The sequence below is a fragment of the Mya arenaria genome, chromosome 12 (genome assembly GCF_026914265.1).
Source record: "Mya arenaria isolate MELC-2E11 chromosome 12, ASM2691426v1".
Classification (NCBI taxonomy): Eukaryota; Metazoa; Mollusca; class Bivalvia; order Myida; family Myidae; genus Mya; species Mya arenaria.
Window position 1 is genome coordinate 41,021,846 of NC_069133.1, and position 144,179 is coordinate 41,166,024.

The 144,179-nt window shown below is 34.8% G+C and overlaps 3 protein-coding genes across 18 annotated transcripts; all 3 read left to right on the plus strand.

Annotated features, from left to right (window-relative positions):
- The first annotated feature begins 5,136 nt into the window (after window positions 1-5,136).
- Window positions 5,137-81,741, plus strand: LOC128211207 (cilia- and flagella-associated protein 46-like). Of its 14 annotated transcripts, none has more exons than XM_052915715.1 (66): window positions 5,137-5,260; window positions 5,939-6,072; window positions 7,108-7,301; window positions 7,930-8,094; window positions 8,856-8,979; window positions 9,446-9,540; window positions 10,424-10,558; window positions 12,760-12,810; window positions 15,039-15,068; window positions 17,520-17,600; window positions 20,352-20,451; window positions 20,863-20,961; window positions 21,447-21,637; window positions 22,141-22,237; window positions 24,305-24,436; window positions 25,323-25,440; window positions 28,252-28,381; window positions 29,274-29,408; window positions 29,769-29,955; window positions 30,373-30,506; window positions 30,643-30,855; window positions 31,679-31,898; window positions 32,181-32,330; window positions 33,534-33,644; window positions 34,349-34,527; window positions 35,438-35,569; window positions 36,225-36,393; window positions 36,749-36,978; window positions 37,319-37,394; window positions 39,296-39,340; window positions 41,721-41,828; window positions 42,223-42,382; window positions 43,613-43,624; window positions 44,748-44,795; window positions 45,693-45,839; window positions 46,623-46,792; window positions 47,467-47,679; window positions 49,732-49,800; window positions 50,613-50,860; window positions 51,221-51,473; window positions 52,012-52,173; window positions 52,648-52,853; window positions 53,173-53,263; window positions 53,536-53,679; window positions 54,036-54,116; window positions 54,654-54,871; window positions 55,267-55,435; window positions 56,321-56,434; window positions 56,936-57,025; window positions 57,390-57,662; window positions 58,316-58,413; window positions 58,894-58,982; window positions 61,291-61,311; window positions 62,343-62,536; window positions 63,228-63,260; window positions 64,620-64,738; window positions 65,299-65,525; window positions 65,727-65,741; window positions 66,401-66,475; window positions 68,962-69,068; window positions 69,400-69,460; window positions 69,868-70,006; window positions 78,860-78,972; window positions 79,302-79,383; window positions 79,548-79,684; window positions 80,434-81,741. In XM_052915715.1, the coding sequence occupies exons 1-66, from the start codon at window positions 5,212-5,214 to the stop codon at window positions 80,709-80,711; spliced, it is 8,670 nt and encodes a 2,889-aa protein (XP_052771675.1). In that variant the 5' UTR covers window positions 5,137-5,211; the 3' UTR covers window positions 80,712-81,741. The 14 variants fall into 14 exon arrangements, with proteins under 14 accessions (XP_052771675.1, XP_052771678.1, XP_052771665.1 ...); XM_052915718.1 differs by lacking the exon at window positions 12,760-12,810 and adding an exon at window positions 15,959-15,976; XM_052915705.1 differs by lacking the exons at window positions 12,760-12,810; window positions 15,039-15,068 and adding an exon at window positions 11,710-11,895.
- A 9,573-nt stretch (window positions 81,742-91,314) lies between these two features.
- Window positions 91,315-94,368, plus strand: LOC128210699 (uncharacterized). The gene is made up of 4 exons (XM_052915053.1): window positions 91,315-91,927; window positions 92,200-92,450; window positions 92,756-93,047; window positions 94,162-94,368. Exons 1-4 carry the CDS (start codon window positions 91,315-91,317, stop codon window positions 94,188-94,190), a joined length of 1,185 nt encoding a protein of 394 aa, XP_052771013.1. The 3' UTR covers window positions 94,191-94,368.
- Window positions 94,369-113,909: 19,541 nt separating this feature from the next.
- LOC128211586 (endoplasmic reticulum-Golgi intermediate compartment protein 1-like) lies at window positions 113,910-133,006 on the plus strand. 3 transcript variants are annotated; one of them, XM_052916557.1, is made up of 9 exons: window positions 113,910-114,008; window positions 115,089-115,223; window positions 116,460-116,551; window positions 118,095-118,219; window positions 118,560-118,728; window positions 121,270-121,370; window positions 123,650-123,760; window positions 124,157-124,191; window positions 127,400-133,006. In XM_052916557.1, exons 1-8 carry the CDS (start codon window positions 113,989-113,991, stop codon window positions 124,166-124,168), a joined length of 765 nt encoding a protein of 254 aa, XP_052772517.1. In that variant the 5' UTR covers window positions 113,910-113,988; the 3' UTR covers window positions 124,169-124,191; window positions 127,400-133,006. The 3 variants fall into 3 exon arrangements, with proteins under 3 accessions (XP_052772517.1, XP_052772515.1, XP_052772516.1); XM_052916555.1 differs by lacking the exons at window positions 123,650-123,760; window positions 124,157-124,191 and adding an exon at window positions 122,984-123,106; XM_052916556.1 differs by lacking the exon at window positions 124,157-124,191.
- Window positions 133,007-144,179: the final 11,173 nt, after the last annotated feature.

Genomic DNA, 144,179 nt, shown 5'->3' on the forward strand with positions numbered 1-144,179 from the left:
GGTGATAAAGGAGGTGAAGGTGATTATGCTGCTGGTGGTGATGGTGATTGAGGTGGAGGGGATGGTGGAGTTGAAAGGGATGATGGTGATGGTGATTGTGATTCATTTGCAGTTGGAAATGGTGATTTAGGTGGAGGCGATGATGGTGATGGAAGTGATGGTGATGGAGGTGGTGGTGATTGTGTTGGAGGTGATGGTGGAGGTGGAGGTGATGATGCTGGTGGTGGTGATGGTGATTGTAATTGGGGTGGAGATGGTAATTATGTTTATGGTGCAGATGATGATGGTGGTGGTAGTGATGGTGATAGTGATTGAGGTTGAGGTGATGGAGGTGGAGGTGATTGTGATGGAAGTAGAGATGGTGGAGGAGGAGGTAATGTTTCTGGTAGTGGTGATTGGGATGGCGATTAAGGTGTAGGTGATGGTGGAGGTGGAGGTGATGATGGTGGTGGTGATGGTGATTGATGTGCAGTTGGAAAGGGTTGAGGTGATGGAGGTGAAGGCGATGGAAGTGGTGGTAATGGAGGTGATGGTGGATGTAATGGTGGAGATGGAGGTGACGATTGTGATGGTAATGGAGGAGGAGGTGGTGGTGATGGGGTGGAGGTGATGGTCGGGGTGGAAGTAATGATGTTTGTTTTGGTGAAGGTGATGGTAATTGAAGTGGAGGTGATGGAGGTGGAGGTGATGATGGTGGTGGTGGTGATGGTGATTGTTGTGGAGGAGAAGTTGGAAATGGTGGTGATGGTGGAGGTGATGATGCTGGTTGTGATGGTAATTAAGGTGGACGTGATGATGGTGGTGAGGGTGATGGAGGTGGTGATGTTGATGGTGATGGTTATGTATATGTAGGTGATGGTGATGGTGATGGAGGTTGTGGTGATGGTGATTGATGTGGTGTAGGTGGTGATAGAGGTGATAATGATGATGGTGATTGATGTGGTGGTGATGGAGGTGATGGTGATTGATGTGATGTAGGTGATGGTGATGGTGATGGAGGTGATGGTGGTAATGATGGTGATGATGATGATGATGATGGTGGTGGTGATAAAAATTGTGGTGATGATGGTTGAGATGATGATGGGGTGTTGGTGGTAACGTTGGTGATGAAAGTGGTATATAATTTTAGCCTCAAGAAGAAAACACAGACCAGGCTTTGGCATTAAAGAGCGCTTTTGGAGTTGGCCATGCTGATGACACAAAGGGTGACACCTCGCTGATGACACAAAGGGTGACACCTCTCTGATGACACAAAGTGTGACACCTTGCAGATGACACATTATGGCCTGATGTCTCCCTGGATCAGGTAGGTGTGAATCATTTATGAAATTTTATCATGGTAATACAAAGATATTGGTAAATAGTGATAAGAAAAAGTGTTTCAAGTATAATATGGGCAATCATATCATGGAAAGAGAATAATTGGTATTTTATGATGATAAGAGCAATATTTTTATTGGAATACATTGGAAGAAAAGTTCACCTTTTTGTGGACCTTAATTAAAATAATTAATAATAGTTTTTTTCTTTTCTTTTTTCTTTCAGTGAAATTAATGGATGCCGTTTCACGGGAAACACTATGAAAACGAAAATTCAGGACTTGTGTTTATTGACAAGACAATTTTACATTGATGTTCATGTGACATTCTCATGTTGATTTCATATCCTTCTGAAGATAATGTGAAATAATTATATTGATTTAACATTCTTACATTGTTGTGGCAAATATATATTGTTGATATTAATGTGACATTCTTATATAAATGTGACATCTTTATATTGATGTGCCATTCTTATGTTTATGTGACATTCTTATATTGATGTGACATTTTTATATTGTTGTTGCATTCTTATAGTGATGTGTGTTCTGTATGATGTGGAGTTCTTTATTGGTTTGACATTCTTATATTGATGTGACAAATTTATATTGTTGATATTAATGTGACATTCTTATATTAATGTGACATCTTTATATTGATGTGGCATTCTTAAGTTGATGTGACATTCTTATATTGATGTGAGTCATTTTTATAATGATGTAGCATTCTTAAGTTCTCTTTACATCTTTTTTTGTATTGCAAATGGTATAATTTATAAAATATTGTATGTGCATCATAAAGTTAACCCAGACAAATGAATGAGGCTCGACATTTATACTTTGTGAGCGGACACTTGGCAAATGAGCACAGGTTTCCAGAGTTAACCGTCTCTGGTTTTGCCTGGCTGGTCGGTAGAGCAGCTCAGGACTTTGCAGCCAGTGTGTGCTTATGTGTTTATAGTGTGCTTGTTTTACATTTTACATCTTGACATGTGCACAGTTGAGGACTTTTGTAGCTAATGTTTCTTTGTCGGCTGCACTTCATCTCTTAATAATCTACTTGTCTGGTATTGTATTTATGTATTGTTGTTTTAAGTTTAAAGAAATAAACCAAAGACTGTAAATTTGACTTCTAATTCATTATTTAGAAAATTATTGAATATCATACTAATAATCAAATAGGGTTATAACTACTGCGTTTCAATCCAGTGTATTCGACACAAGTATTTTTTTAAATTCAGATTTTACGAGGCTGCCAGTTTGGATAATTTTAAGTTAAAACTTTTGCAAGACTCTAGTATTTAAGTGTAAGAAAAACATGTAGTAATTTATTTATATCTATGTATGGCATTTGGTTCCTTCCGCTCCGATATAAGTTCTGAGAAAGATTTTCTGGCTTGAAGCCCTGTTTGTTGACTGTAAAAGTAGAGGTATTTAATATATCAATATTTGAAGTAAAAAAAAATATTACGGCAGAATTTGAAGGTGTTTTTGATATTAAACTTACATGTATTACATGTCACAATTGTTTTTGTTTGAACTTAATAAATGTTAAAATTGTTATGTTTTTGTTTGAACTTTATAAATGATAAAATTGTTATGTTTTTGTTTGAACTTAATAAATGATAAAAATTGTTATGTTTGTTTTGCTTATTTCTTCGATGACTAAAGATCTAACTATATATTATTTCAGTTTTGGGTAGAACTGTAAATTATGAAGTATCTTCAAGTATCGAGTAAGATCCAAATGTCACTTCAGGTTACCCAGATGTTTGCTTGAATGAATTGATTGAAACTTGGAACATTATCACCTTTTTTATATATAATACAACCTACTCAAAAACAACTTGAAGCAATTCAAATACTTGCTGACCAATATTCTTAAATAAGTTTAATTGGTGTAGGAGCAAAACTTTTGGGGCTACATGCGACCAAAACAATTGGTATGTGATGGATGGGATGTGATATGACGTAATTACAACTCCTAAACATGTTGATCTGGTGGTTTACAAAATCATCTTGCCATATGTGACGTTTCTAGTGACCGCCCCAATAGAACTGTGGTTGTGAATTCACTTATGATGCAGATAATCATTGCTTACTTTAAACATTGCTTTCAGAACTTGCAATCAACAAATACACTTTATCAGGGCTTCACGGAGTGTGTCACAATTATGACCATGGAACCCCAGTGTATCTAACATTGCAAACTATTCATAACCGTACACTGTTTCATTAGATTTAGCAGGAAACCCAATCACGGCAAGCTTTGCCTAGGAACAAAGTATAATGTTCAGGTCAGCAAAGAAACAATGACATCTACAAAGTGATGATTTATAACACAGTGGATTGCAATATCTCATCCCTCACACAACGAGGGGAATGTCTGACATTTGAAAAGCCAGAAATTATAACACAGATCGAGGGTTTTCCCTGTTAAACTGAACCTCTTGGCAGAATACCGACCACCGGTATGGCTGATATTGTACAATATCTTGGAAGGGGCACAATATAGGTTGATTTAATTTTTTTTATATATCATAGATATTTTGGCGCTTTTTAAAACTACAATATTTGTGGCCAAGTAGCAAATAATTGAATGAAGTCAATATTTATAATGGCAAATACATTTTTAACTGTAAACAAATCAAAATGCTTTTTTGTATTCATCTTAAGTCAAGAATTTAAACATTATTATGCATTAAAAAAAAAAAAAAAAAAAACAACAACAAAAACACAACTTTGCATCACCATATTTTATGATGTAATATATTGTGCCCCTTTAATTTTTTTCATCTTTTTGAACATTGGGCCAGGCCCTTAAAATTGTTGATATCAAAACTATATGGGCACCCCAGGGGCAAAACTATATGGGCACCCAGGGGCAAAACTGTATGGGCACCCCAGGGGCAAAACTATATGGGCACCCCAGGGGCAAAATTGTTTGGGCACCCCAGGGGCAAAACTATATGGGCAACCCAGGGGCAAAACTGTTTGGGCACCCCAGGGGCAAAACTGTATGGGCAACCCAGGGGCAAAACTATATGGGCACCCCAGGGGCAAAACTATATGGGCAACCCAGGAGCAAAACTGTTTGGGCAACCCAGGGGCAAAACTATATGGGCACCCCAGGGGCTAAAATATATATGGGCACCCCAGGGGCTAAAATGTATGGGCACCCAGGGGCAAAACTATATGGGCACCCCAGGGGCAAAACTATATAGGCACCCCAGGGGCAAAACTATATGGGCACCCCAGGGGAAAAACTATATGGGCACCCCAGGGGCAAAACTGTATGGGCACCCCAGGGGAAAAACTATATGGGCATCCCAGAGGCATAACATAAACTGATACTATCTTATGATTCTAATGTCATATTTGTGTTATTTTGCTACATGTTTTTAATAATCGATTTCAGCCAGTTTAAAGCTGCACTTTCACAGACTGAAAGTTTCTGACTGACAGAAATTATCCTCTGTCACACATGGGTAAACAAATAAAGAAGCATAGCATAGAACCTCTGGTAGCACTGTGCAAGTCACTTAATGACTAAGGAAGGTAACTGCTCCGTTGATTTTGGGTTGTCGATTAAGATTTAGTTGAAGTTAGCCGTTTCTATGGACTATTTTTAAGCGATTTGCAATTTTCGATCCATATAGGCATGATTATTAAATAAATAAAGAAATACACATTTCACTACAATTAACTAATTATGATAGCGATGGAAAGCCATTTTTAAAACAGATTAAATAGAATACCGTTATTTGATAAGGAACTATATTTTAGCGCATGTATACAATTATTTGGGTAATCAGTCCAAACAATATGGCGTCAATGTAAACAGGTGCTTACCAAGAATATATTTCTTAGAACATTAACGCCACATAGAAAAAATGGATACAAGTATCCGGTCGCTGTTGGTAGCTGCAGAGAAAACAGTTGGTAAGTCAGTAAAGTAATGCTTTAATATGTACAAAAAACTTGCTTTCTTCAACAATTGTCTTGATTTATTTAGAATAAAAAGAAAAGAACTTCTTAATCTTCTTCATAGACTTCAACAGATAATTAGTACCCTGTATTTTTGACAACATGACTAAGACTCTTGTTTATTTCCAATGTTTGCATATACATTTCTGCACAGTTGAGATTTAATTTACATCTATCTCTGTTTATTGGCAACTCCTCTTCCGAGTGTTACTCACTGACATGAACAATTTAATTATACATCGACAGTTGTGTAAGGTGCTACGGCAAAGACGCAACAGATCCCTTCAGAGAAAAGAATGCTCGACCCTGAAGGGGGCCGCTGGTCTTTTAATACAATATATTCTCAATCCACACAGAGCCGGGGCTTTGCTAATTTTCATAATTTATTATCATCCACTAGTAAACATACATATTATGAACATACTTCCATTTATAAAGGAATGTTATACCATGAACTTGTTTTGCCAACCAAAAAACTGTTAAAGAATCCCTCTACAATTATTTTGAATGTTGCTTTGGAATAGCTGCAGAAAGTTAATACTGAAAGTTGATACTGAAAGTGTTTTTAATTGTCCTATGCATACACACACATATATATGTACGTATATAAAATAAAAATAAATTCTTTATTAGGCCAGGAGAAAAACCCAGCTTTGCAGCAAGCTTACAGTCTTCTGAGAAATGTTGCCGAAAGTAAGCCATCAGTTGATAGTCCTGAGGCCTTCAGTCCTGACCTATACGTTCAGTGTGCGGAAATAGCATTCCAGGTTGGAATTTTTGTTTATGTTTTATAGAACTCTACATCATTTGTCAATTCAGCCATACCATAATTATGACTATACTAACCAAAATTAATATGCACTACACTTATGATGTTCAGTTCTTTTACTGTTGAATTACACAGACTTTTTCTGTGTGCAAAAAAAACTAATGTATTTAATCTATGCATGAACAAGTCTGATTTCTTGGGTATATTCAATTTTTCAATGAAAATTATCAAAAACACTGCTATTTGAAATTCAGACCTTGAACACACACACTGCATAAGTGTTACCAGCGCATGCATGTGCTAATTCCAACCACTGCCAAAAGAGTATAAAGCCTATCTGCTACATGTATTCACAAAATTCTCTGGCCACTGCAAACATACAAGTTACAGTTTTAGTATACCACCGACTAAATTGAAAAGCATTGCAGGTCTACACATACATATTGCTTTGTGTTGGGTTGTGGTCAGGATCAGTATCCCACTGTCAGAAACTTCATTTTTGTAGGGTCTTTAAATTTAGTATTCACAGTGGCCATTTTTAATGAGTCGATTAAACCTATTGACCAAAAGGTCAAAGATAAAGATCATAGTTACAGTCTTTGCCTTAATTTCTTGTCAGCATTTGTCCTTTCGGGCAAGTGATTGAAGAAAACCACTTGCCCAAAAACAGTTTTACCTGCCCAAAATAACCAATTCATGCGTAAATGTACGAAACCCAATTTTCAATATATATAATAATGTTCAATCAGGATTTGTGAATTGTTGCTGAAGAAATTATGAAAACAGACTGGGATCTAAATTTTGGATAAATGCACTTGCCCATTTGGGCAATCATCTAGGAATTTTGACTTGCCAGAAACAGTATTTACTTGTCCCGGGCTTCGGGCAACCCAGTTACGACGAAGACTGTAGTTACCTTTTCTAAAAAATGTTGGGTTCTCCCCATAGACAACAAAACCAATTCACAGAATTCCTGTGTTAAAATTAAAAGCATTGAAAATTTGATAGTAATAAATATTATTTATTTTCTCAGAATGGCCTTGTTGAGATGACAAGGGAGTGCCTGAAGATGTACTTCATGAAGCCCCCACCTGGGAACCAGTTCCTGTGTCGGGCCTACCTTGTCCAGTCCCAGCTGCTAGCGCCATCGGGAACCAACCCAGACCAGCTTGAGAAGGCTGTTATATATCTGCTCAAAGCAATCTCATTTGCAAAGGAAAATCCAAGGTGTGAAGAAAGCCATGGTTACAGTCTTTTTGATTCTTTCGTTAAAGTGTGTCTTTTTTAACTTTTTTATAAGATGTCTCAGAATATCCCTTGGTTAGTACCGTAATGTTCATCTTTTCACTTGTACTCAATAAATTCAAGAGATACACTCATCTTGAATTTCCTGGCTCATTATCCAATATCCATGGTTAACTTAAAATTTGAAATAAATTACATGCATGCAAACAAAGCTTCCACTGAAAATAATTGAGCATGAATTAGTTTTTCATGACTGTCCTTCTAAAATGGGCTATAAACTCGCACATTGTATGTTGGCATAATTTAATCTTTGTTGAACTTAGAGTTATGCTCCTTTTTAAATGGAAACACCAGCAAATGGCATACTGATTTGAGAAGAATTTGTTGTAAATTCAAGTTTAGAATGATTCAAAATTCAATAGTGTTACTAACAAGGTTTTTGCAGAATAGAACATTTTTGTCACATTTTTTAGACAATATATTATGAAGCTCTTATTTGTAGATTTGATGTTTTATCATTGAAAATAGCCTTTTCTCATGTTTTACACAAATATGTTTTTTATTAAATTGGAATGGGTGCATTAAAATATGAAACTTATTTTTCTTTCAGATACCATTTTTTAGTGTACAACGCATCAGTAATCTACTGGCAGTTTTCCCGACCGTTCCTGAAGCCAAACTTTAAACAGTATCTGGCGCGTAGTCTTCATGCTGTTGTCAAGGCCCTGGACGATATTGATGATAAAGACTATGAGTGGCGAGCACAGCTGATGATGTACGGCCATTGTGTAATTTTAGGATGAGCTAGGAAATTTTCATTACTATATCTATCAAACATTTTGATATAACAAGTTACCTGATTAATTGATTGATCTTACTACCAAATATTTGAACAATACCATTTATAGTAGATTAAAATAGTTATAAACTTATATAATTGAATAAGGTTTTTTTCTTGCTTTTCATAAAATATGCTCAGTTTTAGCTAAACTAAGTCAGTTATTGTCATAGCCTTGGTGTCATTGTTGTTGGCGTTGTCAATGTTAAAACAACCTAAACATTCTCGCAAAAATGTCAAGATATTCAAACGACTCTTGGTACACATGATGTCTGAGACAAAGTACAAATGTTTAGCAAGAAGCATTACTCAGACTTTAAAAATTGTTGAGTTTACATAATGCTTGTTGCTTGTTAGACAGATGTTCAAAATCACAGGACTACCATAATCCTGAAATCAGGATTGAGAGCTTTTAACATTAGACCTTTGTACAGTTGTAGAGATATAAAAAGCAGTAGGAAGTAACCTTGGAAACAATTTCATAAGGGGTCTTAGCCCTCTATCCTGCTTTGGGCACGAATACTTCATTATTATAATTAAACAGATACCCAGCATTTTTCAGGATTGACAATTAAAACAAGAATAGAAACGCAAAGGCGTTTGCTCCACAGCTCACTTATCATATTAGATATGTACATTCAATAAAATTTAATACTTTTTAACTGACCTTAATTGCAATACACAATTGTTTTTACCAGAGCTCTGATAGAATGCCAACTTGACGCGGGTCGAAAGAGCGAAGCCTCAAGCATCGCAGCAGCATCTACATCTTTCATCAAGAACAATGTTCCACAATTATTTAAACAAGTTTTTGGACTCATAGTAAGTTTAGCTAACTCTATGGGTTTTACTTTAAGACTAGTTTATTTACAGAATGTACATAGTGGTTATAGGTAGGATACAGTAATCAAGTCTTAGTACTAAAGTGATTGTTAAGGTATTAATCCTAAAGTGATTGTAAAAGTCTAAGAATTAAAGTAATTGATAAAATTTTAGTACAAAAGTAATTATGAAGTGTCTTATTGAAAGTGAATGAAAAAGTCTTAATTACTAAAGTGATTGTTAATTTACCAAGATGATATTTTCTTATGTAGGTCTATTTTAATTATAGATATTATGGATACTTACATACCTTTTAAATTGGCCTATTTTTTGTTATATTATTTTGTTAGGGTAGTATTTATATCAAGACAAGTATTTAAATTCATTTCTGTGTTTACATTCAACATACTTTTTTTCTTTTGAAGTACTCATTTTTTACGTCTAATAATCAATAATGCTCTTTCAGATCCGTAATCAGCTGATTGACACAACCAAGCTGCACAAAGACATCAAAAGTTCTCCCGAACTTGGCATCTACTACCAGATATGTAAACTAAAAGTGTGAGTATGAACAATAAGTATATTACAATAAGCTTAAAGTGTGAGTATAGACAATAAGTGTATTACAATAAACTAAAAGTGTGAGTATGAACAATAAGTATATTACAAAAAACTTAAAGTGTGAGTTTAAACAATAAGTATATTACCACAAAGTAAAAGTGTGAGTATAAACAATAAGTATATTACAATAAACTAACAGTGTGAGTATGAACAGTATGTATATTACAATAAACTAAAAGTGTGAGTATGAACAATAAGTATATTACAATAAGCTTAAAGTGTGAGTATAACCAATAAGTGTATTACAATAAACTAAAAGTGTGAGTATGAACAATAAGTATATTACAAAAAAAACTTTTAAGTGTGAGTATAAACAATAAGTATATTACCATAAAGTAAAAGTGTGAGTATAAACAATAAGTATATTACAATAAACTAAAAGTGTGAGTATGAACAGTAAGTATATTACAATAAACTAAAAGTGTGAGTATGAACAGTAAGTATATTACAATAAACTAAAAGTGTGAGTATGAACAATAAATACATTATAATAAACTAAAAGTGTGAGTATGAACAATAAGTATATTACAATAAACTAAAAGTGAAAGTATGAACAATAAAAATTATTACCTTAAACTGTAAATGTGGGTTTGAACAATAAGCATATTACAATGAACTGAAAGTGTGGGTATGAACAATAAGTATATTAGCATAAAATGAAGTTTGAATATGGTATGAACAACAGTTATATTTCCATAAACTAAAAGTGTAAGTATCAAAACATGTACTCATGGATATAAGAGCTCATCCCATTATTGCCAATCATGCAGATTCAAAACAATAGGCATGCCCTATACTTAACTCCATTATCTATTTCCCACAGGTCCCTTGAAAACAACGAACCTCGAGAGTACCACGAGGAGATTGCTCGTCTCCTAAATACGATGGGCGTAGCTCGTACAGATTCCAGAAAGAAAAAAGGCATGGCGTCGGCTGGATCTGGAACAGAGCCAGACAGGTGAGATTCCTACTATGATAGATGAGTATAATGCTCAGATAAAATTATACAATTTTCGTTAGTGGAACTCTAATCAAGGATTGGGTGTGTAATGATTATAACTAATATACATATTGTATAATTGTTCAATGACTGTGGGGTTTATAGGTTGGAGTCATGTCTTATGGTTTTGGAGTGGTGGGGTCGGGATATTTTAACAAAATTGTTGGGAGGATAGCTTGAATTTATGTGAATGTTTTATAACCCTGTTTTGGGCCGTCAAGTCAAGTCAAGCAAATTTTATTTATAAGTCGGAACATTCAACAAAGTAAAACAAGCTCTGCAATGCTTTTTGAATCTGACTGTAAAAATACATAACAATGACATTTACCATATAATTTACAATATGCGAAAAGATTAAAAGTTAGCAATTAAGTCATACAGATTTCGGTGTATTGGCTGTATACGGGCTTGATACATTGTAGTTAAATCTGTTTCAATTCTTTAATTGATAATTAGTTTTTTTTAAAAAAGGGGAGCTGAACTATAGTTATTTAGTTGCACTTACTTAAATATGGTAATTTGATTTGATACCACAGTGACTTGATAAAAAAAAAACCTGGCCTGTCATGTAAATAAGCTGTATTTACCAAAAATATTGTATACCTGTATGTGTGTAGAAATTCCACGCCCAGTAGCGCAACTCATCTGGGCCGTAATTCCAATGTATCGAACGAAAGCAGTGTAAGAGAAGCTCCATTGAGTCGCCGCAATTCTTTTGTCCAGTAAGCCATACTGAGTAACCTGCCCCAATTGCATAAATAACAGTCTTCAAATTAACCTTGATGATAAACCTGACTGTGTATATGTTTAGTTTTTGACACAGTTGAACTTAAACTCACTGTTAACTGTTAAATCCACAACACTATATTATGCTAACATGTGCCATAAATTATAATTTAAGTTTGATATTTATGTTAACTATTTTTCCCACCTTGTATTTCTATTAACCGATTTCAACTCGATTTTTAAATCGATTGCTGCAATTTTTGATGCAGTACATTTCAAGAAGTAGCTGGAACAAAAGCGACAATTTTTTGAATACTTTATTACACTTTTTTACTAAAAGTTATGACACTTTTTTCAAAACTTACAAAAACTGTTGCCTGCAGCTCTCTTGGCTCATTATCACGAGAAGTCAGTGAGATGTCACTTCCCGACTCAGCAAAGGGTAGAATGGGAAAATTGAAGAACAGTGATTTACGAAGGGCGCTTATATCAGAGCGTACTAGTGAATCACTGAAATCTCCATCATCAACGAGAGACGTGAATTCACCTCGAAACTCTCGCACACCCTCGTGAGTGCCTGCAAAGTGTGTCGCTCGAAACTGCAAATACACATTATGCACAAATTCTGTTTGGCGTGTATTTAAGTGCTGACTATTCAGACAGGAAAGGGGTGTTGGGTGTAGCTGTATACATGTATCTTAAGACTGAAGGCCCAGGGAATTTTCTTTAGCTCGATGTAGAAATTTATGAGCTAGTGGACATTAATAGCAAGTTCCTACATACATGTAGCATTACATATATGGAATAGAAATTTAGGTTATGGGGCCAGAGAACCATTGATTCATTAGTTACTACATATATTCGGTGACCCTAGACAATATTGCATACTATTTGTTCAGCAGACAGATATACTTTCTGGGTGCTAGAGAACAACATACTGAGCTAGTCTTACTTCAAATTTAGTGCAAGGTCTCATAAAAATGCTACTTCAGAAAAAAATAATTTCAAGAGTTTATTTTACAGTTGGTCTCACAAATGTGACTGCTACAATTTCAACATCAATTTTAATCTAAAAGTGGTGAGAGTGGTCTAGTTGTTAAGGTGTCCGCCTCTCACCCAAGAGGCCGTTGGTTCAATCCTGTCCAGGTGTACTTTCTCTTGACCTTTCAAAGAGGACACAGTACTGGTTCTTGCCCAGGAAATGGACTCAAGAGTGATTTTATAAGCTATCAGCTTTTGTCACAATCTAGCTAAAATAAGTTAGTGTATACTAACAATAATTTAAGCTCAGAGCAAAATTCAATGGTCTTTTTTCGAATTCCGAAGCAGCATACAGGTGTACATTTATAAGAAACAGAAATAAGTGTAAGGTCGATAAAAATCGATCATGGTAACATACTGTTGTGATTATAATGCACTTGGCATTTCAACAGGGCAGCATCTGTGAAGTCAACAACAAGCTCGGAAGCAAGGCCTGTCTCTAGGTAGTCGCCTTTTAGACCTGTTGGCTATTTTTAGCTTTTTTTTCATACGCAGGCTTTCTTTGTCATCTGTATAACAACAATTCATTAATGATGGATTTTATTTTTTAAGCGGTTTGTTGAACATCATTGCAATATTTTAAGCTCATCTATTTTTTTTCAGAAATAAGTCTTAAAAGTCATTCTTTTATGGTCAAAGCTGCACTGGAAACATACTGTAAATGTATCTTACGAATGCTTTTTTGAAACAATATTTCTAAGTAGTAGTTGAGTTAAGCCAACTGGATAAATTGTGGAAAACAGATAAGTATGCAGGCCTCTATATAACATGCTCTTCATATGTATTGTTAGCTTATTTGTTTTTTGAATAAAATAGTTATTTTTATTATCAACCTTGGTGTTGTTGGAGTCGTTGGGTATAATTTGCAAAGTGCAACAACTTTAACCATACTATAACTCAAAAAGGGTTTAGGATGTTCAAATGAAACTTGGTACATATGTTGAGTAACCCCTTTTTTCACGACTGAGAGTCAACAGATGAGCATTGATGTTTGTTTTGTTGTTCTGTTGTTCTTTTATGGTTTAAAACGAAATATAAAAGCAAAAAATTGTATGATTTTGATCATAGGATTTTCTCTTTATAATAAAAATGATAAAATTATTTGTGAATTAATCATAAGTATAATAGAGTATAATATCCTTGTACAATTCAGATATGTATCAAATATGCAATCATGCATAGCAGCTAACAATTTCAAAATAATATTTGTTAAAAATTACCTTTAACTTTTATTCCCTTTCAACCATTTAACATAATAAAATGCATTGCTAAATACTGATAATATTGGTGATGGGAAGTTTTGTTTTATCCAAAGAAACATAAACTGGTTAATTTCTTTTTTAGTGGTCAACAAAATATTTGGTCCAGTATTTTGTTAGGCATATTTCTATTGTTTTACAAAACATTTATTTCAGTAAATTGGCTGTTAGCTTTTATTGATATTTATCAGGTGAAGTGGTAGATATAAACAGTGGCTGGCCCATTCAATGGGAAGTTTACACACTAAAATGTAGACCACTCAAAATGTTAATGATTGTTAGTATGTACTTACACAAAATATATTGTTTTGCAACTGTGTCGCCTCAAATCGTTTATTTTTTGGTTAGTACATCTCTAACCAGCATCTTAATTTCATCACCGAAATATGTTACAGTGATTTTCGTTGAGAAATGATTCTTTGGATAATGCAAGTTTCTAGATGTGGCTATTATATATAATTGATTTTTTTATCTTTTGCAGCTATTAATTCTTTAATTATTTATTATTCGAAGTATTAGCTTACCCATTATATCTGTTTTACATTCTGCAAAGTTAAAAGCTATGAATTATACATGTTGTATATGTAATAATTGTTTTATTTTAAAAGTGTTTTTGTATATCTTTGATATATAAAAACGAAATTGTGTTTTGCAAGTCCCATTAAAATTTTGCTCATTTTCATCAATTAACATAAGTAATAACAAGTCTTAGAAATGCTTACTAGTAGTTTTCTGATCTTGAGTTTTTCGTCAGTAGATAAATTAGTAAAATGTAATTTGTTATGTGGAAGTTCATCAAAATTTCATACTTAATAAAGTTTTTGCATATTTTACTCTGGGTTTATATTGTTATCATTAAATATTGCACAAAATATGAGTGCCTGCAGTATTGTGGTCTTTCTCGTACGCATTGATCTCCCTTGATCAGCAAATAATATATTTGACACAACGAAGGAAAAAAAGCTGAATTTCAACTTTGAATAATTTTTTATTTTTAATATAAATGCAATATCTGTTTTATATATTTATTTTAAATGAAAGACACTTCCTTTATATGCACTTGGTCACATGACTTCCTTGCCCGCTGTGATATAACTGCCCTTCAACAGGAGGTAACCATTACATGAAGTTTGTAAGCAGGTATCCAAACAACATTTGCCACCAAAAAATAATTATGCCTAATGTGACTATTAAATAACCCTTTTAGCAGTTTTGAACTTCTTTTAGTTAGACCTGTTTTACCTGCAGTGACATTGTATATTATTGATAGGCAGGAGTCCAAGTAACTTTATCAGTGTAAAAACATATTTTAACAGTGATTCTATTTTATCGGTCCAATACCTTAATAACATCAAATATAGTATTATTAAACTTTGTTCGTCAAATTTAATTTCTTGTTGATATTTTCAAAGGAAACAGAAGACTGGAAGGGAATCAGATAGGTACATTATTACCTCCCCTGTTTCGACCAAAAATTATATAGCTCTTCTCTTCTAATGAGCCACGCTTTCTTCCTAAATAGTTTACACACTCACTATTTAACGTTAACAGTTTCAAAACACTATAACCCAACTTTTTTTTATTTATCATCTTTCAGCTTGGATTTTTCTTTTTAAACATAGAACCTACTCAAATTTGAATGGACTGTTAGATGGACAATAACTATAATATTTTTTTTATTGCACATTAGTGGTCAGCATTTTATTTTGTCTAATGAGAAGGCAGTATTTCTCAAGTTTTCCAATACATTTTTTCAGTAAATTTACTGTTAAAGCACGTAAAGCGATAGGAAAGAAACAGTTGCTGGCCCAGTTAGTGTCTCGTTAACACAATATAGTGTAGACCACTCAAAATGTTAAGTTAGATGTAAATGAGGGTTGTAAATTTATTGTGAAAGGTAGTCTATTTTATAGAATGATAAACATAAAATTAGATCAATTGGAAAGATTTACGCCAGTGACTTTAAATTGTTACAATTTTTTGACAATATGCGATCATTATTTTATCGCTGAATAAAAAACAAATAAACATTGTTATTGGTGCGAAGTGATTTATGAATTGATAGATTTCATTTCGTTTATTTTGACTATGGTGGAATAAAACCTTTAACCAAATTTAATGGAAATTGTTGTGATTGTCCAAACAACATTTCATTCCACTAATGTGAAAGTAAAGTTACAAAAAAATATTCTATGGTGAATTATTACATCCTTTTTAATAATACATGACTTTGTAACATAACCATGGTTTTCTCTAACTCATTTCTTCGCTCAGTCTGTGTAGAAGACTATCTTATCAATGTAGTTTACTTTTTCTTTTTTCTTTTTTACAGTGGAGATGAAGATGACATGTAATGTTGCTCATGGATTTTTATTGTTTTAGTTTTTATTTTGCCAGTAATGCTACGCTGTTTTTCATTTCTCAGATTTTTATCATGGAATGATAAATAATTTACATTTTATTATGCCACTCAATAAAATTTCAAGGTATGTTATCCTTTCTGAATTTTTTTTTGAAATATAGTGCCATTTTTAGTAATTAAATGTTTAGTTAAGATAAGATATTAAATTAATTGTAAAGCATTTTTATTGCAGTTTTCACAATTTAGAGGTTTTGAAAATCTGGGAATTTTTTAAAGCACAGTTGCCTTAGAAATGGACAGCAAATAGTTTTGAAATTATAATGTAATTAAATTTTATGCATTTTGTTTTGTTTAAAATTTACAAATAATCTAAAAATAGATTTGAGAAAATACTATAAAACTTTTTGATTGGCTAACTGCATGGTAGTTACTAGGAAATTTAAAGTTTTTCATAATAGATTTTCTAAAAGGCCAGACTAAAAATATTCTTTGTTTCCCGTCCCACAACCCATGTAAATTGAGGTACATGTGGGGTCGGTCAGTCAACCGATAACTAGCTTTATCTGTTATGTTTATATTATTTTCCAAAATGGTTGATGAACTTAATAAATATATATATATATACATATATTTATTAATACATATATATATATTTATTATATATATATATATATATATATATATATATATATATATATATATATATATATATTTATTAAGTTCATCAACCATTTTGGAAAATAATATAAACATAACAGATAAAGCTAGTTATCGGTTGACTGACCGACCCCACATGTACCTCAATTTACATGGGTTGTGGGACGGGAAACAAAGAATATTTTTAGTCTGGCCTTTTAGAAATAGTTCATAGTATGATGATTTTGCTACCAAGATTTTTTATATCTTTTCTGTATATTTTAAGACAGTTGATGACTGTTTTATGAGTAACCAGAAATCAGATTTTCAAGAAGCAGAGATTTTATTTTTATTCAGTTCAATTCTCAATCTCAATGCTGTGTTGATTTTACTTATACTTAATTTATAGGCGAAAAAAGAAATTCAAAGATGTTGCAAATGAAAAGTATGTAAGACCTACAGTTAAAAATTTAGTATAATCTAGCCTGTAGGAAGTTTTGGCCACTTGAAAGTTTAGCTTAGTAAAAAAAGTGGCCTTTTACAAGTCAACAGTTCTAAGTTTTGAAGTGATTTAAATACAGATTTTACAAGGCAAATGCATAGTGCAAGTATTTCCAAAAATAAAATCAAAATAATGAATGCAAAGATTTTAATGGAAGTCTGTTATTCAGGCATGCAAATACCATAATAAAAATTTGAAATGATACAAGCTGAAAATAGTATTGGAGAGAAAATTGACCCCTGCAATAAATTAGATTCTTGCAGTTTTGCTATGCTTATATTTTGAGTTTTCTAGACATGTAAAAGGCCACCAGTCACAGAATTATATTATATAGTATAGCAAGCAAATCACATCTTAATTACTATAGTATCACCCATATACATCTCAAACTAGGCGCAGTCCAACAAAAGGCACTGGGCGCCGCACACCTACCCCGCTCTCAACAAAGAAGATTTCTCAAGACAGCGAGGAAATGTGAGTGTTGTCATGGTCACACACAGAGTGATTTTGATTGGTTGCTGTTTTTGATTTTCATTTACGATTGGATTATCATGTGTACCTTATTAAGGCTTTTTATGTATACATAACATGAATGCATTTATTATGGCTCTCTTGCATGAACTGCCATTAGCTGAATCCATTGTAGCCGATTCAAACTCATGTCAAGGAAAAAAGAAGCTGTAATATAATTGCTCATTGAAACAGAACTGTGTTATAACCAGATTACAAGTCATAACAATAAAACATAATTTTACTCTACTGGTTACCTTACTTTAAATTACATTGCAATACTTAACATAAATTTGCTTTATATCACATAATAAAACCTAACGTTACAATGCTCTACGTCACATAAAATACCTATGGTTCGGGTGTTCTACATTACAATACTTGAGGTTACCTTACTTGACATAACATTTCAATACTTGAGGTAACCTTACTTGACATAACATTACAATACTTGAGGTTACCTTACTTGACATAGCATTACAATACTTGAGGTAACCTTACTTGACATAACATTTCAATACTTGAGGTAACCTTACTTGACATAACATTTCAATACTTGAGGTAACCTTACTTGACATAACATTACAATACTTGAGGTTACCTTACTTGACATAACATTTCAATACTTGAGGTAACCTTACTTGACATAACATTTCAATACTTGAGGTAACCTTACTTGACATAACATTTCAATACTTGAGGTAACCTTACTTGACATAACATTACAATACTTGAGGTTACCTTACTTGACATAACATTTCAATACTTGAGGTTACCTTACTTGACATAACATTTCAATACTTGAGGTTACCTTACTTGACATAACATTACAATACTTGAGGTAACCTTACTTTACATCACGTTACTGTACTTGACGTTACCTTACTTAACATAAATTATAATTCTTGAGGTAACCTTACTTTACATCACGTTACTGTACTTGAGGTTACCTTACTTGACAAAACATTATAATTATTGTGGTTACCTTACTTGACAAAACATTATAATTCTTGAGGTAACTTTACTTTACATCACGTTACTGTACTTGACGTTACCTTACTTAACATAAATTATAATTCTTGAGGTAACCTTACTTTACATCACGTTACTGTACTTGAGGTTACCTTACTTGACAAAACATTATAATTATTGTGGTTACCTTACTTGACAAAACATTAGAAATTTTGCGGTTACCTTACTTGACATGACATTACAATGCTTGAGATTATTAAATTCTTGACGTTACCTTACTTAACATAAATTATAATTCTTGAGGTAACTTTACTTTACATCACATTACTGTACTTGAGGTTACCTTACTTAACATAACATTATAATTCTTGAGGTAACTTTACTTTACATCACATTACTGTACTTGAGGTTACCTTACTTAACATAACATTATAATTCTTGAGGTAACTTTACTTTACATCACATTACTGTACTTGAGGTTACCTTACTTAACATAACATTATAATTCTTGAGGTAACTTTACTTTACATCACATTACTGAACTTGACGTTACCTTACTTAACATAAATTATAATTCTTGAGGTAACTTTACTTTACATCACATTACTGTACTTGAGGTTACCTTACTTAACATAACATTATAATTCTTACCTTACTTTACATCACAAAACAATACTTGAGGTTACCTTTCTTAACATAACATTATAATTCTTACCTTACTTTACATAACAAAACAATACTTGAGGTTACCTTTCTTAACATAACATTATAATTCTTACCTTACTTTACATAACAAAACAATACTTGAGGTTACCTTTCTTAACATAACATTATAATTCTTGAGGTTACCTTACTTTTTATCTCATTAAATAGTTACAGTAATATTATGTTTAATCACATTACATTACCATAGTTAACCTTATGTTTTGTACTTCACATAAGACTACATACATACAGTCATGAAGTTATACCTTACCTTACATTACATTATTCAAGGTTGCACTAATTACACTGGTGTACATCACAGGTTTTGTCACCTTACATTACTTTACATAACATTATTTTATTGCATAAAATTACATAACATCATAATACATTTGAGGTAATACTGAATTACAATACATCATACATTACAATACAAACAAAGCATTAAGATATTATCACATCACATAATATCATATCACATTATTATCATATAATTTATATCACATTTCTTCATAAAAATGGCAGAAAAAATCAAACTAACACAATAACTTCTGTTGACTTAAGCTGTTCTAGCCCTGTAGGAGAAGATATTGATATTTTTTCCAAAGAAAAGTGTCCCAGGTAGGGTTAGTTTCAATGTGTCCACATTTCACAGATATATAACACTTGCAGACAATGATGTGACACAATTGCTGTAGCTCATGTAATAGAACCATGCTACTTCACTATATGTATGCTTGTATGTATTTGTCACATGATAATCTTTAACATTGTTTAAAAATTTCAGAAGATGTAGAATGATTATTACAAGCACCATTCCTGTTGTAAAATATTTGCTTGAAATGAAACCAAACTACTGTGATAAAGATATAACATAAACAATATTTTCTGTCATTATTATTTGATAATTATAGTTTATGCACAGCAATGTTAATAATCTTAAAACAAATGAAAGAGCCTTATCAATAAATAAATCCTGTTTTCTTTATATTTTGGTTTTTAAAATTGTATTTTTTATTTTTTGTCACCCATTTTCAGGCCATATCTTCTCCTGGAGTTAGGGCGGCTGAGTCTGGAACTGGACTTTCCAGACTTGGCACACGACTGTGCAGCTCACATGGCCACATGCAACATCAAGGTAAAGACACAAGTTGTACATCTCAATATAAGGAAACAAAAAACTTATTTGTACAAGATAGCGCTTGATTTGAACTCTTGAACCCGCCCCCAGGAATTTACCAAGTCAAAATATGGTCTTTTTCAAACCCCTTTTTTGTACTTAATTAATTTAAAGATGAACTACATTTGCCATTCAAAGTCCGACACAAATACATTGTTTATGTATATAGGTGAAGCCCTTTTGATAATATTTTATCTATTTAGCTGTGATGCTCATTTCAGACAAATAAAGATGCAAATCAATTAAAGAAGTGCATACACATTTACAGAAGCGTAAATTGAAAACTAAAAGTTCATAGTGACATTAAAATTAAAAGAAGGTACAACTCTCTTACTATCGCAATCTGAAAATATTTTTTTCTTATCCCAGGAGCAGGGATTTTTCCTGCAGTTGGAGTTTTTACAGTGCGACATTACTGTGAAACAGCTTGCTGGGAAACAAGAATCTCTCCATAAACAAGTGGTTGATGTGAGTACTAAAGGGACATTACTTAGAATGAAATAAGTGAATTAAACATGATTTATAACTGTAGATTTTTTAAATGTTTTGCTGAAACTCCTGACAGATACTCATGTTATATAATATTTTTATGTGACATAATGGATGTCACTGCTGTACATCTGAACATATTTTTTTGCATTATTTACCAGTCAAGACTGCAGGCTAACAAGTGCTTCAGCGAGGCCATTACTAAAGTTATACTCTTTTTGGACCCAAATGGCATCATTGCAGACTGTGTGCTACTGAATAAAATTTAGATTTGTCTATTTTTCCTGTACTATATAATCAAGGCTTCAGGCCTTTCAGCGTGTATTTAGCAGCAGCACTGCTACATTTAACACAGTACACCTAGCAGACACAAATGTATTCCAAGCTAGATGTGTGTTATCAAGGCAATATGAATTATCAAGTAATACTTGTAAACCCTTATGAATCTTGTTTTGTTTCTGTAGACAAGGCTTCAGGCCATGAAGCGTTGCAGCGAGGCCATAACAAATGCTGTGCGCCTTGCGGACCCAAATGTTATACAGGCTGGATGCGTCACTCAGTGGAATCTATGTCTCCCCCTGCTTCAGCCAAACCTTCGACACCACGTGCGGCGTCCGCTCACACAGGTTGCAGAGGCACTGGAGGATATACAGAGGTTAGATACCATGACAATGTGATAATGTTTAGCAAGACCCATAACTATGGATTTGATAATTGAGTCATGCTTATTGAAATTAAAAATATCTGACAAGCGATCGTCATCTGCTTACTCATGTTGTCTTTGTGTTTATTACTTTTAGTGTCTTTGAATTGACCAGTTGCCAGATGTCATTCAAACAATCAGTTGACCAATAATAGGGTTATATTTTGTAAATAAATATAAGCATGTGGTTGAATTACTCAATATATTAGCTAGACAACCTCTGCCAAATCTCGACAAGTTGAAAAATTGCTTTGGCAACTGGTCTATTGTTTTATACCTAATCGAAAATTATGAAGCTTAACTTGTAACAAAATGAGGCACTACTAAGTTATTGCAGCAGTGTTTTATGAAGGATTTGATACCACTTTTTGTGTTAAAAAGAGTTTTTTTTAAACACATTTGTACTTGAGTTGGTTATATCAGGTTTAGTAGCTTTGTTCCTCACAATATTACAGCCTGCTGGTTGAGTTGCGTTGCCAGGTGCACACTGAGCTCGCACGCTGTGAAGAAGATGAGGAACAGATACAGGTCGCCATGACCCATATTCGCAAGGTACGACACTCTACAGCATAGATACTTTTTGGTTATAACCAGTATGTTACTTAGGCCAAAAAAAAAATAGATGTGTTTCTGGTGGCCCGACCGACCGTATTTTTTTACCGCCGACCGTAATTTTTTTATGACCCTTCGACCCACGCCGACGATGTTCTCGGGTTCAAATGATAATTAAGACGACAACGATATTAAAATTCGTAATTGTTAGACGGCGACGACACAAACTATTCGCCGATACTTTAGCTTAGCGTCAAAATGGCGGCGTTAACGGATGATAACAATAATATCTCATCTTTTTTGATCGCTATAGAGCTTGCGGCTTGCGAACACAAGCCGGGATCAAAACAAATAAAAAAAGTCTCAACAAATGCTACTATCCGAAATATTTTTGAAGAAATCCATGGTCAAGAAAAAGGGAAAATCGACGCACAAGTTTCGGTAAGAAAAAAAACTAAATGTGTCTCGAGTCTTTGATGATTCAGTGAAACGTGAAAAGTAGTCTGCATTCTGAAGCAATGCAACTTGCAATTTGTGGGATGTTTTAGACACTCTCCTTTCATATGAACATATTATTATACATCAGCCAAGGGCGTACTTAATTCAATTGGTTTGCAGTATCCCTGTGATTCCAGCAGGTGTGCAAGTTTTGATTTTACACCTCATATTTTATCTGGATGTATAAATGAGATGAAGAACCAAAATTTTCAGTCCTGTATGACACCATATATTTATACCTACATATAGTGTTGGTTTGCTGTAACCCCCATGTAAATAAATTATATTAAAATAAATAATGTACCTAGTCAGTGGGGGAGGGGGCAGATGTGTCCGTATTCCCCTAGATTAGAATTTCCAAAATTAAGGGATCTTCTGTAATTTCTTATTAATTTTTCTGTTCTGATTTTTATTAATCATTACCAAATTATTTAAAAAAAGTATTGGTCACCATGGATGGTCTGGCATGAACAGGTTTCAGTCCATTTTCAACTTGAGACTTTAAAATACAATGTCAACTGACCAGGCATTTTTCTGTGTGTTTTATATAGTCATTGTCTTCTAGTCAATTCTTCTAGTCAGAATATTTTAAAGTTTTTAAAGAATAAACTTGTTGTTAAAATACGTTGCTTGTTTAATATGGAGTTGATTGTCTTAGATATACCTATCACTCACAGCTATACAATTGACTGATGTGTGTAGCTTCTAAAACACAATGGCCCAGTTGTCTGAAACATCACAGTCTGTTAAACCTAAAGTCTGTTAAATTTCAAGGTTGTATTTAATACAAGTGTTCTATGACGTAATGTCACTAAATTATACCAAAAGGAGAAAGATTATGTATAATTCTTCTCATTTAAAAGTATATTTCATAATTTTGTTTCATAAAAGAAAGTACCTTGTCTTGAAATTTAACAGACTGTTAGTTTAACAGACTGTTAAGTTTCGAACAACTGGGCCATTAACTATAGAGCAATCATAAGGGTGAAATCGTGGAATGTCTTCCTCTAAAACATGATATTTAGCGACAATGAATGTTTGATGTGTCGCTGAATACTGCTGTTTCCAACAGATTCATGAATGTCGATATCATAGAGCCATCACTCTGGTCAATAAAAAAGATAATATCACAATGATTTTCCATTTTTAATATTCAATATCAAAATAGTACATAAACACAACATACAACAAATACATGAACTGCAAACAAAATAAAATCTGTGCTTCAATATGGCAAAACATGACAAAATTGATAATTCAAACATTAACCCTATATAGCAGTTGAAAAGATACTACTCGCTGATAGTTATGATCCGATAAAAGATTAAAAAAAAAAAAAAAAAAAAAAAAAAATCCCTACCTACCGACCCTCTTTTTTTTTACCATGCCACCAGAAACACATCTATTTTTTTTTTTGGCCTTAATAGGTTAAGCAGCAGTGTCAGGTTCATATGGAGTCTTTCCTTCAATGTTACCCTTTTCATGAACCATGAGAACATGAAACACATTGCCTACCAATTGCCACTATTTTTTAGATAAATTTCACTAAGCAGCTGTCTATATTCCCAGGCTCTCTCATTGGATGATGGTCGAGTGTATACGGAGCGTCTTGAGGTTATGTTACATCGTCTTGAGCTGCGGTCATCACTTTACAATACTCCTGAGAGACCAGAGGACATTGCTGGCATGATAATTGAACAGGTATGGAAGGGCTGATTTGTTTTCTTGTGTTATTTGCTGTTAGGAAAGATATTAGTTTCTTCCTCAACACCCATAACAATGGCAAAGTTCTTTGTTTACAGTAGTACTACCTTACTACCTGAGTGGACTATCCAACTTAGATCTTGCGTTGTATCTTTATCAGTTAAAACTTTGGCCTAGTCCAAAAAAGAGTGATTAAAGAAACATTTCTAATGTAGAAAACAACCATACATTGGTGGTTTTACTTAATCCAGGATAATCGGCTGTTGATGTTATAATTAAACTGACACAAACAATTGTGAGCTAAGTATAGCCATGGACATCGCTGTAGGCAATAGTATTAAACTTGTTAGTTGTTGGTTTGGTCAAAATCAGCCCAAAATGTTTATTAAATGGTCACTATTCATCCATTAATTATTTCTAACCAATCATGTTATTTAAATGTGCAAACCAGACTTATTACTTTTATACAATAGCCTGCACATGATCTTTTTGTAACTGGGTTTACGCAAAAGAGTTTATGGATTTGTTTGTGATACTGTTTGTGTCGTAATGTGAGCATATAACTTCGCCACAAAAAAGGAAGAAATTCCTAAAGAATAGTCACAGGCATGGCTTAAAAATAATGTAAGATTGTTATAGGGTTTTCCTAAAGATGTTTAAGTCAGTAAGAAGAATGTTGTTGTCAAAGAATTACAACTGGAATGCTGCAATATTTATTCACTTAAAGCCAGGGCAGATTGTAAGAAGTGAATAAATCATAAAATGTGTGTTAAGTATTATTGATCCTAAAACAAATTACAATGAGGGAGGAAAAGTTAAACTGACAAGTCTATCTTTGTCACATTTCAAATACACAAAAAGCTTATCATATTTCTTATTTTAGGCTCGGAAGGCCAACTCTGGTACAATGCGTATGAAGCGATCACTATTGGTCAAGGCAGGAGAAGCGTTGGCCCCCGACGCCTTTGCCCTTGTTCTGGATAGTGAAAGCAGCACAAAAGGTAAGGAGGGGTTCAAAAAAGAGGACACTGGTGTATGATTTTGTACTTGTTAAATTTTTGCTAGTATGAAAAAATACTTGAAGGCCATACTTGAATGATTGTTTATTTGCAGTGGCCCAATCTTTTTTCAGCTGGTCTGTTGAAAAGGAGTTACGATGGCGAAGTGTAAACTGAACTTTTGAGTCTTGGCAGTTTTAACATGTGTGTTTTTTTAAGAAAAGAGACAAGGTTTTTACATTACTTCGGTTTTGTTGGCGGCGTCTCCATGCAAAATTTTGAGCGTTGGCCTAGGATTAAAAATGTTATTGTAGAGATGTTCGAATGAAACTTGGTTCACATGTTGCCAGAGACAATATCCACATATATAGCCATATCTCTAACTTTAATAGTTGATTAGTCATTCTGTATTGACAGAAACTTTTAGACTAAAGTAGGCATTTGCATCCCAGTGATCTTGTTTTGATAAATAAGTTTGGTCTGTGCAAAAAAGAAGAGTATTTTTAATGAAGCGTTTTCATGCTTGGTATGTTCATTAGTGTGCATATAGTTTCGTATCTGTGTATATTATTGTTGTTGATTGTAATTGTGACATATATGTTCCGACTGATTGAAGGAAACAGGATGTTACTTAACTGCTCTATTTTGGCATGGTTAAGCTCTTTGTGAAGAATCATTTATGTTATTAAGTGAAATAATGTTTATTGGCCATTCATGATTACTTAAAAATGTTAACAATTTTATCTACTATTCTCAAAACATTTATTGTTACCCCTGCAAAAAGAAGTTGTGAAGTGAAATGTCGGTCATGATGATCATTTTATGCTGTTATAGTTCATTTTAGTCATATTTTTTATGTCTTCGTATATTCCTTAAGTATTAGAATGTATATTTATATACACTGTCACCTTATCATTTTTGTTTGTGTTGTAGCGTCCTATGGTAATTCTGTCCTCAATGAGTTTTCCTCTCAGGGATTACCCTTTGAATCTGTTTTGAAACCAGCCTCGGTAGATTAGCATATTTGCTTTGCAACTTGCAATTGGTTTTCTTTTCAGTAATACATGTATGACTAAACTGCTTTCAATATATTGAAATCAATTAATGTTTGTATGAATGTGTTGGAATCAATGTTGATTCATTCATTTTTTGATATTCCTTTTTTTTATTACTTTTGATACTAACAATTATCATTCTCGTACAATATTTGTTTCCTTTTAGGGAAAATGAATTATTGCTTTACTTAAGAGTAAAAGCATGAACATATACTATTAATTTGTTTTTGATTACAAAAATTGCCATAGCCTTGGTTGTTGTTTTTTGGAAGTGTCGTTTGTGCCGACAGCATTATTGTTAAAAAATCTAAACCTTGGCCATAATTCAGATACTGTTCAAGATATTCAAATGAAACTTGAATGGTAAACATGTGTCCAGACACATAAGACTCATGTTCATTGTACAGTTATTCCCCTTGGTGAAATTAAAAAATCAACAACAGACAAGTGTTGGTGTTAGCACCATGGCACTCTTGTTTTGAGAGTTAAAGTAAAGTCAACGTTAGTATAACCCCGGAGTAAGGAGCTATTAAAGGAAACCATTGTTATTTGTGTATAAAGACAGACACATTTTTCATTTATTTTATGCATTTGTTTAGCGCTAGAGCTTGCTATGGCTGGTAAGGGATAGATAGCATGAAAAAGAAGTAGATCAGTTAGATTGCATGAAAAAGAAGTAGTTCAGTTAGATTGCATGAAAAAGAAAGTTAGAACATTATTTTGACACCTGTTTTTGACAGATTGTAATTAAAACAGAATATCCAGAATGTTATGGGGATGAGAATGGATTACTCTTGAGTCCAATTTAAATTAAAAAGATTCAATTAACAGGTCTAAGCTAAAAATTTCTGTAACAAAGGAATACTAACTTTTTCACATGAAATTCAAGGATTACTAATTATCCTTTCTTCTTTTATCTTTTATAAAACACTGATTACTTGAAAGATACTTGGTGCGGTTTCCAACATCATCATTGTGCAAAACCTTTGGTACACATGTTGCCCGAAACAATACGCACATTTCCAGCAAAAACCATAACTCTTGCTTTAATAGTTGTGTAGTTATGCCCCTTGTTAGAATGAAAAAAACTGTTCTTGTTTAAAGTTCAATCTAATTAACAATCTATCTAAAATATAAGAATTCTAGAAGTAGGGAACTGAAGGAAAGTAACAAACTTACAAAGAACTTCTTTTAACTAATATTTAATTTCTTGTTATCTATTTTTTTCCTTCAATTTTATATTTAAAAGATATGCATATCAGTCAGCTTAAAGGTAATTATTAAAAATGTTTAAAAAAACAAGTTCTGCATGTTGTTTTACAATTAATTTCTTATATTACTGACTGTTCTTAAAAGATAATAGGTTTTGAATAATTAATTTCCTGTTATATTTTTTAATTTTCTGTTATATTTTAAAACATTTTTGAGTACAGAACTTTTATTTGAGAATATAAAACAATAGTGGTAGTGTCATGGACTTAGTAACATTACATGAGAATTTCACCCCCTATATTTCATAGGAGTCCCTTAAAGAATTAAATTATTGATAAAATATCTATGCGATTGACACTATTACTATATAAATTGATAATGAAAAACTTTTAAATGACAGTTTCATTTGTAATCTCCCTCATAATTTTAGAACCCTCACATTATAAAACCCTGTAGCATTTAGATACAATTTCACTGTAGGGTGTTTTTGAATTTCTGAAATACAGAACATGAAACGGAATACTCAAACTCTTACAATGTATTTCAGATGTGAGTGGAGGGAAAGCCCCTATGACTCAGATTAAGAAGTTGGCCAACAAGGCTCGTCAGTTTACGAAGTGTGTCCGGAAGGCAGCGGGGCATCTTAGTCGATTGGGCAGCGAAAATGACAGAGAAAGGTTTGTACACCATTGGCGGATTGTTCAGAACTTCGTTTAAGTTAACAACGTTGTTAACGTCATAGTTGTTAACTTTCAAATTGTTACTGCTCTAGACGCTTAATGGATATACTTGTGATTTGCTGTATTTCTAACATTATTTGAGACAACAGTTTCAGCTGAACTTGTTTATATTTCAATATGTAAGCACATCATGAAATATTTCACATTTAAAAGTTAATAACCATGCTCCAATTTCTCGAAACTTCTTAAGCTTAACAGGCTTAAGACGCTTATTTCAATTAGCCAAAATACATATTTATAGTGAATTTATATAAATGAAAAATGGGTAATTGTGATAATCGTAGCAATGATTCCTATCTTAAGTATTAAACCATTTGAAGGCATATATAAAACGCAAAATATTGAAAGACAAAAATAGTGGGTTTAGCTTAATCCTGTTATAAGAGACTTAAGAAGTTTCGAGAAAATGGGGCCATGTCATTAATCCTGTTTTCATTTTAGCCAATATCTGTACAATCAGCCCATTATGTGATCTTCTCTAAAATCAGGGAATTGTAAATATCTTTACCGCACAACAAAATTTAGGCTATATATTAGGCTCAACAGTTAACGGAATATGTGTGCACAAAGCAGCTGACTGTCTAGGATTTGGCAGTGAAAATGATAGGGAACAATAATCTAAGTTTCACCTGATGATATTTAGTCTGTGGTAACAGCTTGTTGCTGAAGCTGCTTATACAAACTAAATGTTTTCACACTAAAATTTGGTACACATTCTCGTTTAATTTTGTAATAGACATGCAGCATGCTAGTGTATAACATACACATAACCATTTTAATTGTCAAGTTATAATAATGTTATTTTAATTACATTTTTGTTAAATTTCAGAGCCGCATTGTGGGGCGACCTCGCAAAGACAGCTCGTAAACAGGAAGTCTGGGATGTGTGTCGGGTCGCCGCCCGATTTTGTCTCCTTTACGATGACAGCAGGTGGAAGATAGAAGTTGTAGAGAAAATAGACACGTATGTAGATTTTTTTTAGCAGTAATTTAATTAAATTCAGTTATAGATTGTAAAAGTTTTAAAGATAAACATAAACATTAAAAGTGAATGTTTATTGAATGTAAAAATGATTAAAAGGTTTTTATCATTATAGCCTAAAAGTGTACAGTTTTAAGATCGAGAATTTCTTGGGATAATAATTTCTTTTTTCCTTACAACTTTTGCTAAAAAATCCCAGTTTTCAATATATTTGATTAAGTTAAATTCTTTGATAAAAAGTTCAATATACATTTACTCATTGTTATTTTTCCTTATACATTTTCATGGTTAAATTAAGATTAGAAGTGGGCATCCTTATAGGAAGTCTTTAACATTCTACAGGCCAAAGCCAGAGAGAACCCGCACACAAGACCTTTCAGCTGAGGGCACCCAATCTAGCTTAGATAAACGTGGTCCAGATGGTACTGGGGGAGACGGGAGTCGACCATCATCCCCCGGGCCACAGACAACCTTGTATGATCGCGACCTCCTGAGGATGCTGGCCGAGGTCAACTTCATACAAGGCGAGGTAATAACGGATATGTCTTGAAAGCCATTACAATTACTGTATTATTGATTAGACAGTATTGAACTTATTGTGGATTGTTTCATTTAGTTTGGTTTTTGTTTAAATTTGTGATTATGTCGCATTGAGAATATAATACTTCATGGAAGAAATACACTGTTCATGTTTAAGGAATTGACTCATATTATCATGGTGTTCTGATTAATGTGTGAAATAAAAAAAATATGCAAAAAAAGCATTGCAAACTAATAGTTGACTTCTGTATCCATGAAAAGATAGGAAAATTGCCTAAATATTTTAGAACATACTGTCCATTCTGATTGGCACAAAAAATATGTTTTTGTAAACCACTTTATTCTGTTATTTAAAAACCAAGTATCAATATCTGTTTTAAAAAATAACAACATTTTTTTTCTCAAGGCGATGGTGCACTTGTTGAGAACGGAGGGTGTCCAACTTAATGACCAACCAATCCCGCCCGTGGACAGGAGCAAACACCCAAAAGGTTACATAGCCAAGAAACCAGAGGAAGACCCAGACTGGATTGAATACTGGTGAGACAATAAATAAATTCACTGATATTATAGAGTAAACTAGGTTTGACATTATTTCTTTATACCAAATTTAAACAACACAGTCATTAAAAAAAATGGTAACAATGACCCGAATACAAATATTTAAAATTTTCAGTGACTGGATAAAATCCTTATCCGAGAGCACTACAGGAAGTTTCCTACGAGGCCTGGCACTGGGCGTGGAACTCACGGAGGCGTGGCTTGTATGTTGTAGCGCCACATATATCTGGAACTACAATAATCATGTGTTGACACAGCTCAGACATCGGGAGGTTATGGAGACACTTACAACAGTGTTTGATGGTCTGAAGAAAGTGGGTCATGCAAAGTAAGGATTATTTTTAAATGTCTAGCTTCATATTTAGTATTTTTCATAATTCTAATGATAGTGTTAGTTTAAACATTATATATTTGACAACAATTATGACGAAAGTTATGATAACTTACACTAAGTCACTCTCATTGTCACAATGTTGTGCGAGAGTGTGGTCTTGTGTTGTGGGGGGAACTGGAGTGCCCGGCGAAAACCCACATGTCCGGCTTGGTGACCACTAACCAAACTCACATGTGCCCAGGCTGGGAATAGAACCCGGGGCGCCTTGGTGTGAAGCGAGTGTGAGTGCCCAAACCACTGCACTAACCAAACAATGATTGTGTTAAAGGTTTTGTTAGACAGTTCCGTTGATAAGATGACATATAGAAGCAGTGACATCAAGAATACTAAAAGCGATTTTGTAACAATGCAGTACTACTGGTGTAAAGCTCTCCTTGGTACAACACTGCTTCTAGTAATCTTAAGGAAATAGGCCTATGCATCATATGTGAATTTCAGTTCTTGAAATAATATATTGTTTAAAATGCATGATGAAAATGTGTCCATCTTATCTTTGAAAAGATATATGGCAATATTTTTTATGCCCCCAAAGGGCCACATATCCTGTTCCGATCAATGACTTAAAAACCATGGGGCCCAGGGACCTCAAACTAGGTAGGCAGGCTGGTTATGACCAGTAGATGAACCCTTTTAATCAGTTCAACGTTATAAGTGTTTTGTATTCCAGAATAAAAAAGTCTTATTTAAGTTGTTCTTTCAAGCCTGAAAATAGTTGATTCTTAGGGACATGAATATAAGTTTTTACTAATTATTTCAGTGAAACAAGCTCCCTTGTCAACATATGTAATGCCCTGGCATACGCCCTGATGAAGCCATGGTTCCCGACCCCTTCCAAGGACCCAACGCCCCCTGCCACCCCGGGATTGGAGTCGCCTACCCTCAAGAAAGGCAAAGATAAGGCACAGAAGAGTAAAACCAACACGGCGACTGTGGCTATTTCCCAGGATGCCATGCCAGACCTAAAGAAAGCTATTGAGGTGGGATAACTCTTAAAGTTGGTTTACACAACCAGTATTATTTTTTCTGTTATAGATATTTTTGTGCTAAACAACAACAAATTAAACATCACTGCTCTGGGCTTTTTCACTGTCTTTAGCAGGGGCTGAAATTTGGAAACTTCCCAATTGAATTTAAAGCATATTTAATCCCAATTTCATTCGGAGTTTTTAAAATTATGAAAAAAACCCACAAAAAACAAGTTTACTGCTCAACTGCTTTTCAGGTAGAAAATTATTTTTATGTTTATCTAACTGTTACAGGTACTTGAATACGTGTTAGAGGTCACAGGTGGGGGTAATCAGAAAGATGTAGTGCCGATTCTTGTTCGTATGCCGATACTGCAGACATGGGTTGCAGCTAAACAGCTCGCACAGCAGCAAATATCCAAGAACCTTGGAGTGGAAGAGGAGGTAATAATTTCAAAATTCTGAATATAATAAGATAGGGAGAAAAATTAGTGATTACATAGAGGATTATAAGTATCTTCCATGGCTGAAAGTGTAAGATAGATTCATCCAAACCAGAGCATGGTGTGTTTTGCAGAACATCCTGTGTAAGGGTTGGGAGGAAACTATCTAACATGAGCGGCCATGGTAGATCTTTTTTTCCCACCTCGGTTAAACAAAATATAGTAAAAATGTATTTTATTTTATTTTGAGCTTGACTATTCGAAAAATAAGGAGAGCTATACTACTCACCCTAGCATCGGTGTCGGCGTCACACCTTGGTTAAGGTTTTGCATGAAACCACATTTAAGTTAATATCTCAGCAAATACATGTACATCATGTATTGCATTGAAATTAAGATATGTATTCCCTACTTTCTAGCCTACTAAATTAATGAAGTTAGATAACACTTTTTCGATTATAATACAAATTATGGGCCTTTATTATTTGACTAAGAAATTCTGGTTAAGGTTTTGCATGTTATCACACATAGGTTAATATCTCAGCAACTACTTGATGTATTGCATTGAGACTTTATACAATGGTACTCAACCATCCATTCTACTTAAATAACCAAGTAAGATAACTCTAGTTTGCATTAAATTCAAATAATGGCCCTATAATAATAATAATAATAATAATAATCCTTAAACTGAAAAGCGGCGGAATAGTCGAGCGACTGTCTCTGTGACAGCTCTTGTTTACATACGCGTACTTTATTATCTTATCTTTATCTTAGTAAGGATTAGGATTAATAAGGATTATGATAAGGATTTCCAGCAAGGCCAAATATTTGGATCTACTTATCTGGGATGGAAGAAAATTATTTGCTGAATTTTGGTGAAGATATAAATTTATTTCACTGAGTAATCACAAAAAAACACATTTTATTTATGTTTGAACTGAAAACTATGATGGGCAAAATTGATATCTTATTTGTTAACTAAAAAAGCCTTCAACTCCTGACTTACCAACAGTTTTAGTCAATCATTTGTTTCATTTTTTGTAAGCTTAGAAGATTTTTTCAGACTGCCCATTTATAAAGACTTTGTTTTAAGTTTTTAAGAACATTGAAACTATTTATAAAACAGATGGATAACCACAAGGAATATGACAATATAAATGTAACAAAATTAGTATCTTTTTATTGCACTCTTTTTTTTCAGCCTTTCACTGAAGGTCAGAAGCCAATGTCAAGGTCAATTGTTGCCGTGGAGATGCTCAAGCTCAACAAAAATGGGATTATGGAGTTCAAAGAAGCCCCGCCTATTGCAGAGGTAAATAATTCAAGGCCCATTACTCTGGTTGTATGAACTGTTGAGTTGTGACCAATTTTGACTGACATTAAACAGTTTGGTAAGTATCCATCTGCTGTGCTCTTGCATCTCTTTGCCTAGATATAAATCAAGTCTTCATATATTAAAAAAAAGTTTTGTCTTTGATAAGCGGTTCCATTTCGAATAAAAGACAGCAGCTTTAACCTATTTCTTCTAAAGAAATTCGTATTTCCTAATAAAGAGCTTTTTGATAAAAAAAGTGTATATAATTGCTCTGACTGAATGTGTCGTATTCTCAGTCTATGTAGAATGATAAACTCATTAGTAAAACAGAGCCCTTTAATATTACAAAGACACCAGTTTTTGAAAAAGGAATAGTTTTAATTTTACTGATATTATTTGATTAATTAGATGAAAATCTACTGATTTTTTTATATTTTAGAGTGTGTGTTTTTTTACCATTTGCAGTTTATTAAACTCCATTTCCAATAAAGGCAATTCTCAATTGAGTTGTTTCATGAGTACTGACCCAGTAAACCAGGCAGTAAATAATATGACAGTCAGCCTATGGTAAATTCTTCTTTATCACATGTATAAAGCAGAATTAAAAAAACATGTTTGTGTAGCTGTAAAAGCTCTATGGAGCTTATGTTGCTTGTTTATCAATACAATGTAATATTAATCTTACACCATTCTTAATACAGGTTGCTACAATGGTTGAGGAGTGCCGATGGTCAGAGAAGTTTGTAGAACTCCAGCTATGGACCCAGCTAACGTTCTTGGCTTATGATCAACACATGCACAACCTCGTGTTGCGATGTAGTGCCAAGGCTTTACGCTTTGCTGCCTCCGGGACTCAGCCAAAGACCAGAAAAATTGATGGGTAGGGTCACTGTAACCTTTTGTGAAATAAAAAGAAGATGTGGGACACCTAATTTGATTGATTTTATGGGTGGGGAGTACTACACATTTAAGCATGTGCATGTTTAATCTCTGCATGTTGAATAATTTGTTTAAATTCCCTGTAAATATATTGGTGTTCTGTAACCTCAATAACATGTAGAGCACTAAGGTATAGAATTATATAAATTATATCAGCAAGTGCGCTTTAAAGAAATGCCAAATAATGTGATGATTTGTCATTATATTGCTGTATTGTTCTTTTAAAGTAAATGTTCCATTTGTAACGTGCGAGCCTAACAAACACCATCAGATCCCTTGAGAGAAAAGCATGTGCGACCCTGAAAGGGTCCACTGGTCTTGATATACAGTAAATTCTCAATCCACACAGTGACTGGGATTTGCTCATTTGCATATTACCAACCAAATAAACATACATACTATGAACGTACTTCCATTTAATATAACATAATGTAATACTATGAACCCACACCCACCTACAGCGGACCGTTATATTATTTTCCCCTCCGAGAAGACTTGTCCCGAGTCTTGGCCTGGGAAACTCATGGGTAAGGCAACTCTGGTCAAGCCGTTGTCTTTATCCCACCGCTGCCACCAACTGTAACGTGCGAGCCTAACAAACACCATAACTCAACCATTACTCAACAGATCCCTTCAGAAAAAAGGGTCCGCTGGTCTTTATATACACTAAATTCTCAATCCACACAGAGCCCAGGATTTGCTCATTTGCATATTACCAACAAAGTAAACATATGTACTATGAACGTACTTCTGTCTGTTATGGAATGTTATACTATGAACTCACATCCTCCTACAGTGGACCGTTACACATTATTGCATAACATGGACAGTAACTGAATTATCTCTTTCAGTCACATGCAGATGGTCGAGAATGAGATGTTGAGTTTCTCGAGTGGTCTGTTGGGACAGAGTCTTGTGGACAATATGGGCGGGAAGAATGCCATCAGACGTGAGGCGCTGTCTGCATTCCTAAATAGTGCTAGGTTAGTCTGTTTGACAACATGGGCAGGAAAAACGTGTCAGCTGTCTGAATTATTAAATAATGCCTGATATATCTGGTTGAAAATATGGACAAAACAAATGCCATCAGACAGGAAGCACTGTTTGCAAGCCTGGATGACAAAATAGTCACCATCAGACAGAAGGCACAGTCTGCATTCCTATATAGTGCTAGCTAAGACTGGTTGACTAAATGGGTGAGAAAAATGCCATCAGACAAGTGGCTTTGGCTGCATTCTTTAAATTAGTTACCTTCTGAGGTTATTAGAACTTTCATTTTGTCATTATTTATGTACAAACAGTCCATTCTGTAGGAACAGAGTCTGGTAGTAAGATAATAGCACTAGACATGAACCACTATCTGCATTCTTAAATAGTAAGAAGTTGTGGAATTCAGTGAACAAAAAACATGTTTGCTCAAGTCTTGTTTAGAAAGCACCTAAATTGAACCACTTTTGTGGAGAATTAACTGGAATTACTCCGTACTCAACTTTTTAAAATATATTTCAAATAAACACATTTTATTTGTTATATTTGAAGATTGGCCACTCCCAGAAAAAGATGTAATGCAGTTTAAACAAATTGGAAATAATTTTATTGGTATACATAGTTCATAATGTGTATTTTCTTTATTTGAAGGTTTGCAATGAAGGCAGACAATTACGAACTTGTCATGACAGCTGCTCGTCACTACTGGAATGCGTGTTGTCCACTCGTCAGTCAGCCAATCGAGCGGGAATTGCTTCGTGAGCCAGTCAGAATTATTCTACAATGTATCACTGAAACCGCAGATAGTAAGAAAAAGGAGGTAAGTAATTGTTTTAAACTCTGATTCATTGAAATATTCAATTCCTTGTCAGCCATCATAATAGAGTGGGAATTGCTTCACCAGCCAATTAGGATAATATATATCATGGTGATCAGGGTAATGGCAGATAAAGAAAAATGAGGGGAAGATGACTTATAAGTCCGAAATTCTTTTTGGATTAATTTGATTTATTTTTTTATCAGAATCAGATTTGGATATTACTTGGCTTGATTGTTAATTATTCAAAACAGTATCCTTTTTTTCATTTGATAATGCTAATTGGAACAGTGTCTGCTTGAGATGAGAGCAGTCAATTATGATTATGAAGTGCCCTACTGATGGTATGTTTGTACAGGAGAAAACAGAGAATGAAGATGGGCAAAGCGTGGAAGCTGAAATTGGTGAGACAAAATCTGACAGTGGTCGATCAGCGGGTGGAATCGGCGCGGTAGAAGATGACTTAACATTACGAGCAGCTCTTTACGGTGTACTCTTCCAATCATACGCAGATAAGGGACAATGGGAGGCTGGATTGCTGGCAATGGACCAGGCGATTACAGACATGCCGAGGACTAAACACCGCCTGTATGTATTGAATAAACCAGGCTTAGCCTTACTTGATGGTCATGTTAAACGTATTACGATCAAAGAAGGGCTTGGCATACATGGAGGAACTCATTTACAAAAGATAAAACTAAAATATGTTCATCAGTCATGAATGTGTGTATTTTGGGTAATTTGTATTAAGAACACCAAACAGTTTTTGTCATAGTGTTTTACAAAAACAGTACCGGAACACTGTTACTATATTTCAATTGTTTCTTATAGTGTAACTTATAAAGTTTGCTCAGATTCATTTGTTTCTGCTATTTTATTCTTAATACGTTATATTTCTGTAATATTACATTTGGTCACTTTGTTTCAGCCTGATATTTAAGCACCGTGTGATGACTAAGGCCAGACTGGGAAGAAGTGTTGCCATGGATATTCAGAAGTTCAAGGTCAGTGTTAAAATACATGATTTTTGATAAACCTATAAGGTTCTTTGAAAGGCAGTTTTGTACTGAAGTATTTGTATGTGAGTTAATATTTTATATAACTTTGTTTGCTGAGGATCTGGTAAACAATATTCTCCGATGATTATTAGTATAGAGATAATGTATGTATTTTCTGTGAATGTTTGACTTTAATTTCCAGGGTTAAAGTAATAATTACTGCACATACTACCTGATTTATTGGAATTATGCTTTGGGACTAAATGGGAGTCATATAATTCTAATAATGTGGGTAGTGTGAGTTGTAATTGTTTTGAACCATACTGTCAAAGACACTATTCAATAAGTATCATAAACCAAAATAAAGTGAACTTTAAGGACAATTTTCTATGTTCCATTTGCATGTATGGTAAATTGATTTGAATAAATATGTTTATATAAGGCTTGATTTTACTAATTGCATCTATCAATGAATAGGTTAAGGGTCTTTGAAACCAAAAAACAGATTTACCAATAGTAATGTATAAACCTGTGTATAGTTTTGTCTTCAAATTTAAGATAATCGGATAATAAATGCTTTTCATACAGGGCTTCTAAAAGTTTGGAACCTCAATCGGTACGGACCCGGGCGACACCCCCCCCCCCCCCAAAAAAAAAAAAAAATAAAAAAAAAAAAGATCCCCCCCTCAAAAAAAGGCCTGTTGTCAAAGTCTGATTATATAAAAATGTCACACATTTTCGCGACGTGTATTCTGTCAATATTTTTTCGCGATGTGGCAATTCATAATAGGGCTCTAGAACCATCATAGCCGATTTAGATAGTCATTGATACAAACTTAATTCAAATGAGATTCTCATCAAGTTCTGCGACGTTTCTAACAAGAACGACTGTGATCGTTATTAACTGCGGCTGGCGGGAAGCGGTCAGACGACAAAAAGTGAAACAGTATTATGATTTATTTGCTTAATGCTTTTACAGCAAGTCAACATTCAACTGATAATCTCAAATAATAATATATATCTAGATTTATAAGGTAAGTTTGATATCGACAACAAATTTTCTTTACTGTGAATTAAAATGACGTAAGCGGCGCACTCAGCTATCAGACTATTTAGTTAATCAAGCTTGTTGCTGTTGATATCCTATATATGATTAGGTTAATTAATGCGGAATTTTGATGCTTTTGCAGATTAACAATGACAATTGCATTTATCTTTAAAACCGATTTTAACCAGCAATGCTTCTATCATTACAATTGAAATTTAACAGTTAGGTAATCAACATGTTATGATTGATGACAACATAGCATATTGTTATGTGAAAATATGGACGGATTTTAACGCTTAATCAGGAAAGCTCTAAGCACATAATTAACACATAATTTGTTTAATTGTGTCTTCTGCAACCTACCAATACACGTGATTGGACCGATTGCAAGTGTCTGCTAATTAAAAGATATTGAGTGTTCAGCGTAGCGGAAAAAAGCAGCTGGTCACATTGGTTCAATGGTAACTAGGAAACTTTTATTGGGGGTAATTTTGAATGTGTAAATGACCCAAGAATGCTTGTGTATTACAATTTCTACAATTTTTACTGACTTAGTCGTTTTGGACCGAAATTATAAACAACTGAGAAAATTTCGGACCAATTTTTGTTACACTTTTTGAAACTGAATTGGTCTGGCTTGGTCAGTATCGGTCCAGACCGGCAAATCGCCAGTTTTTAGAAGCCCTGTTTTAATATGGTCAGCTGTATATATGTCAAATAGCTCGTATGAATGAAATAATAAATATACTTTTTTTCTTGGTACTTGTTTTATTTATTTTCCTGGTCCTGAAATTGAAACCTGATGCTAACCATAGAATCAACACCTTTTTATTTTTTAATATGTATGTTTAATGTGCAGCATGAGCTGCGAAAGCTGGAACCTGTTAGGTCTAGACGACGCAAGGTTTGTGTGTGCACAAAACATGGAAAAATGGTTCATTATATCATGCATGGGTTTAAGAAGATGGCATTCGAAGTATGCTTGTGAAAGTAAATGAGATGGCTTATCAGTGTGCTCAAATCATGTGGTATTGGCATTTTATTGACCTTGCGCATTATTACCTCATTAAAATCATCATTCGGTCCAGAAAAAAGCCTGCTGTTGGATTGGGCATCAGTTAAAGCAGTGAGAGTGCAGTGTTTCATTTTCAAAACCTGCTTGAATGTGTCCCTTAGACTCATACACTCCATAGCCATGGGTCAAGAGAAAAATTGGAGAGTGGAAGGTCTAATTTTCTTACATTGTTAAACTGAAGTAATTCATAGTTATTTTATGCTAGATTGTTTGGTAATAGTACTAGGCTCTACCCACAAAACATATACTTAACAACAATTTCCATCCGCTCGTTTTTGTCATCACATTTGACCTAAAAAAATGTGTATCAACTTAAAACTGTAACACTTTTTTACTTCTCTGTTTGTGCAAACCACAGGATATGTTGGTAAGAGTTTGTTAGCTGCTAAAAATCATGCAAGCCAATAGACAACACTATTTTGTTTTGTTCTGTTTAAGTTATAGTTTCATGTTCTCATTCTTTGCACTGGAAGAATTCTGATCAATTACTTTTATCATGCTATAGATTCATTTTAAGGTGTTTGAATTTTTTGTAGTTTGTTTGATGTAATGAAAAAATACTAAAGGGTAAGAGTGGTTTAGTGGATAATGTGTCCGCCTCTCACCCAAGAGGTTGTTGGTTTGACTCCCATCAGGGGAACTTTCTCATATCCTCTCAAACAGACACAGTACAGGCCCAAATTCATGGAAAGTTCTTGTGCGTTACAAGCTTAAGTAGCTTTATTTATTATGCTTAAGAGAGTAAATATTTCACAAGTTATACCAAAACAAAAATCGTGAGCTTAGCTTAATCCTGTTATAAGGGACTTAAGATGTTTGGTGAATAATGAGGCCTGGTTTCTGCACAGGAAATGGGCTCTATGGTGATCAATATATATTTTCAGCTGTCTGCTCAATTGAGCTGAAACAAGTAAATATAAACCAATGAGGTTTTATTTACTTTTTCCAAATTAAAATTAATCCTTCATAACCAGAGAATTCTGTACTTGACTGATATATATGTTTGTGTGCTACAGGTACATTTCATTAAAAAAAGTGAAATGTTTACAAAATGTTTCACAAATGTTTTATTCAGCACACTTATCCAATACACATTCTTACATCTTTATATATTTCTTGTTGGTCACAAGTCTTCTACTTTTCAAGAGTTTTGTTGATGTATAATTATCTTGCAAGCATCAATACTAAATTGAAATGGACAGCAAATTTAGGACAATTAGTCACATTTTAATGTCAAGGATATGACCATCATGTTTGTAGCAAATGACCCTGTTGGGATTGTATGGTCAACCAGTTCTTTGACAATGCAATGCAAAAATGTATACTTTTTTCTAATTTAATGTTAGAGAATTTGTAACTCAGTCATAAAAAGTTCTCCTCTTTCTGTTATATTGTAAAAGGTCTGGGTCAGGTCTAGTTTCTGTGTTATAATAATCATATAATTTTTAAATATGCTAAAATAAAAACATCCAATTGATGTTTTAACAAATACATACTGAATTATGGAAGGTTAATTTTTTCTTAACCATCATTCTCAATAGAAATAAATATAACTGCTTAGATTAGTAGGTTTGCTTTATTTTTTAAATATTTCAATACATTTTCATAAATGGTGATAAAAAGATGGAGATAATTTCAAAAATATTGTTGTTGTTTTTGTTATTTTTTTATCTATTTTTAGTTATGGGTTTCCTTGAGTTTTATTATTGGTTTAGTGGTGTGTTCTATACCAGCATAGAATTTTTAACATCATAGACTTTTGCTAGATAAATAAAACTGCAGCAAATAAATCTGCTTGGTTTTCTCTGTTTTGGGGATTTTGTGTATTATGTGAACATTTTTATCGTATGCATAAAATGCATTAAATTTTTTTTTTAGGCATGGTTCCATTGATATCAAATTATATAATTGAAGTTTTCAATTTAATGCTTAACATGTCATTAAATGTCATAAATTTTGAATTTTAGGTAGTGAATTAAGTTAAAGCAATTGTATCTAGATTTTCAGAGCTATTTTAAGTTTGAATCAATTATCAGTTCAAAAGCTTACAAGAGCTTATGTTTGTACTATAATGATAAAAATTGTGCCTGCTTTTTATTAGTATTATCATTATAGTAACAAACTCACCATGTTTATATCAGTGTATTAATCATGGTATCACAGATATTTTTTGTTTTATTAATAATCACTATTTTATTGAACATTTCAGGATGAGAGTGAGGATTACGTTGCTCACATGTGGCGACGTGTTGCCCTCATGTCCAAAGAAACGTCGGAGCAGCTTCTTTCATACCAGAACGCCATTGAGGCCCTCTCTGTAAGTCTTTCAAATTTGTTTTACATTTTGCTTATGTTTATAGAGGTAATCACAATACTACTATAGTGAATTGATTGTATTTTGATGAAATTACCCTGATCTTACCGTGCTTTGATTTCTATTGATGTGAATTTTTCACTATGCTTTGCCAATTTATGCTTTTTGAATTAAAAAAAAAATAATTTTGCATCAAACTATACTGTGCCTGATTAATATGGGTCCATCAGTGTCTCTTTTTAATTTGTTAAATGTGTCCCTTCTCTGGATCAAACACCAAATCTTATGAGTATATAAAAATAGAAAATGCTTATTCTAAAAAAACACTTGGCATTAATACCTTCATTCAGATTAGGTTATAAATTTACTTATTATAATTACTAGTATTACATTACAGAGTGAAAGTACAACCTGGCTTAAAGTGGACCTTCTTCAAGAGTTTGCCCAGTGGCTGTGTGTGCGAGACTTTCCCGTCGAGGATGCGGTCGATCAGCTCCAGTGGGCGATCGATATAATGATCAACATGCAGGCTGAGATCGACGCCAAAAAACAGGAAGGTATGACCAAGGAAAGATAATAGTCATTAATATATCACTTGTTGATTGTTTTTAGTCACAATTTTAAGGAATGATTTTATTGTTTAGCATGTCTGTTAATGTTTTTTGAAGATAAAAAGTCAAGTTATTTGGAAAGTCTTGGCTTTAACGGCAGCAATTATGCTGCATTTTGTACAAAAACTTTAATATACCGTAAGCCATTATCATGCAAAGACTGTTCTAATATAAGCTTAATTCTTAGCCATTATAATTCAAAAACAATTCTAAGATAACCACATGAATCTTAATGTACACAATATTACCAGTTACAGTACACAAACATACATATCAATGCTATTAACTCTGGTTTAAAAACGTGCCTTTTTTCACCTGAATGAAACTGCAACAAGTACCAACAAGTAGCAGTGGTCTTGTTTTTTCCATTTTGGATTCCTTTTTCATTGCAATACAGTTAAACTAATACATCATTTTATCATTAATTTTATCATTAATTCAAACTGTTGTGATAGTTATCATCAATTCAATGTCATTTTACTTGCATTTTGAAATCATAATGATTATTATTGCTTCAGATTGATAAGCATTTAACCAACCATTAATTGCATAATTCATCATTAATATATTGTCAGCTTTAATTATATCTCATGACTTATTGAATGAAAATAGTGATGACTTGTTGATTGCAGTCTATATCACTAGTTTTTCCTTTCGAAAATCTTTCAAAGTTACTTGTGCACCATTTATCATTGTTGTATACCCTCAGGGACTTGAATACTCTCTGCACTTTATACTATACTAGGGCACAGTTAACTGCCAAATTATTTTTTTTTGCAAGCAAATCAATATGGATATTTTCCGTTTTTAAAATTCTAGCTAAAATTGTGTTTATTTATTCATGATAGCTTAGTTAGTAGAGCCTCTGACTGTAGGCCACTAAGAATATTGCGTCATACATTTAAGTCTTGCCAAAACCACAATTTTTTGACATTTTTTAACCTAATTTAAGACATATTAAAAACGAAACTTTTTTAGTTAATTTCTCCATTTAAAAAATGTGTAGCGTTAAAGGAGTGTATACTATTGGTGCTGACGATGGTCATTCACTCATAATGGCTGTAATCACTTTAATTTGATACTTATTCCATATACATTTGGAACATAGTATGGTACTTCATATTTAATTTTTTTACCATTTTAACATTTTACATCAATTCTACCCATCACTTTTAGCCGCAGAAGAAGGTAAGTGGGTGGGGTATGTGGCACTCTTAATTATCCAGTGTTCAATGTCTCACACTTTGACACAGAACTGTTTTCACTCTGTCTTTGAACTGCATGTAACTACAGTCGAAACACATTGGCTCCATATCACTTGGCTCGATTTCCTCATTGGCTCAAACTGTATGTAAAGGAATGTTAATGTTTTACTCTATGTAAGCATTCCCGTTTGGCTCAATATTTACAAGGCTCGAAGTATCTTGGCCGTTCCCTAGGATATAATCAAGCCAATGGGTTTCGACTGTAGTATAAGAGTGACTGTTAAATCAGATATTTTTGCGATGTTACATTTTCTCAATGAATCAAAAATTTTGTTCAAGTTTGAGTGTTAAAAATAGGCTTATCTAGAATATTAAGTTACAAATTTTAAAAAAAACAATGAAAATACACCTCTGCAAAAATAAATGACTTTACATGACAGGAGCTTGGTATGAACTGGCTCTTGACCTGGAATTCAATATCAATTATGCTGGTACTTTGTTACTTAGTCTAAATGTCCTGAAATAGGCTAGAACTGGTTATGGGACTAAATTGCCATTATTTGTAACATAGAAATGTTTTAAGTATGAGATAAGCAAGGGTTTATATTTTCATTTCTTATAAGAGAATTGATCTACTGACTGTCTTTATAAATTGTATTTTTTTAAATAGCCGTCATTATGATTTCCCTTTTAAAATAATGGCAATTTTGAGTGTGTTTTAAGTATTCGGTTCTAAAAGATGGAATATCTGACCCAGAGAAACTAATTACACTGTCAAATTATATATCATCACTTTCTACAAAGGTGTGTGTATATATTGGGGAGGTAATACATGCATATCTTTCTTTGTGTCTCAGCATCACCATTTGTTTATGTTACATGTTAAGTATTAAGAGTGGAAAAAAGTAGAATAGACTCTAATAAATTTCAATAATTGAAAAGCAAAACATAACTTCAGTTTATACTTTTTTGCTTTCTGAACTAAAATTATGCATGTCTGAATGAGCTAAAAAAATGCATTATAATATTAGTGTAGTGTAACCTAGTTAGCCAATTGACCAATCAGGAGGCAGTGTTGTGTACTAACTGTTGTGTGTGTTGTACAGAGCTGAGGGCTGCGGCAGAAGCTGCAGAGGCGAAGAAAGCGTCTAAAGGTGCGTAACTCTGTAATCACTCGTATCACAGCATGAAGATTATGCTTATTTAAGATTAGGTCAATGTTTTGTGTCTTTATTATATTACCTTTGCAAAGTCATCTATATTTTCCAAAAAAAAATATTATGGAAGGTTAAATATATAGTTTTGAGAGTGGTTGAATGGTAAAGGTGTCCGTTTCTCACCCAAGCGGTTGTGGGTTCGATCCCCACCAGGGGTACTTTTTCCTGGGTTTTCGAAAAGTAGTACCAGTACTGGTTTTTACACTTACTGACTCGAGGGTGATTCATATCAGCTTTCAGCTTTCTTCAAAACTGAGCTAAAATAAACTTGTTTAAACTAACAAGGGGTTCTTTAGTTCAGGATTAATCCTGAAATCAGGATTGAGAGTGTTTAACTTCAGACTATTGTACAGTTGTAAAGATAGTGTTTTTTGCTCGGACATTTGCATAAAAAACAGTAGGAGGTACCTTAAAATGAATAAAGATGTCTTTTTTCAAAAGAGGTCATAGCCCCTATGCCCTGCTTTAATTGGGCATGAATCACTTATACTCAAACAGACCCCCCACATTTGTTCAGGATTGACAAATATCTGCTGTAAGAACCCCTAACTGAAATAAAAACAGAAGTTTAACCCTACAATTTGCTGCCATATTTACATCTCCTTGCATGAAAAATCTAGTCATAAAAAGAGATACCGTATGAAAAATTTGTAGGTGTTTTAATCAATAGTTGAACAGTTGAATTGTTAAATAGTTTTTATGTATAACATTTAACTTCTTAGTTAGAGGTCAGTTAATAATTTGTAACAGAACGTTTTTAATCTCTGTGTTTAACACAATATTTTTTCTCTACTACAATTTTAATGAACCATGTCAAATATCTGTTGCCACCAGGAGGAGTGAAGGGAAAGAAGGGAGCCCCACCCCCGAAGGTGAAGCCCCCATCCCCAAAGAAAGTTGAGAGAGTAGAAGAGAAGAAGAAAGAGGAAGGGGACATGAAGGAGGAAGATATTATTCCGGTCACACGTGAAGCTGTTATAGGTAAACAGGGATGTGATTTATCTGCGAATTCGCTGATTTGCTGATTTCTGAGGTCCTAATGGCCCCAGGGACCCCCTCCAAAAAACAAAAACAAAAAAACAACAATATACATATAATTTCATTTCTTTTGCTTCTGACTGTTACTTTCATTGTTGTTTGTATTGACACTCAAGTTTGATTCAAATTTGATGTGCGGAGAGCCCTCAAAAGGAGTTTTGCTTCTGCAGCAGGGTGCTCCACCCCCTTTGACACCCATTGGGGGCCTAAAGTGCTGCCCAAGTCCATTGCCAAAACAGTTTCAGCTCTTAAGGTGCTAGCTCAATCAAATCCCTGATATTGAACTGAAGCAGATAAAGGTAAAAAGGGAGCCCTTGTGGCAAAATAAAGCTCCCGTCCTTGAAGAAAGCGGATAATGTTGAGAATGTTTCACCAAAACAGCAGGGTTACTTTTCTTTAGGAAAATAATGATAAGGTTGGTAATCATGACCTTCAAAATATTGTATAATTTTTCTCTTAAAGCTGCACTCTGGGACCGTTTTGACAACTTTTTTTTCTTTTATTTTTTTAGATTGAGCCAATTTTGCGTATGTCTGAGAACCAGTGATATTAGACTGCTGACAAAGGATCAGATCGCAGTTTTTCATATTGATGTTCGAAAATTGATCGAGCAAATTACTAGTTGAAAATTGAGGAGTTGAGGGAGATCTGTGTACTTAACCATGTCTTCATGGCAAAATGATTTGTAAATCCACCAGATTTTATTAAAATCTTTCGATATTTCAGGTGTTGAGCCAGCAAATCCTCAGCTTAAGGTGGAAGAAATAACGGATCTACGAATACTTGATGGGTTGGTCCGGTCACATGTCCTGATGGCAGAAATTGTGGGCCGATCTTCACCAATCTATAGTGACTGTCTCATCATGGCATACACATACATAATGAGGATATGGCAGGTAAGGATCTGTAAAATTTGTGTGAAAAATATCTGTTCGACAAAATCTTTGAAAAATTTGTTAAAGTTTGTAATTTAACTTCTTGCCTTGACTTAATGGGACTCGCTCATGGTTTGTAAAATGCACTATTTTATGAATAAAGATATTACAAAAAAGTGTGGCAAACCGTTTGGAGTGTCAAAACTAAGATACTGACAGCTGGAACTCTTCAACAAGTGTTGATATTTGTTCAAATAAAGTCTTTGAAGACCACCATTTGAATACTGTCACCAAATTATTGTAGCATGGTTGGTTGATGTATATTATGGTGTGATGTTTCCTATGTTTTCAATAAAGGTTACACATAATTTATATATACATTATATAAGACCTTTTGGGCAAGTGATGTAGGCATTTAAGTTTAACTTAATTTTTCCTAACTGTACCAGCGTGGGTTCACTTCCCACCATAGCTAGAATATTTTTATTTATACTTTAATTATATCTTTTTTCTGCAATTTCGTTATCAAAGAGTAAAATAATGATAAGATAAGTGTTTTGAGATGCATTACTGGGAAAAAATACCTTTGGTCCAAAAACATGAGCAAGTCATATTGCATGCCAAAAAACCTGTAAAAGGAAAACAGCTCAAAAGACTTGTATAAACATAATCAACATTGAATTTCTCTAAAACAGGTGACAGTTGCTGTGTCTGGCCCCACAATGAAGGAAATCCTGAAGAATCCTCCACCACCGCCACAGGAGAGTGGAAAGGGGTCGGCAAAGAAAAAACCTGACAAAGGGGCTGAGAAGGCGCCACCGGTGAAGGAGAAGCCGAAACGGAAGGGGCCACTAGATGTGTTGCCCCATAACCTGGATGAATGGGCGGTGTATGATGTGCCAGATGAGGTTAGGCTGGTTACAATAGTTTTTAGCTTGTCTGTTTTTTTTTATGAATTTTTTTTTATATGGTTAAAGCCTTGATGTCATTCTCGTTGTCACCGGTGTTAGAGTCATAGTGCAAGGCCCCAACACAAAACTCAAGACAATACAGACATGTACATCGAAGACCATAATAAAAGGTTATTCCAATTTTCATCTGAAAGACAAGAGTTTGCAGGCACTTCGCAAGGCCCTTGTCGCTTTTCAGTTTTTCTAATATTTGCACTTGAAAAGTTAAAGATAGTGTGGATTTATTTCTAAGAAAATAATTAAGTGTAGGTTTGTTGATCATAGTTATACCCCCACAAACGAAGTTTGAGTGGGTATATAGGAGTGAGCTTGTCGGTCAGTCTGTCGGTCGGTCTGTCGGTTTTCATGGTTTCTGGACGATAACTCATGAAAGGCTAGACAGCTTTGAATAATTTTTGGTACACAGGTGTAACATCAGAAGATACAGGTCAAGTTCGATATTGGGGCTGGTGGGGCCAAGGTCAAGGTCACTGTTACTAAAATTAGAAAAACGGTTTCCGGACGATAACTCATGAAAGGGATGACAGATTTGAATTTTTTTTGGTACACAGGTGTAACATCAGAAGATACAGGTCAAGTTCGTTATTGGGTCTGGTGGGGCCAAGGTCAAGGTCACTGTTACTAAAAAAAGAAAAACGGTTTCGGGACGATAACTCATGAAAGGCTAGACGGATTTGAACAATTTTTGGTACACAGGTGTAACATCAGAAGTTACAGATCAAGTTAGTGAGCTTGTCGGTCGGTCGGTCGGTTTTCATGGTTTCCGGACGAAAACTCATGAAAGGCTAGACAGATTTAAAAAAAATTTGGTACACAGGTGTAACATCAGAAGATACAGGTCAAGTTCGATATTGGGGCTGGTGGGGCCAAGGTCAAGGCCACTGTTACTAAATTTAGAAAAACGGTTTCCGGACGATAACTCATGAAAGGCTTGACAGATTTGAAATTTTTTTGGCACACAGGTGTAACATCAGAAGATACAGGTCAAGTTCGATATTGGGGCTGGTGGGGCCAAGGTCAAGGTCACTGTTACTAAAAAAAGAAAAATAGTTTCCGGACGATAACTCATGAAAGGCTAAACGGATTTGAACAATTTTTGGTACACAGGTGTAACATCAGACGATACAGATCAAGATCGATATTGGGGCTGGTGGGGTCAAGGTCACTGTTACTAAAAATAGAAAAATGGTTTCCGGACGATAACTCATGAAAAGCTTGACAGATTTGAACATTTTTTGGTACACAGGTGTAACATCAGAAGATACAGGTCAAGTTCGATAGATCCTTCAAAAACTAAATGAGCAAATATTAACCTTAAAAGTAATTGACACTTGGAAAGATGAACAAACAAAACAAATCCAGCATGCTTCATTTGAACCAGATGCCAGTGGAATACCAGCAGAACTATGGCATATTTGCCACAGTAGTGCTTACTACAAATATTGACCTGTCAGATGGACTTGTTAATTCGGCTACAGGAACAGTCCCGGGATCTATTCCCAGGTGGATAAGGATGCATTCAAGCCCAAATATATACTTGTAAAATTTGATGATGATCTTGTTGGAAGAAAAGCTCGTGAATGCTCTAGATGTCTTATTCCAGAAGAGATCAGCTAGAGCATCAGTTAGTTTTTCTTGTCAGCAGTGTAACTTCTAAATTACTCAACAGATTTAAATAAAACAATACATGCATGATAAAAGAAGATGCAGTGTGCAGTAACCTTGGAGTTATGGCCTCTTTTCAAAGGAATGGTTTGCCATTCCTGTGTCCAGGCGGCATTTGGGGGTATTCGTCACTCCTGTGACAGCTTTAGTTAGATTTAGATCAGCCATCAACACAAACCAATCATAGTTAAATTGAATTAATAAATCTCTCCAAGCTTGTAGTATTTCTTTTATTAATAAAATTATATAGAAAAATATATACAGATCCATTTTGGGAATTGTTATGAAGTCTTTCAACAAATATTATGTTTGATCATGTGACAGGTTCTAGAGGCCTTTAAACATGACATGATGGTGGAGACTGGGATCAATGCCAAAACATTTGTTAAACCGGTAAGTATTTCAAGGACTCCACATATGACTAATATTTCTCTATTTAAAAAATATTACACACTAAGGGTTGTATGAAGGCAAACATGAAGGTGTATATGGACCAAGACATGAGCCAAGGGCCATTCACCTTAGGGGGCTGTCCAGCCAGTCCTAATAATACCATATGGCCCATTGTGGTGTGTTATATTTCTTGTACTATACCAAACATTTTATATTACCATTCAATATTTTCATCCAGCTGTAATCTGGCTATGTTTTCATGCGACAATTTTTCACCATTGTGAAAATTGCAAGGCCTCACTCAACAGTTTTATGATGTCAGTGGGTTTCATCTGTCTTGCAATATGTTCTCTCTTGATTTCACACAATGTGATAGTAAATACAGGTAGTAGAGGTAAAACAAATAAATAATAATGCTAACTCATTATCCATATGCAGTAACTGTTGAAACCCATCATATCAAATTATTTTGGTTCTCAGGAATCATTTTGAGGTAACGAACAATCAACACAACAATTTGATACAGCAAAGAATTAAAGAAAAATACTCCTACAGACCCTTAGTCATGCAATAATAGCTTTTTTAAAATCTTTTATTTATTATTGATATGACGCTTATATCCGATTATGATTGCCCTCGATAATAACCTACCTTGTTTATTTATACATATATAAATCCAAGTCCATGTGTACATGTTTGTCTAGGGTTATCATGTGACTAAAAAATCTCTCCATTGGTTTAACAGTTACAAATAATATATTCAGAGTGGTCAATTAGAACTATTAATAAAAGCACAATCATGTTTGTTTCAGATGTTGACACTTCACTACATGGACTCACTGATAAGCCAACTTCGGCTAATTGGTTATACTCACATGACCCTTCCCATTCTTGCCCTCCAAGACGTCCTGTCACGCAACCTGCTTCGAAATGACTCGCTCAGATTTCTCGTACACGCTCGTGCAACTGAGGTCTGTCTAGAGTTAAATCTCATGCAGGGTTACGCGTTTCACCAAAAGGCGTGTGGACCAATCGCGCTGAATGAACTTGACTTAGCAAAGTAAGATTTCCTTGATACTTTCTTGATGGATTTTATTCTGATTTGGTCAGAAAATGTTTGACATAATTTGATCATCAAAAAAATGCACAAATGCTGGATGAAACTGATGTCAAATACATACAAGTTTTGAAAGATTATTGTTGGTAAGGTAAAGGGAAAAAATATGTATTAAAAAGAAATTCATACAGTTAAGATATGGTATAACTGAATTAAGAGTGTTTATAGTCCAATTTTTACCTACAATAAGGATTTCCTACAATATATTAATACTTCTTGAACAGATAAAGTGAGTTAAATAGATTGTGAAAATGTAAAAAAAACACAAAAAATCACACAATAAAGACTAAATTGTTATTGCAGGTCACGTGACGAGATTGCCCTTTGGCGGGAGAAACAGTCACAGGTTGCTAAGGAAGAAGCTCGTGTACGTGAGCAGATGGCACAGCTTGCCGCTCAGGATAAACAATCAACGCGAGCCTCGTATGTTTCACGCCGAACGGATCAGACTACCGATGATTCGTCCACGCCGATTGATTCTCATCTTGGCAAGGTTCTGGGAGCTGTACAGTTCCAAGATATCTGGACAGAAACTGCAGATGTTCTCATGAGACAGGTATGGCTGTAGCAGAATATTGTTTTGTTAAAATGTTACCCCTTATCAAAATTTGGCTTTATAGATAGATTATTTTGGGATTGTCAGTAACAAGGTCCTTAATAATGATTGTCCTCAAAATTTCATTGTGAAATATTACTGGTATATGACATGCAAGAAATTTTGAAAAATAAAAAAATGAAACACACAAGAATTCAAAATATTAACGTAAATATGAACCATATTACAACAAACAAACTACATTCTGGTTTTCCGGTAAGCGCAGTGGTTAGCGCACTTGCTTCTCACCAAGGCGACCCGGGTTCCAGCCTCTGCTTGGGCACATGTGAGTTTGGTTAGTGGTCACCAAGCCGGACAAGTGGGTTTTCTCCAGGTACTCCGGTTTTCCCCACAGCACGAGACCACACTCTCGTGCAACATCGTGCCAACAAGAGTGATTAATATAAGTTGCAATAGCTTGTTTCACAATCGTTGTAAAATTAAATAAGTTAAAACTAAGCAAACTACTTCTCACTTGATATGTTTTCCTTTGTTCCAGGGTCACTACCAGACAGCCCGAGAGTTTCTCTGGGAAGCCCATGATGTGGGAGTGTCTCTCAGTGATGCGCCCCTCCAAGCTCGGGCTCTGTTTCTTTTAGGGAAACTTTCCTTGGAGGAAGCCCAGCATGGGCAGGCCATCAACTTCTGTATACGGGCACAGGTATGTACATGTGGATGTGTTTTGGGGTGGTGCTTCCCTGCCAGCCCGAGCTCTTTATTGGCTGGGGAACTTTTCCTGTAGGGTCCCTAGTATGAGCAAACTTTCAACTTCTGTATGCACAAATAGGTATTTACATGTGGTAATTTCCAAGGGTGACACCCCCATTCAAGCATGGGCTTTATATCTGCTGGGGCAACTTTCATTGAGAAAGCCAAGTATGGGCAAGCTGTCAAGATCTATATATGGGCACAGGTATAAGCATGTGGGAGTGTCCCTAGGTGATGCCACATGCAAGCACGTGCTCTATATCTACTTGGTGACGTTCCTTCAGGCTGTCATCATCTGTATACAAGCACGCATACTTGATATTCTGAATAGGTGCTTGCAGTAGCACAACAGACTGAATTTCTAAAAATAGGGCTTGATCATTCTTAATACATACAAGTATACAAGCATACTTGATATAATTGCCAGGCGCTACACCATGGTGATGAAACATACTGGTACGAGACAACGATGCTCATGGTTGATGCTGCACTACAAGATTACGAGAGTCGCAAACGGCAAGGAGTGGCACGTGGCATCCTGGTTCATGCTCTCAACCAGTTTATGCGCATCAAGGATGAGCGACCAAACAGGACAGGAGTGCTTGGTTACATCACCGCAATGCTTGCTGCTAAGTAAGTACCTTAGATTGCCTAAGTTTTGTGCAGCTTTAATATGTGCAATTTTTCACTTACTGATAAGAATGAAAAATGAAAATTGGGTGAAATATTATTTTAGCGTTGGTTTTCGATTGAAAAAAATGGCGTCGCAAATTTGCAATTACTATCATTCCATTGCATAAAATGTTAGTTTAAACAATAAAATTAAATAAATCAGCTGACCCATGCAGCACTTTTTTTCATTGTCATTGACAATGGAGATTATTTTTTCATGATAATCCTCTATATTATAAATAACCTTTACATGTGAATATATTATCATGCTGTTTTACAGGCTTGCTGGAGTACAGTGGGGGATCATTCTAGAAGACCATCCAGATATCAACAACCCCTCCATTATGAAAATGGTTCATGAAATCTGCGAGGTGATTTTTTTGTACTTTATTTGATTCTTCCTAGCCTTTGATTGACAAAAATGTTTGCACTGTATTGAAATGACCACAAGCAGTTTCTTTAAATCTGTCATTGATTTTTCGGTCATATTTGAAATGAAAATAAATCGTTAAAATTGATTTTAGCTTGGTTTGAATGATGTCTTACATGAAACGACTGTTTATTTGATAACAAGAAGTTGAAATTGGAAGTTTGAATAATAATAATTGTAAATTATAACGAGAACAAATTTGCTGCATTTCAGAAATATGATGAGTGTATCGGCTCTCTTGTTCGGCTGGGTTATAGACAAGAGGCGTTACCATTGATGCGTGAACATGCAGCTATTCTCACACGTATGGCACGTGATTCTTTGGAACCTGAGATTCGACACACTTATTATCTTCAGGTACCGTAAATATTTGAATATGCCTGGATGGTACATTAAACACATTAAAGTAGATATTTCACTCGTGTGTATGCCTATGGTGAAATATAACTTTTGGTGCTCATTCAGTGAAAGAAATTGCGATCTTGCACTGAAACAAACAATTATCCTCTATATATAGGCTACATAATTGGTTACAAATTTGAAGTCTTACTTTAAGTATTGAAAACAGGCATTTGCCACATTTGAACAATTTTCGGTTTCAAAAAGTGTTGTCATAACACTAAAAATCAATAACAACAGAAGAATAAAAAATGAAATTCACAAAATTTTAAACAAAGAAAATTCATACCATTTGAAAAATTGTTTCATTACAGGCAGCCATAGTTCTAAGGGATGCGGTATCTGCTGCTGACCAGGTTCTACAGGATGTACAGACACTCACCTCCCTACAAGAGGTATGGTAGAGTTCTTATATCTATATCAGATGTAAGATTAGATATTTTATGAAGGATTATCACAGAAATGTGACATATAGCCCTGAATGGGAAAAAAAACATGGACTTGAACGCCATTAAGTTATCCTGTGTCAATCATGTATCCAGTTAAAGTTGTCATAAGAAGAACATGTTTTCCTACAACTATTTTTTTTTTTCTTTTTGTAACATTATGAATTTTAAAAAGTATGGACTCAACTTTGTCCTGAAATCATAAAACATCCATAAAAATTATGGAAAATTGTATAGCTTGAGAACTTTTTGTTAAAGAAGTTAACAATGTTCTTAAAATCATTGTTTTTTTGTAACTTTTGAATTTTTTCTGCGGTACATTGTTAATTTTATGTACATACTTAAAATCTGTAGTTTTTCTAGCAAGATTCGTGGCAACTGTTTTCAGCTTTACTTCTAAATATATGAGCACACCATAACTTATCCAAACTTTAAAAGTTTGCACTTATCCAAAAAATGCTTTTTTTTTTACCAATCATTTTGCAGACACGTGGCATGTCACTTCCTGTACAACGTGAGGCGGGAGATATTAAGATTGCGTGCGGGGAACTTCTACTGGAGATATTCCGCGTTCATGCCCGTGAAACCAGTGCGCTACAGCTCGAGGACCAGCGTAAAGGCTCCGTGCTCAAGATGGTGGAAGACTTTATCCGCGCCACACCAGATTATACCCACATGGAGCGAGAATGGGTCGATACAGTGAAGTAGGTTACTCAGACAGCACTTAAGCTTGAGAAATCTTTCATGCAATCCTCATTTAAATGTATTTTATCCAAGATAAAATTACTGAGGGGATGTGGGGGGAGGGATGACATTATACTTTTTTTCATTAACAATGCTCTGCTAGAAGGAATAAAATCAACATTATCAGTTTTGTGTCTTAACTCAGACTTAAGACCTGCCAAAAGCATGGTTGTGCTATTGTTGCATGTTCAGTACAAAAGCATTGATTAGTGTATCGTGAATCAGACTTCACTCTTAAAATTGAACAGACTCTCTCGGCTGTATCTGTTTTGAAATTGAGGTGAAGTAAATTGATGTAAAGTAATATTCAAAAATGCAATGTAAAAATTATATTTTATTGTAAATGTTTGCCTAGGGTGGTGTTGGAGGAAGCAGTGTCCAGGTTCCTGGATGCCCATTCCACAGCGGGCGCGGGTGTACCCAGGCTTCGATGTCGGGCCCTCTGCGGGCTTGGCCAGTGTCTGCGAGCTCTGTCACTTCACACGAGTCCAGACCCTCCAACACATTGGCTTGTCAATGATGTGGTAGATAGATTTTGTTATAATTTTACATAAATGAGTACTCATTTACAAATATGATGAACTTTTTGGATCAGCCTGCTTCTGATGCATTTTTTCTGTACACTTGTTAGCATTTATTATAAAAGAGTAAGGAAGTAGCAGTTTTAAGTACCTTGATACATACCTGATAAAAATCCATTTTTTAACAAAATTGTTAACATGGAATGCAATGCTAATAAAATAAAGTTTTTGCTCAATTAAATGTGATCTTTACAACTGTAAATTGGTAAAATTTAGCAAACTTTTAGGTTTAATATTTTTTACTTTTTATGTATGAGTCACACTAGGCCTTATTTCAGCTATTTTAAAAACTGTAACTAAGCTAGGTTCACAATTAAGTCCCATGTTTCTTTTAAGTACAGTATTTCAGTCAATATCCTTAGTCAATTTCCCAGTACAATTTCTAGGTTTGAAATTTCTCAATTTGACCAGTATTGTACTCTTCCAAAAATAGCTAAAAGAAGTAAATGGAACAATAAGTTCAATGGAAATAACAGAATGGAAACTTTGTGAGAGTGAAGTTTATTTGCATCATGATGGTTATTATTGCCATATGGTTTAATATAGTTTGGTGAGAATGGTCAAGTGTATAGGTATGTGCCTCTTACCCTAGTAGAGGTTCCGGGTTTTAATCCCCACTAAGGGAACTTTTTAAGGGCCTTTAAAAACCAGTATAACACTGTTACTTTCCAGGAAAAGGACTCAGGTGTGATTCTATGAGTTATAAGCTTATTTATCACAATTGATTTAAAAAAGATTGAATGAAGACATATATCAGCTATCGTTTAAAGTCGTGATACGAGGAAAGAATTGCACATAATTACAATAAAACTCTTATATGTGTTATAGGAACTTGCAAAGTTATCCAGCATTGCTGAGGAAAATGAGGGTGGAGAAGAAGAAGAGCTGGACCCTCATTCCCGACAGTTCCTCAAATACGCCCAACAGATACGTAACATCAAGGTATATTGATATATTTTTCAGCTGATAGGAGTCTTTAAAGCTGCACGCTCACAGATTGAAATAATAAATGTCTAGACACCAGTGATATAAGACTGCTTACAAAAGATCGGTTATGACTAAAGTGTATGATTTAGTGGGACGGCCCTCAAGAGATAGTATAATAAGAGATAGGGTAATTAGTCCTGCATTTTGATCCAGGAGGTTGTATTCCATTTGAGTGGATTATTTTCAGACTTGGGTTTCACAAGGTGGAAGCCGATTGAAATCAAAATCTGAAAAACAAATCCTTGAGAGTCTAATACAGCATTCCAGATCAAAACACAGTACTAACAACTCTTTCTTTATATATATATATATAATTATATATATATTATGATTAATATCACTGTTTTTTAATGTCGCACTAAACATGATGAGTTTAGATGACATGAAGTAAAATGTTACTGGTTAAGAATGGGCGGAGTGAGTATAGCTTTTATTTCATTATGATATTTTTTCCAGGCCAGTAACAAAGTGTCACACAAGTATCTAGTGCAGGCAACTGAGAGTCTTTTACAAACTCTGGTCCTTGCCCTAAACAAGAAGTATACGGTAAGAATGGGTTTTTATCTTGTTATAAATTTTGTACATATCCAAGAAGATACCATTCTTCTTGCTGTCAACAAAAAGGCATCTACATGATTCTTACAAACTAGTAGTTTTATTCTCCATCTCCGGATAAAAGTATCATACAAATTACTTTAATTAGATAATTATAAATTCAAAATGGATGAACTACATCAATGTACATATTTGTTTTTTTTTGCATGTCGTCCTGATATTCTTGTGTTTTATACCACTCTTTCAAACATATAAGATGTGTCACAATTCATCAACAAATAAAGAATTTTACTCAGTTAAGTAATTGAAATGTGTGTACCATAATTAATTATGTAACATTTCATATTTATAACAGGACCTGGCCGGAGTTGCTACCCTTGAATTAGTGGAATGTTTTGGCCAGTATGACCCAGCAATAGCCAGCCAGTTCCTTGCTCTTCATCAGAGCTGCGTGACCTCTACACGTCTTGTTGACCTGTTGTCCTCTGCCCAGCTTGACCCAACTCAGTCACGCCTGGCTGCACTTCTCCGACAGAGGGCTAACTTCCTGTCGCGGGAGATTTCTTCGAACTCTCTCGCAAGTGAAGCGTACCAGTCGGTGCAAGCAGCTCTTGAGAACGATTGGCAGGTACTGTGAATTATTTTTATTAAGAGAAGATACAATATATTTATGAAAATGAAAAACTTGGATTTCAGCTTGTCCCTTTCTTGGAAAAAAAGTTGATGTAATGTCATACCCTTGGTGTTACATCATCTTGCAAAAACTTGTACCTTGGCCATAAACCATCTAAGATATTTACACAGGGACAAGAGGCTATTGTGTAGGATTGACTGAGAATTACATACCAATGTTGGCCTGCGTTCCTTAAAATAATAAGTTTAAGTTTGACTGAACATAGATAGCAGCGGTTTTATGAATTAGTGAATATTATTTTCACACTTTTTCTCGATGACATAGTTTGACAACTCTGGAACATTGAGAAATTGGTAGTAACTGGCATGGGGGAGTTGAATTTACAAACTTACTCTAAGGATAATTGTTCATTTTATTTTATGCAAAATGAAATAACAGCTTGTTGCAAATGTAAAATCCTTATGGAAAGTACGTCATTGATATTATGTGCCAGCTGGGCTAAATTTTAAAACAGTGAAAGATATGAAGTGGATATTTTCAGGGTCAAATTTAAAACAAAAAAAATGTACAGTTAAATTTCACTGATAAATCTATGTAAACCACTGGAAAGCATTATATTCAATTACCATATACATGCTTTGTTACAGGCCTGGAAGAAACAGGAAGTTTCCACAACCCACATGGACCTGCTCAAAGATCTCCCATCAAACTTTAACTTCCTAGTGCTACAACACTCGCCTGACAAGTAAGTACTCGTAAGATCAGTCTTTATACAAGTCTAAGATTCAAATCTAGGCCTAAAAGACAAGCAGGAGTTGAGCTCGCATTTTTTTACAGTTTAATGTTAGAACATACATCTTCATGTATGGAATGGTGCACCTCAGTTGCCACCTGTTGCTGAAAATCGAAGGGTTGTCAGTGTGCAAAACTACCCTTGGCCATAACTCAAAAACCGTAGCATTGGTCACACTGATGTCAGAAATGCCAGTATGTAAAATCTACCTTTGTCAGAAATGTTGGTGTGTAGAATCTTTCTTTGGCCAAAACTCAAAAACCATTCAAGATATTCAAATGAAACTTGGTATACATCTTGAGACCTGTTAACAAATACAATACGTACAATATGGTAAGGTATTAACTCTGGCTATAATGATACTGAAAAAGCAGGATGGGGTTTTGACCTCAGCAGTCTTTTTTGCTATATACATCACTTAAACCATTTTAGGTCTTTCCTGTATGGAGCCCTAATGGAGAAGTCCAAAAGCTCTGTTGGGGGTGGGGACAAAAAGCCTGCCGGGAAACAGACTGCCCCAGGTGAGAGAGATGTTAAAAACTTTTGTACAGTACTTACTGGCTGCATTTTAATATATTGTTCACATTTACGAAATCATTTCTGAACTTGAGGTGAAAGATTTAAGCTAATGTCCTTATATTTGCAAAAGATATGAGTAAGTGATTATGATAGGAATGTGTTAGAATATGCATATATATAGGAATATGTAAGGAATAAACACCTATTTTGGCGTAACACATATTACTAAGAAGTGAAAGAATGTTCTTTCCATATAATCAATAGAGACAATATAGAAATTGATTGCTCTGGTATTTAAACAAATTATGCCTATAAATTTATTTTTTATCTAAATTTAAACATTATTTGTTTCTCGAAAATACATCGAAACAACACATATGATATGTACATTTATCATCACAAAGATTAAAAAGTAAAACAATAGTACCTCTCTCCTTAACTGAATATTTGTGATATCAGTTAGAGTAAATATTTTCTGTGTACGATATTTCTTGATGATCATGGTTTCATTTTATATCTCCCTGACAATTGTCTTGGATACCAAAACAATATCACATGCATTTACAATAATATTCTATAGTAATAATTTTTTCTATGTATTACATGTTTGATGAAAATAATGCAATCATTTTAGGCACCTCTTCCGTTCTAAGTCTGGCAAAGAGTGATATAATTGAAATACAAGATACCGAGCCTGGTACATAAATGTATTGTCAAAATATCACATATCACATGTTTAAAATATGTCACTTTCAAATCACTGCAAATTGTTACTGTCAGTCAGATATTATTTATTTTCATTGGTCTGAATATTGTGTTTAGGTTGACTGGTCTAGACTTGAATACTGGGTGTCTGCCTAAGTGCACCCAAGAGTTTGTAGATTTGAGCCCAACCAGGGCATTATAGCTCATCTGTTTTTTTGAAGAAGAAAAAGTTGGTGTTTAAAAAAATGTGATAGCCTTAGTTAGTGTTGTCGTCATCATCAGTGTCGAACTTCAAACATTTTAACATTGGCCATAAAAAAATATTCAAGATATATGAATGAAATTTGGTACATGTGTTTACACATGTACAGTTAGGCCCATAACTCTGGCCTCAAAAGATTAAATCATGCACCTTTTGTGACTTGAATAAACAGCAGACAAGTGTTGGCTTTAGTCCGCAAAGCTTTCCCCAAAAAAGGACAATGGTATAAAGTTATTAAAAATGGACCCAGCATAACTCATATAGCTGTTTAATCACAAACACATCAAAGTAACTCAGTTTAAATTAAATTAAATATTTTTTGTTGTTTCTAAATTTGTTTCAGCTGTTCAACGTAAACTTCTTAAGTTTGTTGGAGTTAGCTTAAGCTTTAAGTAATTCAAAGCTAAATAATGAATTATTGATAATATTTGGCATAATTTGCATAAAGCATTTTAACTGACTATGAAACTAAGTGTCAACGCTTAATTGGTGGCTGCTTTAAATTTGCTTTGCAAGGCGCATCAGTTTGGAACATATTCATCAATGATCATCATATTACTGATGCTTAATTCATTAGTTTGTCTGATAACTTGTCTCTAATAATTACTGTGATAGACTTGGGTCTGTCATCAGCAGTAGCTGTGTTGTGCAAAATCTAGACCTTGGCCATAACAAAAAAAACATTAAAGAATTTTCAAATACAGGGATGTGATTTGTCCGCGGATTCGCGGAATTCCGCGGATTAAATGGCCCCAGAGACCCCCCCCCCCCCACCCTACCCCCCAAAAAAAATATTTTTTTTTTTATTTTTTCCTGAAAAAATTTATTTGGTTGCTTTCAGTTAGCTTCAAATTTAAAGTCAGGAGAGCCCTCAAAAGAGCTTCTTAAAAGCCATTTTTTTCTTCTACAGCAGTGCGCTTTTGATCCCGAGAGCGCCCCATAAACCCATGGCCGAAAATGTTTCAGCCCTCCAGCTGCCAGGTCAATCACATCCCTGAAATAATACTTGGTAAACATGTTGCCAGAGACAATAAGCATATGCACATGTATTGCAAGGCGCATGAATACAGCTGCTTTAATAATGGTCAAGTTAGACCATTTTGTTTGACTGAAAAAACCAGAGTGTTGCTATTTGCTCAGAGGTGGTTTTATTTTATATATTATACTCCCCGAAAGTGTGTGTTGTTGTACGAAATGTTTCTTCATCAATAGTTATAGGTATTATAAAACTGATGCAAATTATTAAAAAATAATATAATTCAAAATTGCATATGATAGTTGAAGTCGTATTTTATTATTACAAATCATAAAAGAATACATGTATTTTGATTATTTCATTCAAGTGTCTTCAGCATACAGCCCTGGTATAAGTTCTTCCTGTTCATAGTTATTTAACATTAGTTAGGCCACAATCAATAAATACTTTGTTCGGCATTTCCCAAAATAGCAAAAAAATAATGTTTGTTTCCTGTTTCAGGACTTACCCTCTTTTTTTCCCCCAACCCTTACCTTTTAATTGCCTTGACAATTTTTATTATCATTTGTTTGATTTTTTTTTTCTTTTAGAAACTAAAAATGAAGTGTTTTGGGCTTCTAACAATTCCTGTGATGCTAATACAGATTGTTTAGATGTTCTTAAGCATTTAATTTATAGTTTTTGGTAACAGAAAAATATCAATAAATAATTTGCCTAATAAAAAAAAAGGTATTCCAACCCGCCTACCTTATTATTTTTTTTGGCGTGAAACGGGAAACAAACATATTATATTTTTACGTCTAAGCACATCTTTAAGTGTGAGTAAGGGGGATATTTATTTCTTTATTTAATAATTCCTGATGTCTTAATTCCATAATAAAAAAGCAATAGAAAATCGACCACATTGGTGTTGCTATAAGAAAAACTTGGCCAGAGTAGTTTTGTGAGATGGTCAATGAATCCCAAACAACCTATTTATAAATTGTGGCATTATCCAAAGTTTGTGTTAATATTGTATATGTTTTGACCATTATATATATTCATCACTCAGTCTGCATGCACATAATGACATGTTTGAGTTGATTTGCGGTTTCAGGATTTAGCTAATTGAATTTTAGTTGCTGACCGTAAAAGAGTTTATGTGTAGTTTTAAAATTAATGTAATGTTAATTTAGCATTTATTAGGTATTTATTAAATTCTAAATGATGAGTCACACCTTATGAAAGATCTTATAAATAGAGTGGTGTACATTATATCGATCTCGACTTCAATTACACACTATTTTACAGTTTATAAAAGACTTGATTCTAGCATCGAGAGTTATTTAAATGGCTGACATTAGTACCATATAATTATATTGTAATGATAACAGTTTCCTCTGTATCAAATATTCATTTCAATTTTTAAATCTATATCAGCCCAGAGTCGAGCTAAAGTGTTCGGAATGGAGACGACTCGCGATGTCTTAGAAGCCCTGCAGGAGAAATGTAAAAACCACCGCCACAATGTACAACAGCTTCTCGTCAAACAAGAGTCCCGAAGATCACAGGTTGCCTTGAGGGATAAAATGCTCGCGAACCTTGATGACAGTCTTCAAGGACAAAAACCAAAGGTAAATATAATCAGTCCATATATGTCATTTTTTGTAATGAGTCTCAAAAATCTATATATTTTAGATCATCTCGAGATCTCCTGATTTTAGAAAAACTAGATCAAAGAAGCCAAAATCTATTCCTGAATATATTGAAGCATTTATTATCAAATTTATAAAAACAAAATATGAGTGAATTTTACAAGGGGATAAGACAGTATCATGCATTAACAAATTTAAACTTAGTTTTCTCTAAGAGTTGATTTTCCAATTATTCAGAACATTGCTACTTTAGTTAAACAGCATTGTTGTTGACTTAAAAACATGAAATATTTCATGATGTGTCCATATATTTAAATAAAACAAGTATATCTTAAACAGTTGTCTCCAACCTTGGTAGAAATAATGAAGATCACAAATGTGTCCATGAAAATAACAGAGCAACTAAGATTTGAAAATGATTTAAATCGATAATATTGTTAACTTTAACGATGTTTTGAACAACTGAACCATAATGTTAACTAAATCTTGTAATAGGGTTTTGCTGTACTTAAAGTAAAAAATGCAAAAAATTGTATTTGTGGGTTGGAGAAGCAAATATTAAAAATCTCCTCTATGGATAAAATGTACTTGAATGTGATCAATTTGGTTATAACAATCAACCCATTGTTAAATTAATGGTGTAACAGTGTTGTTGTTGTACTTATTGTAGAAAAAACGTAATGTGCGTGATGTAGATGTGCCAGTAAGTCTCATAACACGGTTGTTTGTTTTACGAGGGAGTTTTAGCTTGATTTATCCTGCTTCCTTATTTTGACAAGTTCAGTATTATTATTGTATTGGAAACAAAAATGAGAACAAGTCCATTCACATCAAAGAGATTTTCCTCGGTACAGAAAAACTAAACCCCTGACGAGCTGATCTATCAAGGGACCCCCATTTCCAACATACTGTGCCTCCCTGATATCACCCCCAAAATAAACTTTTATCAGTTGCATCAGTTTTATGTGGACTCTATGAAAATACCAGAGGCCCCAAAATTGTCAATCATATGGGCCCCCAAGTTAAAAAATCAAAGGGAAAAACATGTATCACGTTTTTTAAAGACGATGTGAAGCATTTCCATATTTGGAAGTCACCTGCAATGTAAGGTGCATATACAAAAGCCAATCAAAACTTCTCTATTGACAGATGCCAGGTGGTGGTGCACTCAATAAAAACAGTGGGTGACTGTGCCTGCATAATCATAAGAAATACTGCTTTCCTTTGGTGGTTTAAAAACCAATATGGACAATTTTTTGACCAAGCAGACACAAATAGACTATATATCACGTTTTAATGATGCCTTTATTTATTATATTAATGGAGTTTCTCACTTTTGTTTCTGCTGCAATATGTTCAATATGCACAAAATTTAAAATTGAATGCAATTTTATTGCTAAATGTTTGTTCTTAGTGTTGGCATGTTTTAGTTTTTAACATTTTTGTTTAGTTTAGTTTGGGGCTATTAATGCATAGGTTATGGTGACTTCGTTAATGCATTTCTATTTTCATATGTAATCTGTAACAGATCTGAAGTTAAGTTCTTTTAAGGCCATTCTAAAATAATGTTTGCAGTGTTTATTTAAATTTGATAACCAAAAGTTACATTGCACTATTTTATTGCATAGAATACAATTAAAAGAAAATGAGCGCTAATAGCTTATTTTTCAATTTTGACCTCAAATATGTTGTAGATAAATTCAGTCTAGTTTATCATATTTTAAAATCTTTCTCTATAGAATTCTATCAATGGTTTAAAAATAACTTTATTTTAAATAAACAATGAAACTTTCGTCACCCACGCTTAGGAAGAATTTTATGCACTGTGATGAAATAATTAACCGTTTTTTAAATAATAACCAAATAATATGTATAAGCTACAAATAAGTCCCGTTGATATATCGACATGTATACTGCGTTGTCCATTACCAAAAGTACAATTTACTTGATAAGCATAGACTTATTTATTTTACAAATAAATTTGATAATATAGGTTACTTGGCATGACAAAATCGCCTTCTATGGGTTGAATATGATATTTTACTTGTTATTTTTGTTACAGGGAGTTATTGAGGAAGGGGAGAGAGAGGAGCGCCAACTTCAGGATGAGTTTAGAGACTTGGTTGCCTCCCTTGAATCTTACCTTAAACCAATCACACAGCAGCTGGAGGGAGTTCTTGTGTACGTTTTTTCATCACTCTGCCCAGGGGGTGGGGGAACTAATATTAACATGTTAAAGATTACTAGCCGATTGAAATTTATAAAGTAAGGTAATTTCAAAATATTGGGAAAAATGGAATGATCACACAAATATTTTGCAGACGAATAATCACCTTTGAAAAATAACCTGATACAAAATATAATATATATATATATAATTGTTAAATTGTGTATGTAAAATATGATAACTTTCCCCAAAGGAGTGTCTCTCAAGCAAGCCTATGAAACAAGGCTGTAGTTTCAGAAAAAAATAAAATATGATGTTTAACTGTCATTGATGATACCAAATACCCAGAAGAAAAAAACCTTTAAACTGACAAGCAGCATCATGTTGATAGAGACCTGACATAACTACTTTGATTAAAAATAAATAAAACAGAATATTTGGTGTCAGAACAACGCATGAACATTTATCATAAAGACAATTTTCTCTCTCCTCCAGCCGAAATAAATAAAACAGAATATTTGATGTCAGAACAGCGCATCAACATTTATCATAAAGACTATTTTCTCTCCTCCAGCCCGCCAATTGGCAGCCCATCAACCAGTACAACAGAGAAGCCTGGCCGTGAGCCCAAGGAGCCCCCACCCCCTCCACAGGAGTACGTCATTATCCTGGCTGACTCAGATCTACTCCAGCTCCCCTTGGAGGCCTTGCGTGTGTTCCAGGCGGACCCAATTGTGTCCCTCTCACGTGATTTCTCACTCCAGATGTTCCATCATCGCTACTTCCAGGACCAACCTCCAAGTATGTATACTAGTAACTCAGACCATATAAGGTTATTTTATTTCTAAGGTGTTGAATCAAGGAGCAATTTGTCATCTCATGAATAGCTGAAAATTCTGCTGTAGTGTGTTGTTTTGGTGCCTTGCTATAAAATCATTGTGCAAAAAATATTTTGCATTTATTTCACTTTCATTCATACTCATTTTTCTATATTCATTTCAGGTGAGGGTGGTCAAGGTCAGTTATTTCATTGTTTCCTCTCTAATATCTTGAATGATACACATAAAAGCATTTAAATCTATCACTTTCTATGACAGTATCATGATTTTTTTCTACATCATGAAATGATGCTAAAATCATTTTAAGTCTGCCATCTAATTAATACGTTTGTTCAATAAACTACCAAATCATAGTTCATGTGCATTATTTTTCAAGGGTTTTCATGTGACTAGTGAATTTTTCCATTGGTTTAACAGTTTAGATTATTCAGATCAGGGCAACTTATTACCATATCAATTGAAATAAAAGTCTTAAAGGTTACTCAATATGGTATCTAGCTGACTAATTAACAATGCCTATCAGTCATGGAAATCAGTCTTTTGAATGAACAAGCTCAAATTCATATTCTGCTGCTTGGCATTACATTTTTGAACACCCCCTGCTGTATAAAACCCAGAATTTGAGCAAGCCCGGAAAGCATTTTACCAGTGCAGGGCTTGTGGGCTATTAATAATATTATGCTAATTTCGACCACTGGCTGATAAGATAATTTATTTTCTGTAGGAAATGCCTGCTTTGGAATCTGATTTTGACATTTTGTTTTCAGATAGTCCAATCAAAATGTTATTCATTATGTCTAATTTCATAAAAAAGTAAATTCTTATGATATCTTATAGCTGTGAGCAACAAAAAAGGGGAACCCCCTAAAAGTGCCCCTAAATCTGCAGGCAAAGGGGGTCATGCACATCCAAGTCAGTAATAAAAATGTTGTGATCACATTTTTAATATAATATTATGTGTACTTAGAAATATAGCCATTCCAACCAGTATGTTTTTATGCCCATATTAGCCAGATTTAGTGCTTAATAAGCACGCATGTTTTGCATGTTTTTATGTCGTTTTAACAATTGCACTTATGTATTTTGCTCACATAAATAAACCATAATAATTATACTGTACTGTAGATAAGTTAAATTTTGTGAGGGTCCTTTTTTGGACAATTTTCGAGTCTGGCCAATTAAGCGCAGCTAAATATATTTTGATGCATGTGAAGTCTGTATGATTGTGTTGTTTTGTTAGACTCCATGCAGTGTTACTTCCCTTACAGTACAGTAATCACTGTCACCATGCAAATCACATGCATATATATTATACATACATGCCATATCCCCCGGCGGGGGGAAAAGCCCCCCGGAATTTCGACCCATCCTCTGGTCCTCGCCGTGGGATCCATATCCCCTGGAATTTAAAAAAAAAAAAATTTTTTTTTTTTTTTTTTCAAAACTTGCTTAAGGTTGACAGTGGAAAGCATCAATATTATTTTGAGTGTGAAATTCCATGAAGGACCATGATGACTAAGTCCAAAAATTATTGTAATTTGAGTGTATTTCTGTATTCATTCTTATATTATAAATGCAGATTATTGCGCAAATTTTCGTCGCGTTAAAATCCCCTGGTGTAATATCAAAATCCCCTGGAATTCAGACCAAAATCCCCTGGGAAGCCTGTCAGAAATATGGCATGCATGATATTATATCAGTAAAAGTTGGAAATTATCTCTGATTTTTAGCTCTACTGGCGTCCGTGCGTCTGTAAACAATTGCTTGTGAACACGATACAGTCTTCAGTTTTGATTGTATCTAGATGAAACTTGTACAGTTCGAAAACCAGTCAGATCCGCCCATGCATGCCTAGGTTATGGGTCTTGAAAGTATAAAAAAATGCTATTTTTAGCTAAGTCTATTTTTAGCCAAGTCTACATGAGGGAAGTCTATTTTTTAGCCAAGTTTACATGTAAAGTCACATTTGCTTGTAAATGTTTGATTAAATTATGCCCCTGGGGTCGTTACTGGCCATGCCTGGGGTTCACATGTTTGGTATACTTAAATTGCTTTACTTGGCACATATTATAATAGTTCATGCAACTAATCTGCTTACAACACTTTCTGTCCTTAAATGTTGAACGTGCAGCGTTTTCAGCTAACCCAAACACAAAAAGTGAACTATATATTTGTTGCCTATTTCTCATACGTACATGCTCTGGATTGAAAATGACCACAAGAGCCATGCCAGTAGAGCATATGCCCTCTTGGGCCTCTTGTTAATAAAAACATTGTACTTCAACCCCAATACACCTTCAACAATTGAAAGTTGATACAACTGTTCGAAAAAGACAAAAAAAAGGTCATTTCAAAAAACGTTTTCTATAGTTTATACAGCTGAAATCCAGCTATACTCACTCATGGTGGCAGAGAACACTGCGTAGGAGATTGTTGTGTATTGTGTGTCTCTTGTTTCATGTCTGTTACCCCTTAGCCTTGTGCTTGAAAACATTTGGCTACTGGGCTTGTCCCTGTAGTTTAAATTGTAATTATTAAAAAAAACAAAAAACAAAAAAAACTGTAATAGGCTATTGTATCACTTATTGATCCATAATCGTATTTTGCTGACATGTATGCATTTATTTCATATTTTATTTTCTTTATTGACGCAATATGTTTTGCAACCAAAACATGCGCTGTCATTAAAGTGTAAATGATGACATTGAGGTTACTTCCTGTTTATATTGTTTATTTCATGTTATGACGCAGGCGTTATGCCGAAACATTTACAATAAATAAACTTAATGTGTTAGTGAGATTTTATATTTATAAATCAATAAAATTCAATTATTGTAAAACAGTTAATAATTGAATTTCTTTGCTAGGTTGTACACTCAAAATCCCATCAATTTGTGAAAAATTGGGAAATTATAGACCCTCTCAAAATGTGAACTATTTGCAGTAGTTGTATAAATGTACTTTTCGTAGAATTTAGCTTTTTTACAGATAAATTATATCTAGAATAGTATAGGTAGTGCATGGTTAGAAAGTAATCATTTTGCTTATGTAAACAAAAGTTGCAAGCTATGTATTCGTAGCCTATTATGTATAAATGCAGATAGTATCAAAAGTTTCCTTATAATTGATGAAAACCTGAAATATAAAATGAGTCTAATAACATGGCAATAAGGTTCTTAGCTTTAAGCTTATTACTGGATAATATCTTCTATATTTGACCTCTCTTAATGCAATTTTTATGGAAACAAAAAGATCATTGTAATAAACAATTATTACATCAGACAATTTATTACTAATCACAGGGTGTATATGTACGCACGATGATACAAATATTTAATAATTTTGAAGATAGCATGACTTTTATTGTAACATGGATCTCATAGTCGTTTTATTCATAGCTGAAGATGCCGCAGCAGCTGCTAAAAAAGCAAAGGCCAAGACTGGAGACAATCCCTTATCACGTATTCCGGGCATGCGTGACGCCAGCAAAAAAATGGCAAAGATCGTAAGCCTTTTTCTTAAAAACTTTTTGAATCTGATAATTATAAAAAAGTATAAGTAAAGAGTAAACACCAAATCCTTCTCTCGTATTCACAGCCTGCACAGTACCACAAAGGTGGTCATTATTAATAATGCTGTGTTCTTATTTTTTTATTGTTATTTTGATAAAGTAAGTTACTGAGGATATATTAAATGACAGAAAATAGCAATCACTGCAGAGATTGAGAGTAAAATTGCATTTGTTTTGTTACATTAAAGGTTAAGATAGTGTTCGAATGATATAGTGTATCTTCAATGAAATGTAAGATTTTTATAATAATGTATGTTTGTTTCAGGTCCCATTGAACAGACCCATCAATGCTTGGTGCATTCCTGTGGACACAATGAATTTTAGATGTATCCTTTACAGACTTTGTAGAACAAATTGTTAATTCAGGGATGTAGCTAAGCCTATGTTGATGTGTAGTTTAGGCATGAAATATACACCAAAATATTTATGCAGGGTGTATGTTACTAAACCTAAATAGATGTGTAGACTAGTCTCAAAATATACACCAAAATATTACTGCAGAGGGTAACTAAACCTTAATAGATGTGTAGAATAAATGCACCAAAATATTCTTATTTGGGTGTAGCCTAACTTTTAGATGTGTTGACTTTTCTTGATATAAACACTAAAATATTCATGCAGGGTGAACCCTTAAGTTAATATATGTGTAGACTTGCCTTGAAATATACACCAAAATATCAATGCAAAGTGGTAGGCAAACCTTTGTATTATATTTGTCCTTGACCTTAGTCAGTCATTGTCGATCCACATCTCGATTGTGCGGAGACGGAGGAAAATAAACCAATTGAAGTGTTTAACAAGGTGCTGGAAACGTACGAACAGCAGTTTACTCCCCGCTGGCTTGGAGTTATGGGCAATGAACATGCACCGAGGTAAGGTGTTTGTGTTGAAATAAAGTCGAGTAAATGTATTTATGATGAAATATCCTCTTGCAGTTTTAAAACGATAACTATTTTTGTGCACAGTCATTGCCATACGTTGTAGATGTCGCGAATGAAAATGGTTCGTCTCTCAGGGCGACTGGAATTATCCAAATACACTTTTATAAAGAAATGAAACAATAAAGTTTCCAAATTTATCCAACGATGTTTACGTCTCCATCGACAAAATATGAGTGCTAATACATCAAATTACACAAAAGACAAATTCACACAATGCCAACATGTATATTATAGTAATAAATCATACCTGGAATTATCCAAATACACTTTTATAAAGAAATGAAACAATAAAGTTTCCAAATTTATCCAACGATGTTTACGTCTCCATCGACAAAATATGAGTGCGCTGTGCACGAGGAAAATACCGCCACCAGCTGTGCACGAGGCGAACTACTTTAATAAATATAGAAAGTGAAAGCGAAAATGAAAGTGAAATTAGTATATGAATTAGTGAATGATAGGAATGACTGAAAGGAATGGAAGAATAGGAAAATGGATTATCAAAAGAAAGATGGACTTGGAAAGTACGTGTACTGGATAAACATACATGTAGACATATGACACTAACACAAACATATAGAGCAGGGCAAATTGACCCCGCGACACCCTCCCCCCTTCGGGTAAATGGCGTCCCGACATTTCAAATTCAGTACATAGTTTACTGTCCATAGTTACTAACATGAAAACAAATGCTGTCAGAGCACAAGCTTGTCTACTTAGGTTTACCGTAATTAGCAACTGCAAGCTAAATGAATACCTTAACATTCCATACAGTAACTACTACTACATTCTATACTTAAGTGCACTGTTAAACACTAGCTACACATATACATACAAACTAAATAATCATACAAAAAAAACAACTGAAATAGGCCTATTTCCATGCAATACCAGACCCTGCCTTTATGGCGTAGTCTGAATTAAGACATGCTCAATGTCTTAAACAGAATGATGCACATTATGTAATCATCATATATTATACAACTGGCACAAAAGTTGTATAAAAACATCACGGAAAATCTTGTCAGAAGATTTTACCAAAATTTCTTCAAGTGTATTAAAAAAATCTCAATCCGCACAAAAAACTCTTATTGTAAATGATGTGAATCCTTTGATGTCACTATTTTATTTCATTGTTGGTGTAACGGTAAATGGTGACTATGTGACCCACGTGTCACTCTGCATCCAAGCAGGGCGCTGAGTGATGCCTCTCGTCCTCCGCTGTGGTATCACATACCTTGGCGATGGCGTTGACAAACTAGGTAATATATCCGCATGTGTCATATCCGGTAAGTTGTCGCATTGAACGGCAGTATTAGCTACAGCTGCAGTAGGTGACAATGAACTCTGCGGTAACGCTTGCTGAGCCTCACTTATATTGCCAGAACAATCTGTATCGTCGGTTACATCGATGCCAGACAGATCCCTTGGATCAGGGGAACGAAGAGGTGCAAGAAGTGGAATGCCAGACAAAGGCAGGATAAGGTTCCTGTGAAGGGTTCGCACTGGACCTCTAGCAAACTCTTTCCTCACTCGAAAGACGGGGATATCAGGATTCGGCTGACTGATGACGACATACACGTCCCTGCACCACCGATCCGCAAGCTTGTGGCGACCCCTGATACCAACCATCTTGACAAGAACCTTATCGCCAACCGCTACCTTCGCTTCCCGTACTCTTGTATCGTAACGTCTCTTGTGACGACGAGCTTGGCGTCGAGCCTCGCGAGTTGCAGCTTTGTGGGCAAACCCAAGACGCTCTTGAATACCCTGAATAAAAGTTGACCTATCTGAAGAAGAAAACTCTGGCTCAATGCCCAAGAACGCATCTATAGCTAGTCTCGGATGTCTCCCGAACATCAAAAAGTATGGCGTCATGCCGGTACTCTCATGCCGAGTAGCATTGTAAGCGTGTACCAATGTTGGTAAGTGGGCTTTCCAGTTCTGTTTTCTCTCATCATCGAGTGTCCCAATCATGTTCATAAGTGTTTGATTGAAACGTTCGGCCATGCCGTTGCATTGTGGGTGATACGGGGTCGTACGACTTTTCTCGACCTTTGCAATGTCGCAAAGTTCCCTTATAATAGCACTCTCAAAGTTGCGTCCCTGGTCACTATGTAGACGACTTGGGAACCCGTAATGTACAATGAACTGCTCAAATAGCGCTTTGGCAGTGGACCGAGCTGTTTCATTTCTCATTGGTATGGCCTGCGCATACCGAGTGAAATGGTCTGTGATGACCAACACTTTCTCAAATCCTCCTTTGGACATATCTAAGGTAAGAAAGTCAATGCATACAAGTTCGAGAGGGTACGTGGTTTCGATGGAAACCAATTCTGCAGAGACCTTTTCTCTTGTCTTACGACAAATGCACCTCTCACAGAGCCTGATACGTGTTTCAACAAACGAGTCGAGACCTGGCCAAAAGAATCGAGATTTTATCAAAGAAAGTGTACGTTCTTTGCCCTGGTGACCTGCCTCATCATGAAGACCCGCAAATATAATATCGTAAAAGACGTCTGGAACAACCAACTGGTCTACAGGATGACCATTTGACATACCATGACGGTACAACAAACCATCCCGAAAGAATAACATGTTCCGCTCCCTCAGCAACTTCCTGACTGACTCATCTTCTAAGCACATCTGGCGCCGAGTCAGTCTAGAACTTGACTTCAAAATCTCTGCCACCCTACTGATAGCTCTATCCCGAGCCTGTTCAACTTTCCAATCAATATCAGCTAATGGAGTGTCAAGATCAACCTCGTCCCTTGGTGTCTGAGCTGCCGTTTGTGAGAATGACAAACACTCAATAATAGGACAAACTCTCACTAGATGGTAATCAAACAAAGCTTTGATGACGTCCGGGAACATAACGTTCTCCTCACTCCGCGAAACACCAGGAAGACGGGAAAGAATATCTGCATCTATATTCTCTTTTCCTGAACGGTAGACAATATTGAAATTGAAGGCTGACAACGCTGCTAACCATCTGTGTGACAAAGCGTCAAGTTTCGCTGATTTGAACGCATAGGTCAAGGGGTTATTGTCGGTGCGAACGCAAAATTCATTTCCATAAAGGTAATCGTAAAATTTGTCCACGACAGCCCATTTGAGTGACAAGAACTCAAGCTTATGAGCCGGGTAGTTGCGTTCACCACCGCGTAACCCACGAGACGCATATGCGACGACCTTTTCAACCCCGTCAACTTTCTGATATAGAACAGCTCCAAGACCAACACTGCTTGCATCAATGTTGAGAATAAATGGCTTAGAGAAGTCTGCATATGTAAGAACAGGAGCCGAACACAAACGATCGATAATGATCTCAAATGCCTTCTGATGGATTTCACCCCACTCCAAAGGCTGACGTTCTCTGCTTTTCTTCTTCTCCTTCTTGTCCTCAACAAGCAAATCGTTGAGTGGTTTGGCGAGATGGGCAAATTGGGGAATGAACCGCCTGTAATACCCCGCAAACCCGAGAAAACTCCTCAACTCCTTCAGATTAGAGGGCACCTTCCACCTCCTCAATACTTCAATCTTCTCAGGATCTGTCTGCACTCCATACTCACTCACAACATGACCCAAGTACTTCACCTCTCGCTGAAAGAACTCGCACTTACTCCCTTTCAGTTTCAATCCAGCAGACTCCAAGCGCTGAAAGACAGATTCAAGACGTCTGAAATGACTATCAAGAGAATCACTAAATATGATTATATCATCTAAGTAGATGAGACACTCCTTCAAGTGCAGTTCTCCCATGCTACGTTCCATGAGCCGCTGAAATGTGGCTGGGGCGTTGGTTAAACCAAAGGCCATCCTGTTACACTCAAAGAAGCCGAGAGGCCCCACAGAAAAAGCAGTCTTGGGCTTATCAGCCTCTTTCATGGCAACCTGCCAATAGCCGGAACGTAAGTCAAGCTTACTGAAATACTTGGAGCCAGCGAGAGCGTCAATTGTCTCGTCAATACGAGGAAGAGCGTAAGCATCCTTAATAGTTTTACTATTAAGGCGCCGGAAGTCAATACAGAAACGCAAAGACTTATCTTTTTTTCTAACGAGAACCACATTGGAAGAGAAAGGAGATTTAGATTCTCGAATAGCTCCTGCATCTAACATCTCACGCAAATGCTCCCTCACCTCTTCAAACATCCCAGGTGGAATCCGTCTATATGGCTCTTTGAATGGAGTAGAATCTGTAAGGTTAATCTCATGCTGAACCAAAGACGTACAACCCAAGTCAGTAATGTCTGTTGAAAACAAGTGTTTCCACCGAGAAAGAAAAGTTCTGGCCTGTTCCTGCTCACCATGTGTCAATGTACCGCTGGGGACACAAATGCCTAGCTCTTTAAGAGTCTTATCAGCGTTACGTGTTTTGGGAATGGAACCCTCCGAGGGATCAACCTTCCTAACAACATCGACCTCATGAAGAGAGCAAATGACAGACTTGGGAATGATAGATAAAGTCTTAACAGAGAGATTGCAAATTCTAACAGGAATCTTACTGAACGACGTGTTTGGATTAACCCGAACAACTCTGGGGCTAACACTCAATCCTTGTGACCGCTCGTCAGTGTCTGTCATGCCATCAGTAAAATCTCCCACTCCTCTGACCAAACCGGTAACTGTCTTAGTCTCATTCGGCCGAATTATGATTGGTTTCTTTGAAAATGCCTTCACAGAAAGTTTGTTAACTGTTGTCAAGGAAGACAATACATCTTGCCATACAGGAGGCATATGCTGTAATTGTGAAGATGACTTGACATAATTGATAACATTGGTACCTACCAGCATAGGAACACTAGATGAATAAGCTGTGTCAGGTATGATCAGTACCGGTACAGAAACAGGAACAATATCCAGCGACGGAAATGTCATATCAATCAAACAGTATCCACAATATAGAACCTTCGCATCATTTGCACCAGAAATATCAAGTTCAAAATCTTTTAGACTATAAAGTGTAGGCCTAGGGTAAAGAGAGCTATAAAAACGTTGGCTTAGAGTAGTAACCATTGAACCCGTGTCAATCAAGGCAGAACAGGATGTGCCATTCAAAAGAACAGTCGTCTCATTCGGTCTACCAATCAAGGGCGCTGTGTGAATGGGCACTGGACCTCCTATCGGCTCCCTTTCGATGAAGGTCCGTTCTTGTTTAAACCCACCACAGGCTTATTCTCATTGACGGGAGAAGCTGGGGCATTTCTGTTTGTATTGGGCTGATTCTGTCCCTTCTTGATGACACTGAAGTCTTTCTCTATATTAGACACCCTAGTGTTTAACAACTTGAACTGAGCAGTCATATCTTGCATCTGCTGCAACAATCTGCTCTCGACTACATTCATTTGCTGGACAGCAGGCTCAACAATCTGTTGCTTTGGCTGCATGTCCAACTCCATCTGACGTAGCTCTTTGCGGAATTTGTTAAAACCAAGAGCAGTCTCGTATTTATATCGAGACATGTTGTGCAGCTCAGAGTTACGTAACCCAGCCCACAATCTGTTTCGCAGCATTTCATCTTTTGTTGCTGAATCAAGGGTGATGTTAGACAAGATCTGCTCTAAACGAAGACTATAGTCAGCAACCGACTCACCAGCTCCCTGCCTTGCATTATAAAACTTCTCTTTGAGTTTCTCACTGGAGTGAATATTACCATAGACAGCCTCCAGTTCATCAACAATATCTTCTACAGTGGCTGACTCGCCAACATGTAAAAGTACCAAACGAGCCCTACCCTTAAGACTCTTTCGAATGGCTTCAAGAATAATTGGTGTAGAATAAACCTGACTACGCAACAAACACTTCAAGTCATAAAGCCAAAGGTCAAATTCATCTGGTTTCTCACCAGAAAACTCAACAAGTTTTGGAACCTTGAATGCGCTATCTTTGCGATCGTTCGTAAACTTCAGTGAATCAAAAGGATCAAAAACAGGATCTGAGCGAGTAACTGGTGGTTGAAATGAAGACTTAACAGCAGCAACCACTGGCTTAGGCTTGTCATCCAGAAATGGGTTGTTGGGAGAAAATGAAAGAAGTTTCTGGCGAGTGCCTCCACCTGACTCTGTATCAAAATCAAACTGTCGCAACTGACGCACAACTTTCTCAGGAGTTGGCGTAAGGACACGAGTTGTGTCTGCATCAAAATGAGGAGAGCTAGAAGTTTCAAATACCCTGTACCTCCCTGATTTTCTTAGCTGCTCTGCAAAATAATTCAGCTCCTCATCTTGGATCCCAGTGATTTCACCAGTAGTGTCCATTTTATCAACAACTGAGTGAATATTTCCAAATGTTTAAGTTGTATGAACAAGAAAATTGGAATCTATTCAAACTGGGTACATATATGACTATGAGTTTGAATGAATTTAAATAATGGTAATTATATTGAATTGAGAATTTTAAGTGTTTAAAATCAACACTGTTTTTTATTGATGTTATCAAATGGTTTGACAATGTTTATCACTAGATAAATGTGTAAAACTAGTATGTCAATGAATATATGTATCACTATGAAGATGACCAACTGTGTGCAGTATACTGTATAGTTAAATAACCAGATTTGCAAACTTAAATTATACTGTAAATTGAATTAATTAAATGAAAAATTATTTCATTTAATTAACTTCAAAACCTTCACAATACCTTCTATGAGAGCGCTCTCAAAATAATACTGTTCTTGTTTTTTTCAAAATAAAAGATCAGTATTCAGAAACTAGAAAAATATGGCAATAAAAATGACAACTAAAAAGACCTAGATACTACACACATTACTACTACTATGTTCAACTGCAATCTCTCCTCTACGTACACAGTGTAAACACTAAACTTTGCTAAAAGCTAAACAACTATGTGTCTATCTGTATGAAGTAAGACAAAAAGAACCTAGTAAATCTGACCAAGATTTATGCTTTTTTTTTTTTTTTTTTTTTCAAAATATATAAATAACACAGGGGTATAATAGGGGTATAATATACCGGTGGACTCAAAGACAAAGTGAAAAACAGACACAAGGGACTTGTAGAAAGAAAGAGAAGAATGGATTTATTCAAGTCAATCAAATGCCTTTATATTATCAATAAGTTGTTAAGTAAATGAATGTAATGCAATGTTAATTGCTCACCAACACCTTTGTTATGCTACAACTGCAACAGGATGTGTAAGAGCTGCATGCTGTGCTGTGCCCAGGTATGTTCACTCAAAATACTATCTGAAATAATACATCAAAAATTTAAACAATTGAAAAATAAATTCATAAAGCAATCAATCAAAATATCAAAATTAATTAATTAAATATTCAAAACACTAAATAAATTGTCCATGTAGTATGAAGTCTGAAGTCCCAATGTGTAATGTTGATCAATGTAGAATGTCACCGATGAAATGCTTATGTTGATTTAATCAGCTGTCAAATCAAGGAAACTGCTATTTAAATAGTCTAAGTTTCACTTCCAATGAAATAATGCACTAAATAGTGTCAATATTCTCACAAGACACGTATATCTATCAAAAACAACCACGCACTTATTATATAAGTGTCAAATGAAATATAAATAAGACGAAATGTCACCAAAATCGTCTGTCAATTTAAAACCGGATGTTTACAACCATTCACTGTTGACCACTGGTTCCCGGTCTCGTCCCGGAAGACCTATAACATGTGCTCGCCATGTGCCTGATCACGTGTGTAGTCATGTGACCGCGCTCGACGAAACGACCAAACCGTGCAGAATGAGCTGGATTATGACCCCAAGCCGAAACCCAAAAGCTACACTGGCCACCAATGTCGCGAATGAAAATGGTTCGTCTCTCAGGGCGACTGGAATTATCCAAATACACTTTTATAAAGAAATGAAACAATAAAGTTTCCAAATTTATCCAACGATGTTTACGTCTCCATCGACAAAATATGAGTGCTAATACATCAAATTACACAAAAGACAAATTCACACAATGCCAACATGTATATTATAGTAATAAATCATACCTGGAATTATCCAAATACACTTTTATAAAGAAATGAAACAATAAAGTTTCCAAATTTATCCAACGATGTTTACGTCTCCATCGACAAAATATGAGTGCGCTGTGCACGAGGAAAATACCGCCACCAGCTGTGCACGAGGCGAACTACTTTAATAAATATAGAAAGTGAAAGCGAAAATGAAAGTGAAATTAGTATATGAATTAGTGAATGATAGGAATGACTGAAAGGAATGGAAGAATAGGAAAATGGATTATCAAAAGAAAGATGGACTTGGAAAGTACGTGTACTGGATAAACATACATGTAGACATATGACACTAACACAAACATATAGAGCAGGGCAAATTGACCCCGCGACATAGAGGTACAAATTAGTGTACCTAGTGTATGTTTCATTGTTTTGCCTTGAGTTAGGAAAGAGGAATATGTTCATTGAGTGTAGTTGAGATATTGACATACCTTGAGAAACTGCTAGACACAATATAGACTTTGATGGAGTTTACAGCGCAAAGTGTTTGATACCTGAATCACATGTACCAAGGGTTTGTGCCAAAATTCCTTAAATTTGCACAGAATTTTGGCGGTGATGATAATATTATTGAGTTTAAACCCCCATGTTTAAAGGTGTTAACAAGTTAAACTAAATTTATACATTATTGAGAAAGGCTCAAGGAAAGTGGCTTGCTACCTTGGCACTACAAAAGAGGTCAGGGAGCGACGGCTTTAGGGTTTGTAGAAATAAGTGAGTCATTGCTCATAATTATGTCTCATTTTGGTATGTTAATAATTTGTCTATTTTTCCAGTGTTGGTGAATGGGAGGTGTACTTAGTGGAGAACAGCGCATTCATCTTCTACGGAATGGAGAGTTTCCTGTCCTACATCTCTCCAGCTAAACTTTCTGCCCTCAACATCCCAGGTAAGCTAGGCTAACTATGGTAAGTCAGTGTTGATGAATGAAAAGTCTTACTTGGTAAATAACAGTGCTGTCATTTACAAGGCTTTGCAAAGTTTGCAAGGTAGGATAAAGGGCCTTGTATGTGTTGGTGATCGAAGGTCTATTTGGTAGAGTACAGTGCCGTGCAAGGAAGGATGCTCTAGCATTGAGCTTTATATGTAATTTGCTTAATATGTGAAACTTTAAGTTGTAGACTTTTTTACCTTGAATTTTTTTCTATATCAAACTTCTTTAACCATGCAATCTCTTGTGTTTCAGACGTTTAAACTATGAAAACTCTCCTGTTTCAGACTGTATGATAGTGTGCTCCCTTGACATGGCTCAAACAACAAACAGTTTCGCTCGTCAGTCAAAAACAGATGTTCTCAAAAGGTTTGTATTGTAAATGCTTAGGATGAGAGTTACCAGTCTAATGAATTAGAATAAAGAAAAAGTGATCCAAAATGTAAAACTGCTTTTGTTTCTATAGTGAATTATATAAGCATGTACAGACAACAATTTATAAATGGTTTTAAAACATTATTCATGTATTTCAGTGCAAAGATGTTGGCCCTTGAGAAACCAGTTGAGACAGCAATGTTGACCTCTCTGGCTGGGATCAAGTGTTACCTTGGTAACCAATGGCACTGCACACTCGCTGAGAATGCTTCCAAACTCAACACAAGCATGAAAGGTATACAGTCTGCATGTCAGCAATTTTAAAGGGCATTGTTTTTTAGCTAATTTGCTTTTCTTGAAGCAAATAATTGGGGTATTATGATAAAATTAGGTGTCAGCAGCAGCATTGTTGTTGTCATAGTGCACAAACTTGCACCTTGGCAATAACTCACAAACTGTTTGAGATGTTTGAAACTTGGTATAAATGTTGCCTGAGACAATTCACATATGTACATCAAAGCCCAAATATTTCACAAATTAGTTATTGAGTTATGCCCGTTGTTGACTCAAGAGAAACAACAAAAGATTGAATTGAATGCCAATTTTTTGATGGAATTATATTTTTTATTGATGCATCATAAGGTTATAACCATGATGCTAGCGCATTCTTCTTTTATGTCAAGGATTTTAGAGCTCTTATTATTTATGCAATTATTTATTACAGCAATGAGTTATTTTGATCAAAATTTAAGAAAATAACTAGAACAGTGCAATTAAGTTTTGAATTGCCTAGCTTCAGCTTGTGTTTGATTTAATGCCAATGGGAATGGATAATTCGTGTACCACTCAGCTGTGGTTGAAATAAGTGCAAGCCTGCAAGCCAAATTTAAGCAAAAAAATCAGGGCTTTGTTATAAAGGCAATTATGTTTATATATTTCAAATTGAAGGTTATAATTTTATGATTATTTGAGCATTAAGTATTCAGGCTTGCTTAAAGAAATCTTAATTTTTTTAAAAGTGTTTTTTTATTATTCTTGTTTCAGACTTGCTTGAAGGAGGTCTATCAACGGGAGAGAGTGTTCGCCTGATGTGTGTTCCCAACCGTCGCAAGGTTCCAGAGGCAGAGGAGAGCGCAGATGAAACCAAGAATACCTCCCCACAGCCCAACACTGACGACTCTGCCACCGAGGGATCAGCTGCAGAGAGCTCCATACTTAGCGAGAAAAACGCGTCAATCGACCAGCATGAGACTGAACCGCATAGGTCCTGGTTTAACCTTGTTTGTTACGGTCTTCCAAACCTGGTCGTAACTCAGACATAAACACTTAAGAGATTGCTGTGATATAGAAACAGGAAACAATTGTGATGTTTGTTAAGCTCATTTTGACTGAAATATATGTCAACAAGCTTGAATCTAACTATCACAGATACCAGTATTACCTTTTAGAAATGGAAAAGAAAGCTGTGGTGTTTCTGTTTTGAGATTAATCCTGTCTCAAGTATACAGTAAAATTGTTGAATGTGATAGTTCTTTATGAAACAGTGCTATTTTATAAAATGGATTTTGTTTGACTCAAAATTATGGAAACAATGTTAACTGTGATAGCTTTAAATGGAACAAAGTAACTTCACTTGACTATGAATCTCAACTGTTCCGAAAATGATGATAAACTTTTCGATAAATTAACTGCATAATAATGAATGTTTGAAAACATCAATTAAATTCAGGTGTTGGTCTTCAAAGTTTGTGATATACTTAAAAGGATTTCCAGTTGGTAAGAAGTCCGAACATAGCATTGTGTTTTATACTAAAGTCTGTGATATTTTGAGAAATGATTTTTTTTGTTATACTGAAGGGACTTTTCACAAATTTGATGTTTGCAAATATTTTTTTCAAATGTTATTGAAATTCTAAGAATTGTTTTTATCCTTTTTATAAATAAACAGCAACTGACAGATACCGATACTGTTGTGAACAGAATTTTGTAAAATTAAGCCTGAAATAATGTTTAAAAGCATTTAACAATGCTTTTAGGCAAAATGAAGAATTTCTGTCACATTTTCAAATAGATTGAAAAAATATATCTTACTTGATCTTCTGATGATGTATGGTCATTGTTACAAGTAGTTCTTGAACACTTCACAAGAAATTAACTAGTTTGATGTCCGACCCACAAAACATGAGAGTCCCTTTTACATCTGATTGTTCTTGATAGTTTTGTTTTTAACTTATAATAGACTATTTATATAAATTTAATATTTATTTTAAACATATAATTGAGTTTATTTGTCCGTTGTCAAATAACAGGAAGTTTAAAAGACAAATTAAAGAAATTAAAACTTTTTCCATTCTTGTTTTTTTTTTATTTCAGTCGTGATTCCTTGTCTTTATCTGGGACCAATAATCCTACTCCCAGTCCTTATCTGTTAATACATGTTTACCTGTGTCCATCCATCCAAGCTTATATAAACTAGAACTCCATGAATCAGAGGTGTGGCCTTTTTGGAGTGGCATATCATTTCTTAAAGTCAACATGACCTTGACCTTTGACATGTTTAACTCAATCAGGGGTCATCTCCTGACCCATAGCTGATGTAAATACCAACGACTGACTTCACTTGGTCATTCAAAAGTAATGGATCGGAAAGGAAAAAGCCAATAATCTTACGTTTAAGGTCACATTTACCTTTTGAGCACAAGAGCAATAGGGGTTATCGACTTTTCCGGCTGTAATAATTGTTGAGAAATTCCCCTTGCTCTACTGAAAAAAACAACACAAAGGAGCGTTGTCCTTCAGTCCACGATGCTCCACTTTTAAGATTTATTTGCATCTCATGAAATCATAAATGCTTTGGACTCAAATGTCACCACAACTCTCATCATTTGTGAAATTATGCTCTCCATACATGAGGGCAATATCAGATACATGTACATGTATCTCTATATCTCTAAGCTTTTTGTATAGGATAATTGTCCTAAGATAAGGCGATCATAAGCACATAAAGTTATTTTAACCATGATATGTTTTGTGTAGCATCAAAGGCAGAACAAGTCATATTATAAGCAGTTATATGTGTTGACTCCAAGATATAGAGACAAATTTCTTAATTATTTAAAAATACAGGCAGGTTATTTAAATAAGTACAAAACATTCAATCAAATTGTGGGCTAAAAACTTAGAACTCGACTCAAGTATGAATCATAAAGTTGTGCACGCTTACTTTTAACAAGATTCAAGATTTATTTAGATCATGGGTTATTACAACCATGTGATCAGAACAATAACGCTTTAACAAACAATTAATTAAACATATATATATAAACAAAGTGGACATATATTACATACAGTTTCCTATAATAGGAAATACTAAGACAAATAAGTCGTATTGTTTTTAAAGGAGAATGACTATTTGACATTAGATAAAAGGGATTTACAAAATATAGCCAGTTTAATAAGTTCTAAAACACACTGGCGATATTCAATCGAAATTTAAAAATAGTTTAGAATAACCCGCGCATTAAACTTCCGATCATGTGACCGTTGCTAATAGCGACATGATAGTTCAGCCTCACTTTGAGAATTGCTCTCAAAAAATCAAGCTGCTTTTCAAAGCTCTGGTAAGATTTTTATCTTTTGTACCTTGTCTATATAGCAAATGAGTTATTGGGATAAATATTAAACAGGCAAAACATGCCGTGTTCATGAAGGAGTTATGAATTTCTGTGCACGACATACATGTAAAAGCACAATTTACTGAGAAGAATAACATTCTGTACAGCAATGCCGAGCTTGGCTATACGTCAACAGACAACCGAACACTAGTCTATTTGTATCATCGTATTTTTGCCGATTACGGGAGTATGACATCCCATACAAACGTATCGTTTCTTAGGCTTTTCTTATTTTTATTTTATTTGTATTGACTAGACTTCAAGTGATATTAAACATTGAAATAATGGGGCACTGCCATGTTTATAAGCGGTCCCCACAATAAATTATCAGCAGAAGCCCACGTTCAAACAGCCAAAATTGTTTAATTTAAGTATTTTTTAACAAGGCCTGTAATATAAAATCCACAAGGGCAAGCCCAGAAATCATTTTACTAGTGAAGTGCTCTTGTTGGTTTGTTCTAATTCCGACCACTGCTGGTTGATGGATGGTCCAGAAGTGACTAGTACTCCCACTATGTTGGTATCCCAGCCATGTTTTGGGGCAGACATCTACCAGTAGCACCGTTGGTGGTTTTGAAATTTGTTTGACTGGGGAAATAGACAGACATTTCAATTTTCACCAGAAGACTTCCGTGACTGTACAATGCTGACGTTGATTTCCTACTGTTGCTGCTTCCCTGGATCTAAAGCGATACTGGTATACAGTATCCTAAAAGGAGTCGCTCATAGTCTGTAAGATGCCCTTTTCACGATGTTTTTATTATTTTATTACAAAAGTAAGTGTGGCAAATCATTAGGAGTGACAAAACTAAGAAACTGACAGCTTGAACCCTTCAACGAATGTTAGAACTCGCTAAAATATTGTCTTTGGAAGACCACAGTTACCGCGTTAAGTACTAACGCTTTTCAGCAGAGTTTATAAAAAAACAGCGTGATAAAATATGAGTGCATTATATTCCTATTAAACCGCTTAGAACCATATAAGTGGTTACAATATATGACATAAAGGAGAAGGGTCAACAAGTTGTGTACGTTGCCTCGCACCCCATGATGAACGAGGTTCTGTAGCTACGTGAGCCGTCTGTGAAGAACTTTATGGAAGGCTTTATACAATTTACACAAGTATGGTATCTTTTGGTTCTTGCTGCTATGTTGAGTACTGGTACGATTAAAACATCTACGTTATGACCGAGCCCTTCATCCCGTGCCTTTTGTTCATGGGCATCTTCTTCTTCCCATATTGTACATAACACCCTCTAGCGTATACATGCACATGTTCGGTACAAGTACTTTTGAAATCGTGATAAAAATATTCAAACATCTATAATACAGTGCAGTACTGTCTTTCGCATGGTGACAGACTGGACTTCCTCCCTTAAACTGTCGATGGTAGGGCAGCTTACAAAGTTCTGTTTGGGGAATTCTCTTCCACAATCCGGTGTCCGGGAAGAAGGATTTCTGGAAGGTGAGGGTACGTACGTATGGTACCAGAGAGGTACCTTTTGGGGTCTCTCGCTGATGCTCTGGCAGTAACGTTAGTACTGGGGATATCCACCAGTTGTATGTTATCCGGTACATCATGATGACCGTTGTCTGTGCCCTTTTCTCCTGCAGTTAAGGTGCGACTGGAGATGGTTAAGCATCTCGGTCACGTTGATGGTTTTCCTGTAGTCCGTAGAGACCATGCGTTTGCTTGGATGTCATGCATTTATGATGTTGATGTTGGTGTTCCAGTCCAGATTGTTTTGTATGCATAATCTAAGATACTTAATTGCTGATTTAGTTTACTTCTAAAGTGTGGCAGTGTATACTATGTGGCATGTGTTTTGGGTTTCTTTTGTTGGAAATATGTACGACTTGGCATTTCTGGGGATGGAATTTCATTTGCTATTCTACTTCCCATTTCTTTAGCTGGTTTAGGTATTTTGTAGGGCTTTTTTTTTATCTGAGTCGGGTTTGATCTCGCTGTATAATAAACAGTCATCTGGAAACATTCGACCGTTGGATGTTGGGAGACGTAGTTGGGAACCTGCTAGGTCTTGTATGGTTAGGATCAGTTTGGGTCTCACCAGATCGACGTTTTCTGAACATGGAGTATGTTGTTATTGTCCAGGTGAAACTTGCAGGAACTGCTGATAATATGGTCAAGTCATTTACAGACAATCGAAGAAACAGAGACGGGCCAATAGTTTTCTGCCTTGCACTGGTCCCCCTTTTTTGAAGATTGGTATAACTCTTGCCGATTTCCAGTCCACGTGGATGGTGCCATGGTCTATATTTGCTTGAAAGAAGATGGTGAAAATTGGGGCTAGTTCACTTGACAGATCTCTGAAAGGGCGTGAGCCAAATAGTGTTTGAAGCCAAAATGCTACATATAGCTGCAACGAATGACACCTTATATGACTATACAGCACTGACAGCTCTTAGAGGAAGGGCGATGTGACTACGTTATAGCCATCCTGCTGGTCTCTTCCATCGGCTTAAGACCATCGTATTACGTCAACTTTCCATGCAGTGAGTCCCGTGTTGTGATCTCGACTGCATATGAAGAAGATCCGCCATCTTAAACATGTCGTTAGAAATCGTTGTGAAAAAACGTATATGCCATGTATATGCGCGCGTTATCCCCGCTGTTTGATGGGTTCTTGTTAGCCAACCTTACAACTAATGTGCCCTGTTCTTGTCTGGTTGTTTTTAAATTTAATCATCGTTGTATGGTTACTTTATCAGCTTTTTGACCTCATTATGTTGTTCCCTCCCCTAGTAACTGTTAAACACCCATCGACATCAGAACCATGTAATACAGTACTGTGCTGAATAGAAACAAAAGCATGGCCAATGTGTCGGATTATAAAAATACACCGTTCTTCGGTGACCGTTCTAGGCCGAACTGGTTTATTAATCTATAGAAAAATAACTTATTAACTAAAATGAACTTATTTTTAAATTTGCCTCCACCCCTTTCCCCATCCATCCGAATAAATCTTGCCATGATGTTTTCTACCATTGGGAACACTCATCATGTAACGAGATCTACTAGCACAAACATACATTCGTACCTAAATACTCCGTCCTAAATAATTTATTTTAAAACAAATCAGCTAAAACTACTTTCCTTAATCTTACAACTGTGGTATTGGGACAAGGATTAATGCATTCGAATGAGATCATTTTTTTATTCTGGCAGGATTCATCAGTAAACACTGTTTTATTGACAAATTCGATTTAAAATTGAACCGCCAAGTAAACACGATAAGTCACATGACCGTCGTCAATGGAAACAAACAATTCAGCCTCAGTTTGAGATTTTTCTCCAAACACTGTGAAAGCTACTTTCAATAGCGGTATTTTTTGCTTTTATTGCTTATAAATAAGTACAAAATAGTGAAAAATATGTTGAAAGCGTTCGAGCAATGTTTAATACGTGTACTGTTTCTACTGAGTGATAGATTTTTCGTGTGTGTTACTTAATTTAAGGATTGAATTGTTTCTGTCCTGAGACTGAACCGTTTTGCAGTTGCACATTGTTTTATTTATAATTCAATTACCAAGACCTTAAGCTATGAAAATCATATAGTCAACAAGTAGGTTTATTCTGTGTCGAGTATATATTTCACGAACTAATTTATTTAATCATAATGAATGTAAGACAAATTTTTCAAAAGGTTTTCATGATTTTTCAAGTTCAAACTGCTAAATAAACCATCTTTACAGTGTAGCAAATGTGTGAAGTATTGCATTCAAACGGTGATTATTACTAGTTATTATCACCTTTCATCCAGTGTTCCATCACACAATAGCCACTAATAAAATGTATATGTGGTTTACTTGGTCCTGAAATGGTACACTTGGGAAGTGGTTTGCTTAGTCCTGCAGCAGAATACCCAACAGACAAAATAACCCTTGTGATTTTTGGTAGTGTGGACAAAATATCCCACATCTCTTTTTATCTTATGGTAAATAAAATAATATTTTGATTTTGTTTACCAAACAGACTTACATGTACTAGCTAAAAAAATTAGATAATTGCAGAATAATTCATTCCCATTACCACTCAGTTAAGGCTTAAAATTTAAGGAACAATTTAATGTACAAATGCCAAACAGTGAAGATAAATCATATAAGATAATTAGCACCAAATACAGAATTCTGCTGAGGGAATTAAATAATATATAACACAACTATTAGAAAATGTTTTGGGTAAGAATGGGGCATTTTGAAGGAAAAAATGCATGTGTGATGCTTAATTGTTGTGGGAAATTTTGTCCACCCAGCCAAAAATGGCACATGTGTTTCTTCCTTACACCCTGAACATATACATATATAATTGAAGCCAACATGAATTTTACACATGCACTTTTATATTTTTATAAATATAATAAATATGATTCTGTTTTTCTTTCAGATCCAAAATGCCTATCGAATGCGTTGAGATTGTGCGCAGCAAGCTGCGTGCCCAGCAGAAGAACTACATGATGTACATGCATATCCTGGAGATGCTCAAGTGCCCATCCCTGAAGTTTGTCTGCAACATTCCCTCCCTGCAGGCAAATTTCCAGGTAGGTCAACTGGAATCAGTGTGAATCTTTTATCTTAGACTGCTGCAGGAATTTAATCATAATGGCCTAACTTAAATGCCAGTCATTTTCTGTTTAATACTAAAATACAACAACAAAATACTCAATGTAGATAATTAATCGACCTAAAAACATTGAACTATTTATAGTATAGTATTTGGTATTGTATTCTGTTTTATCTGATATCATGGGCCATCCTAGGTTATATCACACTAAAATTAGGTGGAGTTACTTGAACTACAGTCCCAAAGATCTGTCTATAAATATGTTGGATAATGTACTCACTTAAATATCATGCTTGTTAGTTCAAATCAAGCATGTTGTGGAAAGGTTTTGTGGTATTTTATCAAGTACCTTAAAACTATATTCTAATGTTAACGTTCAATCTACTGTCGTATGTATTACCTTGTCTATCGAGTGTGTTTTAACATGAATAAATATCAGTCAATCATCAATCAATCAATCAATCAATAACTCATTTAATTAATTATATACATGTATTAACTCATTACTGCTTCTGTAATAATGAGAGTAATCATGCACTTTTTAATTCACCTACAGGCATACCAAAAGCTGAGGGATGAGCATGTGAGTCAGGCCTGGTACTTCGAACACAAGGCCAAGTCCGGGGAACCCATCACTGAAGACAAGAGGAACGTAGAGATCAATTTTCTCTATGAAGCCTTCGGTTGCAACAAGAAGTTGGTGGAGCTGGTCTATGAGATTGCTGAAGAGCTTCAGGAACTGGTTTGCATGGATGTCACCATTCCAAGCATGCCTGCAAACCAGGTAATGGTGGTTGCTTTAACTCAGCTTTGCTCTATTGCTTATTCATTGTTTTGCTGTTGCTCTTCCATGAAGAATTTATTTTTTATTGTTTGATCTTTTGCTGCTTTTAAGTTTGATTTCTCATGCCTTATAACTTCTCCATCATCATACTAGTTTTGCATGTATGTGCTCTTCTTGTAAAGTATTGTTTGTTATATTGTCCCAACTTTGCTAACATTTGTTTACTTACTCTGACTTGTCTTAAAGCTGCACTCTCACAGATTTTTAAGTTTTTCCTTTCCTTTTAATTTTTGTCTCGGAATCAGCTGATTTTGGCATAAATGCCTTCAATTCAGTCATATAAGATAACTCACTATAGAATGGATCTCAATTGTTTGAGAAACTGCCAACAAACTAATTTTTCTTAAAGCTTATTATGGTAACGCTTTTAGCCATAATCATCATCTTTCGAACTTAAATATGAAAAATTGTGATCTTTTGTCAGCCATTTTATGTAAAAGTTGCCTAATTCCAGAAAATGAAAAAAGTTGTCAAAATGGTCAATCTGTGAGAGTGCAGCTGAAAGCCCTTTTAGGCCCTTGACACCAGCTATCCCATTCACAGTATCACTCAGTGTATACCATGTGATAAATTGCGTCATAAATGCTACATCGGAAGGCAATATTTTGCTTCGAATGAAGACTTAAAACAAAGATAATTTCACTATTTCTTCACCATTTTAAATGAAACTTAGCCCAGTCTACACCTCTTCCAGAGCCCCGCCTTCGGTCTTTTACCAGAGTTAGATTGAGAGTTTAGTTTCTTAAAAACACTTCGACAAACCTTTTCACAATACGACCCTCTGACGGAGCACTGTTAATACATTATTTTGGAAACAGGTTTGTCGAAGTGTTTGATGAATCTAAACTCTCAATCAAACTTCGGTAATAAAACGAAGGCGGGGCTCTTTAAGCGGCATAGATTGTCCTTTTTTTTTATATAAAATGTTGTTGTAAAAGACAAGTTATCTTTGATTTAGGTCTTCATTTTAAGCAAAATGTTGCCTTCCGACATAGCATATATGACGCAATTTATCACGTGGTATACACACACTGATTTAACTGGCATATTTATGTTTTACTAACACTCTTCTCTAACCTCCTCTGTGTGTTTGTGCGCCCTTGCTAGATCTACCAAGAGTTTCCTGAGCTGCTCAGTCAGCATACAGACAGACACCAGCCTATCACTTCCCTCTGTGACCATCTTACTAAAAACTATGACCTCAACTTTGGTAGGAATGCTACCCTCTATAACTTTAAGAATAAACTCTTATATGTGCAGTCATTGCTGCTTGAATATTAACAATAATCTTAACCTTAATCTATACTTTTTGAACAATTTATGGTAAATTTAATATGACCATCTCTTTGAAAAATGTGACATAAACCTAGTTTTAAATTCTACCCCTACAACTTACTACTCACCAACAATTGGTACATTGCTATAAAAACTCTATGCATGTTGTTAGATTAAATTAATATGAATCCCTGCTATCTGTAAACGTTTTATAATATATTAACACAAACGCAATCACAATCTCAAAAACAATGATGACATCAACTTTGATTTTAATATAATCTGCCCCACTTACTGTGTACAATATTCCCTGAAAAACTTTTTTTTGTTTGCCACTTAAACACAGTAGTCAAAGGACCATACATATCTGAATAGGTTTAGTACTTAATGTAAGACAAATGTTGGTGTTGTAAAATTTTGAAAGTATAAAAGTTTTTCTTGCTAGAAATATAAAATATATATTTATAATAGCTGCCTCCTTTATAATTCTTTTTTTTTTCTTAAAATTGTGTAAACATAATTAAAACAATAACTGATTTAAAATAGTTTTGTTTAGGTTTGCTTATGTCAGTTAGTTGGATGAGGTTGGTGGGTAGGTTTCTGGTATTCACAAAAATGCAACTTAATTGGTTGACCATGACCAGTAGATGACCCCTAGTGTGTTTTTAAGTTGTAAGTTCAAGGTCACAGTCAGCAGTCTTATCTAAATTTTGTGTGCACAATAATTTGTGAACGGTTCAACCTAGGACAATGAAACTTCAGTGATAGGTTGCCCTTGACCAACATATGACCCTTTTGTTTTGAAAGTCAAGGTCTCAGTTTACAGTTTTACCAAAACTTTGTCATAACAGTAACTTGAGAAAGGTTTGAGCTAGGATCATCAAACTTCAGTCATATGTTGTTTTGAGGTCTGTTTGTCATAGGTCACAGTCAACAGTCTTAAAAAAATAATCTGCTCAAAAACATAGAACTGAGTCTGATTTTGAATAATAAGACTTGAGGGTCCTTGACCAGCTGATGGTCTCTGTTTGTTTTGGGAGGGGGGGGGGGGTCATTAGATCAAAGGTCAAGGCCAGGGTCCACAGTCTTAAGAAAACTTAGTCCGAATAATGTCTCTGTAAGTCTTAAAGCATCATCCACATGTTTCATTCTCATGCATTCAGGTCCCCAGGCACACTGTTTAGTCCAAAATATCTTGTTTGTATCAAAGTGTTTGCTTCTTGTTTGTATGTATGAACTTGAATGCAGTAACACAACTCAAAGACCTATTTTAAATTATGCCAATCCCATGATCATGTCTGAACTTTGTCCAAAAGTGAATAATCTCCATTATTTCAGATGATGTTTGTCGTCGGGTTGTGTGGGTTGTAGCCCTGGAGCGAAAGGGCAAGGACTTATCTCACATCAAGGAGGCCCCGCGAGAATATCGCCCCAACAAGATCAACTACCGGCCCACTTTCAGGGCTGTGAAGGAGGAGGAGTACACTGTACTCTGCCCTATCACTGAGAACATCTTCCGGCCAGAGGACCTCTATGAGAGTCCTGCTCTCATGCAGTGCCTGGAAAACTTCCATGAGAAGTATGAGGAATTCCTGGCTCAGGAGTTTGGTCCGAGACCATTCGCTCTCAAGTCAGCTGACCCCATGAAGGGGGAAGAAAAGTTCACAAAGCCGATTCCCCTTGTGCCATTTCCAGAGTTCTGGGACAAGACCTGGAGTGAGGAACCGGTTCCTTGTAAATCACTGGAAGACAGGAAAGCTGCCAGGCTTGCTGGGAATTTACAGGTGCCCAAATCTGACCTTGAGAAACCTCAACACGATCTTGAGGAAGCAATAAAGCTTCTCTGTGATTCTGAGGATGCCAGTAGCTATCAGTATGGCTCTGAGATTTGCAGTAAGCCAGGAAATACCGTGCAGAACACTGTCAAGCATCCTAACTCTGATGCCTCTGTCATGAACAAGTGTCCGGCCAACCCTGATGCAAGTGCTCAGTCCTCAGAAGCGATAGATAAAGCTGTACATGAGCTGATGACTTTCAATCAGGTGCGCCCTGTGGCTTCCATCTGTGACACGCCAGCCAGACAGCATTCTGCCCTTACACCATTAGATGAGGGATTTGTGAAGGCTGCTGCCAAAAGCAAGCCACTGGCACCAGTCAAAATAGGTAAAGTGTAATGGCTTTTGTCATATACCTTTCCCTTTTAAACCAACCCTTATTACAGGTGTATAAATGTAACAAAATAGTTAATATATTTTGATGTTTTATCACTAGTTCAACTTCTATTAGTGTATTAGATACATCAAAATATCGGACAAAACAGTAAAAAACACAAACTAATGTTAATCTATTCCAAAATACTGTGATTAAAAAGCATGCACAGATTTACATCAGAGTGATGGATACATGACTGTATACAATTTAAATGACAATTTCAGCTAAGCCTAGAGCTGTCTCTCAAGAAATTGGCCTGATGGGAAGCGACCACCCGCATGTGTATGCCAATAAGAGATGTCGCGTGGCCTATACACCTCCCAAGTCCAGTACTGCAGACAAAACGAGCGTGTTGGTTGATAATGCCAGTGGGAGCGTACATAATGCAGGCGTGCTTGCATCCTCCCAGAGGTGCGAACAAGTGGAAGCTATGCAAGAAAAGCAGGCCAGGCTTGCTGGATGGTTTTCTAAGCAGGTTTGTTGATCCGATAAATGATATTTATGTTTCAGTTTATCCCTGACTTTATATTTAAGCATTTTATATAGTATGTTGTATATAAAAAAATCGTTAAATGTATTACTTGAATTTCTTTTTTCAGTAACACTTATTGGATCATTTATGCGACTTAGGTTACCATTTTAGATGTCACTATGTAACTGCACACTTTACGGTGCTTAACATTCAATTTATAAATAGTTATTAAACTACTGATATATCAAAAATTTATAATGACGTAGGTTTATTTTACATCATTTTAATATAAATTCTGTGCATTTCAGAGTGCTGTGGTTCATAAGCAGGCCATTTCTGCCTTTGCCAAGGAGCAGCGCAGAAAGAGGAAGGCCATGAACACACCAGAGTACTTCAAGAGGGCTGCAAAATGTGCCAAGTTAGCTCCCCTGGTGGTAGTTGCTGCCCCTGAGTTAGTCAGTGCCCACAGAGTTACTGCCCCTAGTGCAGTCAGTGCTCTTAGAGTTACTGCCTCTGCCAGGCCAGTTAAGAGGCCCAGCAAGGAGAGGATTATCTTGAAGGTCAATAAGGGCAAGAACAGCTACTGGACGTCTCGCAGGGGTAAGGACCTTAGACTGGTTTAATATATGCTTTCTTTTTTACATCATCTGAGCCCAAAATGCTTATGGTGAGCTATTGTGGTCGGTTTTTGCAGATTGTCCATTGTCAATTTTTTGCTTGTCAATATTCTAGAGACAAAATTTCCCATCTTCATGCAATTTTTTTGGTCAAAATGTAAGCTGAATTCATGAGATATCTTCATGGAAATCAAGAAACCGAATATTTTATCCAATCTTTATGAAAATATATTAATAATAAAATTGTCTCTTTGAATTGGAAACCAGATTTGATTATGGGTTTTTCCCAATCAAAAAGTAGGTCAGATCAAATGTTTAATAAGACTTGTTAGCATTCTAGAGGCCTCATTTTTATCCAATCTTCATGAAACTTGGTCATGTATTTTTAGTTGTAAATTTATCCTAAATTTAGAATATGTTGCCATATTCTATCAAAAAGTATTAATTGAAGGCATTCATGCCAAAATAAGCTAATCCTGAGACAAAATTAAAAGAAAAGACTACACTGTCAAGATGTGAGTGCTTTAAATGCTTGTTAACATTTGACACGCCATATTTTCACCCTACAACTGTATGTCATGAAACTTGGTGACAGTAACATTCCTATTATATTATCTGCTTTGAGAATATTAATACAGTATTAGACAGTGATTTGCTTAGAAATTATATCTGTATAAAATAAGATCAAGTTTAATAGTAGGTCGTGTCAAATAAGAAAGTAGGTCATTTAAAAATCTCTCCAGTTTGGCCCCTTTTCCAAGAAATTTTTATCAAATTTGAGTGGAATGTAGGTGTTAATTTTTTAAGTTCTGTACCAAAATAGATCATGTTGGGTTAAAACTTAGGTTACCACTGACTAGGTTAACTGTTTGGAAACATTCCTTTACGCTTGACAGGCCATATTTTCTACTTGGTGACAATAATATTCTGAAATTATATTGAAATATCTTGGTTTGAGACTAGCACTATATACAATAGTATATATATCTATATCATTAATGATAAAAGTTTAAACCATTGTTTAAAGAAAGGCATGAAGATCATTTTCAACATTTGTCAAGGTTTCAATAACATTGTTTTCCATTTCTCCATTTCAGTTGTGAACCCAGGCAGGCGAGGATCGTAACCAGGGAAACAGGCAGCAACTGGATTGTTTGATTCTTGATTCTTGTTATGAAAAGGGCTTTTACAAGATAGTGGTCATTTGTGAATGCACATCTTTTTTGCTTTAAAATACAAATACTGAAGTAGGGCAAGCTATTCTACATCCACTTACTAGCCTGAATTTTTCACCATGATCAAACTTTTATAGTGAATTCAATTCTGATAATGGCCGATATCGTGGAACCAGGCCAACATGGTTATATCTAAAAGTCTGTTGCTAAGTACAGTCAGTGTCTTTGTTCTCATTTCTATTTCATTTCTGTTTCAAAAAAAAGATATATTTTTCATGGAATACAGACCACTTTTTGTTGTTACTCTTACTTAATTTATATTGCTTAAATATTGACTGACCTTGAACTTCAAAACATTTTATAACAAATAAACCATGTTTTGGGGATTGACTTGTTTAAAGCTCTTTTCATAACAAGAATTGTACTCTGTGCATTAGGCCAACTTTAAAAATTGTTTGTTTGCAATGACCTGATCTGTTTGTGTCATGGCATTTTTATTAGACTGTCCGGTCATTGAAAGCAGGCAATTCTTAAAGATGGCCTTACCCATTTTGTTTTTCAGCTCTTTTATCCTGATCATTTTATCAAGTTAATGCTTGTTTTGGGCTGTTGTGGTTGGCCAATGTCTGTGTCAAGTCCTTCTGTTATACTATTATCGAAAATGACTCATGACTGAAACAATTTTTATAATTTTAAATTATATAAGTGTCCATCTTGAAATCAGCCTTAGTATACATTAATACGTAGAAAATCAGTCTAGAAAAATCATGTGGTTGAATGAATTTTATAATGGTCTACTGAACCATACTTGTACACATTCATACTTTTTTTGGTAATTCCTGATTGCCTGTTACAGAATAAGGTGTATAAGTATCATTTTATATCAATTTCAGGTGAGAGACTACTACCAATTTGTCCATGAAAAGTCCATTATACTGAAACCTTTTCTTAGTTTTTAGACAGGCACTTAAATCGGCAACTTTATTTGATATTTTACTTTTTGGCTCAATTTAATAACTTGTATTTCTTTTTGAACTCTGCTTTTTAAATTGGTCATTTTTTTTGGGGGGGGGGCTCAATTTTACATTATTTTTTTCTTGACTGTGATATTTTAAGTTGCCTGATTTAAGTACCTTTACTTTGTGTGTTGAATAAATTATTTTTTTAACTTATTCTGTCGTTTTGTTTTCAATGTGTTTGTGGAAGTCAGATGTTACACCATCACAGATACTGATGGTTATTTTAGAAATAGAAAAAAACTGCGGTGTTTCAGTTATGAGTTTGATCTTGTGGCACATATAGAACAAGATGATTAACTGTGATAACATGATTAACTTACAATATGGAACAACTGTCATATTTTATGTTTGGATGACAATTGACTCTACATTTTAGAAACAATGTACCGATTGTTCAGAACTTTGTTAATTTGTTAACAACATTGTTAATGCCATGGCTGTTAACTTTCAAATCTGTATTGCTGTGGAAATTTAACAGATACAAATGAGATATGGGGTATTTCTAACATGATTTTAAACAAATGTTTAATCTGTGCTTGATTTATTTAAAGATATGAGCGCATTTTAAAATAAAAGTTAACAACGAGCTCGTTAATCACGTTGTCAACTGTAACAAAGTTTTAAACAATTGGCCCCATGTTAACTTTGTTACTTTTATAAGGAACAAGTGTTTCTGTATAATTATACGATTCTCAATTTATCGATAATAAACTTTTCAGTAAATAAGTGTGTTTTGCACTATCGTATGTGCTATTTAACCGTAACTCCACGAATTGGAGGTTACGCCTGTCGGGAGCGCGCAAATTTGTCTAATATGGTCAACATGACATCATCCCTTAACCTCAGAATCGTTAAGGGTCATCTTCTGACCATGGCTAAAGTGTATACCAAGTTTGAAGACTACTGAACAGAAACGAACGCATCAGTATGTTATCTACAGTGTAGTAAAGGTCAACTTTGACCTGTTGAACCCAAGAGCCAAACTCATAAACTGACCATGGCCAAAGTGCATACCAAGTTTGGAGATCTCTAACACTATGTCGTCCAAATGTGTTTTATAAGTAAAAATATGGGCACTGTCGTTCCTGATATAAACTCTGAACCAAGTTTTGAATCTCGTAAAATTAAAACGTTCATATGTGTGTGTTTTTATCAGAAACGTAAGCACCCATAAGTTTACCAGTTAACCTCCTGACCCTACCAATAAAAGGGGCCATCCACTGACCTTGGTCAATAAACATACCAAGTTTCAAGACAAGTCGATCAACAACTATTGTTCGGAAACGAATGTGTAACGCCAATGACACGAGCGACGACGCCAGACAATGTAACCCGTAGAATAATAATACTATTATTATTTTTAAAACAGTTCTTGACGTCGACTTATAAAACTCCCTACTTTGAAAGCTGTGCACATTTAATCATGATTATTCATGTGAAGTGTGTCTTAAGTATGGCCTTTGACTCCGTGAAAATGGGCTGCAAAATAATGTACATATGTTAAACATCCTTGGATTTTCAAATCTTCCTCACAAGTGTGACTGTGTGAATTAGAAATCTTTAAAGATTTTGATGTTGTTCAACGTTGTAAATTGAACAAAAAGTTTTGCCTGCCATTTGACGCAATAAGACTGAATAAGCAAGTTAAAATCTATGATTTAGTAACCTCTCCATTAATATCTTAGGAACTGAGTTAAACTCCAGATGTTATATCTATTTTAATTATTCAAGGCACATATCTCTGATTTAAATAATTGTTGAGTTATGTCCCTTGCTCAACAGACAAAAACAGAGGAGCGTTGGCCTAAAGTCCTTGGCGCTCTTTTTTAACATTTATTTTAAGGCCATATGTTCTTATCCTGCTATCCTTATTGCCTTCGGTCTCTAATGTCATTACTCCTGGCATCATTAGAGAGTTTCTGATCTCTACATATAAGGGCAATATCTAGAACTCTTAAACTTTATTGTACAGGTTAAATGCCGTTACGTTAAGCACATGATTAAAATCATTAAACCATGGTAAGTTTTGCGAATCAAAGGAAGAACAAGTCATATTCAGCAATTCTTTGCGTAGACTAACAGGTAAAGATACAATTTACTTCATTGTTTATGACAACAACATGCTTAATTAAAAAAAATACAGGCATTTTTTTAAATAAATACAAACATTCAATCAAATTGTGGACTTAAAACTTAAAACTCGACTCAAGTTTAGTGCCTTATAAGACAATGGAATTTATTTCTAATGAGATACATGTATCATCTAGGTTGTTCGGAATACCAACGCATATTATTATTACAATGATATACATATTTATAAAACGTAAAAGGGCAATAATAAAGCCTGGAAGTCACGACTTGGTCTATAATCCTTGTAAATACAAATGTTGTCAATATTTCTGATTATATCAGTTATTCGAATACATTTAAAACAAATAATAAATCACAGTTTTGTGCACGGCATTTTTGCGATACTCCTGATGCATTCGAGAAATAAATATTTTTAAAATAGTTTAAAATAACCCGCGCATTGAACTTCCGATCATGTGACCGTTGCTAATAGCGACATGATAGTTCAGCCTCACTTTGAGAATTGCTCTCAAAACAAAAAGCTGCATTTCAAAGCTCTGGTAAAATTTTATGTTTTGTCCCCTGTCTACATAGTAAAAAAGTAATTGGGATGAATATTTAATAGGCAATATATGCGGTTTTCATGAAGGCGTTATGAATTTCTGTGCAAGACATGTAAAAGCACAATATAAATAACATTTTGTAAAGAAATGCCGAGCTTGACAATACGTCAACAGACAACAGAACACTATTTATATATCATCAAGTCTTTATGCCGTTTATGTGAAAAATAATATCCCATACAAACGTATCGTATTAGGCTTTTCTTATTTTAATTTTGTTTGTATTGCCTAGACGGCTTCAAGTAATATTAAACATTGAAATAATTGGGCACTACCAGATAAGCGGCCCCCATAACACATTAATTAGCCCACGTTCAAACAGCCAAAATAGTTTAATACTAGCTGGATGATGGATGAATCAACGTACTCCCCTTCCGTATACAGGTACCCAGACATGTTTTGGGGCATACCAGTAGCACCGTAGTGGTTTGAGTTCGTTTGACAGACAGTTCGAGAATCGCCAGTAGACTTTAGTGATCGTACATTGGTCATTTTGATTTTTTAAATGTTGTTTCCCCAGATTAAAAACGATAAATATTCCTTGTCCGTAATCATTTTCTGAATGGACTACAGCAGCAAATTGGCAGCAGAGTTTAAAAAAAAACAGCATGAAAAGCAATGAGTGCGATACTGTACAGTCCTAATATATCCAGTCATTGATGAACAGTGCTGTTGTATACCAGGTACTGATATGGGCTAAAACGCCTACGTTATGCCGGGCCGTGCCCTCTGCCCCCCCCCCCCCCCGCATTTTGCTGCACATTTATCCTCGTGGGTTGGTGGGATACGAGCCGAACAATGTTTGAAGCAAAACTGCTACATGTGGGTTTCTATTGCTACGTGAACTGTTTGTAATGGACTTAATCGAAGCCTTAGAAAAAAATGACACAAGGATGGCATCATGTGTTCTTGGTGTTTTCGTCTCCAGTCATTGATCAACAGTGCTCTTGTATACTGGTATGGGCTAAAACGTCTACGTTATGGGCCGTGCCCCCCCTCCCCCACACACATCTTGCTGCTCATTTATCCTCGTGGGTTGGTGGGATATGAGCCAAACAATGTTTGAAGCAAAACTGCTACATGTGGTTGTGACTTGTGACACCTTAAATGACTACACAGCACTGATAGCGCGTAGAGAAAGAGCTAGGTGTCGTCGTTATAGCCATCCTGCTGGTACCATCCATCGGCTGTACATAGACACTTTTTGCAAAATGGTAAGAATAAAAAGAAAACTGATCCACCATGTAATACAGTATTGCGCTGGATAAGCATAAGCATTGCCGATGTGTCGAATTGAAAATACAACGTCCGTCAGAGACCGTGAAAGACCGACCCGATTCATTTATTCTTAGAATAATAACTAAACTTATTTGAAAATTTGCACGGTTCCTGATGCCCAACATCCCCCACTATGAAAATCTTGCCATGACGTTTTCAACCATTGGGAACACACATTATGTAACGAGATCTACTAGCACAGCCAAGCATTCGTACCTGAATACTCCGCCCTAAGTAATTCTAAGTAATTTATTTGGAAAACAAAATCTGCTTAACCTTCTTTTAAAAAAACTTACAGCTACGTATTTGGGCAAGGATTAATACATACAAATGAGATCAATTTTGAACCTAAAAATATCGAACAATTAGCGTTGTTTTCATTGCAATTTCGATTTAAAATTGAACCGCCAAGTAAACACGATAAGTCACATGACCGTCGTCAATGGCAACAAACAATTCAGCCTCAGTTTGAGAATTTTCTCCAAACACTGTGAAAGCAACTTTCAAAAGCGGTTTGTTTTTTGCTTTTTATTCGTTATAAATCAAACAAAGTCGTGAAACAATTGTTGAAGGAGTTCGAGCAATGTTTAATACGTGTACTGTTTACACTTATAGGTAGAATTTTCGTGTTTGTTACTTAATTTTAGGCTTGAATTGTTTTTGTCCTGAACCGTTTTGCATGTTTTAATAATCATGCAACTCTTACCAAGAGCTTAAACATAACCACTTGGTTTATTGCGGTCATGTTTATATTTCACGAACTAATTAAGTAAAACATAATGAAGTAGGATATTATACTGGTACCCCACAGACATGAGACAAAATATCCCTTGTCATTTCAAAGTGAACCTGAAAGAAACAGTGCGCCAGGTTGCTGCCAGAACACTAGCACGGCGCTCTAATCAACTAAGCTAACCGGGCGGCTTGTTTGCACCCACACAAACTACACTCCCCCTTCATTACCCGTACAACTAATCCAGGAACTCTTGCTTTTTACTTTTGACACCAGAAAAGTAAACTTGGGAGGAAAAGTGTGCCCCATGCGGGGCTCAAACCCATGACAGCCAGAACACTAGCATGGAGCTCTAACCAACTGATGGGCAGGGTGGACAAAATATCCCATATCTCATTTTTTATATTATTTTTGTTTGACAAACAGACTTTACTCAAATAAAAATGAACAAGATAAAAAATATAATTGATGAATTCAGAATAATTTAATCCCATTATCACTCAATGAAGCCTAATCTGAGGAACAATTTTATGTGCAAAAGCAAAACAATGACCTTATGAAGATGATATAGAAACAACAAAATCATTTTAAAAAATTACTTCTAGCACCATAAAAAAGAAATCTGCTGAGGAAATTGTAACAAACACACCTTTGTTGCTTAATTATATTGAACAATTTTATTTGTTTTGGGTGAAAAATTGCATATTTTGAAAATAAATGTATGTGGTATGGTAAATTGTTGTGGGATATATTTTGTCCACCATGTCAAAATGGATATATTATATATTTTACAATGCACTTTCATATATTAGAAGGATTCTATTTTTCTTTCAGATCCAAAATCCAAAATGCCTATCGAATGCGTTGAGATTGTGCGCAGCAAGCTGCGTGCCCAGCAGAAGAACTACATGATGTACATGCAGATCCTCGAGATGCTCAAGTGCCCATCCCTGAAGTTTGTCTGCAACATTCCCTCCCTGCAGGCAAATTTCCAGGTAGGTTAACTGAAATCAGTGTGACTTTTTTTATCTTAAACTGCTTAGACTACTGGAATTCAATAAGAATGGCCTAAACTTAAATGTCAGTCATTTTCTGTTTTATACTAAAACAAAACAACAAAATACTTTATGTAGATAATCTACATAAAAACATTGAACTATTTATTTTATTCAGTTTTATTATCATGGATTATTCTAGGTTATATCACACTAAACTTAGGTCGAGTTACTTGAACTTCAGTTCTAGGTCTATAAATGCATTGAATACTTTGTAGTCATTTGAATATATATGCTTGTATGTTAGATTTTAGCATGTTGTGAACAAATTCTGGGATATTTTTTCAAGTATTTTAAAACTATATTTAAATGTTGATGTTCAATCTTACAGTTACAGTGTCTATCAAGTGTGTTTTAACATGAATAAACATCAGTCCATCATCCATCAATCAAAAACTCATTTTATTAAGTATTATTAATACATGTATATCCTCATTACTGCTTCTGTAATCATGAGAGTATTCATGCACTTTTTAATTCACTTTTTAATTTACCTACAGGCATACCAAAAGCTGAGGGATGAGCATGCGAGTCAGGCCTGGTACTTTGAACACAAGGCCAAGTCCGGGGAAACCATCTCTGAAGACAAGAGGAACGTAGAGATCAATTTTCTCTATGAAGCCTTCGGTTGCAACAAGAAGTTGGTGGAGCTGGTCTATGAGATTGCTGATGAGCTTCAGGAACTGGTTTGCATGGATGTCACCATTCCAAGCATGCCTGCAAACCAGGTAATGGTAGTTGCTTTAAGTTTGATTCAGCTTCATTGCACAGTTTTCTAATGTTTTTAAAGCTATTTGGGACAACTTTTCTCCCTGCTTATTCATTTATTTTGCTGTTGTGCAGACATGTTCTCCCCAGAATTGATTGTTTATTGTTTGATCTTTTTCTACTTCTGTTTAAGTTTTCTTTTAATTTCAAATACCTTTTTGCTTCTGCATCACACTAGTTTTGCATGTATGTACTCTTCTTGAAAACTTTTGTATGTTATATTGTCAAAACTTTACTAACATTTGTGTCACTTACTCTGATTTGTCTTTAACCCTTTTCCCCATATTCTTCACCTATCCCATTTAACCAGCATAGTTAAGTTTTACTAACACTCTTCTCTAACCTCCTCTGTGTGTTTGTGCGCCCTTGCTAGATCTACCAAGAGTTTCCTGAGCTGCTCAGTCAGCATACAGACAGACACCAGCCTATCACTTCCCTCTGTGACCATCTTACTAAAAACTATGACCTCAACTTTGGTAGGAATGCTTCCCTCTTTATCTTAATAACTTATTTTTTATTGCTTGAATAATCTTAATACTTATACCATTTCAGTTACGTTAAATACAGCCATATATTTAAAGAGGTCACATCAAGCTTGGTAGAAATTCTACCCCTATAACTACCCACTAAGTATTAATATACAGATATTGCTGTAAAGAACTCATTGCATGTTGTTAACCAAGTTTTTAACATAAAATGGGTTATTAGAATGAGGATGTCATTGGGTGTGCACACAGGCGGGCGTTAATGGATAGTAATGAAACTTGGTGTGTAAATAGCATATAAATATGAAAAGCTAGCTGGGGATTGTTTTGAGGGAAGTGAGGTCATGGTCAAGATTACTAAAATTAGAAAAATGGTTTCCGCCCAATTATGAACATTAGATAAGATTGATGGATTGTGATGAAATTTGTTGTGTAGGTACCTTATGTAAAGAGCTTGGGATTGCATTTGAGGGGGATGGAGTTAAGGTTTCTGAAAAGAGAAAAATGGTCTCAAATAATAGCATAAGCTAGCTAGATTGATGGATATAGTGTATAAACTTGGTGTGTGGTTAGCTAATATGTAGAGTTACGTGGGGATTGCTTAGTGTGGGTTAAGGCTCAAGTTCATTAATAATAGAAATATGGTTTCTGCCCTATACTTTTAGTTAAGATGGTTTGTAAGTGATGAAACTTGGTGGGTAGGTAGCTTTCAAATGTGAATATCTAGATTGGGATTGTTTTTGAAGGGTCAGGGTCAGGGTCATGAAACTTAGTATGAATGTTGTGCCGAAACTTTACACATTAGCTACTTAACTAGAGTTATGTCTCTTTTTTCATAAATGTTAAGAGAGAGGCTGCTGCTTCTTCCTAACTAATGCATTAATTGAATTAACTTGAACTTCTGATTGCCCAAATTAATTGTTGCTGTCTGTAAACATTTAACATGGCTTAAGTATTATTAACAGGGACCATAAACTCACAAAAAAAATATAACATCAACTTTGGAAAGACTGTATCAGTTGATTGAAAGTCAAATTCAGGGTCATCAGTGTAAAGAAAATTTGTCAGCATTAATGATCAAAGTATTTTAAAGTCCTTACACATTTTCCTTTGAATCTTCCACTTGTTTTTACAAAGTTGCATTAAGGGGGAATATTTTTTGCCCAAATCCCATTATGATATTTACACATTGTCACATTGTTTCAGATGATGTATGTCGTCGGGTTGTGTGGGTTGTAGCCCTGGAGCGAAAGGGCAAGGATGTGTCTCACATCAAGGAGGCCCCGCAAGAATATCGCCCCAACAAGATCAACTACCGGCCCACTTTCAGGGCTGTGAAGGAGGAGGAGTACACTGTACTCTGCCCTATCACTGAGAACATCTTCCGGCCAGAGGACCTCTATGAGAGTCCTGCTCTCATGCAGTGCCTGGAAAACTTCCATGAGAAGTATGAGGAATTCCTGGCTCAGGAGTTTGGTCCGAGACCATTCGCTCTCAAGTCAGCTGACCCCATGAAAGGGGAAGGAAAGTTCACAAAGCCGATTCCACTTGTGCCATTTCCAGAGTTCTGGGACAAGACCTGGAGTGAGGAACCGGTTCCTTGTAAATCACTGGAAGACAGAAAAGCTGCCAGGCTTGCTGGGAATTTACAGGTGCCCAAAGCTGACCTTGAGAAACCTCAACACGATCTTGAGGAAGCAATAAAGCTTCTCTGTGATGCTGAAGATGCCAGTAGCTATCAATATGGCTCTGAGATTTGTAGTAAGCCAGGAATTACCGTGCAGAACACTGTCAAGCATCCTTACTCTGATGCCTCTGTCATGAACAAGTGTCCGGCCAACCCTGATTCTGCCCTTACACCATTAGATGAGGGATTTGTGAAGGCTGCATCCAAAAGCAAGCCACTGGCGTCAGTCAAAAGAGGTAGATATTAATGGCTGTTAGCTTTTATCATTGACATTACCTAGATACATAGCTATATGAATTATAACATAAAAAGCATGAATTTTGATTTGTCATCTGTTTTTGCTTTTCTTTCGACTGAAATAGAGACATTCTGTATTTGTCACAATTTTTCTTATTCTTCTTAAAGCTGCACTTTCACAAATTGACTGTTTTGACAACTAACTATTTTTTTGTATATCAATTTGCATATTTTTGCGTTAATGTCTGGAAACCTAGGTTACATAAGACTGCTGACAAAAGATCAGGCTGCAGTTTGAAAATTAATGTTTAATGGCTAAAAGCGTTACTAACACTAAATGAAAAATGAGTTTTTCGACATAAAACATCAATTTTTGAATGTTAGTATGGAAACTGCGATCTGATCTTTTTTCAGCTGCCTTATATCACTGGTTTCTGGACATTTACACAATAATTGGCTTATTCCATGACATAAAAAAAAAGTTGTCAAATTGGTCAATCTGTGAGAGTGCAGCTTTAATATTCTTCTTTTTCTTCAACCAAATTTTGACAGGGGCAGAACTCAAAAAGTACTTAAAGGAATTTTATTAAAACTTCGAACATAGAGAGGTACTCAAAAACTACTTAAAGCTACTTTAGGGCATTTTATTTCAGGGTTATCTCCCCTTTTCAAATTCGGAAGATTCTAAAGCATGCACAGGCTTTAACTTACATCAGACTGATAATTACGCAATTTAAATTATGATTTCAGCTAAGCCCGAGGCTGCCTTTCAAGAAATCAGCCTGGTTGGAAGCGACCATCCACATGTGTATGCCAACAAGAGATGTCGCATAGCCTTTTCACCTCCCAAGTCCAGTACTGCAGATAAAACGAGCGTGTTGGTTGATAATGCCAAAGGGAGTGCACATAATGCAGGCGTGCTTGCCTCCTCCCAGAGGAGCGATCAAGTGAAAGCTATGCAAGAAAAGCAGGCCAGACTTGCCGGATGGTTTTCCAAGCAGGTTTGGATAAAATTTAATATAATGATACTGATGTTTCAATTTTCCAAGAAGTAATATTTTAGTATTCTATATAGTATATTGTATATAAAAAAATGTTAAATTAAAATGTATCAATTTGAATTCTTTTTTCAGAAACACTTATCGGATCATTTATGGGTCTTATCAACATACAGACCCATTATCAACCATCAATGCTAAAAATTCACTTAATATATAAAGTTATTACTGTACAATAATATATATATAAGAAAATGTATAATGACATAAATTTATTTTACATCATTTTAATATAAATTCTGTGCATTTCAGAGTGCTGTGGTTCATAAGCAGGCCATTTCTGCCTTTGCCAAGGAGCAGAGCAGAAAAAGAAAGGCCATGAACACACCAGAGTACTTCAAGAGGGCCGCAAAATGTGCCAAGTTAGCTCCCCTGGTGGCAGTTGCTGCTCCTGAGTTAGTCAGTGCCCACAGAGTTACTGCCCTTGGTGTTCCTAGAGTTACTGCCCCTGCCAGGCCAGCTAAGAGGCCCAGTCAGGAGAGAATCATCCTGAAGGTCAACAAGGGCAAGAACAGCTACTGGACGTCTCGCAGGGGTAAAGGCCTTAGTCTGATTTAATTTAAGCTTACCTTTTTACATTATCTGAGCACAAAATGATTATGGTGAGCTTTCCATTACCAAAGTCTTGCTTGTTAACATTCTTGGTACCTCATTTCCAATCTATCCTTCATGCATTTTGAATGAGGTGTTTTTATTTAACCTGGGATAAGGTTCAAAATCAATTAAGAATGAGTGTTTGGTCAAAATGTAAGTCAAACACATGAACATTTTGTTGCAAATTTAAATGCAATTGTTTTTTCCCAATCTTTATTAAACTTGGTAAGAATAACTCATGTCTCGATGAATTGGAAATCAGATTGATTATGGGCCTTTTCTAATCAAAAAGTAGGTCAAGGGTCAAATATTAAATTAAACTTGTTAGCATCCTAGAGGCATCATTTTACCCAACCTCCATGAAACTTGGTCTGAGATTGTTAGTGTTAAATACATACTTAAGTTTGAATATAGGTCATGTTTCATCAAAAAGTAGGTCACTACTTCAAATGTTCAAAAACCTTTTTAACACTTAGACTACTTATTCTGCCCAAACTGCACAAAACTGGTCAGAATGATTTATTAATATTTAAAAATATAGGTCATGTTGGTAAAAATGTAAGTGATCAATGCTAGTTCAAATGCTGTAAAAAAAATGGATAAAGTATATTTCATGGTTAAGTCCTTAAAAAATCTATGAAACTAAGAATGCTTTTCCTTATTATAGCTGCACTGTCACAGATTTACCGTTTTGACAACTTTTTTTTATTTTGTCTTGGAATGAGTCAATTTTTGCGAAAACATCTGCAAACCAGTGATATAAGACTGCTGACAAAAGATCAGATCGCAGATTTTCATAATTCCGTTCGAAAATTAATGTTTTATGACCGTTACTATATAAAAGTTTAAGAAAAAATAATTAAACATCATTTTTTAAACTTAATATGAAAATCTGCGATCTGATTTTTTGTCAGCAGTCTTATATCACTAGTTTTAATTCATTTTCGCATAAATTGGCTTGTTTCAAGACAAAAAAAAAAGTTGTCAAAACATTCAATCTGTGAGAGTGCAGCTTTAACAGTATAGACTCAACATTACATTATTTTGTGGTTTATGTACTGTTAAATGTTCACTTGGTCAAATATTTGTGAAAAACCTTGTCAACAATGGAAATAATTTCCTTACCCAATCTCTGAAACTTAGTCAAAATGTTTGTCTTTGTGAAATCTAAATCAATGGTTTCAAAAATATCACAGGGTCAAATGTTCCAAAAAACTTATTTGCACTCAAAATTGTTGAAAAAGCTATATATTAACCCTCTAGAGGTCACTTTATGAAACTTGGTCATAAATTATAGTTCATGCAGATTTGGGTCATTTAAAATTCAAAAGTAGGTCAAATGTTTGAAAAACGTTTTAAACACTCTAAAGGCATTTTGTTCCAAACAATTCTAACTATCTTCATCAAATTTCAAGGCTTCAATATCATTGATTTTATTTATCTATTTCAGTTGTGAACCCAGGCAGGCGAGGATCGTAACCAGGGAACGAGACAGTGGCTGGATTGTTTTTTAAATTCTTGTTATGAAAAGGGCTAATTTACAAAATATTTGTCATTGTTATATACATAGTTTTTTCACTCTAAAATACAGATGTATACTGAAATAGCTTAATAGGGCAAGCTATTCTACATCTGTGTGCTTATCTGAATTTGATCAACTTTTATAGTGAATTATTTTCTTATAATAAATATGCCAGATTATGTTGAACCAAGCAGGACATTTTTTAAAAAGAACATTGCTGGAGAAGTAAAGTTCAAATTTCATGTATGCTAGTATAAAGTTCCATAACTCTTAAATAAATTGGAGGTAAGGGTTGGCTATAGGGGTGGATGGAGGCCAACATTAAAGAATTGTTCCTTTAAAACAATCTCAAGCATTTATACCATATGGTGAAGTTTATTTTGTTTACAGCCCTGTTCATAACAAGAATTTCTCTGTGCATTAGGCCACCTTTAACAATTGCTTGTTTGTAAGGCCCTGATTTGTTTGTGTCATGGCATTTTTAATGAGTGTGTAAGGTTATTGAAAACAAGCAATATTTAAGGATGGCCTTACCCATTTTGTCTTTCAGCTCTTTTATCCTCATTATTTAAGCAAGTTAATGATAGTGTTGTACTGTGATTGGTCAATGTCCGTGTCATGTCTGACTGTTGTGTCGATTCCCGAGTCATGTGGTCTGTTCTGTCAATGTCCGTGTCATGCCTGTATGTTGTGTCAATGTTCGTGTCATGTCTATCTGTAGTGTCAATGTTCGTGTCATGCCTGTCTGTTGTGTCAATGTTCGTGTCATGTCAATCTGTAGTGTCAATGTTCGTGTCATGCCTGTATGTTGTGTCAATGTTTGTGTCATGTCTATATGTAGTGTCAATGTTCGTGTCATGCCTGTCTATTGTGTCAATGTCCGTTCCACGTCTCTCTGTTGTGTTAATGTCCGTGTCATGCCTGTTTGGTGTGGTAATGTCCGTGTCATGACTGTTTGGTGTGTTAATGTCTGTGTCATGCCTGTTTGGTGTGTTAATGTCTGTGTCATGCCTGTATGTTGTGTCAATGTCAGTGTCATGCCTGTATATTGTGTCAATGTCCGTTCCACGTCGGTCTGTTGTGTTTATGTCTGTGTCATGCCTGTTTGGTGTGTTAATATCCGTGTCATGCCTGTTTGGTGTGTCCGTGTCATGCCTGTTTGGTGTGTTAATGTCCGTGTCATGCCTGTATGTTGTGTTAATGTCAGTGTCATGCTTGTTTGTTGTGTTAGTGATCGTTCCATGGCTGTCTTGTGTTAATGTCCGTGTCATGCCTGTATGTTGTGTTAATGTCAGTGTCATGCCTGTATGTTGTGTCAATGTCTTTTCCATGTCTGTCTGTTGTGTCAGTGATCGTTCCATGGCTGTCTTGTGTCAATGTCCGTGTTATGCCTGTATGTTGTGTTTTTGTCCGTGTCATGTCTGTGTGTTGTGTCAATGTCTGTGTCATGTCTGTATGTTGTGTTTTTGTCCGTGTCATGTCTGTGTGTTGTGTCAATGTCTGTGTCATGTCTGTATGTTGTGTTTTTGTCCGTGTCATGTCTGTGTGTTGTGTCAATGTCTGTGTCATGTCTGTCTGTTGTGTTGATGACCACTGACTGTTATCTGCAATTGCTCTAGTGTTTGGAAAGTGGGAACCATGTTTGCTGGAACAATTTTTATATTTATTTCAATATTAGAGAATCCATCTTGAACGGTTTGCAATTTTATGACTCAAATTGGTCTAGATTTAGTGATAAATTGACCTAGATTATGTGATTAATCAAATCGGCGGAGATTATGTGATAAATGAGCCTAGGATATGTTATAATTCAGACAAGAATATGTGGTAAATTAGCCTATGACAATTATGTGTTTCAATTAATTTTATAATGGCCAACTGGATTATACTAGAGCACAGTCATGCACATTTTGATATCTCCTGTCTGTCACAGAAATAAGAATATAAGTATTTTTTTACTATTTCAGGTGAGAGGTTACTACCGAAATTTCCACAAATAGTCCATAATACTGAATGCTTGGAATATATGAATTCACTACAAAAATGAGATTGGATTTTAAAATTTATAGCCAATTTTTGGCTAGTTATTACTCAATTTCACATTTTTTACTCTTTAGACTGATACTAACGAGTACATCGGCTACATTTTTTTTCTATTTTACCTTTGAATAGAGCAATGTTTATATGTTTTGTTCTGTGATATTTTGAATAACCTGAGTTAAGGATTCTTACATTAAATGAGTGTTAAGGCTATTTGTGAATAAAGTTATATTTCTTACTTATCCTGTCGTTTCGTTTTCAATGTATTTACAAACTAGACGCTAAATGGCGCCAAGTTGAGCCCATCGAAAACCTTAGACACAGACATAATGCTATTCCATGCAATTGCAACACAAAATAACAGAGGAACCAGCAACACTGCCTCATCATTGTGAACCATTACAAGTTTTTCGAAAATCTTATAATGAATAGTAAAAATACAGCCCTGACAAGGTTTAGTTCAGACCAGTCCTATCTACAGTACTCATTTTGACATTTAACCTCTAAGTGTGGCATTGACCTTTGACGTACATACAATGTGTATGCGACACGCCACTTCATTCTCATAAACAACCAATTCAAGTTTCTTGTAAATCTTGTAATGCTTGGTTTAGAGGCGGCCCGGACAATGTACAGTCATATCGACAGTAATCATACTTTTGACCTCTTAGAGTGACCTTGACCTTTAAGGTTACGGACTTGGGTCTTGTGCGTTACACGCCGCATCATCAATGTGATTCTTTACGGCAATGTTTTTTTTAATCTTACTGTGCATGGCCAAGAAACAGCCCGTACAAGTTGTAGTCCGGACGGACGCACACACGCACCCGCAGTGGTGTCAGCAATGTCTAGTTCACAGAAAGCGGACTCGACAATATCACTCACAAAAGCCATATGAAACTCGTAACCCCATTAAAGTTGGTACGTTCATGTAAAGCTATACTTTTTGCGTTCGTCTATATCTTAGAAGAAGGGCAGCTGTATCGGCATAGCCTTACTGGCGTAGACATCAATTAAGCTATTTAACTTGGATGCAGCTTGATCACTTAAAGATACTTACACGAAACTAATTCACCTGGAAACCATAATATATAGGTTGCCAAAATATTTATCGAGCTTATGTTCTTTGCCTAGCACGAAATAGCGTTTCTATAGAGCTTTTCTTTGTAGGGCATACATTTTTAAAGCTTCCGTGTCTCTATCAGCAGCTTCTTACGTATAGCAGTCGTCAATATTACATAAATACATAGTGGAAAATTGTTTGTAAGATCGTAATATATTTCACCGAGTGAGCACCAAAAGATATATTTCACGAGTGGAATTGCCTAGAGTGATATATATGATTTATTTTTGATGTTCACGAGGTGAACTATATTGCAATTTCCGAAATAAAGTAACGTTCGCACACAATTTTGCGCACTGTTTTTAAAAACTGTAATAAACTGAATTTATTTTACTAGGCATATACCAAAAAAAGATCGCAATATAATTCATCCTGTACTTCATTGACCTGTGCGCAATGACGTTTAATTTGTAATTGTGAGTGTGCTAAAATTTCAAACCAGTGAAAAATAAAAATAAAACTTTATTTCACTGTTTGAAACAGTGATATATCATTTTTATTTCTCTTTAACAACCGGAAATCATATCTTAGCCAAAGCTCGTAAAGATAATCTAGCGGTTTTAGTTACTTCCAGTTAATAAACAATAAGAAGAAATATCTTTAAAAAATGGCGTAAAAGGATTAATGGTGGTATGCTAAAATTGAAACTTAATTAAGAAGGTTGTTTTCGGTGCGAAAACATGGCTTAAAATTCCCTCAGAGTATCCTTCTGTTTGCAAGACTATTGTATAACAGACTAACATGTTGCTTTAGTCCTCGAAAGCACGCTGTAATTCAAACTACATACCCCATAAGCATAAAGGATTTCATTAGAATAAATGCTTGCAATAATTCCATTAGTATATGCAAAACAGTGGGTAACCTTGAGTTATCAAGGTCAGCCCGTGCCATGGCTTTACCTCGCCTAGGCGCCATCACGACTTAATTTGTGTTTAGATGCTATAAGTGACATGAGATAAAAGTGACAGCAATTCGCAGAAAAATTCAGGTATTGGAAGACTTTGAAAAAACAGAGTGAAATACAAGAGATCCGGGGGCGATACCCTAGTTGTTTGCGAAGAGACCTCTTTCGTGCTCGGTGTAAAGTTCTAGTACTCAGTACACTATTTTCCTAGTACAACCCTTTTAATGCCGAGAGCTAGGCAATTCAGTCACTGACCAGTATCATATCTTAACGATTTACGGGGTTTGAACCAGCGACCTTCTACACCCGCGAGAACGCTTTATCACTGGGCTACAACGTATCATGACGGCCATGAACACAAAATTCACACCTCTTTCTAATGATATTGACCAAACAAAGGCCCACAACTCTGTAACACGTTCAGTAAAGATGTTTGCTCGTAGATTCAAAACTGTTCCGAATATTGAAAAAGTAAAAACAGTCCCTAACTGGGCATATGCTCTTCTATTCGTATACCAATTTTCAGACAGTAACTCGAAAAATAATTCATAGTCGCGTTCCACCTTAACGTGTATGCGCTGCGTTGCAACAGAGATACAAAACAAAACGTTTGCGAGCGTTTTGTAAACGTTTGCGAGCGTTTTGTAAACGCTCGCCTTACTGAACGCACTGCTGCTATAACGGGTATTCATCCCAAACGCACAACTTCACATGCTGATTAACGGTCTTGTAAACTCAGTGCTTTAGCTCAGATATCTAGGCTATTTTTAACTCTGAAGTTACTTGGTGCAAACACACACAAAAACTCAGGTGCACAACTTCGCATGAGGGCCACAGTAGCACAATCACGTTTCAAACGGTTTAAAACATTCTGTTAAAATGTTTTATCACATGGTTTTGTTTGTTTTACAAAACAATTTTAAATAAAATAGTTTGATATTTGTACACATTTTTTTAACTGAAATATATTACGCTATATACACAAAAGCTATCGCACATTCGTTCAAATAGTGTCAACAATACGTTTTGGTATGAGTTATCCCATGAATCCATAAAAAAAATATCCGAATAATGTATTATTTCTCTTTGTTAAATACGCTGTCGAAAAGTGCAGTTCATTCCACTCAGCTTTTCTTTTTGAAAATATGTAGCTATATTTTAAATGCGCTTATAATTACCAGACATAAGAGAACAACATATATTAAATGCGTTTGTACATGACTGTATCGTGACAAATGATATCAAAAGCAGTATGGCAAAAATATACACTTTAAATAAACCCAATTAAGTAATTTGATAATTCTTTCTTTTGCGTCTTAATCTTTAATCGCGTTCTCACTTGTTAGCAAAGAATATATCACTTCTAATAGGGACATGAAACGTTCTTACGATGCATTCATGTGATTTATTGAGATTTTCAGTGAAATGACATCGATATTTCACTGCTTGGGACAGAGAAATAACACTTTTGATATTTTTCACTGTATTGAAATTTTAGCCCGCTGTCACTTCCAAATCAAATATCAGCACGCACAGAGCTAGGACACACTTTCAAAAGTAAATATTTCCCCTCATTCTCCGGGGTTAATACACAGCCATTTTACAGTAAACGTTGTGAGTAGACTTGCAGTAGACAATTGTTTATTTTGATTGTTTAACACCTCTGAAGAACGAAACTTTTGTTTTAAACTGGTGTGGCGATAGCTTGTTAATTCTTGAGTTAATGGTACTTTATACACCATGCTCCAATTTCTCGAAATTTCTTAAGCTTAACAGGCTTAAGTCGCTTATTTCAATTACTCAAAATACATACTTGAATGGAATTTTGATAAATGAAAAATGGTTTATTCTGATAATCATACAGATTATTCCTACATAATTTCTAAAAATTCTTGAAGAAGTAAATATAACACATTTTATAGAACAACAAAAATAGTGAGATTAGCTTAATCCTGTTATAAGGGACTTAAGAAGTTTCGAGAAATTGGGGCCAGATGCTGCTAAAAATCTACGCATTATGTACATATATACACTGTACATCATACACTTAATTATTGCTGACGATACCCCGGCCGTCCCTTTTACTTTTTCCTCCTTTTTTTCAAGCTCAATTTCACGCTCACCTCTCACTTTATCTGCATGTATCTCCTCATACACTTAGGTCACACGTTTTTTGTCTAATTGTCTTTTGACTTAATTTGCAACTGGAAAAAAACACATATTATATGGTCTTCGTAAAAAATGATGTTACCTAACTCAGCTACAATGTACACACTATATAAGTATTTATCACCCTCAGAATCGACATCCCAGATTCTCACATTTAGTTTACATAAACGCTTTTCTGCATCCCCTCCAGCACAGTTCTCTTTCACTATGCTAATTAATACCGGCCCAGGCGGCAAAAATACCAGTAACCGGGATCTAAACTTATTTCTTGATCGGCCAATGAGTCGTTTGCACAACTACGGAAACGCAATTTCCGGTAAAATCAAAACACAGTTGACAGGTGTTTTAACACGACACGTTGCAGACCGGTTATTAAAAGTCAGGATGCAGTTCGATATACGGAGGTATTTAAACAACAATATGCAATAAACTTACCTTATCCTGAGTATAACATCGTCTATTTGCAACCTGTTATCGTGTTATAAAAGACCAATCTGACAGAGCGATATATTTTGTTTTGCAGGGAGGAGTGATTTCACATATCAGCATATTCTATTCTATAAAATTGATTTGCAGTGTGAATTTACACACTTTTATGGATGTGCACCTTTTTGCGCATATTTTTGCCAAATGTTTAAACTGCACCTAATGATACCCTGTGAGTGTGAGTGTGATATTTATTTAACAAGAATATTTAAAACGCCCTAAAAATAAATCTGAAGAGGGAATGTTCCCCCTGTGCAAAATCCATGATTGCACTAGTTCAATATGACAAGTTCCACAACACGACTAGTTCCACAACACGACTAGTTCCACAACTCGACTAGTTCCACAACACGACTAGTTCCACAACACGACAAGTTCCACAACTCGACTAGTTCCACAACACGACTAGTTCCACAACACGACAAGTTCCACAACACAACTAGTTCCACAACACAACTAGTTCCACAACACGACTAGTTCCACAACACGACAAGTTCCACAACACGACTAGTTCCACAACACGACAAGTTCCACAACACGACTAGTTCCACATGCTACTGTTTGCACATGCATGCTACACTCCACCCAATTAACCTTTTAGGCCAATCTCCTCTAGCCCTTTACATCCAACTCCAGAAAAGTAATTCAGCAATAGGAAAAGAGTGTGCCTGTGCAGGACTCTAAGCTATGTCTCCCACAAACACTGTCATGAACATTGTGCTAAAGGAGTGAGCTAACTGGACAGTTGGTTCTTACCCACCACACATGCATTTAAGATTCTTTGCAAGTCCAGAATGATCTAACACAGCCCACTATTCACAGTTTATAGAGTCTGTGATTCAATATGCATCGTGTTGATGTTGTTAATAATAATGTATTTCAGGTGTGATATTTATTGAAATGTCCAGATTGAACTAACACAACCCCACTCTAAATGTGCCTGTGTATATTGATGGCAGCATATTCTTTATTAATATGCTCATGCTCATTTATTTCAGGTTTGATATTTATCGGAAAGTCCCGAAGGATCTGACACAACCAACATTAACAGGAGCGTGTATATCAATATGCAGTGTGTTGTTTATGATGTACCTCTTTTTATCAGAACTAATAGGATTCCTTCAACATGAAATGTAAGTATTAGCATGACGCTAGGTCTGTGATTCTAGTAGTATGCAAATGATATAATAAATCCTTTACATATTGTATACTGACAAATTCAGATGTAAACTTATGTATTATGTAAGTCTCAGCTTGTGTTGCCAATTCTATTACCAAGTTTACACATGAAGAATTAAATGAGTAATTAAAAAGCATTTGTTCTTTGTGCAAAGTCACAAAAGATTTTCCATTGAGTGTAAGCAATTAAATATAACTAATGGTCATGTAAAATGCATCCAAATACTCACAATAATTATATTATTAATAAAAAATATTTGATAACAGTCAAACGGTTACATTGTTTCAAGTTTTTCCAACACCAAGGGGCCAAAATGACTTGGATATACATAATATGACAGCAATAAGTCTAGCAGAAAATGAATACATTGTATATAATTTACATAGCTATATTCTCCATTTCCATCAAAGCCCTGCATCATGAGTCTTTTTATATCACAGTTATTCATATTATTCCCCAGGAAATATATATCTATATATTTTTTTAAATTAACTCTTTATAAATAATAATGATTGATAATTTTATGGACCTATTGTTTAGAACCAACATGTAGTTAAAGTTAACAATGTTGTTAACAGAATCATTGTTAACTTTAAAGGAAAAAATATTGTATGATTTGCTCAGATATTTGCATTAAACAAGTATAGCCCAAACAGTTGAACTTCCAGTGCAGTTACAATTTTAAAGTTAACAACGATGACATTAACAATGTTGTTAACTTTAACAAAGTTCTGAACAATCGCCCCTGTATATCATTCGTATACTGTAGTTTACAGTACCCAAACAGTGGCAATCTACAGTCATTACTTGATGACATTCTTCTTTGTTTTGTTTAGGATTACTGTAGGTAATTGTTAATGTAGGTAAAGAAATGGCTTTATTGCAGGGGTTCTTAAGTTCAGGATTAAAAAAATAATAATAAATCAGGATTGAGACCTTTTAACTTTAGACTATTGTACATTTGTGAAGATTATTTTTGGCTCGGTCATCTGAGTCACAACAGAAGGAAGTACATGTGTACTATAAAATGAATATAATAGATAACTTTGGAAACAATTTCATAAGGGCTTTAGAAGCCCCTTTTTAACTATATCAGATCAGGTATTTATTTTAGGATTGATAATCATTGCTGTTATAAATGCTGTTATTGTTACATTATCTAATTTTATGTGAAATTTTTTATTTTCAGAGTGAGTGAATTGGTTGTAGATGACCCAGTAAAATACTCAGAGAAGATTCCAGTCTTCCTAAATATAACCCTTCTTAACACCAAGTGTGAATGTAAGTACACAAAGATAAAGAACTACTGTACATTGCTTTAAATGTATACATTGTAATTCAAAGAAATGCCAATCAAAGCCAAGTATAGGGTTGTCCAGTTAGCACAGTGGTTAGCACATTTGCTTATTTCAAGGTGTCCTGGGCTTGATTATCGGTCCAAGGATATGTGAGGTTGGTTTATGTTCAAATGAAGCTGGACATGTGAGTTTTCTTTGGGTTCTCTGCTTCCCAAACACAAACAAGACCACACACTTGCACTAAATTGTGCCGATGATAGCATAAGTTAAAGATGCACTCTTACTCCCAAATCAGATTTACCACAATTAATGATATTGTTTTAATATTTCAAAAAGGATGAATAAATGTTGAATACAATGGTTTAAATGAAGGAAACCGAGTTAAATTTGAAAGAAATGACCATACAATAAAATTTAATAATGGTGTGCATGTATGTGTCTGAGTCAATAATTTATTTGGCTGTGATGTCACACTTCATTATCTTCATTGTACTTAACCAGGTTACAATGGTAAACTAAAATTGCTTATAGTTCATGTTTTATAAAACATCTTTCAGCTGTTGCCGTCGCTTCCTTTGAATAAATTAATAATTCATGAACTATAACTTGTAACTGTATCATTTATGTGAGTTAATTTTCCCTGGGTCAACCATTCATTTTCAAGTTTAGTACTAGCATTTGCAATGCCATGCTTATATGTGCCATATGTGACAATGAGAGTGATTAATATAATGTTTTGATAAGTTGTTTCACATTTGTTGAAATATAAACAAATTCAAGCTTATATTAAGAATTACTGTTGTGTATACACTGGGGATGTTTTACATTCGTTTTCCTGTCATTTCATAAAATCTTTGTTTTAAATTATCTGCTCCAGGGCTTTTTTCTCAACCTGTAAAGTGAAGATGTAGGATTTTGACATTTAAAAATCGTAAAATAACATATTCAGAAAAGTATTGACAGGCGTTATATCAATGAAATATATCATTGATTTTAAGAAATTAAAATGGAATGTACTGTCATGGTATATTGGACTAGTGATTTATTTAAATTAATGACAGTGAATTGTATCATTCAGGGATTCAAGTCATTTTGACAGTTGATATTGGCCATTACAATTGTTTTAGTTATAGATATATATTAGCATACAATTCTTGAACATCTATTTACTATGACAGTACATATTTTATTAACAAGTCCCTCAACTCTGACCTCCCTTGTCTGGGGCTTTATATTTAAGGGTAGAGCTGGCCGATATTAACAAGAGGCTTTAGGTATCTGTTAGTGGATATTAGCTTAGCTGATTACTTTTATCTTTTTCTCATAAGCAGTCATCAAAATTAGACTTACGGATGAACATGCCTGATTCCTACACTAGTGCTTGGCATTTTTTTTAAGGAAACCCTGCTATATAAAATCCAGAATTTGAGCAAGCCCAAAAACAATTTTGACTTGTGCGTTTTAGCAGCACTGAATTAGGTTACTTTACGATAATAACCTTTATCCCTATGAACCATTGTTTGCAGTTGTTGGTCTTGACATCCAAGATGACATGGGACGACATGAAGTCGGTTTCCAGGACAACACAGAAAAAATACCCCAGAACGAGGATAATGGTTGCCGCATGGAAACGAGCTTTCTCATCAACAAGGTACTGTCATTAATGTTGATTGTAATTATTATTTCCATTTGGCCATTGTAACAATTTAGAGTTTTAGCCTTTATTTCCTTAAGGACCAGTTCCTCACTTTATTTAATGGTATGAAATTGGATGTTTATTAAGCTGAGCTTCCTGTATTTCCTGTAAGGGTCTAACATTTGCTGTAAAATAAAGTGCATTAGTTTTTGGTAAGGTCAAAAAATGGTTCGGTTATGGATCCATCCTTTCTAAAAACAGATTGGGTCGGTATGCAAAATCCCCCAGGTTTTTTATCCGGTTCCACCCGTGGGGGACGAATATCCCCATAAATTAAAACAGAGTCTGTTTTCAGGTGCCTGGGAACTTCCATGTCTCCACTCACGCTGCATCGCAGCAACCAACACATGGGGACATGCGTCACATTGTGCATAAACTCCGCTTTGGTATGGACCTAGAGGCAGGAACCGACGTAAAAGGCTCCTTTAATCCCATGGAGAACCTTGATAAATCTAAAGGCAATGGTAAGAATTTTGCTTGCTGCTTTTGCTAAGCTTCATTGTCATATAAAAAAAATTCGGGGTAGAGTTTACTGAATTTGGATCTGGACATTTTTGAAAAAAATATGCATTTTTAGCTCGACTATTCGAAGAATAGGTGGACTATACTACTCGCCCCGGCGTCGGCATCTGGTTAAAGTTTTAGGGCAAGTTGGGATTTTCACTTATAAGTCCAATACCCTACATTCAATTGACTTAATACTTCACGCAGTTGTTCAGGGCCATCACATGATGAGGTTAGATAACTCTATTATTCTTTACACAGATTATGGCCCCTGATTGACTATGGAACTTAGGTTAAAGTTTTAGGGCAAGTTGAAATATTTATTAATAACTTCTATATCCTTTGTTCAATTGACTTAATACTTCACACAGTTGTTCAGGACCATCACACAATGAGATTACATAACTCCATATTATCCTAAATACAAGTTATGGCCCCTGAGTGACTTAGGTTAAAGTTTTAGGGCAGGTTAAAGTTTTAGGGCAAGTTGGGATTTTCACTTAAAACTCCAATACCATTCATTCAATTGACTATAACTTCACACAGATGTTCAGAGCCATCACATAATGAGGTTACTCACCGTTAGATAACTCCATATTATCTTTTATACAAATTATGGCCCCTGATTGACTATGGAACTTAGGTTAAAGTTTTAGGGCAGGTTGGGATATTGTTTAATAACTTCTATACCCTTCATTCAATTGACTTGATACTTCACACAATTGTTCAGGATCATCACCCAATGAGGTTACATAACTCCATATCCTTAATACAAGTTATGGCCCCTGATTGACTTAGGTTAAAGTTTTAGGCAAGTTAAAGTTAAGGGCAAGTTGGGATTTTAATAAAAAAACAAACTTCTATACCGTTCATTAAATGCACTTAATAAAATTAAAAAATATTTACGGCCATCTAACAACAATGAACATAACTCTGTTTTAAGCCTAAATACAAATTATGGCCTTTGATTTTTTTTTTTTTTTTTTTTTTGAATTTCGTTTCAAAGGCATATTTGTATATTCTTAACCACATTTTCATAATGGGAAATCAAGTTATTTGAATGACTTGCGTCATTGTTTGGGTGGGCTGGTGGGAGGGCAGCATCAAAGTCACCTTATGTATCGAATAATTTTAGTTAGGTTTGACATAAAGAGACCAAACTTGGTATTATTACATCGTTATTGTATTCTAAGTCAAAGCGGCATAGTCGAGGGCGCTGTCTTACGACGGCTCTTGTTTAGTATGAGATATGCAAAAAAACTCTACCAAGTGCAGAATTAAATAAACATTTCCTGAAGGAACCATGCCACCCAATCAGCCTTAAAAAAGGCCTACGCTTGGACATGCCTACTTACGCCCCTGCATATTGCTTGTATATTGTTTAACTTAAGTATTTACTCTTAAACTTAAGTATTTACTCTTAAATGTGATCAGACAAATTGTGACCAGATATTACAATCAGAACTGGTTTATAAAATGCCCAGACATATTCGATGTTAGAGTTATTGTTAATTTTGGTCTTCTAAATCATTAAGTCAGTTCTTAAAGGGACTGTACACCAGATTGGCACCAAAAAAGTTTTTTTTCTGTAACGAATCTCAGGACAATTATTACAAGAGAATGTGTTATGCTTTGATATCATAATTGTAAAAAAAAGTACCAAAATGTAAAAAAAAAATTGTGTCGGAGACCGGGTTCGAACCCGTGTCGTCAAAATTGCAGTCCAGCGTCATTTCCACTGAGCCACAACAGCTTACTCTAATAGGGTGACATAATTAATCTATACACCTACCTTGGTAATATCACGTGATAACACTGACTAGCCAATCACGCATAAGGAATGAATTTTACCTGGTAGACATACCCAGTAATCTTTTTATTAAAAAAATACGAAATAACAGCTTAACTTAAATAAATTGTAAACTATGTGGTGCTTCAGTTAGTAAGTTTCAATGTATTGTACACATCGATGCCAAGTTTATGTCAGTTTTCGACAATTTTCTTTTTTTCCCCCTATTTTATCATATGAAGTACAGCCCCTTTAATACTAATACAATCAGTAGTTTCAGTCTTTACAATCAGAGCAGAGTGTCCATATAAAATGTCCATGATATTCTAAAAAGACTATGTAATAATTTAATCATATGAGATTGATGTGCCTTTTGAATTTAAATCCTATATTAAGGCATTTATATGTAATGTCAAATTTAAATTAAATGTAAATGTTTTCTAGGCATTTGAAATATCCAAACATTTTAAGAAAGATTTTTCATTGAAAAATTGAGGCTTATAGAATGGCGAAAAACTTTTGGTGGGTGGTTCTTAGTTAATCGATAGTTAAATCTGAATGTATGAAACATTTACGTCATTATACATGCAAATAATTCCTTATTAAATTAATTCATGTAAGTCAAAAACAACTTTATGAGATAGTTCAACTTGTGTATTTATTTTTATTTAAGACTTATTCATGTTTCATGTATTTTACCAATTTTTTTCAGCTCTTGCGACCCATGACTACATTGTGCGAGTTGTGCCATCAGTATTTGTAAATAAAAACGATGATAAGCGATTTCCCTACCAATATACATACTCCTACAGGGTAAGTTGTCAGTCTTGTATTTTAAGGGTTTACTTTGTAAAGGATCTTTGAAAAAAATCATTTTATAAAATTGTAAGGGATTGTTTCAAAATGTTTAAAGATGGGTCATAAATAGTAATGTACTTTTTAAGCTGTATGCATTTTCATTTATTTAACTTTTAAGTATTACATAGAGTAAAATCCTTCAGATGAAGGGACATAATCATGATAATGTCTAATAATAATGTATAATGTATTACAATATTTTTGATGCTTATAGAGATTGGTTTAATAGTGAAATAAAAATGATATTTCATAATTTTCAAAAAGTGGACACATCAATATGGTATTTTTTACAGTTAAGATAATTCTGCTGTCCAGTGTGTTAGGACTGTGACACAATATCAACAGTGTCGTTTCTGAAATGACAGTGCTTCTGAAATGACAGTGCGTGCACATAAAGATTGATGCATCATATCAATAAAATGCACTTAAATGTCTTAATACCACTTAAATACCAATAGGCATGCAATAAAGAGACAATTGTTTGTTCCAGTGTAAGATCAATATTTATTTCACAGAAAGGGAATATTTCACTTGGTGTAATTTATTGTTTCTCTGTCAATTATACAACTACTGCAAAGTCTTACAATATAAATACCTTGCAATATTCGAATTGAGATAAAATACAGTCTTTATTGTTTCCTATAAGATCTTTGTCAATGATTATATTGTTTTTTATTTTTATATTTTTTATTTGATACCCAAATAGTTCAAAGGATTCATAATCATCTTATTCATAAGCATTCATAACTAACTTCATCAACTAAGGATCACATTATACTCCCATTTTACATTAAGCATGCTTGAAATGATGAAGACCACACTATTTTAGTTATGTATTTACTTTCTTTAGAATACAACCTACATTTCAGCCAATGAAATTATAGATAGGCAATCATTAAGTTAACTAGGCTTAATCAGAATTCCAACTTTGGTGGGTGTTTAAAGGTCTGCCTAACGCCACCCATCCAATACACACTCCCTGCATCAGATTTTGCATTGACAATGTGGAAGCCAATGAGGGAGTATTTTAGAGCAGTTTGATGACCTGAAGTAATATTTCAATTATTAAGAATGGGCGGACCGAGCAAAGTGCAATGCACTCATTCTTCATTATTAAAATGATTCTTCATGTCATCTGTCTATTACATAAACATTTTTTTTGTATCTTTTTAATGAAATTTCAAGTAAATGTATATCTTTTAAGAGTTTATTGGTATTTCTAGAATGTTGTAATTTGGTATACCTGAAGGGCTTAGTGCAAGAGGAACTTAATTCTATTTAGAAATAGAATGAGCTAGTTCGTTTTAAACTTAGCACTCAAATTATGTTTATGTAAGATACATGTAAGTGGTGCTTATAACATAACAGCAATAAAGGATTTTTTTATTGGTAATCTCTGCTTTATGAACATACCCTCTTGATCTTCATTGCTAGACTTAAAGCCTGTATAGGATTCTTATGACCAGGTACTTGTACCACTCCAGGCCTGAATGAGACAGATTCGCTAGTTTTTCATTCAGTGCTATGAAATAAAACTCTTAATCTAAACAAATCTTTTGTTCAACCAGGAATTAGTACAATATGGCCACGGAGGTCAAATGATGCCGGCTATTTGGTTCCGATATGAACTCAGTCCTATCACTGTGCAATACACTGAAAGACGGCAGCCATTATATCATTTTCTAACTACGGTAAGACTTGGAGCAGAACTGGCCCTGAATTTTATTGGAAATGTCTCCTTGTACTGTAGGCACTATTGGTGGAGGAAAATTAATTTTGATGAAAACTGTAAATTCCAATTAAAAATTAATTATGAACATAGGGAATAACATTCGTTAGAATTGTTTCGATAATTTTGTAAGGTTCAAGACTCATGAGCAACATTCTGCCATGAGCCATTGAAGTTCTAGACTCTGAGGGCGACAGTATTCTTATTTAGCAGATGTAATCATGCTTGCCTCAGCTTCTTGCACCATTTCATGACTTTTTTTGAAAAAATCCACCATAGTGATTTGCCACTATTATAAGGAGACATTTCCAATGAAATTTTGGGTGTTTCAGCTCGGCATGACTAGTTGATGTACCCTGCTGGTTACTAGTTTATGTCTTTATGTTGGCAGCATGTTCCTTTCAGGTTCCTGGACATGAAAACCTGGCTACCAGTGGCTTGTTGTTGCCTGACTATATGTCAGAATTTATGTTAAAGTTCATGTTTGTGTTATGCATGTGTACAGGAAAAGCTAATAGCAAACAGAAAGCCCGCGGTGTGGTTTAAGTACGAGCTGAGCCCGATAACAGTGCAGTACCGTGAAACCCGCCAGCCCTTCTACCACTTCCTAACCACTGTGAGTAGGCTGCGGGCCTTTCTCGCCTCATTCCAAACAATACATTTTATAGCTTCCTTAGGGCTTCCATCACTGCTTATTTATGAAGTCATAGTCACTACTAATCAATGGTGCGCTTGAAATTTATAACTGCATGGTGTATATTACTAACCAACAACGGTGTCTCAAAGCAAAACAGAGACACAACACCTAACACCAAACTTAACATTGATTTATTAAACATTATGTGCTACATTATTGATAAAAAAAAAAGGTGAAGTATCGAAACATGATAAATTTGATGGATCCATTTTAGATACTTTACACTGTTATTAATTATTTTAATTATTTAGATCATTCAAACAGTTTGTATTGAGCATATTAACAAAATTAACTATACATCATGTTGAATGGTAGAAATTGAATTAGGAGGCAGAGTTCCAAGTGTTTTGGTGAGAAATCACACGCTTTTATTTACTTCTTTTTGACTTGCTCTGTTCTGGGCTCTTTAAGTGCTATGAAATAATGCATTGAGTTATAAATTTGTTCCACATGTGAGTATATTTGGTGTTCTAACTCAACTAGTGGCATCTGAAAGCCCTTACATTTCTTCATTATTATTCCAATTGCCAAGTGATGTCTGTTGAAGCCTCACATATCTTTGAAAGAAAACAGCAACATTTTTTATTATTCCAATTGCCCGGTAGTCTCAAATGTTGATGTTAAACAATGTCTCTATAAAGTTAAAAGTTGCAATAATCTGTGAAGGCCATAAGTGTTGTCAAATAAATAAATGCAAAATAAACATACAATTAAACAAAAGTCAATTTAATATATTGTGTTCCTGATATTTTCTCTTGATAATATTATCCTGATATATTCATTTTGACATATTGTCCTCGTATTTTCATTTTGACATATGGTTACGGCATGGTGCACAGATGAGCTACCTTGTCTTGCTTTTGTACACACATTTTGTAAGCTTGTCTGTTTTTCGGAGAAATAAGTCGGGCTATTGCGAAAACCTTGATGTCTTTGGCATGGACATCATTCAACATATGTTTAACCTTGGCCTTAACTAATAAACACACAGTGAACACACATGAAACTTGGTACACATGTTGTCAGAGACAAAACACACTTGTATAGCAAGGCTCATAACTCTGGCTTTAACAATTGTTCAGTTATGCCCCTTGGTTGAATGACAAAACAGACGAGCATTGGTATTTGGTAATTTGCTCTCTTGTTTTTCTCAGATTTAAGCATGAGGTATCTTTCCTTTATGTAAGCATGCACTTTGTATGAAAGTTATTGTTGGGGTTCTTATATTTCATTTTCCCTTATTAATCTTTAAAAACATTTGCTACATTATGGCATATAAATGATATTGAGTGTTGTTGAAAACTAAAATGTACTGATTTTGTCGTAATATTAGATTAATGTGTAATTCTAGTATTTTTATATATGATTTAAAACAATAATGTTAAAACTTTAAAGTCATTTTTTTTGTCTAAGTGTGCCTGATGTCATTGGCAACGTTGTTGTGTGATTTGTTACAAACCTACTAACTGTACAAAAGTTATACAAATAGTTATTTAAGCAGTCTTATACATAGTGTTTTTCTGAGCAACTACTTTTTTAAGTATCATAATGCATAAGCAGGTTGCATTGCTGTAAAACAAGTGCACAAAACAATTTTCTAAAGTCTCAAACAGTCAGGTTTTTGGTCAGGATTCATGGTAATGAAACTGGGAGAGTCCAAGAGGTGCATTCAAGTACACTTGAAAATGAATTATGTGCTACATGTACATTGTATATTGTCATTTATGCTATTTAAACTTTATTTAATATTTTAACTTGTACAACACTGCCAATGACTAGTTCATTATAACTTGAGTTTGTAATAATACAATGAAAATTACAGGGACAAGCCCAGATGCCCCCCAAAAATACATTGACCCTCTCTCAAGGCTTAAAGTCAAAACTCAACAGAGACTTAACAAGAGACACTCTATGAAACAGAACAGACATATCCCACTCCCATCAAAATATATTTATTATTAAATGGTGTGGCTACTTTTTGGAATGACCAGCCGTTTGGCTCAACAGAGACTTAACAAGAGACACAATATGAAACAAAACAGACATATCCCACTCCCATCGAACGATATTTATTATCAAATGGTGTGGTTACATTTTTTGGAATTATTAGTCAAACAGGAGTCCACTGGAGTTGTTAACTAGTTAATGAGAACTCAACCTCACACTTGCCCCAACAAATAATTCCAAACTTAAAGATATAAGCCGAATCGGAGTCGGATTCAACTTGATAAGATATAATGTAAACGTATGAAGTGACTTCATGTTCTCGACTACTAGGTAGGCCATACATATTGTATTGAAAGTTGTAAACATTATGTTAACCGTTATGGACAAATGGTGGGGCCACGATCATTTGGTATGATGAATTGACATAATGTTCCTCTACTTAGTATGTTTTGTCAATAGTTCTAGCATTTGAATTGCCTCCCTTCCTGCAGTGTAAAGAACAAGGACAAGGCCCAGCAGCCAACACAATCATTATACTTTGCTCTAGGTTGATTTTGTAGCGTTCTTGTTAACAATTATAATGTAAACAGACAGACCCTTAAAGGGATGGACTATAGATATATTAGACAAGACCCAAATGATGGTTTTGTAACTTTGTCATGTTTAAAAATTGCACACACTCATTGCTAATACAACCACTAGCATCAAAGAGGCCAGAGCCTCATTTTAAATACTATTGAGGTAGGCGGTGCCAACAGTCAAGCTTACTGGCAATCACTCAGTGAATCTCTGTTACGCTGACCGTTCGAGTGTGTTAACCTAAATATTTATTAATATATTAATTTCGATGCGTGTTGGGTCTGTGTTGTTTTAAAAACGGTGTGCCTCTAGTTTAGTGTGTGTTAGACCTTAATCTTATGTATAAACTTTTGGATACTGAGCTTTTTTCTGTAGTTTTTCATGTAAAAGTGTGCTTTCAAACATGGTCATCGTTAAACATGTAGTTTCCAACCTATCATGCATACTACAGACGGCACAATGATCCAAGACAAAGATAACAAAGAATCAACAAGAGATACAACCATCAACAAATACAAAGCACCAATATGAAATATCATTATAAATCTAAACACACTACAACAGTCAGTGACACTTTCAAAGGTGGCATCGACTATAGTACTCTGCTGGATTGATTTGAGATGGAAGTTTGTCGTAAACCGTGTGTCGTTACATGTTTCCTTTGTGGGGTTCATCTTCAAAATTATACTCCCACTTTTTGTACAAATAATAACCCCTCCTTTCCCCGAGATATAAGATGAAAATGATCATTCATGATACATTATAACACATTTTGTTGATTTTTGTGATGTCTTCTCCTTTTATATTTATTTAGATTTGGAAATCGATTAAAACATGTTGTTTTTTTTTAATCTCAGAAGTTGTGTACCACAACTCATATTATAGATGCTTTTAGAGGCTTTTACATTTTTCCAACACCAGCATTGTGTACATGATATCAATATAATGATTAATAAATGAATGAACTAGTGCTTTTGTAAAGAATATTGAATACAATGATAAATATTTTAAATATACAATGTCACGTTCCAGGTCTGTGCGATTGTCGGCGGCACTTTTACAGTGGCAGGAATTCTTGACTCATGCATATTTACGGCGCACGAGATTATCAAGAAAATCGAGATCGGGAAGCAGAGTTGAGGCAGCCTGTAGAGTTGACCTAGATTTTACTAGTACATTCGTCTTGTTTCACGTATTCCATAACAAATTAAATGCGATGGTCGCTTGCATTCTGTATTTATAGAAGGACTTACTGTTATTTTTATGTTGGGCCACATGGGGTGGCTTGAAAGACTGTAGCAAGTCCTTTTCTATATATTCAGATAGTTACTACATTCGTACAGAGACCCAAGATATATAAGGGATGCCTTCAGAGTGTATAGTACATAATAATCCACATGTTTACGAAGTCAAACTTTAGCTCAGAAAAAACTCAAACCTTCAAATGTTTATTTTAAATCAGTTTCAACTTAGTTTTAATTTAGCAGATCAATTTGGTTGTAAACATTAAAATTGTATGCCTGGCCACTCTTGAATAATTGAAATATATTGAACGCATTTTAAATTAATTTATAAATCGAAAGTCTGGTGTCAGACTAAAAACACTTCGTAAACATGGGACTGAATGTATGGAAGTTCTACCTGCTGGCATCATATCATCATAAGCAATAATCATTGTTAATGCTCATCATTGATGCTGCCAGGGGCTTGACTCCATTTTCTGTTTTGCGTTTTGTTTTAGTTATTATTTATTTGTTTTACACTGCTATAAACATTGAGTTTAGATTGAAAGATGGTGAGACACCTTTTAAGTTTAGTTAGTCCTTAAATAGCAAATGAAAGATTACATTATTAAGTTGGTAGATTTTTATAAGGAACAATACTAGGATAAAGGAATTGATATAGGAGAGATAATACATACTAGTGAAGTAACTTTAGCTTAGATTTTTTGAGGACCATCTGAGTTTAAGGTTCAAGTAATTACCGTCTTGCACCAAGTGTTTTGTGTGTTTTTATGTTTGCAAACAAATAACTATTCTTATCAAACATGTATATGTTTTGCATCACATAAAGAGCATGCTTTTACTTATTCAGATTTATTTAGTACCAAGTTATATGTGTGTATGTACAAGTTCAAAATTATAAATATAATATTGACTTCATAAGCCAGCAGACATCATATACTTTACATTCTTTGTTTTAATGAAATGACACATCTCTTACTTATGCCAGACAAAAAAGATCGCGTCTGATCTCTTGTTCATGTCTTGAAATGTTTGGACACATAATTGTACCCTGTTGGGGGAACTGATGCAAACCAGACTTGGAACAAACGGCATTTAACATCAGTTCACTAGTGTCATATTGACACAAAAAGACAATGATTCAAGGATCTTATTAACCCCATAGTCTAATACCAGTGTAAACGTTTGATAGGCGACAATTCTCCGGTGCCTTAGTGTAGATGTTGACAAAAACATTTAGCCCCATTATGTTCCATTTGTCCTCGTGTGTTGATGGAATGTTGGAATTAGGGATCAACAGAAACATCAAGATGATGTTACCTCTATTTTTATTGCTATTGGCTACAATTATCTTTATGTTCTGTCCTCATTCATTGCACAACATTCATTCATGCCTTAGTGTGTAATTAATTAGAGCGTTTGAGTGCCATGCTATGTAGCAAGAAAATAGAAACAAATGTATGACAATAGTTTATGCATATAGATTGTACATATGATTTGTAAAAGTATTTAACTACTGCTTCGATGCCAGAGTGTAGTGTACATTTAAACCACGTCAATTTAATATCAAAATATTATAATGTACGGTTGACGGTTTTATAATGTCGTATAAAAGGTTGTTTCTTTATGAATTCTCATAGAAAATAGGCAATCTTATTGAATATTCATATAAACATAAGAGGCATCTTTTGCTGTACATGAATTTGTGCCAATTGATTTCATACGACTGAATGTAATTCGTTTCAACAAAGATTTAAGAGTAATGTTGAACTCATCGTAGATGAATATCTGTGTAATTTTTAACTTGTCTGTTTTTTGAAGAGAAAAGTCGAGGTATTGTTAAAGCATTTGTGTCGCCATAGTCTGCGTCGTTGAGCTAAAGAATACACTTGGCCTAACTCGAACACTGCTGTTCAAGATATTGAAATGAAACTTGGTACTTATCTATCTAAAGACATTATGCTCGTGTGTAGCAAGGTCAATAAATAGATCTACCTTCAAGAATTTTTAGCTCTACTGGCCAAAGGCCAGAAGAGCTTATGCGATGGTAATGTGTACGTAGTATGTGCATCCGTGCGTCCGTGCGTCTGTAAACAATTGCTTGTGAACACGATACAGTCTCGTTTTGATTGTATCTCGATGAAACTTGTACAGTATTTAGATATCCATTAGAGCTCGGTTCCTTTCGAAAACCAGCCAGATCCGCCCATGCATGCCTAGATTATGGCCCTTGATAGTATAAAAAATGCTATTGTGTAAACAATTGGTTGTAAACAATTGGTTGTGAACACGATACAGTCTTCAGTTTTTATTGTATCTCAATGAAACTTGTACAGTATCTAGATATCCATTAGAGCTCGGTTCCTTTCGAAAACCAGCCAGATCCGCCCATGAATGCCTAGATTATGGGCCATCAAAGTTTTAAAGAAATGCTCTCTATTTTTAGCCAGGTCTGCATGAGTGAATTCTATTTTTAGCCAAGTTTACATGTACATGTAAATTCAAGTCTAGAGTTAAGGGAGGCAATTTGCAAGTCTAGGATTTTGAGAGACAATTTGCTTTTTGCTTCTGCAGCTGATTTTGTGAATTACTCTGCCTTGTTCTTGTTGAAAGCCCAAAGGCCATTTTTTAGCTTTAAGTTCTGTAGTTTGCGCATTCATCTTAACAAAATTGGTTGTGAATGTTTAAGTTATGCACCTGGTGTCATTACTGGCCACACCCAGGGTTCACAGGTTTGGTAAACATAAATCTGGAAAGGTTTAAAAATCTTTTTGTGTGTTCGTGGATCCATCTCAGCACAATTGATTGTGAATGTTTGTTCAAATTGATCAATGTTGTCCTAGGATGCCCTTGACTTTGACCTTTTGACCAACTTTTTTTAACTTTTAAAACTACAGAAATTTTTACTATGAGTACAGTTTTGAAAGCATTTTTTTTTTGTCAGATGACTTTTACTTGGCACATATTAAAATAGTTCATGGAACTAATCTGCTTACAATACTTTCTGGGCTCAGATGTTGAACGTGCTACGTTTTCAGGTAAGCCAAACACAAAACATAAACCATATGTCTGTTGCCTTTTACCCATACATACATGCTCTGGATTGATATGACCACAAAAGCCATGCCAGTAGAGCATAGGCCCTTTTGGGCCTCTTGTTAAGGTATGCGGCTTTTTCAACGGAATCTCTAATCCCAACCCTCAACAACAGCTGTTGCTACAGCTCTTGCTATAAGTATTGTCAAGGTATGCTCCATTTTCAACCGAATCTCCTAACCCATCCCTCAATAATAAGAATGGACAAACAAGCGTTGGCGTTCGCTCAGCTACGACCAAGTCGCTCTAGTTGAATGACCTGGTATTCGTACTGTGAACAACTCCGTTTCAGGGAAAAGTATATATTCTATTATTGTTCATTCACAAAATTTATTTTTATGTTCTTTGGGAATGGTTATATATCTCTGTGTAACATGCTTAATATGATATTGTAAGGAGTTTGTCTGTATTTTTAATATAAATGTTTACATCAAAACATTTTACCATTTCAGGTTTTAAGAAATATTTAGTTTATTAAGTCAAAAAGTGATACTATTTGTTTCGGATGTATTTGAACATTAGATATACTTTTGATAGTATGTATTGTTAAAACAGCGTTTATATATCATACTTATCCGGATGATGTAAGAGTTTTGCAAAATGAACATCTAATAAATGTGTTATATATATATTATGAAATCGTTAAGACTTTCAAGATTTGAATCTCTGCATTTATATATGACAGATGAACACAAATATCACGTGACCACAAAAGTAAACACAATGGTACATCATCTGTGGTAGAAGATCATTGAAAAAATATTGCATTTTTATCTCTTTCAAATATAAGAAACAGACTTCTATTCAAATAAGATAAAATGATGTTTACCAACGCCACTGCTTTTTACGTTAACGTGAATTGTTTTTTTCGTTCATAGTTTATAAATGGGTTGATACTTGACACACTTTCGTGTTCCCCATGATGGATTTGTGTTTATATGACCTTTGCATTTTTTTTTGTTTTATATAGTCAAAATACTTCATATTAATTGTATTATTTTTGGTAGAAGGGTTTTGCATGTTCGATTGGACTTGTCTCATGTACTTTTGTTTATGTACAATTATGAAGGTACTTATAACTCAAACTAGTAATGTACATACTTTAATGTTGTAATACTTAAGATTTAGGCAAATACCTGCAATCAGAGAGAATATAAAAGCCATGAATATCTGAGAGAATAAATATTTTCTGCTGGACTAGGACTTCGCTTACTATGGCAAGATGCCACATGGATTCCTTTGAAAAAAATAATAAAGATGACTTCAACGTGAATGGTTGTTTTAAGAAACTAGACATACTTTTTTGATTGTTTAATTCAATTGTCATCATATCTGTAAAACGCTATAAATGGCATTTTTTTTCAAATCTGTTGTTTGCTTATTTACATTGAAATGTATAGGGAAATTAATTGTTAGTGTTTAACCTGATGTAGAAAAAGAGAACCATAGACATTCATTATTAAGCTTAGAGGTGTCATGTATTCTGTACTTATTCCAGTCAATTCCTATTGTGCATTTTTGGACATTATATTTCCTAATTTTATATTTTACCTATTTACATAGCATTTCGGAAATCTTATTGATTGTAAGAACTGTGTTTCAATTATTTCTCCAAGGTGTTAAGAAGCTTTTAGTTTTAATTTAACGACAATATGCTGCTGATGTTTGTATTTTTAGAGGGTATGTGTTGAGTGACTTTATATGTTATAGTTTAAACTTCGTTGTGATGTTTTAATATGCTGCTGTAATGGAGAAAACCTTTTACAATTAACAATGAGCTAGTCTGCTTGTCGTCATTTTATGTGACATTTTATATACTTTATGTATTTATGTTTGTATTGCTTTTTCGTTTGTTTCTTTTGGAAATTCTTCTGAAATTCAAATACATTTTTATTGTTTTTTAAATATTCAACTCAGCGCAATTTTCGAGAAGATCATGATTTTATTGAAAACATAACTTAAATCTCCATTTTAATTATGCTGCTGAAATGAAATTATTCTTTCATGAAAGAAAAGTATAGTTTAAATAAAGAAATTCTTTAAATACTATTGATATGTTATTAATGCTTAAAATAGTACCAGTTTTTATGCTAGAGATAAATACTCAGTCTATAAGAGAGACAATCTGCTTTTGAATTATCATTTAATTGTAAAAAGTTTGTAGCCTAACATGGTAGTACACGTTAATCTTGTACCGTTTTATTGATAAACGTTCATTTGATAACATTTAAACAAAGGTGCAGTGTATGTTAAATATATATATCATACAATATTATTGAAATAAATGTTTTGACATTGACATTTCTTTACCGTTATCGGTTGGTAGCACGTAGTTCGTGTATTCATATATCGGAAGTAAACTTAAGGAATCCGTCAAAGCCAAAAGCTCGTTCTTTGATAGCTCCAGAAATGTTTATGTTAATGTTGATGTCTTTTTGAAAGGTATTTAATGGCTGATTGCTAACATCTTAAACGAATTTCCAAAAGAACATTATGCATACAGTTATACAATACAGTTGTATATTTGTGGAAGGATTACCGAAACAAAACTGATTGAAATTCGGTAGTTGAGCTCTTGAGATAAAGCGTTCCATGTATCAATATATTTCAATAATATAACAATGCGAAGCGTTCCAGGTATCAAATTAATTCAATGACATACCAAAGGAAATAATGCCGAACAATTTTGGTCACTGTATCTTATGCACCTAATAATGCCGGCTAATCACTAGTGGGGCTTTTAGCTCCCCTGTTATCCATTGTCGTTTTTGGCATTCACAGGCCATTCAAGATATACGAAAGAAACTTACTACACGTGTAGCAAAAACCTGTAGGTCGGACATATAAGTTGTCGTATATTTTTATGCAGCAAACAACGCATTTATATGGCGTTTTGCCGCGATTAACACAGACATTTTTCCAAAAAGGAGGTAAAAAAAACTATAATTAAAAATGGATACAGTTTTCCTATCGTAAAAGATGAAAACATAGTCTAGCAAGCACATGTTTTAAACTGAGATATATGACGTATTGCCTTATCCAGACACAATATCATTTCTAGATGTAGAACTGAAATGAATTTACATTATTTCTATACAAATTGTTTTACAAATTTAACACATTTTCTAATACATAAATTTCCCCACAAACTGACGACTCGGCACGTTATGTTTTGTCATTTGTCAGAACTGAATGCATTTCATTAAGTTTACAACTAACATAACATGTCCCAGCTGACACGAAATAATGTTCTTTAATTTAGTTTAGGTCTGGAATTGAAATAAATATGACACTACTTCTTTCGAAAGGCCGTAACAAATGACGATGATGGCTTGTTAAACGATGCGCTCAAATGCCACTGGCAGTTAAAATGGGCTGAGAACTAACATAGCACATCCTGGTGTACTTTGTTATGGTAAATGCGATAAACTGGCCGTCTGTAGAAAAGCGTTGCGACAAACTGTTTAAAAAAAGCTTTGCGCTAGATTGATTGTGTTTCTTTGAAAATCGTTGCGCTTAACTGTCCGTCTGTCTTAGAAAAACCCCGTGTTAAACTATTTGTCAATCTGAAAAGTGTTGAGCCAAATTTATCCTCTTCAGAAAAGCGTTTTGCTTAAAAAATCTTCAGAAGGGGCATGCATACTAAGCTATTTCTGTTTTGTACGTTTTGTTGAAAACTGTTTGTCTTTAAAAATGACACAATGATCTATTCCGGTCTTTTCCGTCATCTGGTAATTTTAATTACTCTGTGTTGGCTATGTTTAATCTTCCGATTTAAAACGCGTTGAAATAATGAAGAGAACATTGTGCTTTGCCGTTCGTATTTGGAAGAACCGTTTGTTTTAATAAGAGTCTATTGCGTTAAGATGCGTCTAGCATTAGATGAGCTTGTGCCGCTTAACAGTTTGTTTAGCAGGAAATCTATCTATTTTCTATTTATCTCCAGAACAGCATGTGCTATACTGTTCTTTATTAAAATAGCTCGAACCAACGAGTTATTGCGTAAGTGACTTCACTTAAACGGCTAAACTATTTTAAGGGGCAAAGTCGGCTTTGGCGAGTAAATAAAACAACAGAAAAAAAACTACAAAATGTAGTGGAACAAAACCCCTTGAAAACATCGCAGTACCTAACTATCCCAACAGAAAACAAAAACAAACATTTGAAATTTACTTATTTTGATTCAATGGTAACACATTTTAAATTGTGTTTATATGTTACATACAGATCATCAATAGCATCTGTCTACAATGGTGTAATGGAGAAGGTACTGTGCAGACCTTGGGGTCCTGAAAAATAACTTTCTTTTGCTATTATAATCCTCATAGAATTCATTTAATACATAAGTTTATCACCATGCTATATTTCACAAAATGTTCCCAAAAGTTTCATGACATGATAAAAACGATTTGTCTCTTCAAACCTCTAACACCAAACGGCGTCTAGTCTATGCTAAAACTGGCATATGAACTATTCTCACTTTAATTAGGTTTCTTGCCCTGTTTTTTTTTTAAAAAAAAAGCCTTTTAAAAGTAAATAGACTGTATGAATATAAGTTCATGTTATAAAAGCTTATAATCAGAGGCACTCCCAGCAATCGACATTACAGGGGGCGTACCATTTAAACATTAGCCCTTCCCTCACAACAGAAATTTAGATAGAAATTTAATTACAGAAAAATACCAAAAGCTAATGGAATAGAAGCACCAAAAATGCTCCTTTGTAATTATCACTGAAAATGAGTATTTTAGTGCTTTTATTCCATTGGTGTTAGATGGTGGTAGATTCTCTGTAATCTAATTTTGTGCAATTATCGTGTTGTTTTTATCCTTTCAATGCACTTAAGCCGAGAGAAAGATCCAATTTTAACGCAAGAAACCTTATGATACATTACTTAATTAGTACTAGTTTAACATTATAATGCTTATAAATATCGACGCATTTGTCAATTTTATCCATTTGACTTTAAATCTTAACTTAAATTGTGTCCAATTTAATTAATTATCTCGGAGGCGTTCCACCGTTTTTTATGCCTGCAAATTGTTGGTTGCCTTCAACTCGACCTTCATCAAACAATTCTAAATGATTTGAGTGGGCAGAAAAGTTCCGTGTTCCAAATTGACAATTTGAAAGCAACACGTGGATGGCTTTAACGACGTTGTTACGGTTTAAACAACGCCTACTGTTAAACTCGTTCTTCCAAATATCAATCCCAATTTCTGATGAAAATGATGTTTGTATGAGTTTTTCAAGCTGACTTTTAAAGACGAACACTTTATAGAGCTCAAAAATTGCTCGATATTTATTCTCAAAATTCATCCATGTAAAATAGGTCACTCACAAAGCATTGTTGCGCAAATAATATATCAAAACCGTGCAAAGTAGTTGTTTTCAATGCAACAATGTCAATTAAAAATATTCAATAATACAATGAAAAATACAGGAACAAGTCCAGTAGTCGAAAATTGAAAAATAAACCCTGTTTAGGGTTACAGGGCAAAAACCCAAACGCAATGAACTATATACACAAACAAATTAACATTCCATACACAAAAACAAACACCCATAGCAAAGTTACACCACAAACATAAATACAAACACCACAAACAAACCATACATCACCTGAATTGCTGCATCGTTAAATTCACTGGAACTACTGGGGGCTTAAACTAGTAAGCCTGGCCATTACCTGATACTTGTCCCATCTTTTATTAATAGATACTAAATTAAAATATACAAGCCTCGTCAGAGCATGCATCAACCCGAAAACAATGAAAAGTTACATTAAAAATAACATACTAGAAACTGAAACCAACATCGCCTGTAAACGAAGAAACTAAGCCTTAGCAATAGTGCTAGCTATTAAGAAGCACGATAAAGTAATTTAAATATAGCAATCAGACACAGCTCGCCCTAACAAGGTATACAATTATGTCACCATTTAGTATAATAATAAAAGTATCATTGTACAAAAAGGAGAAACACTTAAAATTTAATAAAATAATACAATAAAACATATATGCTGTTAAATATTTGTCAAGATGATAAAACGGATTGAACAAACAATTACGAACATTTTTTTATATATGATGCGGAAGCGTCAGCCAAAATAACTTTCAATATGCAAGAAAAACATTCGCGGACTGCAACGCTCTCCTCGATCGAAAACGGTATTGAGAAATATAATATCCGAAAAAAGTAAAAGTAAAGGTCAATTGAAGATAAGGTCAAACTTAATAATTGCTTTAGAGGAAGATAATTAGAGCACCACTTGTGGAACTTTAAACAAAAATGTCATAAGTTCTTTAAATGTTTGTGAATTAATGTCGTCGAAAATCTAACCTGCCAAGCTGTCAGACTGCTAACTTATTTAGGCAGCCTGGATGCTTACCATACTCTGCCAGAATGTGTGTATGCTGACTTCACGCTGCCCGGCAGCAAACCTTCCGCTCTTAGGCATTCTGGTTGCAAACTTCACGGAATTCTATTGTTAAAATGTTTAGTTTTCTGTGTTTTGTATGTCAGAAAAGAAGTGCCGTGGAAGACCTTTTGTCGATGTATTCTTATGTTCGAATATCATTAATTGAATCCAGAGAAATGCACTGACTTGGAAAAACAGGCATTTTATATTGACACAAATTCAAGGACATTATTAACCAACCCCAAAAACTGATACCAATGTAAATGTTTTAGCTGGCATCACTTCTGACTTGTGTTGAGGGCACTGATGTAAACCAGACTGATGACAACAGGCATTTTATATCGCCACACTCGTGTCATGATGATGCAATAAGACAAACATTCAAGCACCTTATTTAACCTTAAACTGATACTAGTGAATACGTTTGATAGTCAGCAATTCTCATGAGCTCAAGCGGAGATTTTGTCGGAAACGTGTAACAGCGTTATGTCTTATTAATCCTTGTTATGAAGATATAATGTTAGCATAAGAGATCAACTTTATAACTTTAGCTTTAGTTTTATTGTTATAGACTGCGATTAGCTTTATGATTTGTCATCATTCATGGCATAATACTAATGGATGTGTAATTAATGTCAGCTTTGGTATGCCACGTTTATGTAGCAAATTGCTGTTTTAAAAATGTATAAGCAAAGTCAATGCATTAAGAATGTACATACGATTTGTTGTAGTATTTAAACAACGCTTTGATGTCAGACTTGTTGTAGTATCTAAACAACGCTTTGATGTCAGACTTGTTGTAGTATCTAAACAACGCTTTGATGTCAGACTTGTTGTAGTATCTAAACAACGCTTTGATGTCAGACTTGTTGTAGTATCTAAACAACGCTTTGATGTCAGACTTGTTGTAGTATCTAAACAACGCTTTGATGTCAGACTTGTTGTAGTATCTAAACAACGCTTTGATGTCAGACTTGTTGTAGTATCTAAACAACGCTTTGATGTCAGACTTGTTGTAGTATCTAAACAACGCTTTGATGTCAGACTTGTTGTAGTATCTAAACAACGCTTTGATGTCAGACTTATAGAGTACATTTAAACCACATCAAGTTATAAACACAAGTTCAGTATATTCTGTTTATAGTATATAGTGTCAACTTATTTATGTTTTTGTTGTTTTACAACCAGATATATGTATCTGAGTGCTGTTTACGAGTTGTTTCCGTCGCGTCGCGTCACAAACGTATTGTATCGTATGTAGCTCAAAAAGTATTGCACATACACATATGAACCTATACCGTTCGGCATTTGATGAGAACGTTACGCATTATCGTTGTATTAAGGAGAAGCGTTTTCTTGATAAGAGCCTATTATGTTAATCCTCTGCGATTAGAAGAACATATGGCGCTTATCTGTACGTTTTTAGTAAGACTCATTAGGATGTTTGTTTCACCCCTTAATAAGATTGTTCCTCAAAATCAGATTAGGCATGAACATTTGAAGCATTTTAATATTTAGCGTTCCCCTCGCTCTTTTTCACTGTGGAGGACCCCTAAATCATTAACTATCTATTATAACCGCTTATGTTCAACAGCTTGAAGAGTCTTTTGACTACATTTCAGTTGTATTAGATTAGATTTTTGTTTGTAAAAATAACAGCCTGTATAATAAAGTCAAGTCTTAAATTATAGGCGAGCCTTTGGGGCTTCATACAGTCGTCTTTGAGTTTATGGTCGATTTTCTGTAATATAATTTTATACCATTACCGTGTTGTTTTTATCTTTTCCAGTTATAAATGACAATGGAAAGGTTTCAATGTTAAATAAAAAACATGTTGATACATTACTTCATTAGTTCAAAACGGTTTCTGCTTCATAGACATCAACACGTTTGTCAATTTGGCTTTGAATCTTTATTTCTGTCCAGTTTGATTAATCTTTACGGATAATTTCCACCGTTAACTATGCCTGTAAATTGTTGGTTGCCTTCAAATCAATCTTAATAAAACTTAGAGTATTCCTATTTGAAAAGATTAGGTCGACATAAATGGTAATTCCTTGTTCCAAATTGGCAATTTGTGAGCAACAAGTGAACGGCTTTAACGACAGTGTACCAGGTGAACTTGACTGTTTAACTCTTCCTTTCAAACATTAATCCCAACTTTACAAAATTACAACCATCTCGTTGATATAACGTTAAGTTTTTCGCTTTTCACGAACAGTTTCCAAAAAAGGAGCTTAAAGAACAATTGTAAAAAGGATTCAGACTGATTATCGTTAAAGATGAAAGCAAAGTATACATGAAGCTAGCATATGTTTCAGAGTGTGAAAGATGCGCCATGTTGCAGAAAAAAAAACATAGTCACATTTCTAGATTTAGAAGTTTACATACTTTCTATACACATTGTTTTGCAAATGTAATACTTTAGACAAGCCTCACAAACAAGCGACTAGGCTCGTTATATATATTTGTCAGAATTGTACGCATTTCATCAAGTGTACAACTAACATTACATATCCAAGAAGGCACGAAATAATGTTCTCTAATGTAGTTAAGGTCTGGAATTCAAACAAGTATGACATTACTTCTTGCGAAAGGCTTTAAAAAATGACGATGACGACTGGTTAACGATGCGCTCAAATACCATTGGCAGTAAAAATGTGTTGAGAACTAACATAGCATGTTCCAGATGGCACGTTATAATGTTCCGTTATCTAATTTACTTGTATTTTCGCTCATTATTACGCACGGTTTTGTTTGAAATAAGAGAGGAATGTCTATTTGTCAACATATATCCATCACCTTCATTGATCATATGAGACTATTTCATATGTTTACACACCTCGTCCAAATGGATTAATCATGTTATTATATTCTGCGTCATTTCATAAAGTTTGTGTAAAAATAGGATTGGCTGCTTTCACAGTGCTTCATTACAATATAACACCTTGATTTATAGGAGATAATGTTGAAATGAAATGTTAGTCTCTAGAGAAGAATGGCGATAAGCTGCTCGTCTTTAGAAAAGCGTTGCGACAAACTGTTTAAAATGCTATGCGCTAGATTGATCGTCTTTCTTTGAAATGCGCTGCGCCAGACTGTCAGTCTTTTCCGCCAAGCTTTAGACGAGCACTTTGTGATCATTTGATACTTCTAATTACTCTCTATTTGCTGTGTTAAATCTTTCGATTTAAAACACGTTGAACTAAATGAAGAGAAGATTGTGCTTTACCGTTCGTATTTAAAAGAACTGCGCGTCTTTATAATAAAGAGCCCATTTTGTTTAATTATGTCTGCCATTATATGAGCTTGTGGTGCTTGACAGTTTGTTTCTAGAATCACATCTATCTATAAATGTACAATTGAGCATGTGCTTTACCGTTCTTCATTAGAATAGCTTGAACCAACGAATTATTGGGAAAGTGACCTTCACTTTTACGGCTAGACTATTTTAAGGGGCATGATCGGTTTTAGCGAGTTAATACAACAACAGAAAAAAGGTTGAATAAAGCCCCTTCAATGCTTCGGAGTACCAAACTACCTACTAGCAAAAAGGATCATCAAAAGACAAAAACAACAACAGTTTTTAAATCAATGACAATATACATTGAAATTTTTTACTTCTTTTGATTCAATTGTAACACATTTTAAATTGTGTTTAAATGTTACATACAAATCATCAAGAGCATCTGTCTACCATGGTGTAATAGATAAGGTACTCGACCTAGGGGACCTAAAAACTACCTTTTTTGTTATTATAATCCTCACAAAATAAATTTCATATCTAAGTTCATCATCATGCTATGTTTTTTAAAAAAGATGAATGCTCATAACATAAAACCCCGACTATGTTTCTAGTCTAGTTTTTCAAAAGTCTTGTTATAATCAGGGGCGGATCCAGTTATTGACATCAAAGGGGAAGCAAATTAGTGGCACAACCTTTTGACATCAGCCCTTTCCTCAGAACAGAAATTTAAATAGTTTAAAATGTTGGTAGGTGGGGTGGTGCTGTTGGTAACCCCCCAAGAACATTAGTCAATTTTAAGTCCAAAATGGTGCATTTTAAACTTTTATTTATTACCCCCTTGATCCGCTAGTAAAAACACGATTATTATATAAAATTAGATTACAATCAAATATACCAAAAACTAATGGAAAAGAAACACCAGAAAATACTCCTTTGCATTATCACTGCAAAGAAGTATTTTTGGTGCTTCTGTTCCATTAATTTTTGGTAGAGTTTCTTTTTATTTTATACAATTATCGTGTTGTTTTTAACCTTTCGAGGCACTTAAGTCGAGAGAATTTTTCCATTTAAAAATGCAAGAAACCTTTTGATAATAAGATTCGTGTTACCACTTAGCTTTAAATGCATTTCAGATTAAGGCGCTTATAGATTAATTTGCTATGGTTTGCGGATTCCATTAATATGTAACATAATAACGTAATAAAATTCGTGTTACCACATACTAAGTGAAATTCGCAAATCATAAGTAAATAACCAGTTGTATAAATATATTTAGAGATAAGTGGTGACACGAATCTTATGACGTTAACCTGAAAGTATGTCACTAATTAAGTGGAATTCGCAAACCATAACTAAATAATCTGTTAGCGTCGAATCTGGAATGCATTGATAGCTAAGCGGTAACACGATTCGTATTACGTTATGCAGTTATTATTTTACTTATTAAGTTGGATTCCCAAACCATAACTAGATAACCTGTTAATGTTGTACAGCTAAAAAAGGTAATAGGTGGCAGTTCTGGGCACTTTCAAGCCTGTTTTTAGTCTTATATTTATCTTATTAAAAAGTTGCGCGAATAATAACTGGATAGCTAGATAATTATCGCGAAAATTAAGTGGTTAACACTTAACACGATGGTTTCGCGAACGTTAACAGGATATCTTACGGCAGTCATATGCCACCATAGTTTTTTCAAAGATAACAGTCGCAATATTTTGATAACCTGAGCGTCGTATGTCAATGGCATTCAAAATATTTAGTTTTGTACATAATTCAGAAACCGGTTAAGACACTAAATTGAAACTTACTACATTTGTTACCAGTGTCGATACGCACATGTGTAGCAAGACCCTTTACTGCTTTAATAATAATTGTTTTATGACCCCTATAAAACATACGAGCGTTGACGTCTACATACATTGTCCATGTTAAAATTAATTGGTAGCCTCACAGCCTGGCAGCATGAACTATTCGTCTTTAAAGGAAAACACAATATAATAGTGTTTTTATGTAAGTTGTATTAAAACAGTGATAATTAATCTATTGATACACAACTTGTCATTTGTTGAAACATTGAGCAGCCTTAGGAATTCTGGACAGACGCTCAAATGTCGGTAAATGGGATTTTCGAATCATATGAAGTCAACATCGTGAAAACACATGCAATATAACATTTGTACCTTTTTTGAAATGTTTTTGCAATAATTTTTTTGTTTTGTTTTTTAATTAAGCCAATATCGTACAGAAGGCCATGTCTTTTATTGTCATGGCAACATTTATTTACACCAGTTTCATATTTTCATCCGGCATTTATGCGTACCGAACCATACCACTCACACGAGGTTTCTTTTTTAGCAGTACGGCGGTCTGCTTTGCTGCAGGCTGAAAAAAGGCAAATGTATGTTGACGTATATACACAATTCCTGATGAAAGTGATGTTTGTATGTCTTTTTTTTCAAGCTGACATTTAAGCACGAACACTTTATAAAGCTCAAGTTTTGCTCGATATTTCTTCTAAAAAACAACCATATAAAATGAGTCACACATAATGCATGGTTTGCAAATATTAAATCTATAAAAACCATACAATGTTGTTGTAGTCCATGCATTCGTGTAATTATTAAAGCGATTTAATTCAAATATCGCAGTCTTCAGGCTATCACACTGCTTACTACATGTTGTCAGGCTGCCTGGATGCTAGACTGCTAACTTCACGTTGCCCGGATGCTAACTTCCCGCTCTAGAGGGTCTTGTTGCAAATTTCTCGAAATTATAAAACTACATGTATTCGGTTTTCTTTGTTCTGATTAAAGTAAATGTCAGGAAAGTAATACCGTGTACTTCTTTTCGTTGATGTCTTCTAATGATCGAATAGCATTACTTGTTTCCAGTTGGGTGCACTGATGTAAACCAGACTTGGAAAAACAGGCATTTTATATTTGTACAGATTCAAGGACTTTATTAATCAACCACAGAGACTGGTTTTAGTGAATATGTTTAGTTGGCAGCACTTCTAACGTGTTTCAATGGAGATATAATCAAAAAGCATGTGACCCCATTAGGACTAATAAATCCTCGTTATTATGATATAATATAAGCATAAAACCATCCAGTTGGGGGTACTGATATAAACCAGACTTGCATTTATGTGCTGTGTTATTTATGGAGTTTTGTGCTGTTGTTCCATGTTTTGGGTTTGTGATTGCTTATTTTTGTGTTCTATCACTTTGGCGTTTACCTTGTGTCATTAAACGGGGCTTATGTTTAAACTTTCAGCTACTGAGTTTGTTTCTGTAGTTTTTTTCATATAAATACAAATAATAAAATTGAGACAATAGACATTTTATATCGTCACACGAATATCATGTTGATGTAATAAGACAATGATTCAAACACCCTATCACACCCAAAGATTGATGCTAGTGAAGTTCTCATGAGTTCCAGAGGAGATATTGTAGAAAGTCATATAACACCAGTATGTCTAATTAACCCTTGTTATGATGATATAATGTTAGCGTAAGGAATCAACTTTATAACTTTAGCTTTAGTTTTATTGTTAAAGAAAACAATTAGCTTTATGATCTGTCAGCATGCATTGCATAACACTAATTGATGTGTAAGTAATGTGTATTTAATGTCAGCCTTGGTATGCCACGTTTTTGTAACAAGAATATAAATATTTATGAACATAGTCAATGCATTAGGAATATACATATGATTTGTAATAGAATTTAAACACCGCTTTGATGTAAGACTCATAGAGTGCATTTAAACCACATCAAGTCGTAAACACAAGTATAGTAT

Excerpts from the sequence above, each read along its gene's own strand:
- LOC128210699 (XM_052915053.1), top strand. The coding sequence starts at position 91,315 with ATGCAGTGCCTGGAAAACTTCCATGAGAAGTATGAGGAATTCCTGGCT. Across the intron at positions 91,928-92,199 it reads ACTGGCACCAGTCAAAATAG|CTAAGCCTAGAGCTGTCTCT; the intron begins GTAAAGTGTAAT and ends TGACAATTTCAG. Across the intron at positions 92,451-92,755 it reads CTGGATGGTTTTCTAAGCAG|AGTGCTGTGGTTCATAAGCA; the intron begins GTTTGTTGATCC and ends TGTGCATTTCAG.
- LOC128211207 (XM_052915705.1), top strand. The coding sequence starts at position 5,212 with ATGGATACAAGTATCCGGTCGCTGTTGGTAGCTGCAGAGAAAACAGTT. Across the intron at positions 24,437-25,322 it reads CTGGCATGATAATTGAACAG|GCTCGGAAGGCCAACTCTGG; the intron begins GTATGGAAGGGC and ends TTCTTATTTTAG. Across the intron at positions 79,685-80,433 it reads ACTCAACACAAGCATGAAAG|ACTTGCTTGAAGGAGGTCTA; the intron begins GTATACAGTCTG and ends TTCTTGTTTCAG.
- LOC128211586 (XM_052916555.1), top strand. The coding sequence starts at position 113,989 with ATGCAGTTCGATATACGGAG. Across the intron at positions 114,009-115,088 it reads ATGCAGTTCGATATACGGAG|GTTTGATATTTATCGGAAAG; the intron begins GTATTTAAACAA and ends CATTTATTTCAG. Across the intron at positions 121,371-122,983 it reads AATATACATACTCCTACAGG|GAATTAGTACAATATGGCCA; the intron begins GTAAGTTGTCAG and ends TTGTTCAACCAG.